General features: G+C 40.5%; 1 protein-coding gene across 3 annotated transcripts; it reads left to right on the top strand.

Annotated features, from left to right (window-relative positions):
• Positions 1-32,654: 32,654 nt before the first annotated feature.
• On the top strand, positions 32,655-103,259 carry HDAC11 (histone deacetylase 11). Of its 3 annotated transcripts, none has more exons than XM_077822550.1 (10): positions 32,655-32,686; positions 37,414-37,562; positions 41,693-41,790; positions 62,615-62,731; positions 70,047-70,089; positions 74,011-74,087; positions 78,232-78,294; positions 82,180-82,276; positions 96,080-96,258; positions 100,166-103,259. In XM_077822550.1, coding segments are annotated over exons 1-10 (1,068 nt in total). In that variant the 5' UTR covers positions 32,655-32,684; the 3' UTR covers positions 100,409-103,259. The 3 variants fall into 3 exon arrangements, with proteins under 3 accessions (XP_077678676.1, XP_077678675.1, XP_077678677.1); XM_077822549.1 differs by having other exon boundaries at positions 41,690-41,790; XM_077822551.1 differs by lacking the exon at positions 78,232-78,294 and having other exon boundaries at positions 41,690-41,790.
• Positions 103,260-144,179: the final 40,920 nt, after the last annotated feature.

The following is a 144,179-nucleotide window of genomic DNA, read 5'->3' as shown; positions in this document are numbered from 1 at the left end:
CTGTGACTCTGGGGCCTGTTTCCGATCCTCTGTCCATTCACGGAGCGGGGCAGAGTTCCTCTGGGCGGCGTCCACTGGCTCCTTTGATGCCTTTGAGGAACAGTGGGCGCTGTCCGGGGTTCTCCGCTCGGTGTCCCCGTCAGGCTCCCTTCTTTTAACCCTTTGACCCCACTCCTATCCCTGTTATTTCATTAGTTGTCCCCCAGAATCATTTGGTTTCCAGGTCCTGTGGATCCTCCCCTTAGGCTGCGGGGGGTGGTCCTATAGCAGTGGGCGGGCTTCCACCCGCCCACTTCCCGGAACCCAGTAGGTACATGCATAATGTGGTAAAGATCACGATCAAGACATATGCTTTTTCTTGAAGAGTGGCAACACAGAGCATAGGTGGGTAAAGAGGAAAAAATATCAAAACAATTAGTGGGCTAATATTCATCCTTCCCATTATTTATACTATTACTAACGTTGGCTGAATAGTCATAACAAATAATATATAAGAAAATGTTTACCTTTGTCATTGTTCACAGAATTCCTGAGACTAGTGTTTGTTTTCTCAAATTTAATCCATAAAATAGTCTATGAAATGATTTGAGAAGGTTATTTATAGCTTGGTATTTGAAATCCAAAATAGCAAACTGAGTTGCTTAGTTGTGATTGGTCACAAGTTACACTGTATTGGTGTTTCTGTTCCCTAGCTCAAACCCTGATTCATTCAGGAAAGCATCATTATTCGGCCAAACGCACATGTTTAATTTTAAGCATGTGTTCAGCTCCCATTAAGTATGTGCTAAGTCCTGTCCTGAATCAGGGCCTGGAAGAACTTAGCTCCTATAATCATGTGAGTATGGGTGTGCTCACAGAAAGCAAATTTAAAGTTCACTTTCCATGAGTATTCTAGTGTGCAGCCCTAAAATTCACTGACTGTGAACATAGACGTCCATAGGACAAATACAAAAGGTTTTAAGAATATGGTAGAAGATTTTTGTTTTAAAATTGAATGTTTATATAGATGTGTGTACAGAGAGATTCCCACTCCCTCTGCAGCCCCTTTTAGCCATGTAAAAGCATTGGAGCAGCTCTGAGGGGCCCTAAAAGCCCTGGTTCCAACTTAGTAAGACAGCCATAAGACTGCCTTCGAGGGACCTCTTTGCAAGTCTATAGGGTATCTGGCTGGAGCAGGTGAGGCTACAGCTACCTGCAGAGATGCTGGTCACAGAAAGCAGCCTTGTGAGACAGCTATAACTTAGAATGGCTTTCAGGGCTGTCTAAATTACACCTGAGGCCTGGAGCACCCCAGGATTGGGGAGGGGTTAAGGTGACTTAAAGATATCATAGTGTTCCCTTCCCCCTGGGCTACGAGTTTTGGTGCAGCACAGAATCTCCCCCACAATATTTATACAGGCATGCAGTATAACCTCTCCCAACTATATTCCATTTGCTCAGCACTTTTTATTATAACTCCCAGCTTTCAGTTGCTTATGACTTGGTTGGAGTTTTACCTTTTTGAGCTGAAATTTTGCAGGCTTAGTCTCTTCATGAGGGATAATTATTTTTTTAAGCTTGATTTAAAATGGTTCAGTCATTTTTGAGTACAAGTGAAAATAGTCAGTTTTGCTGTAGTCTCCTCCCCTCCCCCACCTCTAGAGCCTGAGGTTTTTGAGTTGAAATTTGGCAAATTTCCCAATCTAGCAAAGGACTTTTTAAGCACATCCTTAAGTAGTGTGACTTAGTGTTACTCTACCATGCCTGTTTTGTATGTATTGCTCTATACTGTATATCAGGCCAAATTCTACTTGCTTTACTCACACTCATAGTCCCATTTATGGTAAGGCAGTTTTGAAATCAGTGGAATTAGTTATGTGAATAAGGCAGTTAGTATTCGGCCCATTCTGTCTGAACAATGTGCTATATTTTGTATGAATGTTTTGTTAGAATTAAAAAACAAGTCATGGAAATAATTTCACACCTGAAATTTTAGGCCACAGATTGCTCGTATACGGAGGTACATTATTCTTAAAGTCCGACAGTTCTGATATAGAAATATAAGAACTTTGTAAACAGTTGTGGGATCATTGCCAGTGCCACATGGTTGCACCAAGATATATGAAATCAGAAGAATTATGTAGGTTCAGAAAGGTAAGGATAATTAGTTATATAATTTTGCACAATATCCTATGCAATGCAGGTGGTCAGGAAGTATGATTGAACAAAACAGTTCCAGATCCTGTTAAATTTGAAAGACTCAAGATTGCCAGACCTGATTTGCCTATTAAAAATTTCCAATGTGTACATGCCACTAACTGTAATGTGTAATTCATATGCCCACTTATGTAAGTATATATTAATGTTAATTACAGTCAACGTGCAAGGAATTCCTAGGCTTTCATCAGCTTCCATTATGTAGATTTAAGGAAAAAAGATCTCATTCCTATGTAAATATGTCTTTTGAAATCGCTTTTCTTTCTTATGAGACTTTCATTCACTCATTCATTCAGTGAATGGCTCATTAATGTGAACTATAATCTGCATTGACAGGCACAAGGCCAAAGCAGTATTATATAACAGTTTGAAAAGGGACAACTGTAAACAACCTATTTTAATAGCTGTAACATTTACACTAGAAAGGTAGATAAACTTGAAAGTGAAAAACGTTTATTTTTATCTGATGATATCCTGTTTTATAGTTTCAGCATTATGACATCCTGAATAATTTGAGAAGGTTTTACACCATCTGGGAAATTCTTGCAAGTGAAATGGATTGATATGATAAGAATACAGAATTAAAAAGAGAGAAGTTTCTCTTTTGGGACCTAATTCACCATACTTTGCACTCACCCAAGACTTCCACTGGTATCAATGGGAGATTTGGCTGTGCAAAGAACGACAGATTGGGCCCCTACTTCACTGATTTGCTAATCAAGAGTGTTCCTTTCTTGATAATTTAAAACAAAGTAAACCCAATGTAAATCTAAATTTACATTCCTTATTAACATTAACTGAATGCTATAATTTAAATTTTTATCCACTTCCTCCCTTATGTATGGGGATTTATATATTTCACTCAAGCACCTTGCAGAGATACTTGTTGGGAAAAGCTAGGTAGAAATAACCACAGTGCCCAGTTTTATAGCTTCAATCGATCCATCATTAGATCTCTGCAAGCCTGAAGGGATGTTCTCACAATTCTTCAATAGTCAAATGAATGTGTAAAAAATCTTATATAATAAACTGCTTATGCTAGCTTTATTAGCTGGGAAAGTGACTAATAATTGCAAAGGGAATGTGTTGCTTTATGCACTCTGTTTTTTTTTCTTTTTTAACTTCTCATTATCAATATATATTTCAGTGTAGTAGTGAAAAATAATGCCCCAGTCCTACAATGAGAATGATGTAAGTGGACCTGGGCATTTGCACTTAGGCACTCTGAAGTCAAGAGGTCTTCAGTTGGATGCAGGAATCTGCCACCACAGTTCTCACTGTGGCATTAGGGCCTAAGTTATCATAAGATAACTAGTAAATGTTAACAGCTGGGACGCATTATATAGTTTACTCCTATATTATATAACATTGGGCTGACAGAAATAGTCCTTTGAAAACTATGGTCTGTGGTCCACTGGAGATCAGTGCAGCACTTTTACATGTTCCACAGACCTGCTTCCGAGGAGTGCACCATCATTTAAGGAGTCCATTTTGGGAGTTGTAACCCAGGATTTCTAGATGCTTTTGTTGAGTAACTTTAAAAAAAAAAAAACCCCACTTTGTACCCTGTGTAACTGCTTCGTGTCTTTTTTCGGCCAGTGTTTTTTTGGTGGTAAATCTGTGATTACATTTGTGTAGGACCACAAAATTGTAAGGGTAGCACACACACAGGATGACAGAACCACACTGCAAAATGAACTGGAGAAATTAGAGCAGTGGAAAAAGCGAGCAGTCAGGACTTATTTGACACCAAAAAGCCCTGTACCTAGGGAACAGAAATGAATAGAATAGGTACAAAATGGGGAAGAGGGTGTTGTATTACTTTTATGCATCCATTGCATAAATGAAACTATGTGTCTTTTGTTTCCTTAATTCTCTTTTAATGTCACTTTCATGTAACCAAGCTGCCAGTCAGGTTACGGCAGGGAAGGTGTAGGTTCAGGATCAGGAAGGGAAATAGTCATGAAATGGTCTGTCAAAGAAATTGCCTGCAGTACAAAAAAGTTTGTGAATCAGTGATATAAAACAAGTTACAAAAGAATATCAATGACACAGATTCACTGTAGATTGTAAACTTTTAAAGGCAGGGATTGTAGAGTTCTGTTTGTTTGGTAAAGGTATCTTTCTCTTTCGTAGCCCCATTGCAATAAAAATCTGCATGCCTCAAACATTTAATGAATTTGTTCTCACAGCAGTTATGGAAGCATTATTATCCCCATTTTGCAGATGAGGAACTAAAACACAGTGGAATTAATCGACTTGTCCAAGGTCTCACAGCAGGTCCGAGGCAGAGCTTGGAAATTAACTCAGATCTCCTCAGTCCTGGTCCAGTGCATTGACCACAAGGTCATCCTTCCTCTAGAACATTTTGGGTCCTGTATACAATAATAATAAACTGTTGTACAAAATAAAAATTAAAATATTAGAATGGAAAGAAACCCCTAAAAACACAAAACCTCGAATTTCATACCTACAAAATCTGAAAGGAATACAGACATGATAAAAAAAATTTGAACTGTTCCTTATCTCTTACTGAAATAACACCAGAGATTACTAAACTAGAATTTATTTTTTAAACCTGATTTGCTTTTAACCACTGAAATCTGCTGTTAACTTTATGCAGACATCTGCCAATAAAACGCAGTCTTTCAAAATGTTCATGGAAGTTGAACACAAAAGACTATGCAATCATAGCTGAGGGACACTCATTTAAATACTCTGAATATTCATGAATAGTTTTGCATTATTCTCTCAGCTCTTCTTTGGTATGAAATTTAAACAACAAAAAAGGCATATTGGCTTTGAGAATGTTGATTAGCATATTTTAAAAATTCATATTAATAACAAAATTTTAAAACCCACAACAATTCTTCACACACTGAACTGTTACCCTAAAGTAAAATGTATTTTAAACATTAGCCATATCCTAGAGGTTCTGCTGATGTTTATAAAACATTCCAGGTTCACATTATTAGTATCTCCAGTGTCAGCAGAATGCAGAGATTAAACTGCTGACTTTTATAGGGCTCGATGGTAGGCAAGGGACACCTAGCAACTTCTTGACAAAAGAAAAAAAGGGAACAGTATGAATGTAACTTTTGCAGCTTATGGAAGAAATAAAATGGAGATAGACATAAGTTATACTCAATTTCCATGTTTGCCATTTTGTTAAGTGGAACCCTGTGAACAGAAGCTGGATTTTGTTAGGGGATGAGATGGGAGAATGGGACTTAGCTAAATACACCAAAGTGTTTTAAATATTGTACAAGAGTTTATAATGAATGGAGAGTAGGTGTAGATAGCTCATGTTTGGGCAATGATACAGTTTCATTTCTCCTAGCAGGAGCCGCGCCATGTCTACTGGTTTATATCAGCAATGAGCATTCTAATATATGTTCGAATTTACAGTTCTTTGCAAATAAAGTGCCAACTTTGGAAAAGTGCTGAGCACCTGTAACTCCCACAGAAATCAGTTCTCAAGATATAAACATGGAGCAGATATCACCAATATTAGTTGTAAGTGAACATCAGCATGGTCTTAAGTAGAGATAATCCTTGAGAGAAAATGCCAGCTTGGAACATGTCTGGATTTTGCAGCTTGCCTCAATAACTATTTAGATTGTAAGTCTTTGGGGGGCAGAGATCATCTTTTTGTTCTGTGTTTGTACAGCACCTAGCACAGTGGGGTCCTGGTCTATGACTAGGGCCCCTAAGTGCTACAATAATTATAATTATTGTCAATAATAATATTATAATGGATAAACTTCAGGCCATTTGAAACTGAGATCTGAATTTTGCAGCTTGGGTCCATCTTTAGACAAAAGACAGTTTTCCCTGTGATAAATTTGACCTAAAGTATATATTTCCCTTAAAGAAATGCATATTAATCTTGTATCAAAATTCTAGATATTTCCTTGAGAAATTCTACAGTGGCCAGAATGAACTAAATGACTTTGACAAGGAGTCATTCCTTGCCAGTTCTGATAATAGCTACAGTAAACAATATGAATGAAATGCATTTACAAGTTTATTTCACCTAGGTCAGCTTCTACTTTCAAGCTTGATTGGCTCTAAATTCTGTACGCAGGCCTGTCAAAATTAAATACCTTAAAGGGCTTTTGAGGCTCCAAAGGTCACCCAGCTACCTAACCAGGAGCCTTTAATAACAACTTCAGAGGAAATCTGCTTAAGAGTCTTTAAATAGTTCACTGATTCCAAAAATAGCATACAGAGCAGTAAGTAGAGAGATCCGGAGATAATTTCATCTTTTTTGTGTTAAGGTATTTTCAGCATCTTTAAGTATAGGCTATAATTTCCAAACTAAATTGCCTAAAATTACATAAAATCAGTGGCCTGGTTTTCACAATTCCCACAGAAGTCAGTGAGAACTGCCGGTGCTTGGCCCCACTGAAAAGTCAGATCACCCACAGAGTTGGTCTTTCTGGGTTAGAGCTGAAACTAGTCATTCTGCATTTCGCCTGCCAACACTGTCACTGTCATACAGGTAGAAGACCAGTGAGACCATCTCTACACTACAAACTGTGGTTGACGCGAGTTATGTTGGCATATACTGACACAGTTAGTATATCGCTCGTGTGTGTACATACTTGATTGTTTGCGCCAGCACTTCACATGGTCACCAGGAGTGCTTGTGTTGATGCAAAGTGTGGTGCACAGTGAATAGATATTCCAGGGTACCATGAGCTGCCAAACAGCACAGTGCATTCAGGGATGTTTTTGCAGTTGTGGCATAGATATGAGCTGTATAGGGAACACTGGGAGCTAGGAGTCACGTGCCCTTCAAGCAACTTGCTCCATCCCATAATGCCATCCCTATCCCATGATTTGTTGCCTTTTTTTTTTTTTTTTTTTTTTTTTTAAGATTACATGCAGCACAGTTCAGTGTCCACCGTCTCCGACAGAAGCCTGGAGCCCGCACAATTCTGTATGGTTTTCTTGAATGTTGAAAATACAGGATGCCTGATTCTCCAGTATTATTAGAGCCACAGGAAGAACCACAACAGTGGGAGACATGATGATTTGTCTGAGGACATATTGCTGAGGGACATAGGAAAAAACAGTTCATAGTCAGTGGTGGTGTTCACCGAGCAGCGTCAAATGGTGGAGTACCACGTCTGGGCCAGAGAAATGAGCACGGACTGGAGAGATTGCATCATAATGCAGGTTTGGGTCTAGCAGTAGTGGCTGCAGAACTTTCGGAAGTGAAAGGCCACATTCCTGGGTCTGTGTGCCAAGCTCACCCCAGCCCTCCAGCGCACACATAGCAGAATGACAGCTACATTGTTAGTTGAGAAGTGAATGGTGATCACGTGCTGGAAGTTTGTTGAATTGTTATCAGTCAGTAGGAAATTATTTTGGAGTTGGAAAATCCACAGTGTGGGCCATTATCATGTAAGCGCGTAGGGCCATTAATCGTGTCCTGTTACGCAAGACTGTGACTCTCAGCAATGTGCAGGACATAGTGAGTGGATTTGCAGCCAGGAGGTTCCTGAAGTGAGTGGGGTGATAGATGACACTGGCATGCGTATCTCTAATTTTGCACCAGCCCACTTTGCCACAAGGGCTGTTTTCCTATGATTATGCAAGTGTGGGTGGATCACCAGGAACACTTCACCAGTATCAGTGTGGGCTGGTCAGGGAATGTGCATGATGCTCACTTCTTTAAGAACACAGGGCTGGTCAGAAAGCTGGAAACAGGTTCCTATTTTCATGACCAGCAGATTACCATTGGCAATGTTGAAATGCCAAGAGAGATCCTGGGAGACCCAGCCTACCCCGTGCTCCCCTGGCTCATGAAGCCATACACTGGCCACTTGGACCGCACTAAGGAAAGATTCAGCTACAGACTCAACAGGTGCAGAATGATGGTTGAATGTGCTTTTGGTAGATTGAAGGGAAGCTGATGGTGTTTACTACAAGATTGCATCTCAGTCAGAAAACTATCCCAGTGGTTATAGCTGCCTATTATGTGCTGCGTAATGTACATGAGGCAAAGGGAGAAAAGTTGCCACTAGGGAGGATGATGGAGGCAGAGTGGCTCGCTGCTAAATTTGAACAGTCAGACACAAGGGCAATGACAAGAGCCCAGCATGGAGTGATGCATTTGTGGGAGGCTTTGAAAGGGCACTTTAATGGTCAGCCATATTAATGTACTGTGCTTGGCTGTGCTTTGGCCCTGAAGGTTTGTGGGCTGGTAGGAGCTGTGTCGTGCCTGGTGTGCATTTAGACATATAATACAATGAACCAAAGAATTATTGTGTTTTGCTGTACGTTTATAACCATTCCACTATCTTTCACTGAAACTATTCATTATACCCAAGGTTCTTTCCCCTGAATCAGGCTCGCCCGGGCTTGACTAGCAGGACTGGTTAGAGTGGCAGAATCTTGAATATATCCTGACTCAGGGCATAGCTGGACCCTGTGCTGCATGTCCCTCCTCTTCCTTGCTATTCACAGCAGGGGTCTGTGACTCTGGCTCCACCAAGGTATCCAGGGTGACCTGCAGGGTGCAGGTGGGGTCTCTGCCAAATATGACATGCAGCTCATCAGAAAAGCAGCAGGTCTGTGGCTCAGCATCAGATCAACTGTTGGCCTCCCTGGCATAGCGTTATGCTTGTTGCAGTTCCTTCGCTTTCACCCAGTACTGCTGCTGCTCCCTGTCATACCCCTTTGCCTGCATCCCCTGTACAATCTTTTTGCAAAAGAAAAGGAGTACTTGTAGCACCTTAGAGACTAACCAATTTATTTGAGCATGAGCTTTCGTGAGCTACAGCTCACTTCATCGGATGCATACCGTGGATACTGCAGCAGACTTTATATACACACAGAGATCATGAAACAATACCTCCTCCCACCCCACTGTCCTGCTGGTAATAGCTTATCTAAAGTGATCATCAAGTTGGGCCATTTCCAGCACAAATCCAGAGGTGGAGGGTGAGAAAACAAAATTATTTTGGGTACATCAGTACGAGGGGAGACTGTGAGAACTTCAGAGAAACAAAACTAAGCAAATGGGCATCATGATGGTTTCTGAAATTTAGTGTTTGACAAATGCAAAATAGTGCATATTAGAAGGAAACATCTAAACTTCTCCCACACAATGCTATGTTCTAAATTACATGTAATTAGGAAAAAGACCATCACTGTAGTCAGTTCAATGAAAAAGTCTGTTCAGTGCCTAGCAGAAATCAACATAGAAACTTATCATACATAAAGAACAGGATAGAAAATGCTTAGAATATTATAATACCATTAAAGAAAAGTTAATGGTGTACCCACCTCTGGAATTCTGTGTCTTAGTTCTGGTCATCCCATCTCTCATGAGAGAGAACAGAAATGGAACATGGTCTAGAGATGGGCAATGGAAATAATTAGCGGCATGGGAAGACTTCTGTATGAGAAGAGATGGAAAAGATAGTATATATGTTCATTTTTGAATACTTTGGCAATCCTGATAATACTGATTACCAAATGCAAAAGCAAGTGACCATACAGACCTGAAATTATACCTGAAATGTTATAAAGAAAAAAATGTGTTTACAATGAATAAATTGAGTTTGATTTTAAATTTAGTTTTGATGTAATTTCTACCCAAAGAAAGTATCACTGGCTAACAAGAAACTGAGCTATTAAAAGGAATCTGGAATAATGGCTGAATCTAAGATGAAGCCTTTTGTTTTCATACCCCTAAACAACTTTTTTTCAAAGGGATTTGCACTTACGTTTCTAATTTTGGCCTATCTCTAATAACAATAGACCAAATTCTGTCATTGACTTTCTCATGCAAGTTGCAATGATTTTGACTTTGCTGGGACTAACCTCATGAATTGGCCCAATATTAGCATAGCTTACAGCTTTAATGTTCCACCCAATGTCTGGAAAGCTCTTTGACTTCTTCAATTTAAAGGAGCCCTAGAAGTGCAAAGTTGCCTTATTTAAGTGAGTATCTGACAATTCATTGAGAAATAAAAGATGATTTCAAAGCTACTGTACAGCACGTGGAATCTCTTCGTGAATTACTTTGTCCATGTCTTATGTGCATTAATGTTGTAAATTAATTACAAGAATGCCAATCTTAGTTCTGTAACAATAAAATGAAATCTCACACAGAATCTCAGTGGAAACTATGTTGTACATAGGCCTGGTTTTGTGGAAATTTTTAGGTTGACGAAAAATTTGTTTTTCAGTTATTAGTTTTTATTTGACAAATATAGTCTCTTTGCTTATAATTCACTGTTCTAACAGCTCCCAGCCTTTGATTGTTAACTATTATTTGAATAAAGATTTGTTATTTATTTGAATGTATGAGCCTCTGGGCCCAAATTAATTGACGTAACAGGCTGAAGGAAGAAAAAAAAGGAGTGAATTATTCAGTAACATTTGGCTTAATTACAATCAAACAACCCTTTCAAATTGAAAAAGTACTTGGTTAAAAGTGGAACACAAATGAGATTTTTCTTTATAAATAATTGAATATTCATCAGTGTTTTAACTTTAAAATTCCACCATTTAAAAAACAAAGACTAAAATATCCATATTGTAGTCTGCATAGCTTGAAATTTGCTTTATTTGATCCATTTCTGAACACATTCTTTTTGACTTTGTGCGGTTTTTTCCAGCACAGATCCTACACATATTTAACTTTATACACTGTGAGCAGTCTCATTAAATTGAGTGGCTTTTGTTAAAAAGATATCTTGTTTGGCTCCTTGTAGATTTTTTTTCTCCCCATTAGCATGTGTGAACCCAATCTTGCACTGAGCTATGTGGAACTTCAGGAATTAGCTGGGATGCAGAGCTCAGTGCAGGTTCCAGGCCTATATTTTTAAATTGGTAATATTTGCATAAGAATTTGAATACCAGGCTATAGCTCAGTCTCCCATTCCACAATTCTAGATCTATTTCTAGTAAAGGATATATTTTAAATAAACCAACTCAGTAACGGATAAGATTTCCCTACAACTTAAAAACAGTCTTTAAAATAACAAAATTCTTTACTAGAGAGGTAAATTGGGTGAATCTTTTAACTTCTGTTGGTGAAAGAGATAAGCTTTTGAGCATCACAGCTCTTCTTCAGCACTATGGAGCTTGAAAGCTGTCTCTTTCACCAACAGAAGTTGGTCCAATAAAAGATATTACCTTACCCATCTTGTGTCTCTCATATCCTAGGACCAACATGGCTACATCAATGCTGCAAAAAACCCTTTATTAACATTTTTCCAATAATTTTCCAAATTCTTTTTTAAAAAATCATATAATTAAAATTTGAGGCACTGATCCTGCAAAGATTTATGTACATGACTAACTTTACACATTGTGAGTAGCTCAGTGAATTGCTGCATTCCACATCATATCCTTTACTAGAAGCAGAGCTAAGATTGTAAAGTGAAGCACCCTTGGGAGCCGGAGATATAGCTTGTTATTAGAAGGAAAATGTAAATACTGTCAGTTTGCAATACAAGCTTCAATCCTATGCTGAGGTCTGCCTGGGCAGACACCTGCACGTAGCTCATTGCAGAATCAGGGTTGCGCAGGCTAATGAAAAAAACAATGCTGCAAGAGCCAAGCAAGGCATCTTTTAGCCAAGCAAGTCACCTTTTCGAAGATGGTATCTGAAACAAACATACAACTTTATTTTTTTTAATGTTTCCCTTTTTTAAATTTAAAAAAGAATAGCTTTAATTTTTGTATAATATTTTTCTTGACCAAAAACAAAACACAAGCAGAAATAAGCTCAGGCCTTCATTATGAATCAGAAATAGGATCAAAAGCCCAAAGTAAAAAGGGCTACAATCAAAAGGATCATAAACCCAAATTAAAAAAAAATCCTTTGTAACTCTCCTTTAAGGGACTGGTAAAGTTCTTTTCTTTTTACATTGTGGGTTAACCCTCTAGGTTCCACTATTCAAGAGGACACTACAAAATAGATGAAAGACTGAAGGGGGGACCTGTGCTGTGGCCACTTTGCACTGGTTATGCCAAGGAAAAGTGGCTGCCAAGCCCCATCAGGGAAATACTCCGAATTCAGAGAGCTTCCCCTGTGAACACAGAGCCAGGACAGACAGCTTGAGACCACCCCTTGCAAGAGCCACTGGCACAGGAGGGATTCTAGGGGCAGCCTAAGGTAAGGAGGGACACGGTTGATGCATTCCTGTGCTTTGGGTTTCTCCAGCCGATAGGAGCCAGTGCAGCTGAGACACAAGCTAGGGATGTCCTTAGGGCTTTATTAATATGCACTGGAGCTGCACTGACAGATTTACAAAGGGATTTAGGTAGCTAAAGATGCAGATAAGGACCTAGTCAGGGCCAGATTAACTCTCCTGTGGGCCCGGTGCTATTAGATGTTGTCGGGCCCCTGTATACAAGTCTTTTTCCTGGGAGGGTGTTTGGTGCAGGAGGGGGCTGGGGCAGAGGAGTGTGGTGCAGGAGGGGGTGTGGGGTCTGGGAGGGAGTTTGGGTGCAGGAGGGGATTCTGACCTGGGGTAGGGGGTTGGGCTGCAGGAGGGGGATTCTGATCAGGGGGTTGGAGTGGAGGTGCAGGCTCCAACCAGGAGGTGCTTACCACAGGTGGCTCCTGGCCAGTGGCGCAGCAGGGGTCAGGCTGCCTGTCTGCATGCCATGGCCCCACGCCGCTCCCGGAAGCGGCTGGCCGCTAGCATGTCTCTGCAGCCCCTGAGGGGAGGGGGGCAGCAGGTCTCTGTGCGATGCCTATGCCCACCAATGCCACCCCAAAGCTCCCGTTGGCCGGCTCCCAACCAATGGGAGCTGCGGGGACAATGCTGGGGGTGGGGGCAGCGCAGTGAGCCACCTCCCCCACCCCTGCCAGGGGCCCCAGAGAGGTGCCAGCAGCCAGCCGCTTCCGGGAGTGGCATGTGGCCACGGCATGCAGGCAGCCTGCCTGAACACTCCTTTTAGCAGCCCAGAGATGGCTGCCTGTGATTTAATTTTGCGGGGCCTCCCTTGAGCCAGGACCCTAGGCTGCAGCCCCTAAAGCCCCTGCCTTAATCCAGCCCTGCACCTAGTGGGATTTTCAAAAGCACCTGGGTTAAGCGCCTAACTTCCATTGACTTCAATGGGAATTAAGTGCCTAATTGGCACCTTTGTAAATCCCACTAGGCACCTATCTGCATCTTTAAGCACCTAAATACCTTTGCAAATTTGGCCTTCAGAAGTCACCAGCACAGGGATGAATTTGGGCCTAAAGGGCCTAGTCCTATCGACCTTACTCCGGTAAGACTCGAATCAAAGTTTCTAAGAGTTTAATTCCCACCTGTAATATCTACTTTAACATAGAGAGGCTGATTTATCGGTAAAGTGTTTGATGATTGCATAAAGTCTGTAAATCTAATAGAAAATCCAGCTGCAGACCTCTCACAGTTCAGCAGGCCAATCTGCATTGCAAACCTCTGAAATCTGGCTGTATGTATATAAGGAGCAGTCTCTGGATCTATTGAACTGGATACTCAACAAAGGGAGGCATCTCCAAAGTCTCATATTTGTATTGAAAGAACCAGCTCCCTCCACCCAACACCAGCTCAGCGTGAGCATGCCGAGATAAGTGAAAGAATTAGCACAAAACAAATCCAAAACATATTGTACCGTCCGGAAAGGACATAGATCTGAGAAAACATTAAACATAACTTAAGGCTGAAGCAGCTAGAATAACTTGTTCTCTTCAGACGCTGCAGTTTTGTAAACACTAGGGAGTTTGTTTGTAGTTACTTGTGATTTACATTTGTCAGCTAAATCAGAAATTTAAATACAAAATACAGCATACGGATTTGTGATGTCCTCAGGAGGATGCTGGGCTTGTCACAAATGAATGATTCTTTACGATGAGATAAAAATAATCTGTGACACAGTCTTGCTCCAATGTCATTCAGGTTATATTTATTTATTTATTTAGATTTATTAAAAAATTAAAGTGGGTGCTTATCCAAAACCTTAGTCACCTCTTCACAAGAACAAAATATATTGCAAGGGGCATCTGTTTGCCTGGGCTGTTGTGGAAGGTAGGCTTATGTGTGGGTCAGCTTTGTTTGGTGGGAGGGGGAATTTGGGTTTTTTTATGTTTCGTAAGGGGGTTAGGCTGCTGAATGGAAACTGCTCTCGTTTTGAACTGGTGTCTAAATAACAAATAAATAGCATCTTACCCCATGACAGCCACCAAAACTTCAACCCCTTAAAAAAACCACACACACACATCTGCCAGAATTAAGATTACCTGTGCCTCTGGGGAATTAAACTGTAAAGTTCTAGCAACTCTCTGCTCAGCATTTGTGAGCTGCAATTTTTCAAAGGTTTATAACTCGGTCAAATTTTGGTGGATTTTCACAGGGAGGGCATTTCAAGTCAGTGCTCCAAAGCATGGGGGGGCAGTAGAGCTTTTCAAAGGAAAGAGGGCCAGAATTTTGTAACATGGGCAAAATGACATTTTTCATTAGTGTCATTCCTAGAAGCAGCTGACCTGTTTTGGCTGGCATTAAATATACAGAGATATAGATTTAGAAAATTCTTCTGCCTGAGGCAAACATCTGTCATGGAAAATTTAATCCCAAATGGTTAGTTTGGCAGAGTTATAAGCAACTGAAAACAGAGTCTTACAATGGGAAGTGTCGGGCAATCTTAATAATAGGTGGTGCTACCAGCTCTGCCTAAAATACATGTAAGATAGTGAGAGCATTATCTGTTCTCTTCTCAGCATTGTTAAAAATATGGAAGGTGAATTGTAAAGCAGAAAACTCCTAAGTTGCTGTTTCTCACACACTGCCCGCAACCTACAATGTACAAATACAGCCTCAGATATTTGAACGTAAAAAGCTCAGGGGGGAGGGTGTTGTTGTTTTTACAACTGAAAATCTAGGCTCAGTGTTCTCTGCTGCCTCACTTGGGAGGTGGGAGAGCTGCAGCTCAGGTTACACAATTGTGTGGTGTTATTGGTGGGGCCCCGTGGATCTCATGTTTTGGTTGGTTGGTTGGGGTTTTTTTTAACAAAATCATGGAAGTGTCAAGGGTAGGTGTTAAGGTGACCAGACAGCAAGTGCGAAAAATCGGGACTGTCCCTATAAAATCGGGACATCTGGTCACCCTAGCAGGTGTTGGAACTTCACAGGATCTGCCCAGCCCCCGAGTCCACTCCCTGAACTCCTGTGATTTTTCCCTGCAGCGGGGAGGTGAAAGCTGGTATCCCAGTTTCCACCGCCCTGCTGCGGTTGTGGCTGCTCATGGGGTTTTAGTGAGCCAGTCACATATCTGAGTGCGGGGTGGATAGGTGGTGAGCCAGTCCCATCTCGGGGAGTAGGAGGTGACTGAAGGCAGGAGCGTGTCGGGGTGTCTCACCACGTGGGGTCTGCTTCCTGACTGGCCAGCCAGTAGGGAGAGTGGGGTGGCACTAACAATATACAGCAATTAGGAGCCCCAGGTTGGCCCACCCGCAGCTTCTCCAGGCAGGCCCAGGGGAGACACCCCAGAAGCTGAGACTGTAATCTGCTGTTTGGAACATGAGCAGGTGTATGAGGGGGCCCTGCCCTGGCAGGGGGATCAGGGTGAGACCAGCATCCAGCCCCCTACTGGGCAGGGCCCCCTTCACCCTCCTGACCCTCTGCTGGGCAGGGTCCCCTTGCAGACATGCTCGTGCTCCAAGCAGTGGATCCCACACTCAGTTCCTGAGGTGTCTTCCCTGGACCTGCCAGGGTCTGCTGTGGGGTGGACTGGGGCAGGTTTCCTAATTGCTATGCATTGTTAATGCTGCCCCTCTTGCAGCTGGCCGGCCAGACAGGAAGCAATAGTAGCGGGCTGGGCCAGATGGCTAGCACCATGTGGTGAGATGCCATCCCTCGCTCCTTGCAAGCTGCCAAATTAGCTCAATAAATCAATTTTTCCAACAGTGTGTGTGAGAGGGCAGAAGTGGGCATTTGTGCTTCTTCCTCTCCGCTGTCAGAAAAAACAGTGTTGTGCTTATTTCTTATTTCAGTCTGTGAAATTGTGATTTACTCATGGCCTTAGTCATGGTACAGGTCTTCCAAGGTCCTCAAGCAAAGCCTGCGAAGTGAGCAAATAATATTTAAAGTGCCAAAATCAATAAGTTGCCGTATCCTTCCCCCATCACAGTGGAGCGGCTGAGTTGGTCAGATTGGTAGGGGATAGACAGTCCCTGGGGTCCTGATGGGTAGTTGAGGATGGGAGGTTTCTACATTGTTTCCTTTATGCTGGCCAGCAGGGAGGTCACCCGCTGCCCCCCTTTCCTTTCATCCTCATATGCATGGAAGGGGGGTTATTTAGGTCTGTGTCTCCCTGAGTAAGTGTGTGATTGGCCAGTATGAGGTGGGGGGGGGGGGTCTTGGGAGATGATTGGTGCCTGTATGAGTCCCCTCTGAAGATAAAGGGTCCCTTCTGAGACCAGGGGGCTGTTTGGCTCCCACAGAGTTGCACCCACCCATCTTGCTCTTACTGTGGATAGTTCCCTGGGTGGATCTCCAGATATGCTATGGGCTTAGCCAGAGTGCCTTTTTTAGGGGGTGAGAAGGGAATTTACCTCTGGACAAGATAGGCCCATGTTAGGTTGTGTTTTATACCTTCCACACAGCAGCCCGGAGGCCTGGTTGGTTATTTAGGATTGCTAAAAGGAACAAACAAACCAATATACTTCTCAAAACCTTTGTCTCAGTTTGTGTCTGGCATCCAGTGCAGATAGAATAAGTGGGTGACTAACCCATGGGGTGAACCTGAGCATGGGATGTGGGAGGGAGTGGCACTAAGTCTGATTGATTTGGAACAAGTCTAGGGGTCTTGTGCAGACTGAGTCAATCTCATGGGCCACCCGGCAACTGGGCTTGATCCATCTCCACTGTCACAGACAGCGTAAGCTGCATTAGTGGAAGAAGCTGCATGGAAGAGAATTAGGCTAGGGAGAGAGTAGGCAGTATCTGCATAGGCAGCTTGCTGTTGAGCACCCATAGGAGCCCATTGGTGGAAACTGCCTGGAAAATGCTCTGCATCAGCATATGTCTGGGTATACCACATTTGGTATGGTCCTGGCCTGCCCCAGTTCACATAGCAAGGTTGGGGTTGTAGACACTTGGTGTCACTGCAACCTTCCCACCTGCTGGACTTCTTAGCAGCATCCTGGGTTTCTGCATTCTGCATCCTAGGTTTCTGTGCCGCCAGTTAGCACAGCCAAAGGATGAGTTGATTCTACTGTGTCTAAGAACCACTGTGACAGTAGCACCGGCGGAGAATAAAGTGTATATTCCAGTCTGATTTGGCAGCCCTTTGTCACAGTGAAATTAATCCTTTATAGGGTAAGAACAAATTAATGGTTAACTCTGAGACAGAAGTAGATACTGTCATCACTGCCGTGCGGATCAGAGAGAAGAAGCCAGGTGGGGAAGAGAAACGGAAGCCTATGCTACGCAGAGGGTCGCAGGCAAGGAGCTGAACTTTATTACCAACTGGTATTTTTCAGCTTTCCTGTAGGTGACAGAGCTAAGTCATCAATCCCCTGCTGATACCTTAAAACACCACAGGCCACCAATCAAGATGATGTAAGCTGCAATTAAACCAGTGTTAATACAAGAATTGCTGTAATCACTGTAACTAAATGTGTGGGTGCTAATTGCTGGTCATTGACGTACTTCAGATGATGAGCAGCCTATTAACCTCAGAAATGCAGAATGTGTATTACTTTCATGTTCTGTGATCAGCACGTGTCTTTGTTAAAATAATTTCCTGTGGAATAAAAATGAAGATGAAATGAGCAGTTCCTTCCTCTGAGCAATAAGAAAGATTTTGCTGGGATATTTGGAAAACGTGTGGGTTTTTATTTATTTATTTAATGATGTTCAGATTGATCATAGTGTGGAGAGGGGGAATTTCCCTGTCTCTAGTGAATTTCCATTCCCCTGCCTGGGCACTGCAAAAGCCTCCACTGCATATATTTTGACTTTGGATTGCATGAGAATGCACCAAATCTAAGTCTTCATGAGACTCTCATCACTGTAGTATTTGAGTCCTTTACAAACATTAACACATTTATCCTCACAGTGCCCCTATGAGGTTTCATTTTACTGATCATAGAATATCAGGGTTGGAAGGGACCACAGGAGGTCATCTAGTCCAACCCCCTGCTCAATGCAGGACCAATCCCCAAATTTTGCCCCAGATCCCTAAATGGCCCCCTCAAGGATTGAACTCACAAACCTGGGTTTAGCAGGCCAATGCTCAAACCACTGAGCCATCCCTCCCCCTGAGGAACAGAGGCATAGAGATCACAGCCCAGATCCTGGTGTGTAGTATGAACAGTTTGTTCCGTAGTGTGGGTTGATTCTGGAATTAAAGCAGTGTACAGGGATATAGTAGCTACTACACCAGCGCCCCTCCCTATTACTGTGGCTTCTGTATGCATTTCTGATCCCTAGCTTCCCTAACAGCCTCTTGGGTGTATCTCATGTAACTTGTAGCCATCACTCAAGAATTGTCCTGTCTACTCCAGCCAAAGACTGCAAGCAGGATGCCGAAACCTCATGGTCAGTAGTATCAAAGTACACTTATAAAAAGGCTGCCAAGTACGATTCAAGAATCCAATTCTGAAATATTCTTAAGGTGTTCTACTTTTTTCACCACAATGGGCGTGGTCCTCAGGCTCTTTAAGTACTGAAACTCTGTAGTATTCTCGTACAAAAGCAGGCCCCATGAAAGAAACTCTATACAAGATATTGCATATCCTAGAAAGTTTGGTGTAACAGCTGCAACCATGTTAGCATAGTTGACTCTCTCAATCATACTTTTGTCACCTCTATAGTTTAATGGGCTAACCTCTGAAGCTATAATTGGTGCATTTACTTAGCAGAACTGGTTGTAGGGAGCCACCGACTACACTGGCTACCTAGTTGTTTTGAGGTTCAATTCAAAGTATTGATATTAATCTATAATGCCTCATATGAATTAAATTCCAGTTACCTGAGAGCTGACCTCTTCCCAAGCTGTTCCATGACAGCTGAGATCAGCTGAGATGTTCAAGCTAACAATGCCTAGATTAAAATGTGTGTGGGCTGCTGATAGGGAAATTCAACTGGAATGCTCTTGATTCTGGAATTAATTTCCTTTACTGGTCTGAAACACTCAAGAGTGGTGACTTTTAGCACATGGTGTGAACCCCATCTGTTTACACAGGCTTTTGCCAAATGGAATGTGATATATTGCTGTAAAATCATGGGCTAGTTTCTTTATTTATGTTGACTGCTCAACTAAATGTTGATATTGTTTCTGCATAAATAGCTGTACATCTCCCTGAGTTATTCTGAAGGGTGCATTTTTATAAATCTAAAAATAAGTTCATAACAAAATATTCAATAAATGGTGAATGGATTTGCAAATATTTCATGTGTGTACTTTGTGTGGTTGTGTTCGCTTTCATCAGCACTTCATATTCTTTCCTGAATCAGTTATTTTTCTTATTTCAGTTGCAAATGTTATCTGAGATGCTGGTAGTAGAAAATTCATGCACCTCAATGTTCTTTTTGTATTGGGTTTTGATCTATTAAATCAATAAAGTAATTGCTATGTATAATTCTGCCTTATACTTTACAACCATATAGGCTTAATATGTTACATCTACATTTCAGGTAGGATTCTTACATTGGTTTGAAATGTATGAGCCATGTCCTCCCCAACATAAGCTTGAGTGTCCTCAGACCATTGACAGTAATCTTTTAAGGGATGTAGTATCCCTTCTAGAGAATGTTGTACTGCATAGAAATGTGTTATGTGTACATAGACATCTTTCCAGTGGTTCATGTTAATCTTTTCTCAGAAAACTTTTGGGTTAAACATTTGAATATCTCTTTCCCCATAGTTTGATACAACTGGGGTTCTACTAAACCACTTCTTGGTGGTGCTGGAAGTGCACTGTAAAAGTTCACTTCCTTTTATTTTTTCAAAGATTTGATCAAAGGGAATGATGTATGTTAATTCCTTCTGAATAAGAAATGCATCTGAAGCTATACGGAAAAAGGGAATTTTGGAATATGGAATTTAATCCTTATCTTTTAGATTAAGAAAGGGTAGTCCTTTTTGAATATTTTACCAAAATTTTACCACATTTTCGATACCTGCTGTATACAATCACCTGAGTTTTAATATATAGAGTTGGAAGTTATAGGAAGCTATTTTACATAGGAGACAGAAGTTGTATTTTACTTAATTCATCAGCTTTTTCCTATTCTGTATGCATAACAAAAGAATTACATAGCTCACCATTAACAAAGGCACTATGAGGTAAGAGTGGAGAAAATTTCAGTGTAACTGAGTTTATCTGACTGTGTATTATTGTTTGCATTTTCTCATGTCTGAAAATTTAAAAAAACGTACACACTGTATATGATGTCTTTCATTCTGATGAATACCAAAGTGCTTCATATACTGCAGTATCCCACTGTGACTGATACTGGTTTTCCCTAAGAAACATATATAAATTTCTAAATAGGTTTGACCGTGTATATCTATGTGAAGACAGATAAATCAGAGGTTACACATATGTGTGTGTACTTGTGTGTACTTATTTTGTCTTATTAAACTCATTTCATTTCCCTTCTTTGCATACCACTGCCCCATTAACTAGCTAGTCATGCTTGTAAAGTGACTTGCAAATTAACACTTGATTTGAAAACTTGTGCTCATTTGGAAAGAATTTCATTCCACTAGAAGCAATTTTAGCTGTCTCACTTTCAACAGAGATTTACAGTGTAAAGCAGTGAATCAAATCTTATGACTCTGTCTTCATGAGATGGTCTCCTTAGGGCCTTTAGCAGAGACTTAATCTTAGGGAATCTAAAATGGCTATAGTTCTATTTTAGATAAACCATAGCTGAAATTTGTATATTCTAAAATTTGTTGAAATAGTGTAGTTTTCAAAAGAAGAATGAGGTCTAACCTGAAGCCATAAAATGGTAGTTAGTGCTATCAGGCTGTATTGTTTTAAAAATAGAGAATTTCAGACTAGATGAATGTCAACAAGGGAGGCGGATTTAGGGTACTTGTAAGTAAAGATGAGACTATGAGAAGAGTAATGATGTCTTTGAGAAGCATCCAAACTATGCATTTCCAGCAGCTGTGTGCAATACTAAGGTATGAAATCTAGAGCAGCTTCTGAGCTATATAAAACAGATCTTTTTCTGCCCTGCTGGATTATAGAAATCAATAATTTTACATTTTCTATACACCATGGAAATAGGTTTCTGATCTCAATCATGTCACCACATAATAGATAAAAGCTTTCAGGATCAAAGAGATTAAAGTAGCATGGTTTTCCAAGATGTTGCTCACTAAAAGCTTAATTAAAGCTTCTTTGGAAATTCATGTAATGATGTGCTATGAAAAAGTTTACAGAAAAAATATCCTATACTTTGTCTTATGTTTATGTTTTCTTTATTAATGATCTGGATGATGGGATGGATTGCACCCTCAGCAAATTTGCAGATGACACTAAACTGGAGGGAGCGGTAGATATACTGGAGAGTAGGGATAGGGTCCAGAGTTATTTAGACAAATTGGAGGATTGGGCCAAAAGAAATCTGATGAGGTTCAACAAGGACAAGTGCAGAGTCCTGCACTTAGGACGGAAGAATCCCATGCACTGCTACAGGCTGGGGATCGACTGGCTAAGGAGCAGTTCTGCAGAAAAGGACCTGGGGATTACAGTGGATGAGAAGCTGGATATGCGTCAGCAGTGTGCCTTTGTTAGCAAGGAGGCTAACAGCATATTGGGCTGCATTAGTAGGAGCATTGCCAGCAGATAGAGGGAAGTGATTATTCCCCTCTATTCAGCACTGGTGAGACTACATCTGGAGTATTGTGTCCAGTTTTGGGCCCCCCACTACAGAAAGGATGTGGACAAATTGGAGAGAGTCCAGTGGAGGGCAATGAAAATGATCAGGGAGCTGGGGAACATGACTTACGAGGAGAGGCTGAGGGAACTGGGCTTGTTTAGTCTTCAGAAGAGAAGAGCGAGGGGGGATTTGATAGCAGCCTTCAACTACCTGAAGAGGGATTCCAAAGAGGATGGAGCTCGGCTGCTCTCAGTGGTGGCAGATGACAGAACAAGGAGCAATGGTCTCAAGTTGCAGTGCGGGAGCTCTAGGTTGGAATATTAGGAAACACTGTTTCACTGGGAGGGTGGTGGAATCTCCATCCTTAGAGGTTTTAAAGGCCCGGCTTGACAAAGCCCTGGCTGGGATGATTTAGTTGATGTTGGACCTGCTTTGAGCAGGGGGTTGGACTCGATGAGCTCCTGAGGTCTCTTCCAACGCTAATCTTCTATGATTCTATTGTAATCTAAAAATCCATTGCTTTCTTCATATTTCCTTAAAATGTATTTTATCCCTCATATTACTTATAGCATATTTCTTTACTCTACAGATGTTTCATCTGTTTTATACGTAGATCTACCTATGAAAAATCTGATACCAGAATCTAGATTTATGATAATTTTACAATAAATTCCCTTTGATAGAGCTCAAGGACACAACTCATGAGCCTGTGAAAGTTTCTTACATGTCATAATTTAAAAAAAAAAGGGCCATTCCCAAGTATTCCACGCAAAGATCTGAAGAGCACCTTCCTCTGTGTCCATAGGAAAGGGAATGAGGCTTTGCAGCGAACTAGGTCCCCTTCCTACATAGAGGAGACCTGCACCTGTTTCAGGGGCATGATAAAGTCTATTGAAGTCACTCCATTTCCATTTTTTGTACTGCAATCTGGTAGTGTTTGTGACATATATGGCAATTTCCTGCAATATCCTGGACAAACCTTACTGAATTATGTTTAAGTATCTTAGGAGTTCATGTATTAAAAAGGGAAATGTTTATGTTTTATGTGGAATTGTATGTAACTTATTTAAGGGGAAGACATGGCTAGTGTAAACCCCATGAAATGCTATGAACTCTTTAATAACACTTTTTAAATGTTATGTTAGGACTTTTTTAAACAATGGGCTAGACAAGAATGAACTTTTGGTTGAGTGGATTTCCTAGGGAATGCAAATTTCCACTTCTAGACCCAACCTTTTGAAACCACGCCCTGAGGAGAAACCCACTGTCTATGATGGGGGTTCTCAAACTTCATTGCTCTGTGACCCGCTTCTGACAATAAAAATTACTACACAACTGCAGGAGTGGGAACTGAAGCCTAAGCCCGCCCAAGCCCCACTACCCTGGGTGGAGGGGGCCGAAGCCTGAGCCTGCCAAGCCCCGCCGCCCAGGGTGCGGGGGTCAAAGGCCAAGCCCTGCTGCCCTGAGTGGGGGGGGAGGGGCAAAGCCCAAGGGCTTTGGCCCTAAGTGGGGGGCTTGTAACCTGAGCCCCGCCACACAGGGCTTAAGCCGTCGGGCTTGGGCTCCGGCTCTGGGCTCAGGCTTTGGCCCTGGGCCCCAGCAAGTCTAATGCCATCCTTGGTGACCCTATTAAAATGGGGTCTCAACCCCCTGTGGGGTCCTGACCCACAGTTTGAGAACTGCTGGTCTATGAATTACCTTTCCCAGATCAAAGATCTAGGCTGCATAAAAGAGGGACTAAACTTCTCATGAGTGTTCTTGTTCTGAGCAAAAGGTGTTATGAACTTGTAACCAAGAAAAACACCTACATGTGGTTCGAAGGACTATTCACAGGCCAGAGCTCGTTAGAGTTAGGGTGATCTCTCTGGTAAACTAATTAGCACGTTTGTAGGTTCTTTTATTGTTTACAGTATGTTTTCTCTGTAATGTATTTACCTTTAGAATAAATATGCTTGCCCAGAAAGGGCTGTGTTGTAACTTAACTATGGGTAATTATACTGTTTATAGCTGCTGAGGAGAAGGCAAAGCAGGCCTGCTTAGGCAGTCTGACTTGCTGGGGAATTCAGTGTTGTCAGGGAATTGTGCAGCCTGGAATTACCTAGGTCAGGAGGAAGAGAGATGAGTGTCTCTGCCCACTTGGGCAAACTGATTCCACTGAAGGAAACCATCAAGGGCTTCCAGGAGATCCTGGCAGATGCCTACAACCACCTGCCGGAACAGACCTTCTACATGGTGGGCCCCATCAAGGAAGCTGTGGCGAAGGCAGACAAGCTGGCCGAAGAGCACTCGTGAGCAACTGGCTCCGTCATGCCTCTCCCCCATCACATCCCCACCCAGCTCCCCAGGGCCTGAGCTGGAAGTCGTGTCATGTCTGCAGGGTATATTTAAAGTTTCCAATAAAATATCTGTTTAAAACATGGTGGGGGGAGTTACAGCTGGGGAGGTGGAAGCCTCACAGTAGATGCCCTTGCTGGACCATGGAGGGGATGTACAGGTGCAGTTACTCTGAACTGTGACAGCGTTATTTAGTGTTTAAAGAATGAAATTGGAAACCGTGACTCCTAGGTTCTGTTCCTGGATCTGCCACAGACTTGCTTGCTGTGTGACTTCGATAACACACTTGACTGCTCTCTCACTTGGTTCTCTCATGTAAAATGAGTGTTTCAGTGCTTAACCGAGTGTACCTCCCAGCTCTGCTATGGAATTTTGATGCATGAATATAAGGTGCTGTATCCAGTAAGTGCTGATTAATCCAATGGTCATTTCTGACAGTGGATTCCTAATGCAAGCATGTTACTTGGAGGCTGACAGGTAAACCATTTACTCTAATTCTAGAAGGCCTAACCACCAAGAACAGTTTCAGATTTTCATACTGTCACTAAACTGAAGGTTGGACTGATGGGAGGCTATGGTATGAATGAGGGGAAGGGGGCAAAAAAAAAAAAAAAAAAACCTTGGAAAGCAAAGGTGAGAAAAAAATCTAAAGAAATCAGGGCAGATGCAGGAAGTTTTTTGTGTTGTGTATACATTTGGGAGACATTCAAAGTAACAGAATTTAGGCAAATTCCAGCTCGAAAAGAGATAATGGGTGAAAATAATTACACAATTGCAACAATTCTTAATTTGGCACTGCTATGAGATTGCCCAGTTACTTCAAAATACATTTGTGGGCTGTTGGGAAGGTGACACAGAAGAATAGTTTTTAGCAGGGGTTAGTGCTTATGAGATACATAGTTCCAAATGTCAGAAGGCTATGGAATTTGCCATAACAGATCAAACCACTGTCTCAGACAGTCACCTGGATATTTCAGATGAAGTTGAAACTCCTCTTAATACACCTACCTGAAAACTGAAAATCCAGGGATCCACACTTTAGAACTATGAGAGTTTGAGAGGCTGATGAAGATTTCTCATAGAACTCATTATGCTTTCAAAAGCATGTTGTCTCCCAAGGAAGATTTTGGTCTTCCAACACTATTGTTATTAAAGTAGTACTGATATTATTATATCCTATTATAATTTGGAGGTTGGATAGATAGAGTGAATGGATTTGATATTGGCAGAGCCATCCTTATATTTTTGGGAGGTCATAACTTATGCTATCGCGTACAATGCATAGTTTTAGTCATATTTTCTCTATCTGCAGGAGCAAGAAGATTGTTTTTGATGGTTGTGATGGGGTGGGACTCACCACTGCAGCGCCCCCTGCTGGATGTCCCAGGGATCATCTTTGCTAGCCAGTGTGCCCTCTTCTGGTGGCGTCTTGCTACCACCACTTCTGCTCCAGGGACCCACATCACTCCCAGGACCGCGGTGTCCTCTTCATGACAGCCTTCTGCCTGTACTGCACTCTGGGCTCCCCGCTTCCAAGGGAATGTCACAGTCCCTTAATCCAGCCATTTCCTCAGTGGCAAGTGGGGGTACCCAGGCCCATCTACTAATCTGGGCCCAGGGACCCTGTAGATGGCCGCTGCTTGCAGCACCCCCTCTGACTCCTCAGTAGATTTCCCTGGGCCACTTCCTCACAGCCCCAGAATCCTCTTTGTCCTTGCCTCAGGGCCTCAGCCTGCAAATCCCTGCAGCCCACCAAGAGCTGCCTTTAGGTTCCTGGGTCTCTCCCTGCAGAACTGTTCTGTCCAGGGTGCTTGCTACCTTAAGCCTGCAAAAGAACTAGTCCACCTCCCTCCACAGGCTCCAGGGAATAACTGAGACTGCTCTGCTCTGAGTCTCCAGCCCTTCTTATATGGGCCAGCCCAGCCCTGATTGGCTGCTCCTCACAGCCCCTCTCTGATTGGCCACCTCCTGCTCAGTCTCCCAAGGGCTCTATTAAACCCTTAGAGACCAGTGTGGGGTAGTCATACTATCACAATGGTATTTCAGATCATGCAAGTGAATCTGTGCAAACAGAACCCTGTGCTTATACAAAGCCCCCTTGAAGTCAATAGATGAAGTCAAGACATATAATCTGAAATGGCTTTGATGGGGTTCCATGCAAACACAGGAGTATGCCTACATTGGCAATGTTGGGCTCATAAATGAGCAAAATAATTTCTCTCTGGAAGTGAGATGTTCCTTCTAATGTGCCTTTTGTGATTTACAGTATGAAATTAGTGATTTCCTAGATGACTGACTTGAAAACATGTTTACCTGACCAAACCTTGAGAGTCGACAGGCTGATGGTTATTGATGACAACCATGATATATGCCTGTGCCTTCAAGTACATTGTAATTAATGAAGTCCTTTACCATGTTTTACTTGTGTGATCCAAAACTATTCAACTTGCACTGTCTCAAGAGAAGCAGAACTGAATGGATGGTAGAGACATCAGTTTCACAGATTACATCAGAATACGGTGCAAGTTGGGTTGCAATCCACCTATTTGCTTATTTTTAGCATGTATCTGGCACCCTCCTTCCTGAAGGATCCCAAAGTGCTTTACAGACAGTGCTGTTATTTGTGATGTTTCTATTTCTAAGTATATACAGTTCTCCTATAGACAGGAGACATAGATTCGCAAAAAGTAAAGGAGTACTTGTGGCACCTTAGAGACTAACCAATTTATTTGAGCATAAGCTTTCGTGAGCTACAGCTCACTTCATCGGATGCATACTGTGGAAAGTACAGAAGATCTTTGTATACACACAAAACATGAAAAAATGGGTGTTTACCACTACAAAAGGTTTTCTCTCCTTTTCTTTTTGCGAATACAGACTAACATGGCTGTTACTCTGAAACCTGAGACCTAGATTATGTCCCAGCTCTGTCTCTGATTTACTTATTAGCTTAATTTATTTGTGGCTCACTTTCCTTATTTGTAAACTGGAGATTATACTTACCTTCCTTTGTAGTTTCCCAATTCTCTTGTCTTGAAAATTCTATTTAGAGAGGAATACTGAAGCATGGAGGAAATCCAAAAGTCCATTGTCTGTGATCCTTGCATAGTCCATTTCCTATGGATATATTTTTGGGCTATTTAAAGAGTAAGCTATTCCCTTTATACATGAAAAGAACAGATTACAGTTTAGGCCCCAATCCTGCAAACACTTACATGTGATTATTATACTACCATGAGTAGTCTCATTGTCTTCAACGGGGCTACTCATGGTAGTAAAGTTGACATGTGCATAAGTGTTTGAGGCTTTAGATTGTATGTAAGCTCTTTAGAGCAGGAGACCATATTTTGTACAGTGTGGGCTTGTACAGTGCCTAGCACAATGGGGCCTGGTCCATGAATGGGACTCCTAGGCACAACTGCAATACAAATAATACATAATCACAAAATTCCTAAGGTATAAATACATATTGAAATGTAGAGAATTATTAACGTCATTGCAAAACTTCCTAACCGAGGAGTTTGTTAAACAGTGTATGTCTTTTTAAGTTAAATGTATTTATTGACCACCTCTCATACCCTGGCTGATGCTAAAAAGCACCAACTTCCAGCAAGTAAGACCAGTTATGAAACTGCATCTTCATAGAGGGTTCTGTTCTTAGAGTGGTTCAAAAGAGCCCCCTCCCCCACGATCTCTATGTAGTGTTAGAAATGCCACTGTTATAGCCACAAGTGATAGACCAAAAGAAGACGGAACCGTTGGCAGGACCTCTCTATGCTATCAGCTCTGCTGGTGGATAATCCTAGGGATTTAAAAAAAAACAAACAAAAAACTATGCAAACCACTGTGGAGTGGAGCAGAGCAGAAGGAAAAATTAAAACAAAACCAATGAATTTCAGAGCTAAACAGAAGTTGTGGGAGATATTCCTTCACCGGGTAACTTTTTGGAAAAAGCTGGGAACTAAGTAAAACTCTCATCTTTGAGAAGTGTGGAAGGTGTCTGTGTAAAGATGTAGTTCAGATGAGCATGATTAACGGCAAATAGTATATGGGGAAACACATACAGAATTCAATAAATAAAGAAATCAGCCTGAGTGTAAATTTGTTCTTAATTTAATTTTGAAAGCTAATTTATATGAAAATAGAACAGTTAAATACTAATTATATATGTAGCCAATAAAACAAATAACACTCAAATCCTAATTAGCGCTAAACATTAAAGTCATTAATAAGAAATAAAAAGTAGATATGAATGAACTAATGTTCTGAGGCATGTGCATAAGAAGTCAACATGAAAACAAATTATAATTAAAAGATAATGTTAAAGGGATAAAATGTTTTCATAGGATAATGGTTTCCTGGTGCTAAATAAATACCAAGGTGAAATCCAGGCATCTGTGAAAACTAAATGTCAAGTTATAGCCAAGATATTTTAAATCGGAGACATTTTCCAGTACTCTCATGGAAGCACATTATTTCTCTTCCACTGAGAAAATGATAAATCTGTACTTTAGTCATTTGGTTTGATGGATATTGTTGCCATAGTTGGACTGTTGTTCATGGCTGTATTATTGATTAGCTGTGTTTGTACAGAACAAATTTGTTATGTGCATGTTAGAATTTGTTTTTTTACATTAAATTAAGTTATTGTTTCCCTCTCATGTATCAGGTAACTCTGAAATTAGCAATGGCTTGAATTTCCAAGGGGCCTCAACTTAACAATTAAATGTGCACCTCATGCATGCACGCAAATTAATAATGTTGGTCTGGTGGCAAGAGCAGGCAATTGGTCTTCAGGCTCATGGGATGAAATCCTGGACCCACTGAATTAAATGGGAGTTTTGCCATTGATTTCAATGGGATCAGGATTTTCCCCCTGGTTTCTATCTCTGGATCTGCTACTGACATGTTGTGTGACCTTTGGCAAGTCATTAACTTTATCTGCCTTCACAATTTATAAATTGTGAAGCACTTTGAGATCCTCAGATGAAGAGTGCTATAAAGCTGTCATTGAAAATCTGGGAAGGATAAAGCCTTTATTCAACATCAGAAATGCACAGTGGGTAATTGACATACTTATGAAAATCCTAATATGGTTTTACTTCTCATCACATTAAATCAATTACTTTTATTCTGTGATCTTTTATAGTTTCCTTAATCCAGTCCACAGTGTAACCTTTCATCTTCAATTGATCTTTCATAATTCTTGTGTGCCACTAAAAGTCCAGTACCGAGTCCCAAGTGTAAGAGATCCTTTAAAAACAAACAAACAAACAAACAAACAAACAAAAAACTAACCAAACATATTCATCATTGAAGTCCCATTGGGTGACAGCCTTGATACTGTCTATAGCCTGTAATTTTATACTGGCTAGTGGACAAAAGCACTACTGCTCTCTGCTGGCTGAATTGTAGCTGTTTGCATTCATATACATGATTGCTTCTCCTTTGACTATCTGGATCACAATGGGTAAGGGCCAATATAGCCCCTATTTTCCTTTAATTTGAGCAATAAAACATGAATCACAGAACACCCAAGTGGAAGTCATTCACAAAATACTTAATCTTTATTAAAATAATAAAGCTAGAGTCTCTCTCATCCCACTTGTATACATTGTGATAACTAACCTGTTTGCTACTGGAATGACTCACTGCAAAGCATATCTAACAATAGAGGCCTGAGATCTATCCCTGTTGTTGAGAGTGCAGCCAGAGATGTATTACAATATCATGATGCGTTTAGGAATATATAGCATTTGTTATGCTGCACTTACCGATTGGCAAAGCAGATCAAGTCCCCTGCCTCTAGCAATTGCCAGTAATGCAACGTGCAATAGCCTGTGCTGGTGGGTGCTAACTCTGGAGTTCAATTTGTAGTTGCTCCTCTGCACCTCTTGTTCTAAAGCACTTCACCCTCCATAGATGCTGTCTAGCAATTATTTGACCTACCAGTGAAATGGCAGCTCTCTAACATCTCAAGAAACCCACACAACTTAGCACAGAAAAAAGAAGGGAGAATTTAGGTAGCCGAGTGTAATAATCTATCTTGCAATTTGGCCAAGAATTGTAATACCCACAAGTAGTGAGGACCTCTGTGTTACATCTCATGTAAAAGACAGCACAGTGCCTTCTAACCTCATGCAGGGCTTCAGACAGAGACAAACACTTACAAGATCTCTATCAAGCATTCTTACAACTAAAATACCCACCTGCTGAAGTGAAAAAACAGATTGACAGAGCCAGCAGGGTACCCAGAAGTCACCTACTAAAGGACAGGCCCAACAAAGAAAATAACAGAACGCCACTAGCTGTCACCTTCAGCCCCCAACTAAAACCTCTCCAGCGCATCATCAAAGATCTACAACCTATCCTGAAAAATGACCCCTCACTCTTACAGATCTTGGGAGACAGATCAGTCCTCGCGTACAGACAGCCCCCCATCCTGAAGCAAATACTCTCCAGTAACCACACACCAAAAACACTAACCCAGAAACCTGTCCTTGCAACAAAGCCCGATGCCAACTCTGTCCACTTATTTATTCAAGTGACACCATCATAGGACCAAATCCCATTAGCCATGCCATCAGGGGCTCATTCACCTGCACATCTACCAATGTGATATATGCCATCATATGCCAGCAATGCCCCTCTGCCATGTACGCTGGCCAAATCGGACAGTCTCTGTGCAAAAGAATAAATGGACACAAATCTGACATCAGGAATCATAACATTCAAAAACTGGTAGGAGAAAACTTCAACCTCTCTGGTCACTCAGTAACAGACTTAAAGGTGGCAATTTTGCAACAGAAAAGCTTCAAAAACAGACTCCAAGGAGAAACTGCTGAGCTTGAATTAATATGCAAACTAGATACCATTAACTTGGGTTTGAACAGAGACTGGGAGTGGCTGTGTCATTACACATATTGAATCTATTTCCCCATGTTAAGTATCCTCACATCTTCTTGTCAACTGTCTAAATGGGCCATCTTGATTATCACTACAAAAGTTTTTTTCTCCTGCTGATAATAGCTCATCTTAATTAATTAGCCTCTTACAGTTGGTATGGCTACTTCCAGTGTTGTCTGTATATTTATATATATAATCTTTTTACTATATGTTCCATTCTATGCATCCAATGAGGTGGGCTGTAGCTCACGAAAGCTTATGCTCTAATAAATTTGTTAGTCTCTGAGGTGCCACAAGTACTGTGAGCTCGTCCTGTTCGTGGAGGAGCAGTGTCACGGCAGCCGGTCCCATGCGCCCTGTTGCCCCATCCACTCTCCCGTTGCCCCCCCTCGTGCCCCGCTCGTGTGGCAGGACAGAGTGGAGTTTTTGGGGAACATTGCGTTGGGATCAGGAAAGCAGGTCGGCTGTGGGTGCCGGCTCCCGGGTCCCGAGGAGAGACGGGCCTGCCCTGCGTGTGATGCTCTAATAAATCTGTTAGTCTCTAAGGTGCCACAAGTACTCCTTTTCTTTTTGCGGATACAGACTAACATGGCTGCTACTCTGAAACCTGTAGTAACTCAGGGTGACAGCCACTGAATTGCCAACAGGAAGCATTTAAAGTATGGCTTGGAAAGTCACCCATCCAAGTACAGAGCAAATCCAGCCTTACTGTGTAGAGTGACAGGCAGGGGCAGTAAAACTTCTGCTGGCAGCCTGAGTGGGGCTGTGATCTCTGTGTGACCCTTTCCTCCTGTACCTGTTTACAGGCCTCTTTCAGCTCTTTTACACTCAGCCTGTACTCCGAGACAGAGCTGGAAAAGGTGAGCGAAGTGGGTGTTGCTTGCTGGCCTGCAAAGACAGGAGCCTAAGCAGCAGAGATGAAATTGGCAAAGTGTCACCCACAGTAAGGAAAAGGAAAACGGTGTGTGGGTGTGTGTGTGTCCACGTGCTGCCCTTTGCTCCGAGCTGAGGTGTCCTGCAAAGGAAGGGGAAGGGCCAGGGAGATGGGAGGAGATGATGCCTGTGCGAACTCGTCGGTGCTCTTGGGGCAAGACACTCTTACACCTCACACCTTCCTCCTCCTCCTCCCCCCAGCCCACCCCAGGGCCCCCTTCCTAGGGCCCCGCCTCTCTCCTCCTCCCAGCCCAGGGCCCCCTTCCTAGCTCCTGCCCCCCAGCCCGGGGCTCCACCCCCAAGCCCTCCTGCTCCCTTGCCCAGCCAGTGCCGCGCGCTCCGTCCTGGGCTGGGCGGGGCCTCTCGTGTCTCCTCCTCCTCCCGCCCGCGGTGTGAGGCGGGGCGGGGCGGCGCGGCGCGGCTCGGCCCCTCCCGCGGCGGAGCGCTGGCTGGCTGAAGGCGGCCGGGGGGATGTGAGTAGCTGATGCGAGCCAGGCCGGCCCGGGCCTTGTTCGGCAGGCGGGGCCAGGGCCAGGGCCGGCCCCTCCCGGCGTGGCGCGGGCCTCGCACCCTGAGTCCGGGACAGCGGTTGTGGCGCCCCCACCGCGCTGCCGGGAGGGAGGGCGCAGGCCCGGGGCTGCCGTGCCCCAGGCCTGGCAGCCCGGCCGAGGCCCGCTGGGGGCTCCATCAGGGCCCCCCATGGTCGCGGTCTCCGCCCCCGTAGGGCAGGTGCCGTTTGACTCAGAGCCGGTTCCCTGGCCGGGCTGGCGGGGGCACCGGCCTGCATCGCCCCCGGGGGGGCGGAGCCTGGCGGGGGACCGTCCCTTGCAGGTGACGGGCAGCGGGATTTTGAACCAGCACAGGAGGACGCCCAAGCGCCGGCTTCCTGCCGTAGGCCCCCCACCTCCCAACAGCCCTCTTACCTGCCCCGCCCTAGGGAGACGCTCCCTTGCTGCTCCCCTCCCAGCTTCCTCTGCACCCGCCTTTCACCCCTGGACCACTCCAGGCATCTTGTTTCTGCAGCACCCGTCGCTCCAGAGTCTCTCTCTTTCCCCTCCCAAGTCAGTTTCCTCCACTTGTCCAACATCCGCTTCTTTTCTCTGACCTGCTTCACGGTTTTGTACCACAGTCTCTAGCACAGCTCCTGGGGGAACAGCCTTTTTGTGTTGCTCTGCTTTTATCCATGGGCTATCTATTATTGTAGCTCATCTGACCATCCAGCTTTCCTCCCATCTCATAATCTCTTTTTCCCTTAGCTGTTATTCTTGACATTATTTTAATAGATGTAGTCAACATGAAATCCGCTCAATTTTAAAAATGAGTTAAAAGTAGTTTCAGATACTACAGCTGCTCCTGAGGAGCTGTTCATAAATTATGTAATACATTTTTGGTGATTTTCAAGACCATTTATAATACTTTGTAACACTGGAAATAAACATGCAAACTTAAGGACCCACCCACTCCTAAAGCTTTAAGTAATTTATGGAGAACCCAAGAGTACCCTTACCAATTTTTGTGGTTTTACAGCAGGATGGACTGATATCAATCACCATTTTTAATTATGATTTGAAATCAAGAAACAGGAAACTTTGATTTAAATAATTGATTTTAATTCGTTTTTCCATTTGTACTTCTCGTTTTCCTGAAGAAAGGTTGAATCTCATTGGCCAATAACCCTTAAAACAAGTTGATGTGCAGCTAAATATAGCTTTTACACTAAATTTGGTGCTTCATTTTGCTAAGTAGGAGGATACACCATATCTATACACATTTATTTAAGCAATATATATAGCTTAACATATATTTATTCAGATTCTTAATTTTTACCATTTTGTTATGTTAGAAAATGAGAAATGATGCATTTATTATTTACTAGATTAATTTGTTATTTGTGATTTGTGCCAACCTGCAATTGGATGGAAATTGGAATACAATTAAAAAAGCACAAAACCAGCATTTTAAAATTATTTTTATTAAGTAAACCAAACTGCCTTAAATGTTTTGGATACATAAGAAAAAAAAGTAAGTTAGCAAAATATGTTTTGCATTGAAAATAAATAATTTATTAATTACAGGTATTATCGTAGTTAGTGAATTGAACTGATTGTTTCTGGTCACCGTGTCCTTCAAGACTTTAGAATGAGTAGATCTCATCCTCTCACAGCTTGTTTTTATTCATAGATTGGACAAAAGGGAGAACTGATTATAAAAAAGTGGTGTCCGATTCTGGAAAGAACCCTTTCCCCCAATATTTTTCCTGTTATCTCCAGGAATTGTAGATATTAATTTTAACTATAGTAGGTAAAATATTTGTAGACTGAGGTATGATTTTAAAAAAATGTTCTTTTAATTCTGTAAGAGGTATAGTTTGTATGAAAGACAATAGAACAATCACATGATTCTGTAGTCCTGACTCAGGAAGAATTTCTTACAATCTCTGTGGAAGTTTTGTGTGAATCAAGACTACAGTTTGGACCCTAAATTTCCAGTGTGTTTTGTATTTCCATAGAGTTTTAGGTTTGGTTGAGCATCTTTCCTTACTTATATGCCTAATGTGTAGGGACAGTACATTTTGATTTGTATTTAGAAACAAAACTTTGAAACTTGAGCCCAGTACATCAAAATAAACTTTAGATTATGTCAAGTGAAAAATTGGACCTACGTTTTAAAATTTAAAATGGGTTAGTGTTTAATCAACTTGGAGAACGGTGGAACAGGTAGAAATGGAACTCAGTTTTGCCAATAATTGAATTTAGTGCTGGAATGAGTTAATGTACATAATCATTTGCATCTTCTTTGTGTGTTTTGACATATTGCTTCAGTCAGGTGCTTGGACATGAGTAGGGCCCTACCAAATTCACAGTCCATTTTGGTCAATTCCATGGCCAGGGGGGTTTAAAATTAGTCAATATCACATTTTCAGATGTTTACATCTGAAATTTCACGGTGCTGTAATATGTGCGGTTGCAAGGCAGTTGTAGGAGAGTCATAGGATTGCCACCCTGACTTCTGCCCTGCTGCTGGCAGGTCTGTTGCCTTCAGAGCTGGGCAGCCAGAGAGGGAAGCCTGCTGGCCAGGCAGTCAGCTCTAAAGCCAGCGTCCTGGCCAGCAGCAATTCGAAAGTGAGGGTGGCAAAGTTTGGTGGGGTGGGTTACCATATGTTTGGTTTTTCCAGCAGTCTCCCATCCGAGTGGAGGAGATGACAGCTGGAGCTGCAGCCTCCCCCACTGCTCTTTCAGGCAGAAGCGGCTCCATCCCGCTCCCTGCCCGGCTGCCAGGGACAGCAGCCAAACATGCTGGAGGGGAGGCACAGGGAGAGAAGGACAGAGCCCCCTGTCCCTCCCTGCCCCCAGCAGGCCAATTTGGGGGGCAGTTGACACCCCCCATACCCCTCTATGCATCGCCTCTGAGACAAGGTTTTGGAACTAATTAATACATTAAACAGTAATAAGTCACTAGGAGCAGATGGTATTCATCTGAGAGTTCTGAAGGAATTCAAATGTGAAATTGCAGAACTATTAACTGTGGTATGTGACCTATCACTTAAATCAGCTTCAGTACCAGATGACTGGAGGATAGCTAATGTGATGCCAATTTTTAATAAAGGCTCCGGAGGCGATCCTGGCAATTACAGGCCAGTAAGCCTAACTTCAGTACCAGGCAAATTGGTTGAAACTATAGTAGAGAACAGAATTATCAGACACATAGATGAACACAATTTGTTGGGGAAGAGTCAACACGGCTTTTGTAAAAGGTAATCATGGCACACCAATCTATTAGAATTCTTTGAGGGGTCAATAAACATGTAGATAAGGGTGATCCAGTGGATATAATGTACTTGGACTTTCAGAAAGCCTTTGACAAGGTCTATCATGAAAGGCTCTTAAGCAGAGTTAAGGAGCCATGAGATAAGCGGGAAGGTCCTCTCATGGATCAGTAATTCTTTAAAAGACAGGAAATAACAAGTAGGAATAAATGGTCAGTTTTTAGAATGGAGAGAGGTAAATAGTGGTGTCCTCCAGGGAGCTGTACTGGGACCAGTGCGGTTCAACATATTCATAAATGATCTGGAAAAGGAGGGAAACAGTGAGGTGGCAAAGTCTGCAGATGCAAAATTACCCAAGAGAGTTAAGTCCAGAGCTGACTTCAGAGAGTTACACAGGGATCTCACAAAACTGGGTAACTGTGCGAGAAAATGGCAGGTGAAAGTCAATGTTGATAAATACAAAGTAATACATATTGGAAAACATAATTCTAACTATACATACAGAATGATGCCGTCCAAATTAGCTATTAACACTCAGAAAAAGAATCTGTGAGTCACTGTGGATAGTTCTATGAAAACATCTGCTTAATGTGCTATGACAGAAAAAACTAATAGAATGTTAGGAAGCATTGGGAAAGGGATAGCTAATAAGACAGTAAATATCATAATGCTGCTATATAAGTTCATGGTATGCCCAAACCTAGAATACTGCATGCATTTCTGATCGCCCCATCTCAAAAAAAGATATACTAGAAAAGGAAAAAGGTATAGCAAAGGGTAACAAAAACAAGGGTATGGAACAGCTTTCATATGTGGAGAGATTAAAAAGACTGGGACTATTCATCTTATAAAAGAGGCAATGGGGGGGATATGTTAGCCTATAAAATCATGAATGGGATGGAGAAAGTGAATAAGGAATTTTTACTCCTTCACATAACACAAGAACCAGGGGTCACCCAAAGAAATTAATAGGCAGCAGGTTTAAAACAAAAGGAAGTACTTCTTCACACAACACAGTCAACCTGTGGAACTTGGCCAGTGATGAAGGCAAAAGCTATAACTGGATTCAAAAATGAATTAAATAAGTTCCTGGAGGATAGGTCCATCAATGACTATTAGCCAAGATGGCCATGGTTGCGACCGCATGCTCTGGGTGTCCCTATGTCTCTGACTGCCAGATGTTGGGACTGGATGATGGGATGGATCAGTTGATAATTGCCCTGTTCTGTTCATTCCCTTTAAAGCATCTGGCATTGGCCACTGTTAGAATACAAGACACTGGACTAGATGGACCGTTGGTCTGACCCAGTGTGGCTATTCTTATATTCTCAACAAGCTAGACAATGGCGCCACTGCTTAACGTGGGGTGAGGTGATTAGATTTTCCTTTACCAATCATTAGGAACAGTGATGGTTCTATTTTTTTTCCCTTAAGGCCTCACAGAACTGAGCTGTATCATGAAGTCCCACCAACATGCTGGCCTATTGTATATTCTCCAGACTACAACATCACATTTATGGGATTGGAGAAGCTACATCCCTTTGATGCAGGGAAATGGGGGAAAGTAATCAATTTCTTGAAAGGTAACATAATGACAAGGTTACACTTACTATCCAACTTTTGTTTAAGTGGTGTTAAACTGACACTTGTGCAAAGAAAATGGAACAGAAGAAGTAATTGCATGCAGGCTCTGTACACATTAACTATAGTTATTGCTAATATAGACAATAGTTGATCTGCATTACTGTCTGTCTTGCTTTTACTTTCTGGGCAAACCTAGCTTTTTTCTTTTTAAATGTATCACCTTTGTAATACTTTAATGTATGTGAAACCACAAGCTTAAATCTCAGCAAGTTTAACTTACCCTTAATGTTTCTTATGTAAATTGAGGTCCAAGCACTTTATACTGCTGAGGCTCTTGCAAGTGAGAATTTAAAAACTGAGATTCTATCTGCTCTGCTTCGACATTAAAGAAACTGTAGCAGTTTTCTTTAAAGCATGGGTTTACTTCACTGTCCTTGGCACTTTCTTCCCCACCAATATTTTGCAAAGAACTTTCCACCCCAGTTGTGGCTGCATTTCTGTGGTGCTGTGTGTGTGTAGAGTGAAACTCACATAATGGTTGTCAGTTTCACTCTGCCATTTGGTTTGAAAAACAGCAGGAAAAGTAACTAGTTGGTTAATTTCATTCTGACCCACTGCTTGGCAAAACTATGAGCAACAGCAAAAGTACAGGAGCTGCCTGTATAAAGACTCATGAAGGCAGCAATGCATTAGTAGGTTATTTTCAAATTGGAAAAGCTAGAAATATCTTTAATGGTGGCTTAGCATGCAAAATTCCAATCACTGCAGAAAGTTCCCAACTTTTCAATAACAGAGGATCAAGTGAATTTTTCAAACTGCCAAAGTACTTCACAAACTGTATATGGTAGAGAAGATCCCAAATGCATGCCCATAAAACATTTATAAAAACCATATAGCTATTCTGTTTGTGCTACATATTTTAAAGAGAAATTATCGTAAAATTGTTTGAGAATCTTAAACGTGTTTGTCTGTTCTGTTGGACTCTAACAGAGGACTCTTGTGTTTGTGCTGATTCAGGTGTAGAAGGCAAATGCCCTATGTTTTTAGAGTACAAAGCATCCTGGTGGTACTCAGTAAATTATTTATCCTCAGAACAGGTGCAATGCAGGATGAAAAAGTGCAAGTATACCAGATCTGTTCCATCCACATTTGTCAGAGTTCAATCCCAGTACCCATTTAATTTTTAGTCTCTCTGAGACTATCATAAAGAAGGCCAAATTAATGCCAGTTGACATACATATTCTGAGAGACTCCCTTTTGACATATACTATCAAACACTTGTCACACACAGATGACCCCTATCCACAATAGACCACTTTAGCAACAGACTCTGTTCTGTTTTTCAAATCATAATGATGTAATGAACATTTTGACATTTAATGTACTTAGTGTTCATTGTGGTTACAAATTGGTTACTAAATGTTTTCTTTCAGTACTAAATTACAAGGTGATAAGAGGGGAACATAAATTAATAAAAGGTTGTCTTTATACAATGGAAGCAGATGCTGTTTTGCAGTTCCAGTTACTATTTATTTTAAAGCTAACCCTGAAACTAAAACTGCACGATGGCTCCAATTCTACTGAAATGAATGAAAAAATCCTTCTTATGCATTGTGATCCTTGTAAACATGTAAAATACATGACTTCCAAGGGGAAGCACTGAGTATGACTAACTGTAACTGGAGCATTTTGGTTGCTTCAATCTCTCTTTGGAATGCTATAGCAGAAGAGAGAACATTCCACCCTGACTCTTACCACTAAAAAGAGTTTTAATGACTGTCTTGCTGCATTAAATTATATATGGTGTGAATCTGACTTACTCTTGAGATTGCTGATGGAACCTAATATATTACAAATTAAGTAGCAAATGACATTTCAGGAAGAAGGAGACTAGCTGTGGCTTGCATATATCCATCCCTTACTATCTCATAATATTGTTGTGATAATTAATGTTTGAAAAATGCATTGAGACCATCTGATAGAGGCATAAAGATTAGTGTGCTGAGAAGCACTAATATTACTGTTTACACAGATGAAAAGTTCGGTGCAGAAATGCTGTTGGGAATTTCAAATATAAGAATTAAGGTCAGAGCCTGTAAAACCTCAACACCTTTTCATCCGAGGAGTGATCTTACTTGGCCAGGTCAAAAACACCTGTCAAACACACCATGCCCAAACCAGTGGCCCACCCAGAGCCATGCCTATTCCATTGACATTGCCACATATTCACTCCTCCGTCAATAAAGCAACTCTGTCTCTGCACATGAATTAAATTCTTCCCCTCAGGGGCACACACATGCATGCACATTAAATGCATTCTGATATTCACCCAAGTTAATGAATTCTGGGATCTTTCCCAGTCCCCCTCTTCAATCAATGAATCCTGACTTCCATCCCCTCCGTCTACCAATGAATGAACACTCAGTCCTTCTACCTTTGTTGGGCTCCTCTGAGGTGGATGCCCTTCTGGACACGCTGGTGTTTCTTCCAGCTCCTCTTCTCCATGTGGACACCTCTGCTCTTCACTTTCCAGTTCCTCAAGGAAAAACTGATGGCCCCAGACACTTTGCTCCCCTCTCCCATTTCGTAGAAGAGAAGAGGCACTCTGTGCTCTGCATCCCCTGACTGGAAAACTGCTAGAGGCATTTTGGCTACTCTGTTCTTATACTTACTTCTCCCTTCTTCAGGAAAGAAGTTGTTGCCTCCTTGGCCCTGCTCATCTAGGAAAAATTTCTACATGAGCTGGGTGAATGGGCAAGGTGGGTTTTTCAAGCCTTGGTCAGTAGGAACACAAAAGTTCTACCAGTACAGACTTGTTTGTTTTATATCATGCCAGTGGAAACAAAATCAGTCAGATTGTAGTCTTTCTGCAGCTGCATTAAGAAGGCTTTTCACAAAGTGTAGCTGCTCAGCAGACATACTCTAGTACTATATAATATAAACAATTATAGAGACAAGGTGGGTGAGGTGATATCTTTTATTGGACCAACTTTTGTTGGTGAGAGAGACAAGCTTTCGAGCTTACGCAGAGTTCTTCAGGTCTGGGAAGAGCTCAGTGTAAGCTCGAAGGCTTGTCTCTCTCACCAACAAAAGTTGGTCCAATAAAAGATATTACCTCGCCCACCATCTTTCTCTAATATCCTGGGACGAACATGGCTACAGCAACACTGCATAAACAATTATGTGATGATCACTGGTGTTATACTTCTAACAGTTGATCACCATAGATCAAGTATGCATAACTGTTTTCCACCATGTGCGTTGCTTAGCCATCCCCGATGCACTGAAATGAAGTTTGGTATACAGTCCAGAAAATGTATCCACATATGTTCCTCCTTGCGTTAAAAATATCTCATTCATATATAATATATATCCATGTACAGATATCTTGGGGTGATATTTAGGAAAGCAGTAGTTTGTACTGGTAAAACTTAATTTTATGTAAGCTACCTATAGGTCACCAAATATGGAGAGCAAGTAATTGCTTCCAGGCTTCTGCAAATTAAATATCAATAGGGGTTTGACAATGTTAAATGAACCAATTAAGCCTAAATGTTCACTTCTTATCAGAACTCCCTAAGTAATTCTTCTTCGAATTTTGGCATTTCCTGCTCTGATGATTCAGTGAATTAAATGTCAGTGCTTGACTGTGGAATTTGCAGTAAAATATATTAAAGAATCAAGGTGAATAATTGCTGATACTAGGACCAGAGTTTTCAAATTCTATACATGTTTAAACTATCAGTGCCCTTTGGATATTTATTTTTTTGTTTAGCCTCATCTGTCTTCTATTTTAAAACCTTCACTGCCTACCTTTCCTTTCCAGTTTAAACAAAGAAATTAGCACTTTGAAATTATAAAGTGGCCTATGAGCATTATTAAATTCTTATAATTATTTTAGTTTTGTCCATAAACAATTTTGTTATATTATTTATATGTGATTAATAACTTGTGTAGAGTGTGTGTTTGAAGCATTTACTAGCACTTTGAATTAAAAGTCCATGTAATGCAAAGTAGGAACTCCAACACCTACAAGCCAGATTCTAAAATTGTAGGGAAAAAAATTAGAAAGTTCAACAATGCTGAATAACAATTTTTCTGCCTCCTTTTTTTCCTGCTGTTTCAGAAGAAAAACTAATTGCAGATGACTTGATTGTACAGGCACGAGAAGCTACTGAAGAAGACCTGTTGGTTGTCCACACAAGACGCTACCTGAATAAATTAAAGGTGCTGTACTTACTGGTTATCTTTGAAATAAGCTTTTTGGAATTTATTTCAAGCAGTAGATGTCCTGCCACTGGCATAATGTTGCTTCCTTCTTCCTGGTCAGTGCCTGTCATTAATGAACCAGCAAATTCCAGTTCAGCAGTTTACCCGGGCTATATTCTGGATTTGCCCTCTAACTTTTTAACTCTTTTTTCAGAGTTACTGTTTCAAAGTCAGACCTCTATTTGTCATAGTGCACAGCATTTAAAAGTTCAGTGATAATTGTTGAAATTGGTATTGGAAGTCAAGTCTCTACATCAGCAGAGTTGACAAGCTGTCAGTAATCTTGAGATTATGTTGGATACAGACTAGGGTTGTGCCTATACCTTGAGGTGAAGGGCAACTGAGCAATGGTATCACTAAGACTGCTATTAACTGTATCCTACAATATTTTACTTTCTTTCCTAGAAGTAAGTGACAGCATAAATGAGATCTAAACATAATCTAGACTAGAATATTTCTGTTCTGTATTTGGGGAAAAAACTGATTATATGTATAGTCTCATCATATAGTGATGATAATACTCTTTCTATTCCACTTTTAACTCTGGAGGGTGCTAAACACAATCTATTAAAGCTAGACATTTTTAAATCAGCAGGTCCAGATAATTTGCATCCAAGAGTTTTAAAAGAGTTGGCGTAGGAGCTCACTGAACCATTATTGTTGACCTTCAATAAGTCTTGGAGCAATGGGGAAGTTTCAGAAGACTGGAAAAAAGCCTATCTTGTACCAGTTTTTAAAAAGGATAGTTATAGGCTTATCAACCTGACATCAATCCCTGTCTAAATAATGGAGCGGCTGATACAGGACTTGATAATAAAGGATGAAAGGAGGACCACCATGATTAGTGCAAATCAATATTAATTAGATCCTGTCAAGCTAAATTGATGTTTTTTCTGATAAGATTACACATTTGGTTGATAAAGGTAATAGTGTTGATATAATATACTTAGACTTCTCTAAGGTGTTTGACTTTGGTACTGCACAACATTTTGATTAAAAATCGAGAACAATATAAAATTAACATGGCACACATTAAATGTATTAAAAACTGGCGAAGTCTCAAAATATAATTGCAAACAGGGAATCATCGTGAAGCAGCTCTGTTTCCACTGGGGTCCCACAGAGATTGCATTTTTTATCATTGACCTAAAGAAAACAAAATTGTCACTGATAAAGTTTGCAGATGATACAAAAATTGGGTGAGTGGTAAGTAATGAAGAGGACAAGACACTGATTCAGAGTGATCTGGGTCACTTGGTAAACTGGGCGCAAGCAAACTATGCATTTTAATATGGCTAAATGTATGCATCTGAGAAGCACGGACTCTGAAAAAGATTTGGGGGTCATAGTAGATAATCAGCTGAACATGAGCTCCCAGGGTGATGCTGTGGCCAGAAGAGCTAATGTAATCATCTAGAGAAAAAAAATCAACTGAACCAGGTTATTTGAAATTTGTTAAATAATTAAGCAATATAAGCATGTTAAGGTATATACAAATATACCATGCGGAACGCAATGCCATCCACAGCCTCAGAAACAACTCTGACATCATAATCAAAAAGGCTGACAAAGGAGGTGCTGTTGTCATCATGAATAGGTCGGAATATGAACAAGAGGCTGCTTGGCAGCTCTCCAACACGAGTTTCTACAAGCCATTACCCTATGATCCCACTGAGAGTTACCAAAAGCAACTACAGCATTTGCTCAAGAAACTTCCTGAAAAAGCACAAGATCAAATCCGCACAGACACACCCCTGGAACCCCGACCTGGGATCTTCTATCTACTACCCAAGATCCATAAACCTGGAACTCCTGGGCGCCCCATCATTTCAGGCATTGGCACCCTGACAGCAGGATTGTCTGGCTATGTAGACTCCCTCCTCAGGCCCTACGCTACCAGCACTCCCAGCTACCTTCGAGACACCACTGACTTCCTGAGGAAACTTCAATCCGTCGGTAATCTTCCTGATAACACCATCCTGGCCACTATGGATGTAGAAGCCCTCTACACCAACATTCCACACAAAGATGGACTACAAGCCGTCAGGAACACTATCCCCGATAATGTCACAGCTAACCTGGTGGCTGAACTTTGTGACTTTGTCCTTACCCATAACTATTTCACATTTGGGGACAATGTATACCTTCAGATCAGCGGCACTGCTATGGGTACCCGCATGGCCCCACAATATGCCAACATTTTTATGGCTGATTTAGAACAACGCTTCCTCAGCTCTCGTCCCCTAAAGCCCCTACTCTACTTGCGCTATATTGATGACATCTTCATCATCTGGACCCATGGAAAAGAAGCCCTTGAGGAATTCCACCATGATTTCAACAATTTCCATCCCACCACCAACCTCAGCCTGGTCCAGTCCACACAAGAGATCCACTTCCTGGACACTACAGTGCTAATAAACAATGGTCACATAAACACCACCCTATACCGGAAACCTACTGACCGCTATTCCTACCTGCATGCCTCCAGCTTTCACCCTGACCACACCACACGATCCATCGTCTACAGCCAAGCTCTGCGATACAACCGCATTTGCTCCAACCCCTCAGACAGAGAGAAACACCTACAAGATCTCTGTCAAGCTTTCTTACAACTACAATACCCACCTGCGGAAGTAAAGAAACAGATTGATAGAGCCAGAAGAGTTCCCAGAAGTTACCTACTACAGGACAGGCCTAACAAAGAAAATAACAGAACGCCACTAGCTGTCACCTTCAGCCCCCAACTAAAACCCCTCCAACGCATTATTAAGGATCTACAACCTATCCTAAAGGATGACCCAACACTCTCACAAATCTTGGGAGACAGGCCAGTCCTTGCCTACAGACAGCCCCGCAACCTGAAGCAAATACTCACCAACAACCACATACCACACAACAGAACCACTAACCCAGGAACTTATCCTTGCAACAAAGCCCGTTGCCAATTGTGCCCACATATCTATTCAGGGGACACCATCACAGGGCCTAATAACATCAGCCACACTATCAGAGGCTCGTTCACCTGCACATCCACCAATGTGATTTATGCCATCATGTGCCAGCAATGCCCCTCTGCCATGTACATTGGTCAAACTGGACAGTCTCTACGTAAAAGAATAAATGGACACAAATCAGATGTCAAGAATTATAACATTCATAAACCAGTCGGAGAACACTTCAATCTCTCTGGTCACGCAATCACAGACATGAAGGTCGCTATCTTAAAACAAAAAAACTTCAAATCCAGACTCCAGCGAGAAACTGCTGAATTGGAATTCATTTGCAAATTGGATACTATTAATTTAGGCTTAAATAGAGACTGGGAGTGGCTAAGTCATTATGCAAGGTAGCCTATTTCCTCTTGTTTTTTCCTACCCCCTGCCCCCCCTCAGATGTTCTGGTTTAACTTGGATTTAAACTTGGAGAGTGGTCAGTTTGGATGAGCTATTACCAGCAGGAGAGTGAGTTTGTGTGTGTATGGGGGTGGTTTTTGGAGGGGGGTGAGGGAGTGAGAGAACCTGGATTTGTGCAGGAAATGGCCTAACTTGATTATCATGCACATTGTGTAAAGAGTTGTCACTTTGGATGGGCTATCACCAGCAGGAGAGTGAATTTGTGTGGGGGGGTGGAGGGTGAGAAAACCTGGATTTGTGCTGGAAATGGCCTAACCTGCTGATTACTTTAGATAAGCTATTACCAGCAGGACAGTGGGGTGGGAGGAGGTATTGTTTCATATTCTCTGTGTGTATATAAAGTCTGCTGCAGTTTCCACGGTATGCATCTGATGAAGTGAGCTGTGGCTCACGAAAGCTCATGCTCAAATAAATTGGTTAGTCTCTAAGGTGCCACAAGAACTCCTTTTCTTTTTGCGAATACAGACTAACACGGCTGTTACTCTGAAACAAATATTTATATAATACTACAAATACAGATCACCAGAATGAGTACTATGTATTTTTTTTAGTTGTTCTCAGGTTCCCTTCAATATCTTTCCCAGCTGTGGTCGGTCTAAAATTGAAATATACAGAAGACAGCTATACACTGTAATTATTTATTTATATATATATCTACTAACAAAGCAAAACTTAATGAAGTTTTCCTATAACTTCTCTGCTAGGCTTATTTGAAATGTAGATAAAAGTCTTTTATAAATGCCTCTGAGACAGAAGCATCCGCTAACATAAATCCTTCCATTTAGCTTTTCTGATTCTGAAGTTATATTCTCTTCCCTCATCTCCTTTGAAAATCTGCTTTTGCTACCTGTACAATGTTGCCCATGTATTCCATTCCCTTAGCTTCATGGTTAAAATCTTCCTCTGTGCCTTCCTCCCCTCTTGCCATGAGCATAGCCTCTCCCTTTGGCTTCCCGCGAGCTCTTCAAATTCAAGCATGTCCAATATGTCGCTTCCTCCTTTCTCACTTGACCTGTCATTGTTTATTATACGACATAAAGGACTAGGAGCGTGACAGGGTCCCTCCCTTCCAAAGGGTTTAGAGTAACACCACAATTGATAACAGACATAGGGGAAATAAGGGGAGGGAAGAATGATCATAGGGTTGCTTGTTTTTTTCTATGTAGTTGTCCTGTAGGATCACTCTTGTGTTTTTTAATATTTAATTGCTTGGTGGTTTTGGAATCAGAGTTGGATTTAATTTTTTAAAAATATTAAGACATGACCAACCCACCCTGTCCTTAAACAAATGCATTAGCCCTTTGGATTCAGCTCAAAATTGCCCTTGTTTTTTAACTGCCTAATACTGCACCCATTGAAGTCTGTGGCAAAGCTTCCATTGACAACAGTGGTGCAGGATCAAGCCCTAAAACTCTCCCTGGATTTGTCCTAGCTTTACCTTGTAGACAGTATACATGTCTGCTTACCTCACTGTTCAGTGTGCTTGCTTAGCACCAGCCTGCTGTTTGTCCCATCCTATTGTCTTGCCACTGTTGGTACAAGATGTTTCTTATGCATAGTTCCTGGCATTTGGGACAGCTTTTCTTTGGCTCTGAACTTAGACTTTCCATTTATTTTTCAAAATCCACTTGCAAATGCCTTTTAAATCCCCTTATCCATCTGCTAGAATTTTTTGTTTTAACTTAGTAACTATATTTTCTCTGTAAAGCATTTTGGAATATACTTTTATGAAAGACAATGGACAAAATAGAGTTGTATTTTCAGTATATCAGAAAAATTCATAAGCCTAAAAGCAATTGGTAATCAGGCTACTACCAGCCGCATTATAGAATAATCTTGTGTAGAATGTAGACTACCCCTCAGCATGGTAAACAAATTTACCCTAGTCATGGAAAGTGTGGGAAGAGGATTAAAGGCTCTGATGGAAGACTCAAAATATAGAAGGGAAGATGAGAGAGACTGTGGTGCTACATAGACTACAGGACTTGGTTTTCCTTTACAGCCATGTCACTCTAAAATGTACAGAATCAAAAGCAATACTTTCATGTTAGGTTTTCCAGTCACTTAAACAAAGTGAGTTTTGCCCTTGTAGTTTGATAGCAGGAGTGAAGACTTTTGGTGGGCTGCTCTCAAAGGAGAGGGCTCAAATGTAGAATTTACCATGAATACTTCTATCACTTGGAATGGACTTAATGTAACTAGTTGGTTGTGTCTTATTCTCTTCTGCAATGTACTTAACATGTTGAAGTCATCCTACTAATTGTACTCATTTTTGTTTTTTCTTTTGCTCCAGGCAAAATGACTTTTTGGCAAATTTAAGTGAGCATAAGGAAATTAGTAACATTTGAAACACAATTAATTTCCTCCATAGCTCTAGGGTTCTAGTCTTTACAAGGGTAAATTCTATTTTATTTTAAAATGCTATAGTAGTTAGAGTAAATGTTGAATAGAGCATTAAAATAGAATATACTATACTAGATGTTCTTCTACAAATAATAATTGCTTAATGGGTTCAGGTTTTATGTAATTTTAGGAAGGCATTTGTTTAGGGATTTCTTTGTGCCAGTCTGTTGAAAAAAGACGCTTCATACTTCAAGATATGTATGTGGCACTGGAATACAAAAGAATAGAAAGACTCAAGGGTGAGAGAGACCTTAATTACAATCTTGCTTGCCATCTGTATTTGAAGGCTTACAATGCCAGTTGATATCTCTACATATTAATACTGAATAGAGAGTGTTCACTGACTATTCTAATTGTAAAAAGGTTATTTTTGTTGACATACCTTTCTTTGAAAATGTACTAGATCAGATGCTGTGGACAGAATGAGATGGAATGTGAGTTTAGAAACTCTCCAACGGTATTTGTAAGTAGAAAATAATGATCTTATATGCTGTAATTCAGAAGGAGCTGCTCTGAGTTTGCCGTCATTGCTTTTGGACAATAAAAGCAGGCTTGAAATCTCATTTTTTGAGCCCTGTGTTCATCTGCCTAGTGGCTCCCTTCCTCATGTGGTGTTGGTCGCTCATGTTGCTTCCTACTGATCTTTAAACCTCTTGACTCACCTGTTATAGTTTCACTTGGGGCTTCATGCCTTATTGATTCTGTTCTTACCAGAGCTTCTCTCAATATTGAGCCTTGGTTCCATAGGACCACCCAGCATACATTTATTAAATAATTTCTTGAGGCAAGGAAGGAGGCACCACGTGCATAGCATGGTTCTAAGTGCCATAGAGGTGTTTCTAATATATATGCAGAGGACAGCTCTACAGTCATCGATCTCAGTGGACTCTGAGGTCTCAATGGTCATAGGTAAGGATATGTTTTAGTCATGGGTATTTTTAGTAAAAGTCAGGGACAGGTCATGGGCAGTAAACAAAAATTCACAGCCCATGACCTTGACCTGTCCATAACTTTTACTATATACCCCTAACTAAAACTTGGGCCGCGGTGTTGCGGGTCCTGGGGCGGGGTGTGGCCCAGGACTTTCAGCGGTGCTTGGGGGGAGGCAGGCGGTGGCGTATAGCCTGGGACCCGTGCTGGAGGCGGGCGGCGACCCAGGACCCCCGCTGATGCTGGAGCAGGGCGGGTGGTAGCGCACGACCCGGGGCCCCTGCTGGTGCTGGGGGGTGAGAGGGTTGGCAGGGCTGGCAGGCTCCCTACCCAGCTCCGACAGGCATGTCCCAGCAGCTCCTCCGGGGAGGGGCGGCCAGCGGGACTCCACGTACTGCTCACGCCACAAACATTGGCTCCGCAGTTCCCACTGGCTGGGAACCACAGCCAATGTGTGCTGCAGGAGCGGTGCATGCGAGCGTGGGCAGCACGTGGAGCCCCCGGCCCCTCCACCTAGGAGCTGCAGGTACATGCCAGTGGGAGCTGGGGAGCTCCCCACACCAATAAGCGCTGCCCCGCACCCCAACTCCCTGCCCCAGCCCTGATCCCCCTCCCACACACCCAAACTGTTGCTGCTGGCCACTGCAGAAGTCACAGAGATCACGGGAAGTCACAGAATTCGTGACTTCCATGACCTCTGTGACAGACAAGCAGCCTTAGTCATAAGCTACAGATTCTCATCTTATACATGATTAACAATTGACCTCCTTACCTCTCTGGGATGGTGGCAATCCAGGGAGAAATTGCAATTATGAATGGACTTCAAAACTGTAGTGATCAGGGTCACTCCTGTTTTGGGTCTGAAAACCTACTTGGGAGACTACACACTCAGAGTACTTTGTCTAGGAACCATAGCTACATATAAATGTTCTGAGAGAAAGTGCAGTCCTAAATATACTAAGGACGTTCGGAAGCCTAGTAGCCCAAAGGGTAATTATGATGGAAATGGATAAGCAAGTCACCCTATTTACAAACAATCAGAGGGTATCAGAACATTCCTTCTGTGCTGGGAAGCCCTGCTGGTGTTGGGAGTGAGTGCTCCTTGTCCCCTAACTAGCAAGAAAGGAAAAATTAGTTACAGATTAGGTAAACTGTTTGGTAGTGGAGTCAGATGAATTGTCCCTGAGCCAGGAGGTTGTGGACTGTATCTTTCTCAAGATACTAGATATCCGTACACAATGCCCCTGAACAAAAGGTAGTGGTGTTCAACACAAAGCTGTGGAAAGCGGTTACATTATTACAGAGACACGTTCTTTATCTATTTGTGAGGGAAGGTTGCATATGAATTCCTATTAATACTTCTGATAACAATGGCCCTGACCAGGCTCAGGATAAACAAAGATTCATTTATCTTCATAGCCCCCTACTGCCTAAAACAAATATGGTTTTCAAACATGTCTTGAACAAAGAAGGCTAGTTCCATTAGGCTAATAGTCTAGTCACATCTGAATGCACAGGATAATGGCATCTCTTCCTGTCTGTATGGCTCCTGCAGCTATAGAAATCAAGAGGCGTGACTTGTGAACTATCCCGAGTTCTCTTTGTTGCTTGGAAGGAGTTTGCTAGAAGGACTTACAGTTTGAAAGTGTAAAAGTGTTAAGATCTGGTGTGAAAAGGCCCACACAAAGTCTGCTTAACTGCCTTTTAACTCAGACAAGTGAAAGACAGATCTACAAATAGCAGATCTAAGCCCATGCTCTGATGAGCAATGAGAGCTGCTTATATTTCTGGGAATGAAGAGTGGAGTGTCAGTCATGAGAATGCTGTAGCAAAATTGAAGGTGAGATAGAGAGCCCCTGGAAAATTCCCAACTGTTGTGGGGAGACAGGTAGACATTCACTGTGTTAGTAGCAGCCAAAGAGGCTGACCTAAGATCTTTTGATGGGGAGAAAACAGGCTGAAGGGCAGTTGGAGGGGAGATAAGCTAGGACTGAGGAGACAGATCAGGAAGAACTCTTGTAAATTGAATTTTTAAGTGGAATAATTTATGCTTTTTAGTATCTGTATATCTTTAACTGAAAAGTTGTCCAGAGATGTATGGGTTTGCCTTCATATCCTTTAGTAAAAGCACAGTTCTAGTTGCAAAACATGGCCCTGGAGATTTTCAGACGCTTCATGGAAGGCTTTCGGACCCTGAAGCAATAAATGAATTATGAAAAATGTAGCTTTGATATTTGTATCCATCTTGCTCCAATATTTGTGTTATATAAAGAAATACTTTATCCATTTACTTCAAATCAGCACTCTGAAATTTCAAAAGGAAATAAGCAACAGTAAGCCTAAGAAATATTTGGCACCCTATAAATCTTACACTTCTGGGATGCACAAAATAGAAACAATTTACTGTTTTACAATAACATGTGTGAGTGTCAAGTACTAGAGGGGTAGCCGTGTTAGTCTGGATCTGTAAATGTATGAGTGAATACTGTAATAGAAATTACCTGTACAAAATGGATCACTCTTCTGCTTGCGTGTCAGTGGAATGCAAGGTGTTGTTCTTCTGGGAGTGTTATGACACATAGACTGTTCCACACCTTAGGCTGTAAGAGCAATTGATCAATTTATATAATTACAAATTAAGTTAAGTTTATCAAAAAACTTATTAACTTTTTGTATGTAGAAACCCAAATTGGTCATTCTTAGCCAAAAAACCCCAACAAGTCCCGGAAGCTCTGATTTCTAGTTTGATGTATGTCTTTTATGAAACACATGTTATTTACAACAGGAAATGGAGAGCAATCAATTATACAATTCAGTATAAAAATTCCATTGTCTGTGTTTGTTGTACAAACACACATTGTTTTGTTGCTATGAAATTATGACAATCTTTCAGAAACTTTTCTGTGGGTAATTTGCATATGGTATATATGCATCTGATGAAGTGAGCTGTAGCTCACGAAAGCTTATGCTCAAACAAATTTGTTAATCTCTAAGGTGCCACAAGTACTCATTTTCTTTTTGAGTTATTTCTCTGTGGCTCCAAATTCCTACAGATTTTTGTCTGAAAATCCCTCAGATCATGCAGCTGTGTCATTATGATGCTCACACTCTCTCTTTTTAATAAGCATGGTTGATATATCATGTTTTTTTTCTCACCTTGACTTTTTTACATTGGTTTTTGATGTTAACTGACAAACTTTTTGTAATGGGCATTGGTTATTTACTTAACTTTTATAAAAAGTTCTTGGAATCAGTTAATTGATTTTGACTGTCACCTAGACTCTTGGGCAAATAGCTATCATATTAAGATTGGTAGGAATTCCTGCAGAAAATATCATTTGTAGGGTAATGAAGTGTGACTATATATATATATATATGGAAATTCAATTAAGGAAGAAGGCTCAATTATAGATAAGTAAAACATGTACACTGAAAGGTGGTAGAAGTATTCTCTCACATTTGGCATTGGCTGGGGTTGTCATTAGTTCAGTCTAGTGTGCTTTACTACTCAGGCTTTTGCTTTGTAACTTTGGGCATCTGGCATTAGTCGCTTGGATACTTGCTTTACTGATCAGTACATAAGATACCTTTGTCAGGTAACTGGCATCTGGTGCCATAAGAATCACTGAGAAAAACTGTTCTCTATCTTAAGAATATTAATAAAATTCCATTTTTAAGAAGTAAGAGAACATTAAGGGTGAATGGTTAATCATTCAAGACAAGAAATGTCAAGATTAAAGTTCTATGCACAGTTTTAACTGTCTCTTGTACATGTACATTACGGTGGTCTTATTTACACGAGCAGATACCATTTCACAAATGCAATAAATATCATATACATTTTTTCTCTATAACTTCAGATAAATGTGCAACATTTTATAGTGCTGGGCATTACTTTGTGTATGCCAGAATTCAAGCTGTCTACATGAAAGATGCAATAAGGGCTTCTGGACAACCCTGTCTCATTTACTGCACACCTTAGATGAATGTAGAAAATATTGCATAAGATGACATTGTATTATGTGAGAAATGGGCTGTAATCATGCAATTAGAGCTGTGGTTCCCAAACTTGTTCCGCCGCTTGTGCAGGGAAAGCCCCTGGTGGGCCAGGCCAGTTTGTTTACCTGCTGCGTCCGCAGTTTCAGCTGATCGCGGCTCCCACTGGCTGCAGTTCGCTGCTCCAGGCCAATGGGAACTGCTGGAAGTGGCATGGGCTGAGGGACATACTGGCCGCTGCTTCCTGCAGCTCCCATTGGCCTGGAGCAGTGAACCGCGGCCAGTGGGACCCGCAATTAGCCGAACCTGCGGATGCGGCAGGTAATCAAACCAGCCTGGCCCGCCAGTGGCTTTCCCTGCACAAGCAGCAGAACAAGTTTGGGAACCACTGAATTAGAGTATACTGTAAAGCAGAAGTACGAGAGGGTAGAGTTAAGCTGCTAACTTTAACTTTACCACATCTTGACTTTTGAACGCTTATATATGCTATCTTAATCTTCTCTTCACATGCTTTTTTAATGGCATTTCCTAGGTTTCGTAAATAGAAAAAAAGAAATTCCATTACCTGAAACTGCTTTATTAGACACCACCCTAACACTCGTCTTGCGCAAAGTTCATGCTGAATTAAGCTTGTTAATAACAGAGAGGAAGAATTCATAACCATTTCATATGTTCCCCCTTTTTTGTCAAAATGCCGAATGAATGAAATTTTTTGTCAAAATGTAGAATTTTGAGAAAAAAAGAAATTCCATTACCTGAAACTGCTTTATTAGACACCACCCTAACACTCGTCTTGCGCAAAGTTCATGCTGAATTAAGCTTGTTAATAACAGAGAGGAAGAATTCATAACCATTTCATATGTTCCCCCTTTTTTGTCAAAATGCCGAATGAATGAAATTTTTTGTCAAAATGTAGAATTTTGAGAAATTTTGACAAGCTCCAATGCTTATCATGGAGACCCGCTTATTGAGCTTTCTATGATTCATTGTTTACTGCACAGCAACTGTGGCAGGGGTTTTATGGCTTCATGCTGGGCCTAATCCAGTCAGGTGTTGAGAAGATATTGGGAGATTATTTGCAACCTCAGTTCCTATAGCAGGCCGTGGAAATAGAGTGCAGTACCTCGTGCCATTATGCTCTTAAGTCTTATCCTAAAAACAAGGTTTTTCGTATATTTTCATAGTGGAACATATCGTAAGAGAGTGTCTCATGGACATCACCCCTCTCATTTGCGATTATTTAACAGTACTGTAGCAATGACAACAACCACCTACATAGAAAAATAATATTTGAAAAATATTTATACATTTTTATCTGTCTTTAACACTATTTAAGCAGCTGGAAATAAGGAGAGCCTGTGTCTTGTGACCAGTGACTTCTGTGTAAGCCACCAGCAAGGGCTGTGCAGCAAACCAGTTGGACCACTGATGGGAAATCTTTACCCATTTTAATGAGAAATGGGTCCTATGGAAGAGTCTGCAGTGAACTCATGCCCAGCATAACTTTCTTTTGCATAGAATATAGGTAAAAGGTGTTTTAAAGATTAAAAAAAGCTGTGTTCAAAGTATAAAAAAGCTTGCATGAATTGCCCGCATAACACACTTAAATCAAAAGCAATTTTCACTGGAAGACTCAAAAGGCATTTCACGTCAATGAAGGCAATTTCACTGTCAGTTTTCAAATTTGTTCTGTTTCAGTGCTAAAACTGTCCAAAAAAATCACAAGAATTGTATATAAATTTTCTCTTTATTAAGCTTATATTTGAGATGCATAGAATAACCGCTTTAAAAGGTTGAAAAATTCATATGTAAATCCCAGGAAATTTACAATATTTACCTCACAAAAAATTGAAGAATAATAGTTGAAAGAGTCAAAAATGGTATGTTATGATGGAATGAAAATGGTAATGTAATGTAAATACTTAGGCAACCTTAACTAAAACTATTGCTACCATCCTACCTATGCAGATCTCTCCTGCAGCCTAACCTGCAAAATGAGAGGTGCAACTATGAAACGGCAAGATCTGGTGGTAGGTCTGTAGCCCTTATAAAGCAAGTAGTTCTGCAGAAGTTTTTAGCTGAAGCACTTTTTCCCCCCAGAAAAAAGTATAATATTACTTTAGTGCTTGATTTTCAGAGGAGCTGAGTGCTCACACTTCTTGTTGATTTCACTTGGAATTAAAGGTTCTCAGCACTAATGAAAATAAATTGGGCCTTTAGCTGTGTCTTCACTAGGAAAAAAACTTGTCTTAAATAATGCGAGTTAGCTAACACAAAATAAAACCCTAATGAAGACAAGGCAGTTTGTAGTTGTCACACAAGGTAATATGCAAGGTAAAGACTATGGAAGCGTACGGTTAACCTCAATCTAAGTCGTGACAAAAGCAAACTGCCTTATCTTCACTAGGATTTTATGATGTGTTAGTTAACTCGAGTTAAAACACAGCTTTTTTCCTCAAGTGAAGACAAGGCCTTAGTGTCTGGTTCCTAATAAGATTCTAAATGTGTGGTTGATTGGCTTCAGACCTTTGGGTGTAAAACCTTTATCTGCTGTTTCCTTGAACTTGGTACTCTCTTCAGAAATCCACTCAAGATATGAATACCATTTTATTTTTAACATCTAAGATATTATTTTAATTGGCTTATTTTAATTAATGAGCTGTTAAAAATACTGGTTTGTAGTACTTGAATGCATAACATGAAAGATGGTATAGCAAAGTTTGCTTTTGATCACTCTCGTGCTGTCTGCTTTAATGTAACATCTCTCCATTGAAGTTGTTTTTCTGTTTCTGTTTAGATTTAACTTTGATCTCCAAAGTCTTAGGTACTGCTTGCGGCAGATAGAAATTTTGGAAATATTTTAACCTTTTCCATTATAATAAATTGGTGTTTTATATAGGTTAAGGAACTGATCCTGCTAAAGATGGACGCCTCTATGCATGTGCTTAACTTTATACACATCTCAGTGAATGAGTAAATGAGATGATTCATACTGTTTAAAGTTAAGCAAATGAATAAGTCAAGTCTTTGCAGGATCTAGGCTTAAGTGAAGAACTCTTAAAAGCTAACATCCTGAAATGGTGGTGCATACTATTTAGTGAGTCAAACTTAATACTGTCAAGTAGTTTCATTTGTGTGTCTTCGCAGCAAAAGAAAAGCTCAAATGGTGAATGGTGTACTGGGTCTGTCTAATACATGCTTTTATTTTACCTCTCTTAAACAGCAAGGGAGTGAAATATTTAAAAATAAAACATCAACTGGATTCTTACTCTCAGAAAATTACTTACTCCCACTTCTGAGCAGAATATGGTGAATCCTTTTAAAAATTCCTGTAGCATTATCAGCACAAAGAAAAATGGGTTAGGTACGCTTTGTAACCACAGAAGAGCACATAAGAGAAAAATGAAGACACATCGAGTGCAGTGTTTGCTGTCTATAGGAAACTTGCAGTTTGTTACTCTTATGGACACAGGACCCATTTTGACTGGAGGCAAGTTCCATAGTTACATGCAACAAGTATAGTGTATAAAGGAATGGAAATAGGATTTAAAAGTTGATGATGACTGAATGAGAATAAATGTCTACCAAAGAAATAGTTACATGTATTGATTTATAATATGTTATCTAGATAAGCTTAATGCAGAAAGTACAGTGGCTTCTAAGATTACTATATAATGTCTGTCCTTTTGTTCCATATCAGAAGAAATTAATAAAGAGCGTTGTCATGAAGACAGATATTTCTGACCGGTTGACAGTTTGGAAAATTAAATTACCTCGAGTTACCATCTATTCCAAATGTTTGAATATATTTCTCTTTAATTTTTTATACGCATACAGAACCATATCTTGGAGGGCTTTCAAGAGGTATCCAGTAAATCATTTTGCGCTTCTGCTATGCACATAAAGTACTATGAATATACAATATTCATTATTTAGTCATTGAATTGTGATGTCTTGCTAGAGTGACTACATTGGCTACATGTTGTATGCAAATCATTATCATTATCCGTTATTACTCTGTACTTTTCCTTTGTAATTACATTTTGATTTTTTCTGTACACTTAGTGCTTTTGTTTGTAATGTTGATGTGGTACTAAGTTATTTTTATAATAGGAAGTCTCTTCGTGATAGAATTGTGGCTTCAAAGTAGTATTAGACAGCTTGCCCCATAAGTACATGGAAACAATCTAAATTAGGTTTAATTTATTGGTATTGAAAGTTTACTGTGCTTACTCCAGTGTTGATTATGGAGTTAGACTTTCAAATTGTGGCATGCTTTTGCACTTCTAAAAAGCAGGAATTATGCTTGCAAGTACATATGCAGTATGTGATGAGTATGACACTTTCAAGGTGTGTGTGTAAATATGCCACACTTAGAAGTTGATGCCGAGTGGGTGTAACTACAAATATTGCCACACAAGTAAAGTAGCATTGTGTGATTAGCATTCATTCTAGCTGGGCCACTTTGAAATGATGAACCTTGAGCTGAAAAACGCTATGAATTGAAAATTGTGGCTCAGTAAAGTTGTATTTCATAAAGGTGTAACTTTCACTAAGAAGTCCTCTAATCTTAATATTATTTTTCAGTTTATATGGAACACATGAACAATAAATATAAGCATTTTGATAGTGCCAATTAATAGAAATGTCCACCCCTCAATAAAAGACTGAGGCCCTGAGTAAAAAGACATCTCTGTCAAGTAGAGCTGGCCAAAACATATGATTTCCAATTTGCAGGAAATTTTGCATTTTTGAAATTTGATTTAGTTCCAAATCAGAATGAATCTAATTTTTTTTAAAAATTCTGTGAACCAGCAATCCTTCCCCTCCCTGCCTAAAACCCACACGTTTTGGAAATACTAACACAGTGTTTATATAATGAAATCTGCTCCCCAGCCAGAACAGCTGCTGAGTGAAATTGATATTCTCATCAGTTTCATGGCTGCTAATAGCAGCTGCTGGGGCTCCCATGTGTAGCTGGGTGACATTTTTTGGACGAAGTAGTTTATTCACTGGAAAATGCAGTTTCAGTCAACTCAGAACTATTGCACATTTGACCCAGTAGTTTTGGCTGAGGAAAAATTTTTCAGGATCAGCGAACTGAATGTATGTCTTTCTGTTCTCTTCATAAACTTTAGCTCGCTGGCTAAGGTACTTGCCTAGGATGTGGGAGAAGCCAGGTTTGGTTTGACTGCCCACTCTGGAGCAGGGACTTGAACTCAAATCTCCCCCTTTTCTAGGTGAGGGCCCTAACCACCAAGCTATTTTCTCTTCTAAGGTGAGTGTGTCTCAGTCTCTCCTATTGAAACTGTTCTGCTGTGCATAAATACTTAAAAATTAATTGGGCCACAGAGAGAATGTGAGAATAAAGCATTCACTTGGAAGGTAGGAGATGTGGATTCAAGTTAATCCTCTGAATCAGGCCGAGGGAACATTTGAACCCACATCTCCTTCCTCACACAGGAGTGCCTTAATCACCAGGCTCTAGAGCAATTTCCAATTTGCTGACAAATTCCCAACATTTTTTGGAACCAAACTGAATATTGCCTCTGATTTTTTTGGTTTGCTGGCTGAACTGAAAAATCAACTATTTGCCTAGCTCTGCTCCTAAAATCTGCAGTTCCAGGCTGGGGACTCCAGGGCTTTCAGACTTCTGGGCCAGCTAGAATCATAGTGAGCTGGCTGGCCTGGGAATCTGGATGCTCTCACGTTCCTGGGCTGGGGCAGCCCTTGCAGACTGCCCTCGAGCCACAGCCCTGGGAGCCTGTCCTAGGACTTCCAGGCTCCCAGTTCTACAGCAGAGAGCTTGGAAGTTCTGAGGGCAGGGCAGGCCTGAAGCTGCAGACAATGATCAAATATCTCAGAATATTTTGTATCTTATATCCCAATATCCTTTGTGTTGTTTTAGTCAGCCCCTTCATTGCAGTGAAATACATAATTTATTAATTTTATGAAATTAATATATTTATAAAAAGTGTTAACTATTCTGCCAATTATGACCAGAGCCAGTGCTTACATTCAGGACATGATTCATTTGATATTTTCATATATTAAAAATATTATGTATGTGTGTATGGAAAATTTCAGATTACCCAGTGATATATATTTAGTCGGCACTATAAGAGCAGCATTTACACTTGTTATATTTACAACCAGAAGTGCTCGAAATGTAATGAGAATAATTTATTTTAAAACACATAAAGCTTAGCCTATAGAAAATGTGGTCCCCATATTGTCCTAAAGGTTTGTGAGAAAAGTCTACAAAAATCAGGGGGTAAAAATCTCTGTGTTGAATTTATACAAAGAATAATAGTTACTGCTCCTTTTCAGACCGTATGGAAGATCAAGGTCCAATTAAATATTTAACACGAGAACCATTTGGGTAGGATAAAATTGAAAAATAAGTTTCACAGCTCTCCTTTACCCTTAAAACAAACATATATGCCTGTGTTAGCCATTTGCTTTTAGGAGGAGGCTTATTAAACATAGTTATCTGGAATTACAGTAACAAGGGCTGTTTGCTATGAAGCAAATTCTTTTGTTAGATTTGTGCGTAGCAGCCACAAACAAGTCTGACAAGAAATCCGTCATTCTACTGCTCAGCTCCTATAGAAAGCACATAGGAAAGCAGAATTTATCTCCTTTTCATTCCTATGTGTAGTTGCAGTGGGAAGCCTTGCATGGCGGATAAACATGATAAAATACTGCCCATTCTGTGGTGGGTGGTGTACATTGAACCAATACACAGTGCTTCAAACACTTCCTGGTCACCTACTGGAGAATTAAATGTACCTAGTAGATATGAAAGACTTGGGGAACAGCTACATCAGCAGAGGTACTGGAACTGTGTGCAGACTCAGGAAGCTAACATTGCCTTGGCATGCATTCAGAAAGTCAGCTTTTTAATTACATATTGGTCTAAAAGTCGTCCCCCCCCTTTTTTTTTTAATGTAAGCTTCAGTTCAGCTGAAGTTGCTGATACAGGTACGTTCGTTCACCAGGGCAAACGTTCCACGTGCCCAAGATTAGTGGGTTTTTTGAGCCCAGCCCATACAGATATCGTCGCCTCATAATGATAAATCCTGTCATACGTGAAAACCATTTAATCCTAAACAAATGAAAATACGTTTTGTAAAAATGCCATTTTTGGCTTTACAAATAGGATTCTGTGGACAAGTCATCCAAAACAACTTATTTAGAAGCTCTTTGTTATCAGACATGTTCCTATGAACATTTAAAGCATATCATGTATCATGAACCTTTACATTCCCATTCATCAGCATATGGACAATGTGCCCAACCGTTTGATAGCATCGTCATCAGCCAGGTGAAGAGCCTGACTTCGACTAAGTCAACGGGTGCTTGTTAAGGCTATGCGACATAGCCTGAATTTGATGGCATCTACATCATGGGTTGTTAGAAAAACCCCATTTCAAAAGAATGGCCAAACAGTTACACTGTCTTGTTTGCAGCTGGTTCAGGGATGACCCACAGGTACCTTGGCAGGTCAAAACCTGGTGGGCAGATGGTTGGGTTGGTAACATTCCCATTTATACGTGTTTTATTGTTTCATATGTAGGGTTATTAACCTGATAAAGTCATTCAGTATGATGAACATGTACTGTAAAACACAATTATGAAGTGGTATATTCTTTTTTTTTCAGTTTCTATTGCACACAGCTAATAACTGTGAGAATGAGGGGTGGGTGAAGGGCAGGATAATAAATTTTGGAAGTAACAAGAAAAGCATCTGAGTATAGAATCATAGAATATCAGCGTTGGAAGGGACCTCAGGAGGTCATCTAGTCCAACCCCGAACTTCGAATGTATTTTATCCCTTTCAAATATTATTATACTCCAAAGGGTGGGGGGTGATGGGGACATTAAAATAGTAATTAAAAGTCTTGCTGTGTGTATTGGGGGTGGGGGTGGGGGATGTGAGCAGAACTGTGTCAAAATACGATCAAGGACACTAATTTCCTGACTCTTATAATCTTTGTGAGGAACAATTTCAATAAAATGTATATTTTCCCAGTTTTAGCTGTATCTTTCAGGACTGAAGACTTTCCTCATGATTTATGTTTATCTTATGCTAAATATCTAGTCAAGTATTCTGTTAATTAGAATAAAATGAACATGTATAGCATATACGAACATTGAGAGTTCTTGGGCTTTAATTACCTGAAAGCATTCTATAACTGCCCTTAACTATGAATGCAAAGCTTTGAGTCATCTGTGTAGTCATAAGAGTGCCAAGATGGAATGATTGCATCATGATTCCAAATTTGTTGTTGTTATATAATACATTGATATGACTCTTTTCGGTGCCCCATTTCTTCTTTTTCTGACCCCATTTTCCCCTTTCTTTTTTAAATGTTCATGTAAATAACTGTTTGCAGTGTTGTAGCTGTGGTCTCTTTCATGCTTTTCTCCTTAGCTGGCACTGTGCAAATGAAAGGGGTGGTATAGTAAGGCTATACTTTTCCTTGGCCAAATTACATTGTGGAGGAGATTACATATTGTATTATTACACATGGGTTACAGTGTGTTTACAGAGCTGGCCAGAAAACGTCAACATAAATTAAAGGGAGGCAAACATTTTTTGTGAAATGTTCTTACGTTTTCCAACTGTCTGTAATGCTTGACACCAGATTTTATACTTGGCCAAATTCAGCCTAGTGCAACTCTATTTAAGATGCACTATGGGTGAAATTGGCTCTTTATATTTATAGTACCAACCAGAAGTTAAAACAGTTTTTAAATAGATTTTAGCAAGTCTTGCCACATTAAAAGATGATAGTGAAGGTAATTGTATTAATGATGGACAGCTGTTATTAACAGTTTCCGACATGGTGTATGCCATATGTTATCTTTGAAATTTATTTCAATATAAAAGTATAACAGACACTTAAGTGAACTGCTGTCAAAGTAAGCAATGCTGAATCTATATGCTTTTTATGTTTTAAACACCTTAATGCATAGCCGCTCCAATAAATGATACTTACAGTCTTCCTTTAAACTGGTTTTGGCTGTAAGTGGTCATAAGTTGAATACCAAAGGAGACTAAATAAGCATATAGGTTTTATTCTTTTGTTAAAATTCACCCACCAGTTGCAATCACACAACTGGTGAAATAAGAGAATCACAGAGGTGTACAGAATCTCTTGAAATTTCATTATGCTGAAGAGTGTGGGATCCACTCAAAATCCTTGTGCAAAGGTTTCCAATTTATTGACCTGAATATCTTTATGAAATATTGAGTAATAACTTGAAATGTAGATGTTATATATTCTTAACTTCGATTTAGGTTTTGAAATATATTTAGATGTGGTATAGCTCCTCACACTGTTAGTATGGATTCTTAGAAGTAATATCAGCAAGTTCTTCAATAGAATAGATCAAGTATTATAAATATTTTGGAAATAATTCTTCAAATCATTTTCTTAATTATTTAATACAGCATTTGCCTTAAAACATATTCCAGGAGTGTTTAATATGCAAAATAAATGTTACCTGATCTTGCATGAAAATAATCAAATTATTATGGATTGTTTAAGCTAAGAAATGCATATAATGTTCATTAATAAGTGTTGAACTTCTTAGTTCAAATCTATTTGATGTATTCTCTTGACCCTTAGGGTTGAGCAATGTGGTAAGCACAGCTAACTATTAATACCATGAACAAATGTTGTTTTTGTAACATTTATTAGCCTATTTAAAATTTGGACATCACTGAAAAAATAATTATTTTGTCAAACTTTGGCAGAAGAATCCAAAATCTGACTTTTGAAACATTGTTTCTCATAAATTGCAGTTTGAGACTTGCTGGTGTCTAAAAGAAAGGAAGCTGTTCAGATTCCAATATAAATCATTGCTGTTATAGACATTGCTGTTTTTGTGGAGAGAAAATGTTGTATGTTAAAACCACATGCTTTTGTTCAGTATATAGTAACTGTGACAGAACATTAAAGTAGTAGTTTGGAGATAAGGTAAATTATTCAGAAACTAATTTGTAATTATTCTTTATTTTTTTTCTGTAGTGGTCATTTGTAGTGGCTACAATTACAGAAATTCCACCAGTTCTCTTTCTTCCCAATTTCCTTGTTCAGAGAAAGGTGCTGAAGCCTCTAAGAACCCAAACAGGAGGAACAATAATGGTAAGCTATTGATGCTTTTTTCCTACTGTCTTTCATCAATTTGAATTAATGAACTATATTTTTAAAAATTTAACCATTGCCCTTTTGTCATAGATTTTATAATTCAGAGCCGTCTGTGCTTGTGTAGCAATGGATCTGTGATTGGGTGGGTTTATTAATCCTACACTGGACCAGGGCAGGAGGAGGGTTAAGGATCTGACCTAGAGACAGTGGCTAAATCTAGCATGACATTGCAATACCTAGCAGCTGTATCAAGACGAGAGGGCATGAAAAGAGAAACAACCGCTAAGAAGAGAGAGATTTTTGACCCTACTCAGGATGTCATCTGCTCTCACAATTCTTTTTTTCTGGTACCATAAGAAAAAGGATGTGCTGCTTAAAATGAGTTTCTAGTCTGAAATATAACTAGTGAGGAAGTGACAGCTTCTTACAGTTCATTTTGTGTATTCAGAAATTCATACCTGCTCATTTTAATGATTAAAATAAGGTTTTACTGCTGTGAGCACTATAGTGGGTGCACAGCTAAAATGGAGTGAGCTGTATTCTGTTTAATCATAAGAGAATTGTTTTCCAAGTTCCAATTAGTTACATCTGTTCTTCCTCACTGCAGGCAGTGGAGTTGCACAGGTGTCACTGGGGGCTTAATTTGTCCTACAGAACCTTTATTACAGATGGTGATATGCCAGATGGAAAAAACCCACTTGAGACTCTGAGCTAAGGCTGAGTTTGCAGGGCTAGTAGTTGGGAAAAACCATCTTTTTCATTGAAAACTGAACACATTTTGATACTGAAATCAGAGAGGCAACAACCATCGAACTCCTATGATATTTGTCAAAGTAGAAGCACATTTCAGAAAGCAAGCCACAGTGCTTCAAAACCATAGTGGTGTTCCCTATCTCTTTTCGCAGGAACAGACTGTAGCAGCGAGTTTATAAGTTGACCATAAATGATCTTATCTAAGTTTACAGTTGATGTGGTAGCAGATTTTCACTGCATCTCCTGCATTTTCACCCTCCCCTGCCTTTCCCAAACTAGCTGTTACAATGAAGATCCACAGAATGGTACAGAATCCCACATTGCCATTCCTGAATTATGTTAAGGTTAGCTATAGAAGTGCATTGTCTTGAGGTTCAGCAGTGTACTTCTTTTTCTTTCAGCACTAGAAATTAGAATAAAAGATCTATTGCAACTCACTAGCTGATATGAAAGGTGGAGGAGGCTGGGAAGCTTTAGGGGAAGTGTAAGGCAGCAGCAGTATTTTCACAAAACTGAGAGGTTATCTATGTTAATTGTCTATCAGTGGGATAAAAGGCACTTCGCAGCAATCAGGCTGTACACTAAAAGCAAGATGCATTTTTTTTCAAATTCTTCCGTTGGTGAATCATATAAAAGATTAATTGAAGATGCAAATAACACATAAAAGCTTAAGGAGGGGTGGAGTAACAGAGGCCCCAAGACTGGGCAGGGGGAACCTCAGTCTGCCTAGATCCCAAGGTCGTCCTTCCTCCTTACCCCAGTGAGCGCATGGTCCAAGTGTGCAATCCTGGGTCTTGTTTACAACTGAAAGCTGGCCCTTTTAGCCTTTACCCATGCTGGACACTGGCTGCAAGTGGTGATGAATCAGTAATCTTAACAGCATTATATGAACCTCAAATCCTGTCGTTTCTATCCCAACTGAGCCTCCAAGAGGCTGCAAGGAAGGCAAAAAAGTCACCAGACCCCAAGCCACTCTGGCCCAATGGGAAAAATTCCTTTCTGATCCATAAAAACAGGCAATCCATCTGACCCGTAACATCATAAGCAGGACAACTCCTTATCTACAACTAAGTGGACAGAGGGCGGGATAACTGACCAGAGAGTAGAGGCTTTTGAAAATCCTAGTGTAGTTTAAATAGGAGGGGGCACCCAGCAGCCAATCAGCTGCCTCCATACCCATTTGCCAAGCCAACACCTAAGCAGAGAACTGCCATTTGGGGGGTGGCAGAGCTTCTCTTCCTGCCAGGCATGCATTTTGGGCTTCTCCCATTCCCCACTATCTAGTCATGGTTCTCTCCTGCTAAAAGCGGTAAGAGGGTATTATTTAAAGCAAAATAGGAAATTAATTTCACACTTTGTTCAAGAAGTAAATCAAATTAAAAACTTTAAAATTAATTAAAATTACTAGCTTTGGAAGATGCTGTATACCCAAAAGAAGGGTTGATAGTACCATAAGAAAGGAGACTGCACTATAAAAATGGTGTGTCCGCTAAAATTTAAAATTCATAGAGTAAAGTATTTTGTCCCATGTGTTTTTTGTTTATGTGGCACAATTGTCTGTCAAGGCTTACAGCAAACAGTGGGCTTGCAGTAAGCTATATTAAGTGTTTGTTCAGATTTATGCATGTTTTAAGAATAGCAACATATTGTTGTATGTCAAGAAGCATTCCTGGTGTGAAGGAACATAACTACTAGCGCTGTGGAAAGGACTTGCTTGGTTTTCTAGAGTGTGGTGTCTTTAGACTGGACTTTTTGACGTAATATGGGACACAAGGCCAAATTCTCCCTTTACATCCCTGAAAGGCATGTACATAGTGCCCATGAACGTGAGTGGGACCTGTGCACATGTAACCTAGGGCAAAATTTGGCCCATAGCTCTAAAGAAATGTTTGTGTCATTAATAGATACTCAAGAAGAAATTACCACAGCTGTCACGGGGAAAGCTCTCTTTGATGTTAATGAACCTGGTTAGGTTCCCAGAGGAGTTTGTCATTAATATTTAATTGTGAATGTATTATTAATTAATTACTGTTGAAAAAATACTTCAAATTAGCATTTGCCAGAGGGAAAAATCTGTAGTGTTCTTAGAATTCGATAACGACATAGTGTTCAGGCTGCACAGGGCACCATGTATTTTTAGAGTCTGCATTGCAAATGCAGTAACTGTAACTGAAGGAACTTCAGAAAATGATAAAATTACGTATTCTAATGATAAACAGCCTCAAGATGGGTATTTACCTTTTTTGGTTTCTAACCTGGGCTGGATTTGACCCAGCGGCCTAGAGATGGGAAACTCTATATCCCCATTACCTGTCTTTTGATCCACTCAGCCTCATCCAAGAGTTCTCACATTGAAGTCAGAATGCTTTCCCTGTCAAGTCAAGGTAGATTTTGAACTGCCTTACACTTAACTTCTTTTTTTTTTTTAGCCAATTTAAGTTTAAAAAAAAATGTAAGCAATATTACCCAGGGCACTGTTCTGCCACTGACCTGCTGTCTGTTTGGGTAAGTCGCTTTACCTCTCTGTGCCTCTGCTTCTACTCCCATCCTTTCTTTGTCTTTCCAGTTTACTCCCAATCCTGCCAAAACGTACACACATGCTTTAACTTTATACTTGTTGAGCTCAGCAGGCCTGCTGACAGTACTTAAAGTTAAGCATGTGTGTAAATTATTGCAGGATTGGGGCCATGGATTTGTAAAATCTTCAGGGCAGGGACAGTATCTCGTTATGTTTGTAAGAGTGTCTTGCACAATGGGACTCTGATCTTGGTTGTGGCCCCTAGATGCGACTGCAATACAAATAATATTATAATCAGAATTATTCCCTTTTTTAATTTTTAGGGTAATTGCCAGTATCCTTTTTGTAAAAATTCCATCACAGGAAGGCAGAACTAGCAACATTATAACTACCCTATTATTTAGATGAAGTATAGATGATTGGGGGGAAGCACTATAATTTTCTACACACATGCTTATTTAATAAGATAAATCTAAATAGTGTTTGAATTCTTATTTTCAGTATTGTTTAGCATTTATTCACAAAATTTTCATGTTTTTCTTCCCAGGTTAATGCTCAAAATGTTATGTCCAGTACAGGGACTAATGATAATACTATTTGGCACTTATATAACGCTATCTTTTCAAGCACTCTATAAACATGAAAAAAATTAATTGCCTTCCCTTGTTAAAATTTCTGCTCACTAGTGCTGTAAACTGTATAAATTGCTTTCTCTAATTCTGCAAATGAAATGTCATCTTTGTTTGTCAAGAATCTCCAGTTTCCTGCCAGTTGTTGGAATCAGTCATCTAGAGGTATTCAGGAAAGAAGTAGAATGGATAGCTGGTGGGTGGGCTCAGACAACAATTTAACGTGTATGATTGTCTACTGTGAACATTCAGAAATCACTTTTGACAATATGACTTAATTAATTTTAAGCACAGAATGGCATCTTAATTAATTGTCTTTGTGAAAGATTCATTTGCTTACCAGTCATTGGTATTAACCATCTAAAGCATTTTGTAAAGTTTGAATCTGTTCTCTACATAATCATGCTCAAATGTGTTGCAAAAACTGTTTGATGATTTTCAAGACTTCAAGTTAAACAGCATAATTGCTTAGCCTTTCTGATGTGACTTACATTTTCATAATGACACAAAATACTCTGACCAGTTTAAAATAGGTACCTATATACGTACACATACATTTGGCAGCAGCGTTGCTAACGTGGTGGTGAAGATGAGAATTAAATAACATTAGTAGATCATGAAATCAAGTAGCAAATTGGGAAATTTAGCAAAGGAGAAAGATTTTACATAAATTTCTAACAGAGGTGAAAAAGTGGCAGAAGAGGTCCTGATTCTCCTGTGGAGATTACACCCATCCTGAAAATAAAGGTCCCATTTCCCTCTGCTCTCTGCTGTGGGTTGTGGAATAGGATGGACAGCTTCTACTACCAAGTCACCTAGGCAGTGCTGGGGCCAGTGGTACTCTCCACATTTTTGTACTGCTACAAGTTGTTGGGTTTTGATTAGGGCTGTCAAGCTATTAAAAAAATTAATCGCAATTAATCACATGATTAATCGTGCTGTTAAACAATAATAGAATACCGTTTATTTAAATGTTTTTGGATGTTTTCTCATTTTCAAATATATTAATTTCAGTTACAACCCAGAATACAAAGTGTATAGTGCTCGCTTTATATATATTTGCACTGTAAAAAGAAAGAAATAGTATTTTTCAAATCACCTAATGCAAGTACTGTAGTGAAATCTCTTTATCATGAAAGTTGAACTTACAAATGTAGAATTATGTACAAAAAAATAAAACAATGTAAAACTTTAGAGCCTACAAGTCCACTCAGTCCTACTTCAGCCAGCCACTCAGGCAAACAAGTTGGTTACAGTGTGCGGGAGATAAAACTGCCCGTTTCTTGTTTTCAGTGTCACCTGAAAGTGAGAACAGGCGTTCACATGGCACTGTTGTAGCTGGTGTCACAAGTTATTTACGTGCCAGATGGGCTAAAGATTCATATGTCCCTTCATGCTTCAACCACCATTCCAGAGAACATATGTCCTACTAATGATGGGTTCTGCAACCTTGTTGGTTACAATGGGAAGGCATAGGGATAGTTGAGGATAGAATTTGACCTGTAGTTTTTCAGCATTTGTGTTACAGTGGGGAGGAGGGAAAGAAAAATAATTATCTTGGCCCAGGAGTGTCAGAGGGCCCTTGCCATGCTGCTTAAAACTCTTTTTATTTCCCTAGTAATGGGTTTCCTCTGAGTGCTATAGTGGCTCTTTGTCACTGCCTCTGGCTAGTCCTGCAGCACTACCTGGGAGCCTTGCACTGATCTCTGCTGTGTGATGTGAATCACGATAGACAGTTCTGATGTCATTTCATAAATGGTCTATTCGGTATTCATAAATATGGCTATCTGGAAGAGCTTTGCTCACTTTGCAAGCTCTTGGGGCTGGGACTGTTGTGTTTGTATAATGCCTAGCATAGTGGGGCTCTTACTGCTACTGTAATACAAATAATAAATAACAATAGTGGCCATTTTTTGGTCATGATTTCCATTACACTATGTTCCAAGCCTTCTCTAGCTCTCATCATAGAAATATCATTCCAATTCTAAAAAGCATAGTGTCTGCCTGCGTCGAGCACTAAATAAAGGCCTCAACTGTCCATGTGCTCTGTCCATGCATCTGTCGAAGTGGGTATTCACCCATGAAAGCTTATGCTCCAATGCGTCTGTTAGTCTATAAGATGCCACAGGACTCTTTGCCGCTTTTACAGATCCAGACTAACACGGATACCCCTCTGATACATATGCACTTAAGAATTCAGAAATAGAAAATATGTGCCTTCTGTTGCTACCAGTGCTATCACTAGTGTTATCATCAGGGTTACTACTCCTTCATTAGTCCTTCTTGCAGTCTGTGATGGTTTTTGACTTTGTAGGGATCTTTTTTTTTTCATGAGAAATACCTGGGAAATACACTGAATGAGGAGGTAGTGGAGAAGCACTGTGACTTGTGGGTCCTTCCCTTCAGTAATTCCTCCTCAAGATCTAATCTGGATAAATTGGCAGTGTTTGGGTAGTAAAATGGCCCCCCCGCCCACTGATTTCTTAAATATTAAGTAATTTTCTGGAGGTATCCAAGGACCAATTTTACTGATGGAAGAGTTCCTTGTCTCACTTTGAAGCTTTCCAGTTCCCCTTGCAAATGCAATTTTCATTCCATCATTTTGGGGAAATAATTTTATTTTATTAGAAATTGTAATATGCCCTTTAAAAATATTTGACACTTGAAGTACCTATAATTTATCACTCATGAGTGTAGTGAAAGAAAATAATGTCTGCCTTCAAAAGCAGAAATGCTCCTTTAAGACTGTCTGCTCCTTGCTCATAATATTTCACATTTTTCTTTTAAAAGTTCAAGTTTCCTAATTCCAGCATAGTGTGCCCTTTCTTTGTTGATTCTTCCCCTTCTTTGAATGACATTTGGGTACGCAAAAGAGCAATGGTCACCATTTCCCAGGTATCTGAGGAAAAGGATTGATGACGCTCAACATTGTAAATGATACTTTGTAAAAAATCCCAGGACGCTTTGCATATTGCAGGTTTTCTCACTGGAAACCTTAAGTGTATCAATATGTTTGTAGTTATTTAGAGCTTCTACATGTGTTGTTGGGAGGATTGTTATATAAACTGGAATGATACAAAAAGGATTGAACACTATTTATTCTTACTCCTACTGTTACGTTGGAAGTTTTACCAATTTGAACAATTTTTTCTGCACTTTTCAGTTTGGCTACTAGTGGTCCGTGTTCATCTCTGCATAGCAAAGTTAATTTTAGATGCACAATCTCAAGAAAATGAAATATAGACGTCATGTTAAAGGGTCTCTTCCAGCATGCCTTGCTCTAGTAAAACTTCCATTGACTTTAATGAACATCTCTAGAGACCTTAGAAATGCCTGAGTGGGGGGTACAGGATCAAAACCTAAATGCCATAGTTTACACATTCCTGAAATTGTTATTGCTTTTTTCTTAAAGGCAGGAAAGCTTGCTGTTGACAGAGGCTGGGCAATCAATGTGGGTAAGTACAAATGTAATTAAGCAAATGAAGTTTTACCAACTACTCTAAAAATAATTTATTTCCTCTCAACGTGACCTGTATACTGTTTTATAACAGCCAAACCTACCTCAAATGTAAATGTCCAAAGTTAATTTTAGAGAGGTTATGTTAATTTTAGAATTTCAGAGAAGAGAAGAATAACTTTTAGAGATGAATTTGAGAAGAAAATTAATTTTAGAGAAGAGAATCTTAGTTTCGTAGTCTACTATAATCCATATTGCTGTTTTGTGATTAAACAAAACAATCAGATTCTTCTAAGAAAAGAGAACAAACAATGGAATGCTAATTTGTGGGCATAAATCCTAATCATTTTGTTATTAACTAAATAAAGGTAGACAATATCAGTAAGTTTTCAACTCTAGGATACAGTGATTGAAGCAACAGAAGCTCTTGGAATGAGACATCTAGGAAATTAGGGAGGAAAAAATGGGATTTGGAAGAAAAATTACATGATTTATTGCAATAGGTTTTTAAATTTTCATTCAATCGTATTTTTAAAAAATCAGACATGTAACATCAAATACGGCCTCAATAGCAATATACAATGAAATATAGTATGTTTTATGTATATGTTATCAACTGAAATCATAACAAAATTCAAAACCTAAAGAAAATCCATATTTATTACCAGAATAATTTTTCAAATGCCATATAATAATCAAATCTCTAATTACCTTGAATTTGGTTTTATATCATTCACTGTCATCATTATCCTGTGTTAAGCGCACCATGGAAGTTTTACAGTTGCTTATTAAATAAACACCTAGTGTGAAATTCACTCCAAGGTCAACACATGGCCTGTGCACCTCTTAAGTCACTATTTTGGAGAGGAAGGATGGTCCAGTAGTATTAGTACTGACTGGGGTCCTAGAAGACCTTGGTCCACTGATGACATTGTGTAAAACCTTGGGCACTTAGTTTTCCCCTCTGCAAATGGAGATAATAGCATTCTCCTACCTCACAGGGGTTTTGTGAGGAGATAACCTTATTAAAGACTGTAAGGCATTCAGATACTACAGTAATGGGGGACATATAAGTACCTAAGATAGGTAGATAGGGACTTAAGTCATGCATAGGCAATCTGGCCCTCTGCACATAGGCAAATTCCATCCCTAGTTTACAGACAAAGATGACTGTGATTTTAAAAAGATATGCTCAGGTAATAAAATTTTAATAGAAGTTTCACAAATGATTTGTTGTTAATTACTTAAATTATATATTCATTTTCCCCAAAAAAGTAAGATTTAAAAGATACGGTACTTTTTGTGAGAAAATAAAATTGTTTGAAACTTACTCAGATGAAATATTTGCTGGGAACATAGAGGATCTTAATTATGGGCACAAACGCTATGAATAAGAAAATGTTATTTGCTTCTAGTGCTCTGTTCCTCATCCTATATTGCAAGATAATCATTGTGGACATAGTTTGTATCCATACTTGCCAAATTAAGAACAACAATACAATATGGCACTTCTGAATAACCAAGTTAGCAATTTCACTGTACGCTTGTTGTACAACTAATGTACAGTATCTGTAAATTTTAGAGGAACATAGAGACCACTGACAGTCTAGTTTGGCATCCTGCCTCCGGCAGTAGCCAGTAAAGAAGGCTTCAGAAGAAGACAAAAATAAAGTGGAAAAACATTTAAAACTTAAATCTCTTGAAGAATAAATTCAGAGTTTTCACTTTACCTTAATGTTTCTTCCCATCTCATTTGGAGAACACAGGTTTTTTGGAGGAATCTTACTGGGCTGTAGGAAAATTCCTTTTACTCACATATAGAGATTCCTGTACAGAAGTTCAGTGTTCCAACCTATAAATTATTGACATTTAATATACACTTAAATGATGCTAGATTAGAATTGTTGAGAGATTCGTTCTGACTGTAGCATGATTCAAAGTTCTTTTATTTCCATAACTTGCCGCAATGCAGTTTCCCTTCAGCATCCCAAATAAACAGAGACCATATCGCATTTAACTCAACTGCAGGACTTCATTGTTCTGTTTTGTCAATGTCCATTTCTGTTTCACTACAAAACTGAAATATTTAATGCATTTGGTGAATCTACAATGTGAAAAAATAAAAGTTAATGATTTGAGAAATGCAACATGTTTTTTATGGGCACATACATTACATTGCTAACCATCAATTATCAGCACATTTGCATGCAAATCCTATCATGAGGTAAATAAATAGCAAGGGTACCCTAACTACACTATTTTGCTAAATAGATGTGCAATAATTTTGCCACAGAAGAAAAAAGAGCACTCCAGAAAGAGATGCACTACACTGAAGTCAGAAATATCCATTTCTTTAATCAAAGAATCTTTGGTCTCTCCCAGCCACAGAAATCTTTGAAACGTATCATGTTGTAGTGAGAGCTTAGTTACAGTAGGTTTGAATTTGTTGTATTTTTAACCATTTGTTTGGTGTTTTCTAGTAAGTCAAGTGGAATGACTGAGATACTTCATTTAAAAAGAGACTTAATTGTAGTAATAATAAATTATAAAGGGTATAGTGGAAATAAATCTGGCCTTCTTTCTATCCTTTCCCAATAATAGGGCAAAAGGAGGAAGGTCAGTGACTGTAGAAGGAATAGTCAGGGTTATAATTAGCTTTTGGATTTCACAGGGGTCACAGATGTTAGATTTTTCCCCACCTTTTTTTACATTTCTGTGACATTTCTAAAGACGGTGACTCCCACGTAGTGAGCGTTTGGGCAGCCATCATGTCGTAAAAAGAAGAATCTGAGCAAATTTATACTTCCAGAGAGAGAGAGGGAAAAAAAACCAAATTTGTTATGTGCAAATATAAAATATTACCTCTTTCATTCTTCTGGACACATCTTTCTATTGTTTCTTAGTATAATCCTCTAGTCTACAGAGTAAACATCCAGTATGAAAAAAACAAAGGCAGACATGCTCTGTGGAAATTCAAATGAAATTATGTTTGTCAGTTATATGGGTCAGATATATGTAGCATGTTTATCAGTAAAGTGTTAAGGATTTTTACATAAAATGCATTGTATTTGTGATTAAAAATAATTAGTGCTATATGGTGAATGTTTGGTATATATGATTTTAAAGAGTAACTCTTAAGATCCATTCCTGATCTTAGTGTTGATTCAACACAATATTTTGTATCTATCCTACAATTTAATGTCCCATGGATGAAGGAAGGTCTTGGGTACATTGGCTGCGCTGACTGACAGTCAGTGACAGTTCTTGTTTTAGGCTGTTGCTGACCCAAGACTTTCAGATTGAGAAGGACTTGCCCATCCCATCCCATCGCACAACCGCACAAGTTAATTGGGTACATTGTGGGGGTTTTCATTTCCCCCCCCCGTAGATAATTCATTAGGTTATTACTGTGGTAGAAGAAGGTAGTATTCTAGCATGCCTGTTGCCCTGGTTGCTGCCTCAAGTAGGTTTACCCTTTGCAATTTGATGAGTTGAATTGGCCTCCTGCTTTACTCTAAACTAGAGCACATGGCTCCGGGTGGGTGGGCCATGGATGCAAAGTGCCTTACCACAAAGTCGTGGGTTCTAATGTAGTGTATAATCTCCTTTGAGCCTAGTTCTTCATATGGTTGCAAGATTTTCAGGTTCTCGGGCCAGATCACTTCAGATTGGGACACATAGTGCTTCTTTCTCTTGGGACCTGATAGGCCAAATATATAAAACATGAAGGGGTGTCACTGAATGTGATATGCTACCAGGACAATGGGTTAGGGGTTTTCGATGCTTTTTTCAATTTAAAAACGTGATGGTCATTGCTTAAGTAAACAAACACTGACCTTACATTTTGCAGTGACAGTGTTTTCCATAGTATCTAGCTTTTTAGCCTAGTATTTCTTTAAAGTTACATTTTTACATTTAGGTGGTGGCTTCCATCACTGTTCAAGTGATAAAGGTGGAGGATTTTGTGCATATGCTGATATCACACTGGCTATTAAGGTAGAACATTTAAAAATAATTTTCTCTTACTGTTTGTACAAATGAAAATATTATCAACATAAATTTCTTAAATCAGTAGTCTAACTTACATCTTAATAAACAGGAGTAAACAAAACAGTCTGTAGACAGGGATCAGTATTAAAGTAGTCTAGGGACTGATGCTGCAGCATTTATGCATGCATAACTGTCACTGATGGGGGCAATAATTGTGTGGAGAAGGCTGCAGAATCAGATTACTGCAGGTAAATATGACTTAATAGCATTTTGTTACAATTCTTTCTTTAAAATAAAAATACTTTTAAAAGTATCATAGATTAATTGTCTTTAAATGTTCAGTGGGAACTGTCCTGGTTCTGCAGTTGGCAAACTTGACACCCACGTGGGGCTCCACTGATTTCTACCTAAGTTTGCACGGGCACAGGTATCCGCCCTCAGGATCTTACCCTTAATGCATTTTGTCTTCCTAGATAAAAATGTTAAGTCTTTGAAAATGATCTTACAAGGGAGGGGAAAGAGTTTGAAATACTTGATTATATTTAGTATGGTATGTTCTATAAACAAAGGTTTCAGAGTAACAGCCGTGTTAGTCTGTATTCGCAAAAAGAAAAGGAGTACTAAATTGCAAGCCCATTAGCAAGAATTTTTAATGAATCTGTAAACTCAGGGGTTGTACCGTATGATTGGAGGATTGCTAACATAGTTCCTATTTTTAAAAAAGGGAAAAAAAGTGATCCAAGTAATTATAGGCCTGTTAGTTTGACATCTGTAGTATGCAAGGTCTTGGAAAAAATTTTGAAGGAGAAGGTAGTTAAGGACATTGAAGTCAATGGTAAATGGGACAAAATACAACATGGTTTTACAAAAGGTAGATCGTGCCAAACCAACCTGATCTCCTTCTTTGAGAAAGTAACAGATTTTTTAGATAAAGGAAACGCAGTGGATCTAATTTACTTAGATTTTAGTAAGGCGTTTGATACGGTGCCACATGGGGAATTATTAGTTAAATTGGATAAGATGGGCATCAATAGGAATATTGAAAGGTGGATAGGGAATTGGTTAAAGGGGAGACTACAACGGGTCCTACTGAAAGGTGAACTGTCAAGTTGGAGGGAGGTTACCAGTGGAGTTCCTCAGGGATCGGTTTTGGGACCAATCTTATTTAATCTTTTTATTACTGACCTGGGCACAAAAAGTGGGAGTGTGCTAATAAAGTTTGCAGATGATACAAAGCTGGGAGGTATTGCTAATTTAGAGAAGGACAGGGATACCCTACAGGAGGATCTGGATGACCTTGTAAACTGGAGTAATAGGAATAGGATGAAATTTAATAGTGAGAAGTGTAAGGTCATGCATTTAGGGATTAATAACAAGAATTTTAGTTATAAGCTAGGGACGCATCAACTAGAAGTAACGGAGGAGGAAAAGGACCTTGGAGTATTGGTTGATCATAGGATGACTATGAGCTGCCAATGTGATATGGCTGTGAAAAAAGCTAATGTCGTCTTGGGATGCATCAGGAGAGGTATTTCCAGTAGGGATAAGGAGGTTTTAGTACCGTTATATAAGGCACTGGTGAGACCTCACCTGGAGTACTGTGTGCAGTTCTGGTCTCCCATGTTTAAGAAGGATGAATTCAAACTGGAACAGGTACAGAGAAGGGCTACTAGGATGATCCGAGGAATGGAAAACTTGTCTTATGAAAGGAGACTCAGGGAGCTTGGCTTGTTTAGCCTAACTAAAAGAAGGCTGAGGGGAGATATGATTGCTCTCTATAAATATATCAGAGGGATAAATACCAGAGAGGGAGAGGAATTATTTAAACTCAGTACCAATGTGGACACAAGAACAAATGGATATAAACTGGCCACTAGGAAATTTAGATTAGAAATTAGACGAAGGTTTCTAACCATCAGAGGAGTGAAGTTTTGGAATAGCCTTCCGAGGGAAGTAGTGGGGGCAAAAGATCTATCTTGCTTTAAGATTAAACTCGATAAGTTTATGGAGGAGATGGTATGATGGGATAACATGGTTTTGGTAATTAAATATTCATGGTAAATAGGCCCAATGGCCTGTGATGGGTTTTAGATGGGGTAAGATCCAAGTTACCTGGGAAAGAATTTTCTGTAGTATCTGGCTGATGAATCTTGCCCATATGCTCAGGGTTTAGCTGATCGCCATATTTGGGGTCGGGAAGGAATTTTCCTCCAGGGCAGATTGGAAGAGGCCCTGGAGGTTTTTCGCCTTCCTCTGTAGCATGGGGCACGGGTCACTTGCTGGAGGATTCTCTGCTCCTTGAGGTCTTTAAACTACAATTTGAGGACTTCAATAGCACAGATATAGGTGTGAGGTTTTTTTTTGTAGGAGTGGTGGGTGAAATTCTGTGGCCTGCGTTGTGCAGGAGGTCAGACTAGATGATCATAATGGTCCCTTCTGACCTAAATATCTATGAATCTATGAATCTATGAATCTACTTGTGGCACCTTAGAGACTAACCAATTTATTTGAGCATGAGCTTTCGTGAGCTATAGCTCACTTCATCGGATGCATACCGTGGAAACTGCAGCAGACTTTATATATACACAGAGAATATGAAACAATACCTCCTCCCACCCCACTGTCCTGCTGGTAATAGCTTATCTAAAGTGAGCAACAGGTTAAGCCATTTCCAGCACAAATAGGTGATTTGTGCTGGAAATGGCTTAACCTGTTGATCACTTTAGATAAGCTATTACCAGCAGGACAGTGGGGTGGGAGGAGGTATTGTTTCATATTCTCTGTGTATATATAAAGTCTGCTGCAGTTTCCACGGTATGCATCCGATGAAGTGAGCTATAGCTCACGAAAGCTCATGCTCAAATAAATTGGTTAGTCTCTAAGGTGCCACAAGTACTCCTTTTCTTTTTTCTATAAACAAAGTATATCACAATATATTTGATAGCATGCTATAAAATACTACCCGAAATAATTAAAATGTTAAGATATAAACAAATATAGTACACTATATGGTGAAGTGCCCTCACTTTTTTTGTATGTTAGTTTACTGGTTTGCAAAATCCCTTAATCTGCCCTGGGGCTCCCAACTATTCCGATGCAAATTGGAAATTATAACTCTTCCATAATTTGTACAAGTACTAAAGACATTTTTTACTATCCAGTAGTTACTATTATGACTCAAAGAATTTTTTAAAAACGTTAATGTGCTTTCTCAGCCATATGGAATAGCAATTAATGAATTCCACTACTAGTATATAAAGTGACTTTGTAAAATAAAGTTGGATCCCTACTACAACGTTCTCCAACTTTTTAGAGAGAGAGAGGAATGCTCTTTATGCACATTCAGTCTGCATCATTATCACAAACCAGGTAATATATTTATCCTACACAGTCCTTTAGAAATGTAAGCCATTGATGATGTGATAACCTGCACCACCTCTTTCAGCTCTGAACACAGGTAGAGGGAACTTTGTTTTTTTCAATTATAAGATTTGAATCTGAAAGCTAGCCTATAAATGTAAAAGCGGCAAAGAGTCCTGTGGCCCCTTAAAGACTAACAGACGTATTGGAGCATAAGCTTTCATGGGTGAATACCCACTACAAATGTAGTTCATGTATATAATGTGATGCAAATGCATGGATTCTCTTTGTGTATTGAGTCCATAAGCTTCTCAAGATAATGGTTTTCAAACCATAAAAAAACCTCTGTGTGTTTTATGTAATTATTCCTTTACATATTGTTAAGTTTCCATAATAAAGTGTTTTAAAAATATCTAGCCCTTAATTTTTATCAAATAAGAAATAGAATCATAGAATATCAGGTTTGGAAGGGACCTCAGGAGGTCATCTAGTCCAACCCCCTGCTCAGAGCAGGACCAATCTCCAATTTTTGCCCCGATCCCTAAATGGTCCCCTCAAGGATTGAACTCACAATCCTGGGTTTAGCAGGCCAATGCTCAAACCACTGAGCTATCCCTTCCCCCAAAATCTTTCAAGGGGGCATTCAGATTTGAATACAAATATATACACTACATTCTGTTCAAAAATAAAATGTACCATGCAAGTATCAAGCTTCCATTCTAATCTCTCATCTACATTCCTAACTGTAGTTTTTTTTTTCTCTTTCCTCTGTACTTACCCATGATTCCAGTTTTTATTTGAAAGAGTAGAAGGAGTGTCTAAGGCCACTATTATAGATCTGGATGCTCATCAGGTGAGTGATTCACATGTTCGTTGATGTTAAAAAAAAAAAAAAAAAAAAAGTTTTACCAAAAAGCAGAAATCCTCAAAAATACAATTTTTCTAACAACTGTATTATGGTAAAAATGTAAGTTACAGAATGCAAAGGTAACCTCTATTGGAAAGGATTTAGGAAATAAATGTGTAGCATAGAAGGCGCAAAGCACCCCACCATAACTCAATTAATTACCTGACCTTTAATTTCTTAAGTTGATATTATTATATAATTACAGAAATAGTTTCTTAGTTCACTGACACATAAATATAGTCCCAATTTTTTTAGTAAGCCTGCTCTTATCTATTCATTTGTCTGCTAATCAATAGGGTGCTGGTTTCTGACAAAGTGCCATTGGGATTCAGGTTTGGTTGATGATTCCTTCAGTGCTGATTACTGTGCATCTTCTCTAGGTTATATTTAGTAATTAAATCAGTCGGGTTTTCTGATTGTTTTATAGCTTTTTCTTCATGCATAAACTATTTTTAATCCTCATCTATCTAGTTCTAAAAATTTGTTTACCTAAATATGTTCCTCTGTGATTAGCATCTAAGATTTTTTATTTTTCTTTTTGCTCCTCAAGCTTCATGTATCATTTAGCTTTCTTGTATTACAGTGCATTAAATCAAAACGTTAATAAGAAATCCTTTTGAGCCCATTGAGTTAAGATCCATAGTAGGGGGTTCTTTTTGTTGCACCCCAAGCTAAGTGTCCTGCTGCAGCCACCAACAGATCAGGTTTCTTCAGACCATAATTATTGATTAACTCAGGATTTGGCTTTGGAGGATCAGTTTAGCAGTACATACTAAACCTTAGGACTGGGAAACCAGAGTTGTATTTTTGTACAGTGAGTAGGATTCAGAAAATTATACCAGTGTTGCCATTGCCAGGAGTTTGAAAAACATGAGTCAGGCCTCAAAATATCATTAGGGGCCTTTAAGAAAAACACCAAATATCACAAGACTTTCAATAAAATCATGAGAGTTGGCAATACTGAAAATCTAACTCTGTCACTTTCCCTGCATGTGGTAACTTAAATGGAATTTTCACTGCAAATCAGTTGTATTTTAAACAATTTTTCTAGAATTATTATTTCAGGTAAGCCAGGGAGTGGTTCCATGCTCTTTGAGGCCAAATTCAGCAGTCCATCCCTAGTCATTAATGCTCTTGAGTATGTGCTTAAGGCCCTTGACTGCAATTGGAATTAAAACTAGGGGTGTCAAGTGATTTAAAAAAAAATAATCCCGATTAATGGCATCTCTCCCCTTTCCCCTTTTCCTGGCCCCCAGATACTCAGTAAACCTTCATCATCTTCTCACTTGCTTCACCTATTTGGATAAAGATAAGTTTTCATTTTATGTGGAAAAATAAAGCCTCACTTTTTAAAGCAGACACTCTTGGCCCTGGAATGCAGTGTAATCTAAAAATACTGTACTGTGAACTCAGAATGAAGCTGACAACACAGACCTGGCCAAAAAAATAAGAAATCTGACAAGCCAAATTAAAAAGGATGAATGAAGAAAACCATTGCCTAATCTATCAGTCAGCAGCCAGGGTAACCCTCCAGAGGTAATTAACTTACTCTTTAGAAAGATACCTCAATAAAGCAGTGCCATGTATTGCTACTAATTTACCTCCCCACAGATTTAGTCAGTAAAAATTAAGATAGATGTGGTCCGAATAACTGGTTATAGAAAATCATGGGATCATCACTTACTGTGTTAGATTATTAATTACTCTACACAACCCTGGTGTTTGATTATATTTTATGCTCCTTAACTGTGGTGATAAAGGTGTCTTAATAAAATGTTCGCTGTTGCAAATTTAAGCTGAGTTGTAGCTCCATCATGTGGCTAGAATGTAGAAATATTTTCTCGTCTACCTACGGTGATGCAGCCTAACAATCGTTGAGAATTGTTCAGCATCCCATAAGAAACAAGAGACTCTTAAAGATAATTATAATTAATTCAGCATTCATAATCATTGCAGCAACTTTTACAGGAGATGAGTTTGACCTTCAGTGCTTGTAATGGGAAGACTGACTTCAGGATAATGGAGTACACTATATACACACACACATACACCCCTTCTATAGAAGGAATGATTTACTGTGTGTACTGAGAGCAGCTCTCATCTCTGGTAGTAGGATTTTCAGCAAAATCCTAATAAGGGCTAAAAAGTTTTTTGTGTGGATTTGTTTTATAAACCTGATTAGTCCATACTGTAGATTGATTACCTTTACTGTTCAGCAATAAAAATTATTTATTTTAGAAAAGCTGGTAATGTACTAAAACTGCTTTTAATCAGAAATGTATACCGTATTTTAATGTGGTGTTAATCCACTTTTGAGGCAGTTTCATTGCTATGATGAAACCTAATGATCTAGAAGAATGTTATCTTCCATCATGTCTCTTATCTGCATGCTAAAATTGGCCATGAAAAAAGACCAAAGATTATGTAATGTAGTTACTTTGTATTTCTGAAGGGATCTTTGAAAGGGTATCAAGGCTCCTTGTTAAAATGCTTCTCAAGAAATCTCTGACCTTATAGCTGTTGTGCCAGTGATCTGTAGATTATAGGCTACATCAGTCCCTCCCACAGTTTTCCTTTCTTTAGCAGAAGGAGTATGTGAGGTAGCAGACTAGACAAGAGTCCTCTAACTGTGCAGATCTGCCAGTGTCATGAGGAAGTTCCATAGATCTCAGGGAACCCACTGAGCCCATCAGCCTTGGGAACTTGACTCACTCCAGCACATTACTGTCATTAGTGCCCCATCTTTGTACTACCCTCTTCTTTGGGGCCTGGGAGTAGCAAAGTAGTGAGTAAGAGTTCATGCTCAGCCACCTCTAACAGGCCATATTGGTGGCACAAAAACATGCAGTGGAGCATTCGTGTACTCCCCACCACCCTTTCACATGTACTAGCCAGTTTTAGCATTGTAATGGCTTTTTTTCTCTTGGGTGTCTTCAGGACTGGGAACCACAGCAGAGATACAACTTTGCAACTGAATTTTATCAAGTTAACGTTAAATTACACAACAAAAATACTGAAAATATTATTTTCATGGATTTACTCCTATACTTTGAAATCAAATAATTCTGATTACCGTCTTGCTTTCATTCCTTACATAGACTCTGACAAAATTTAACATATTTTATCTTGAGAACCACTAATTAGAGATTGTTTTATGCTGTCTGATAGGAGTGCAGATGAATTCAAGGGTGTGGAAAAAGGAGATGATGATCAGAATCTGATTTTCCCTTTAACCATTCCTCTCCCCTACCCCAAAGTCCAATATTTCAAGAGAGATTCCTGGCTTTACAATGGTAGAAGGTAGAATGTAATATGTTTCTCATTACATTTTATTGATATTTTACTTTTGCAATCTTTCGTGAAGGTTAATTAACTTTTTCAACATTTCATTGATTATCAAAAAAACCTCTGGTCTCATTTTACATATTCTCAGTAGCTGACAAGCTTCTGGAATATAGTGTGGTTAAAGCCTAGAGCTTGGTCTGATTTCTATTCTTGGCTTGGGTACAGACTTCCTTGTGACACTGAGCAAATTGGCTGCTCCGTTCCTTAGTTTTCTTGTCTGCACAGTGGAAATGAAAATACTTCTGTATCTACAAAGGAGTATTGTAATGCTAATTTCAGTAATATTTGTAAAGCACTTGGGGAGCCTCAGATAAAGATGCAAGTATTATTATTCACAACATCAGAATAACCTTTAAGGATATAAACAAGAAAAAGTACCTAAGACATTAAACACTGTATCATTGTATTCTTAATTTCCTTAATGCTCATAGAGTCTTTAATACTGTGTTTGCTTGCTAAGATCAACCTATTGAAATTTTCTTATAGGGAAATGGCCATGAGAGAGACTTCATGGATGATCATAGGGTTTATATTATGGATGTGTACAATAGATATATTTATCCGGGGGATGGATTTGCTAAACGTAAGTACTTTTCAAACTGACATGATCTTAAAGTATTTAAAATGTATTTACCACAGAACAGTTGCTCCATTCACCACTGAAATGCTGCTCACTCTGATGTGAAATACAGCAACACAAAAATATTCATGAACTTAATGTAAGAAAATTCCCTTTGAGGATGTTTGCAAAAACTTGCAGCAAGTATTTGAACTTCAATATCTATCATGGTTCTGATTAGCCATGAGTCACATGTTATTGGTTCTGGTTCATTGGCTGGCTGAGATTGGACCCCTAGTGGTCAAGACGGAGGGTTAGAAGTCATTTAAGGTATGTCTACACTACGAAATAAGGTCAATTTTATAGAAGTCGATCTTTAGAAAGCGATTTTATACAGTCGATTGTGTATGTCCCCACAAAGTGCATTAAGTCGGCGGAGTGCATCCTCAATACTGTGGCTAGCATCAACTCACGGAGCGGTGCACTGTGGGTAGCTATCCCACAGTCCCCGCAGTATCCACTGCCCATTGGAATTCTGGGTTAAGCTCCCAGTGCCTGATGGGGGCAAAAACATTGTTGCGGGTGGTTTTGTTGTCGTCAGTCTCCCCTCCCTCAGTGAAAGCAACGGCAGACAATCGTTTTGCGCCTTTTTTCCCGGGTTACCTGTGCAGATGCCATAGCATGGCAAGCATGGAGCCCGCTCAGCTCACCGCTGCTATTGTGAGCATTGTAAACACCTCGCACATTATCCTGCAGTATGTGCAGAACCTGGTTAGGAGATGCCAGCACGAGGATGATTGTGAGGAGGACGTGGACACAGACATTCCTGAAAGCATGGGATGTGGCAATTGGGACGTCATGGCGGCATTGGGGCAGGTTAATACAGTGGAACGCTGATTCTGGGCCCGGCAAAGAAGCACAGACTGGTGGGACCGCATAATATTACAGGTATGGGATGATTCCCAGTGGCTGCAAAACTTTTGCATGCATAAGGCCACTTTCCTGGAACTTTGTGAGTTGCTTTCCTCCAGCCCTGAAGCGCAGGAATACCAGGATGAGAGCTGCCCTGACAGTTGAAAACCAAGTGGCGGTAGCCTGTGGAAGCTTGCAATGTCTGACTGCTACCGGTCAGTCAGGAATCAATTTGGAGTGGGCAAATCTACTATGGGGGTTGCTGTGATCCAAGTAGCCAATGCAATCACTGACGTTCTGTTATCAAGGGTAGTGACTCTGGGAAATGTACAGGTCATAGTGGATGGCTTTGCTGCAATGGGGTTCCCTAACTGTGGTGGGGCGATAGACGGAACACATATCCCTATCTTGGCACCGGACCACCGTGCCAACCAGTATGTAAATCGCAAGGGGTACTTCTCAATGGTCCTGCAGGCACTGGTGGATCACAAGGGACGTTTCACCAACATCAATGTGGGATGGCTGGGAAAGGTGCAGGACGTTCGCATCTTTAGGAACTCTGGGCTGTTTGAACAGCTGCAAGAAGGGACTTTATTCCCAGACCATAAAATTACCATTGAGGATGTTGAAATGCCAATAGTTATCCTTGGGGACCCAGCCTACCCTTTGCTCCCATGGCTCATGAAGCCATACACAGGCAGCCTGGACAGCAGTAAGGAGCAGTTCAACTATAGGCTGAGCAAGTTCAGAATGGTGGCAGAATGTGCCTTTGGATGTTTAAAAGCTCGCTGGCGGTGTTTGCTGATTAGGTTAGACCTCAGTGCAACCAATATTCCCATTGTTAGTACTGCTTGCTGTGTGCTCCATAATATCTGTGAAGGTAAGGGGGAGACGTTTATGGCGGGGTGGGAGGTTGAGGCAAATCGCCTGGTGGCCGATTTTGAGCAGCCAGACACCATGGCGATTAGAAGAGCACAGCTAGGCGTGCTGCGCATCACAGAGGCCTTGAAAACCAGTTTCATGACAGGCCAGGCTACGGTGTGACAGTTGTGTGTTTCTCTCCTGATGCAAACCTGCCTCCTTTGTTGATTTTAATTCCCTGTAAGCCAACCACCTTCCCCCCTTTATTTCCTTTGCCAGCTGTGATCAAAGTCATTATTGTTTTGAAACCATGCATTCTTTCTTTCTTAATTAAAAAAAAAAAGTGAGATAACTGACAAGGTAGCCCGGGTGGGGTGCGGGAGGAGGGAAGGACAAGGCCACATTGCTCATTGTAGCCACACTACAAATCAAAGCTGTTTGAATGACAGCCTTCTGTTGCTTGGACCATCCTCTGGAGTGGAGTTGCTGGGTGCCCGGAGCCTCCCCCCACGCGTTCTTGGGCGTCTGGGTGAGGAGGATATGGAACTTGGGGAGGAGGCCAGGTGGCCATAGAATGGATACAGTGGCGGTCTGTGCTCTGTTGCCTTTCCTGCAGCTCCACCAGACGCCTGAGCATGTCCATTTGCTCCCGCATTAGCCTCAGCATTGCCTCTTGCCTCTTCTCATCACGCTCACCTAATGCTTTCCTGGCCTCTGACACTGAGTGCCTCCATGCATTCAGCTGTGCCCTATCAGTGCGGGAGGACTGCATGAGCTTGGAAAACATGTTATCGTGAGTGTGGTTTTTTTCGCCTTCTAAACTGCGATAACCTCAGGGACGGAGATGATAGGGGGAGCAAAGAAACATTTGCACCTGCAGGGGAGATAAAAAGGGAGAGTAAAATTTAAGATGATATGTTTCTGAGAAAAAAAGGGTGATTCACTGTGAAAGAATCTATCAGTTCACAGCAGAGAGCACATGTGCTTTAGGTACAGGGTCGCATTTTGCCTTTTATATTGAGTGCCTTCCGGTATGGTGACGCATCACACATAGCTGGGCAACAGAATTCAGTTTCCAGGCAGCCATGGTAGGCCAAAGGGTACGCGGGGTTGGCTTCTTCCGCTTTCATAACATGTGGGAATGGTTTCAAGCTGCAGCACCCTCCTTTCCCATAGCAAGCAATGCTGGTTGGGTTTGCCATTTAAAAGGAGGGGCTGCGGTTTTCGGGTGGATGTGCAGCACACCCTCCCCCCACCCCAGCGCATGGCTGTTCTCTGGGATGATCCCTTCACTCCTCCCCCCACCGCGTGGCTATTCTCAGGGATGATCCCTTTTAGCCAAGCGCAAACAGCCCAGCATGAATGGGGTCCTTTTACTGTTGCCTGACAAAAATTCGCCTATTTCAACCAGGTGACCATGAATGATATCACTCTCCTGAGGCTAACACAGAAAGATAAAGTCGGACTGTCGCTTGAATGCGACCAAAACCCAGGACCATTCGCTGCCATGTTTTGTGTTGCAATGGTTCCAGACTACTTGCTACTGGCTTGGCGTGGTAAAGTGTCCTACCGTGGAGGATGTAATAAGGCAGCCCTCCCCAGAAACCTTCTGCAAAGGCTTTCAGAGTACCTCCAGGAGAGCTTCATGGAGATGTCCCTGGAGGATTCCCGCTCCATCCCCAGACACGTTAACAGACTTTTCCAGTAGCTGTACTGGCCGCAAATGCATCCCAAGTCTTCAAGGCAAATCAAACATTAAACAAAATTGCTTTTAAACCCTGTACTGTAGTTACAAATGTGCACTCTCCAGAGGTGCCTTCTCTGGCTTCAGAGTCCGGGAACCCGCCCTGGGAGGGTATTGGCTCCAGGGTGATGAAAAGGTCCTGGCTGCCAGGGAGCACGGATTCACCACTTGCCTGCTGTGCATTCTCCTCCTCCTCATCCACAAAATCCTCCTCCCTGTTGTGTGAGACTCCCCACTTGCAGATGTCCATGGACAGTGGTGGGGTAGTGGTAGGGTCCCCCCTAGAATGCCATGCAGCTGATCATAGAAGCGGCATGTCTGGGCCTCTGACCCGGAGAGACTGTTTTACTCCTTTGTCTTTTGGTAGGCTTGCCTGAGCTCCTTAATTTTCACACGGCACTGCTGTGTGTCCCTGTTGTAGCCTCTCTCCACCATGCCCTGTGCGATTTTGGCATATATATTAGCATTTCTTCTTTTTGATCGGAGTTCGGCCTGCATAGATTCTACTCCCCATACAGCAATCACATCCAGTGTCTCCCATTCGCTCCATGCTGGAGCTCATTTCCAATTCTGGGACTGCAGGGTTACCTGTGGTGCTGAGCTCGCCACGCTGACCAAACAGGAAATGAAATTCAAAATTTCCTGGGGCTTTGCCTGTGTACCTGGCTAGTGCATTGGAGTTGAAAGTGCTGTCCAGAGCAGTCACATTGGAGCACTCTGGAATAGCTCCCGGAGGCCAATACCATCAAACTGTGTCCGCACTACCCCAAATTCGACCCAGCATGGTCGATTTTAGCGCTACTCCCCTCGTCAGGGAGGAGTACAGCAGTCGATTTTAAGAGCCCTTTAGGTCGACAGAATGGGGTTGGTTGTGTAGATGCATTGCTTATAAAATCAACCTAACATGGCTAAATTCGACCTAACTCCATAGTGCAGACCAGGGCTTAGTTTGTTTTATGTTTTTTTAAAGGAGAAGTTGTAGTTACACTTCTTTCTTTTGGCCAGTCTGTGCTAAAATGATTTATGGGTCTAGCTATACCAGCAAATCCATCTAGTGTAGATGCAGTTTATATTGGCAAAAGTGCCTTTGCTGATACAGCTTTTACTAGTTCCATGAGCATAATAATCTATACCAGCAAAAGCACTCGTAGCAGAATAACTATGTCTGCACTAGTGCTTTTGCTGGTAAAATCACACCCCTAAGCAACATTACTATATTGGCAAAAAGTTTCGAGTGTAGACTTGGCTGTTGAGGTACATTTTATTTTTTCAAAATTTGGCTGCTTTTTAGAGTTAAAACAGTAACAGGAACAGTTTGATTTGTTCCATGTATTTTTCCCATCACATATACATAGTGCGCTATTTTTGTGTGTTCCTTCCTACATTATCACTGCTGGCCTTCTGGCCTTTCTTGTGTGAGGCTTACCTCAAAGTAATAAGTTTAGGTCAGTGTGCCTCTCTTAGATGCCTACATCTGCAGACTTTATTTTTCATCCTATTTACCAAGTATACTATCCATGGGTGTGTTCTTGTCTTAAGGGCACCTGCCCTAATTTCAGTCTGAAAGGAAGTACGTTGTACTGCCACTGATTTGAGATTTCTTCTGCCTGCGTCATTATTCAGTGTCCTAAGGGCATCTGCTTTTTGACATATGTTCCACTGGATTGAGGCATGTGCATACACTGAAGAGAAACAATAACAATAATCATTAGACATTGGCAAAACAGAGTGATATTTCAGCCATACTTGTAAAGTGGCAGCAACTAGATGTGAAGAGACAGGTTTACCATTAGCATCATGGGTTTGTTACCACAGAAAACTGCTGCAGAGGCATTTAATTAAAATATATAATTTAACCTAAACATGTGGGCACTAGGCACACGTCTTTTGAGGCCATAGGCACCTGTCCAAATAGGCTTCGGCTGCTACTGACGCTGATGCTAGATGCTGTAGAATCTAGGGATAAAACATTATTTCATGGTTGTTCTAACATAGATGATGCCACCCTGGCATTTGTCTATGAAATCTCACAAGGGCAAACATTTTGCAGATGAGAAGTTTCATGCCATGCCAGCAGTCTAATATACAGGAAAAGCTGGATGGGCAACATATTGAGGGCACAAAAATGCATAAAACCAATTGGGAGAAATAAGTGAAATTATTCATGTTACTTTTTGTTAACTCTACTTAACAGGTCTATATGACATAGGTTTGGACCTATCATAAGGCAGATACACCCTGTCAGCCCCTAAGAGTGGTATGTCCCGAGGACCTGAGTCACTGAGGCAGACCTGGGCTTCAGGACTGTTAAGGCCCCGTGTTCAAAATCAAGGTAGCTGCCCTTCTTCCCAGGGCAGTATGGTCTAATGGCCAGAGTCAATAGGGCTGTCCAGCAGTTCAGGACAGTAAGGCCTAGTGGCCAAAGTCTGTGTAGTGGCCTCCGGTGGCCCAATTCACCTCCCCACATATTGGCAGTGTCCATGGTGGGTCGAATGGGGTAGGGGCCCACCAGGTCCTGATCCAAGGCCCCAGGGAACTGACATCTAGCTGCTCAGTCTTGGTCAACAGTCACTACTGTACCATTCCCAGGTTCACTTCCTACACCTTCTTCCAACGCAGGGAGTCCCTCGGCAATCTCTACCTTGTCTCCGTTGGCCTGAGGTTCGGTAGAGGCACAGTCCTGGCTGGCCTCTGGTGGCTCCGGCACTCTCCCAGCTGGATCCTGCAGCACACATCTGCTCTCATCAAAGGTCAGCCCAGACTGACCTGAGCTGCTTCCTCTATACTGTGGTTCCAGTCGGAGCATGCCCAGCTGGTGTGAGGGGCCATGGCTTCCTCAGCCCATAGCGTCGGGTTAACCCCTTCCGGCCCAGTGTGGGTCAGGCATACCCCATAACAGAACCATTCAGATGAGGCAGTTGAAACTCCTGTGAAGAACAGCGTATCATGACCTCTAATGAGAAGTAATGTTTCTTCCAGATGTTATTAGAGGAATTCAACTATATATAACTCGCTGTGCAAAGCACTGGTTTTGTTTTGGTTTTATTGAGAATTTCACTACATTTATAATTAACTGACACGTTGATTTTTAAAATGACAAGTTCACCAAAAAGCAATAGAGTCCTTCCTCTAATGGTACCTGAAAATTCATTAAGAGTTCATTGATCATCAAGAAAAAAATCTTTAGCTGTATTTTGGGTATTCTCAGTAGTGGATGAACCTCTGAAATGTAAGGTGCCAACATTAGCTGGTCTTGTTAGTAAGCCATTCAAGAGACCATGCAAAACATCAGAATAGGCTGGACGTGCTATTGATTTAAGGACAACTGTCACTACTTAGAATTTTGTATATGTTTTTGTTAGACTAAACATTTTTTAACAAATGGTTCATTCAGGATTAGCTAACTCTGTGTAACTAGGGATCATGTTGCCTGCAGAATTGTTATTTATATAACCTTTAGAAAATGAGAAACCTCTGAATACCCTGTAAGCATTGTGAAAAGAAATAGAATACTCTCACAATTCTTAGACACTGGGTATTTGGTGTTTCACTATGGTGTATCCCTTAGGTATAGTGGCCTCTCATAATTAATTAATTGGCTTTTTAAATTAAAAGGAAAAAGCCTAAAGTTGGATTGATCTTTTGATTCAGTTTGATAAGATGCAAATGTCTGTGGCAGGCATGATTTGTTTACAGTGTCAGAGTGCAGTGTGTAATTTTTTCTTTCTGCTTATTTTTTTTAATATAACTGTCACTCTGATAAATAGCATACTTGCTTAATTTGGATGATTGACAAGGAACACATGCAATGCAGTACATCTTTCTTTATTTTTCAAATACTTAACTCCAGTGTTTACACAATAGCATACTCATTTCAAAGTATTACATCAAAAATGTTTGTCAAGGGTACATCATGTCTACCAACAGAAAAATTACTAACAGATGAAGTTAAAACAAAATTGGTCAGTGCATTCCTATACTTATTTATCAAATTACAATGTTTTCTAAGATATGGAGTGTAATTCATTTATAACTTTTCCAAAAAAATGGAGCACGTGTGTTGATTTTAAATGGCAACTCTTCTGTAGCTGTATTTAGAAAAAATGGTGTGAATTGTTGTTTGCTACTCTGCATTTCCTGTTGTGTGGTCCTTTGTTCAATTCATGCTGCCTCTTCAGTTTATTAACTAAGCATATCAAATTTATGTTAGTATCCTGTTAACATTTTGCATGTTGCTTAATTGTAAGACTTTTATTAAATAAGTGTGTGTACAGTACCTAAAAGGTGACATTCGTCCTAGTATAGATGGTCCATTTAATCATCTACATACAAGTTCAGTTATTTTTAGGCCATGAATATATGCCTTAAACCATTTGGAAGGCATAGGCTCTCTCTGCACTGGGGTGAGTTTCACCCCAAAGCCTCTGAAAATAAAGACAATTGCTAAAGTTGTCACAGTTCTGTTTCCACCAGACTTGGTATTTTCTTGCTAAGATGGAAAACACAAAGACTCCTAGTCATACCAGCCATACATATCCAATCAGATGCTTTCCCCCTGCGTGTAGCACTCTCACTCATGCCAATTGAAATGTGACTCATAATCAAGATGAGCGAAGTTTCCCCTTCAGCTCCTCTTCTTCACTACTAGAAGCTACTCCTGGGGCTTCTGAGCAGTCAGCTAAGTTTTCCTCCTCTATCTATCATTACTCCTGAGGGAATTTTGTACCAAAAAAATTAAAATTCTGCACCAAAATATTATGCACATGATATTTTAAAATTCTGCAAATTTTATTTGTCAATAAATAACTGTGGCTCCAGCATGACAGTGGGGAGGACAGGCCGCTGGCGGCATTGAGGTAGGAGATCACCCTGAAGCCCCGACCTTCCCCGGTACAGGGACTCAGCAGTGAAGCTGCACCTGACCCTGATAACAGTGCAAGGGCTGGGCCTGCCCCAGAAAAACCCTGGGGCCCTGCCCCTCTGCAACAGGTGCAGCAGTTGTGGGTGGGCAGGCTCAGTCCAGCAGGATACAAGTGTGGAGGGGCTTAATGTGGGGGGATCCAGGTGTGGGGTGAGAGGTTTCTGTGTGGGACAATCTGGGTGCGGGAGGCTCAGTGGGAGATCTGGGTGCACGAAGGCTCGTTGTGGGGTTCTTGGTGCAGGGGCAATGGGATTCTGCAGGAGATCCAGGTAAAGGTGGGTGGGGGGCCTCTGGGTGTGGGGAGATGGGCGTTGGCGGGGGGGGGGTGTCTGGGTGTGGGCTGTTCATTGCGGGGGCCTGGGTGCTGGGGGAGTGGGGCTTGATGGGTTGAGGGTCCCGGTGCAGCTGGTTGGGGCTCAGTGGGGTGGGGGTCAGGTGTGGGGGCTCGTTGGCAGGGTCCATGTGTAGGGGAGTAGGGCTTCTCACGGTGAGGGTTTGATGGGCCTGCTTAATGGGGGAGCTCCAGCTGCTGCCAAGGGGATGCCGCATGCCAGGTTTCTGCTTCCCCCCACGATTCCCCTATCCCCTTTTCTTCTCCATCCCCCTCCCCTAACTCCCCCATTCCCCTTTCCCTTCCCTATTCCACCCTGTCCCTTCCCCACTGCCTCTTCACCCCCACCTCCTCACCCCCCTTTCCCTCATTTCCCCCATTCCACCTTACCCAGCCTCACCATGGGTACTCAGTATTGCACAGAAAACAGGAAGGCTCCTAGCACACAGAAGGGGAGCACGACTGGCACTAGGACCCAGGAGGAGGCATTCAGCTACAGAACCAGCAGAGCCGAGACACAGCCTCCAACAGCTGGGCAGCTCTGTGCTGGCAGAATGGGGGGGGGCAGTAGTATGTAACCCTGTGTGCCCCCCCTGCCTTGCCTCTGTGTGGAGGGGGGCAGTCCCCGCCAAAAGACTTTACTCGTGGTTGCCCCCTATGTTTGTGCGGCTTCCCTGCCGTTTTCTGCAGGGAAACGCAGGAAATCGGGGCGGGGGAATTTTCTGTGCGTGCAAGTCATGCAGCATCCCCCCAGAAATATATCATACTTGTATGGTTCCTGTTATTGTAGTATCTGACTGCCTTAAAGTCTTGATTGTATTTATCTTCACAACATCCCTGTGAGGCTGGAAAGAGCTATTATCCCAGTTGTACAGTTGGGGAACCAAGTCACCAAGATGCTAAGTGATTTGCCCAAGGTCACACAAGAAGCCTATGGAGGAACAGGGACTTGAACCTGGCTCCTCCAAGCTCTAGACCAGAGGTGGGCAAACTACGGCCCGTGGGCCACATCGAGCCCTCGAGACCGTCCTGCCCAGCCCCTGAGCTCCTGGCCCGGGAGCCTCACCCCGGCCCTTCCCCCGCTGTCATCCCCCCCCATGCAGCTATGCCACTGTGCGGGCAGCGGGGCTGCAAGCTCCTGCCACTCCGAGTGGCATGGGAAGCGGGCGGTGGAGGGTTTGAGTAGGGGGTCCTGGTGGGCAGTCAGGGGACAGGGGGCGGTTGGATGGAGCAGAGGTTCTGGGGCTGTCAGGGGTCGGGGAACAGGGGGGATTGGATAGGGCGTGGGAGTCCCAGGGGGCCTGTCAGGGGGTGGGGGTGTGGATACGTTTGGGCAGTCAGGGGACAGGGAGCAGGAGGCTTGGATAGGGGGTGGGGTTCTGGGGGGCAGTTTGGGGCAGGGGGTCCCAGGAGGGGGCAGTCAGGGGACAAGGAGCAGGGGGGGGTTGGATAGGTTGGGGGTTTTGAGGGGGACAATCAGGGGGTGGGAAGTGAGAGGGGGCAGATAGGGGGCAGGGGCCAGGCTGTTTGGGGGGCACAGCCTTCCCTACCTGGCCCTCCATACAGTTTTGCACCCTGATGTGGCCCTTGGGCCAAAAAGTTTGTTCACCCCTGCCCTAGACTCATGCCCTGACCATTCTTCTTTGTCCTGGTGACTCTTCCCTCTTTTACTCACTGATCTCTTTGCAGGCTCCCTAACATCACTGTGATTCTGGTGTGGTCAAGTGGGTAGGAATAGGAGGTCAGAACTGCTACTACTTAGCTCTAAGCAGCAACACATCCCAAGGGAGCAGCCATGATATGAGGAAACCAGGATCAGTGAAATTACTAACAAATTTGGGAGAGAAAGTGTTGAGGGAAAGGAGTGGGGAGGAATTGGACCGTTGTGAGAAGAGGGCCAGTGTGAAAGATTGAGGGAGGAAAGTCAGAGAGAGACAGTGAGGAAGGGACAGGGGAGAAAGAAAGCAGCTGTGAGAGAGAAAAGAGGGAAAGGAAACACTTCAGGGACAGATAAGGAAAAGATAGTCTTGTGCTGATGCAGAAGACTCTAGGTCAGGACCACTGGGTTAATTGGCACTGGAACTAAGGATGCTGGGGGTTGCTGCCGCTCTCCCTGGCTTGAAGTGGTTTCTATCATGTACAAAGTTTATAGTTTGGTTCAATGGCTCTCTGCACTACCACTATACAAATTGTTCCAGCACGCCTGACTGGGTTCCAGTCTCAATTCTGGTATTAAGTCAATGTGTGACTTCAAAACAGTCATGCCACCTCTTTTTGCCTCCATTTCCCTTTTGTAAAATGGGAATATTGATAGCAGCCTACCTTAATATCCACAGAAGTATTAGCATTAATTTCTTTTTAGAGCGAGAGAGAGAGAGTCTGAACCAGAAAAATCCTGTGTGTTCACACTCCCAAAAATGTCACTTGAGCTACTTTGAACTTGGCAACAATACATAGTAAGCAATTAAACATTGTAATCTTAGGTTGTGTTTGCTGAAGATGAGGACATGGTACCTGAGAGCTGTGGGATATCGGTCCATGATTGTCAGAACTGACATTTAATGGTTTAATCAGAACAACACTTATCTTTCTTTCTCTACTAATTGTTTCCCTCCTCTTTTTAAACTCCATCCAGCTATCACGTTGTTTCCCCTGAACGTGAGCTAAGTATTGTCCATAGTTGTTGTGATGGGTTGGATCACAGAAACCCCCTGGGAACTGCCACCTGATGTGCCAAGACTATTTCTGCCCCTGCTTTCCCTGCCAGCTTAGGACGCCAGCACCCAGGGTCTGAACCACGTACCCCAAATCTGCAGACTTATCTGAAAGCAAGTTAAGAAGTGTTCCTGCCTTTAACACTCAGATGCCCAATTCCCAATGGGGTCCAAACCCTAAATAAATCTGTTTTACCCTGTATAAAGCTTATACAGGGTAAAGTCATAAATTGTTCACCGTCTATAACACTGACAGAGAGATATGCACAGCTGTTTGCCCCCCAAGTATTAATACATACTCTGGGTTAATTAATAAATAAAAATAAAAATAAATTTATTTATTAATAAATAAAACTTGGAACCACTTAAATCCTACTTTCTGTATTTAATAAAATCACAAGTAGTAACAGACAGAACAAAGTGAATTACCAAGCAAAATAAAATAAAACACACAAGTCTATGTCTAATCAAACTGGATACAGATAAAACCTCACCAGTTCCAGTAAGCTTTCCTTTACAGACTAGTCTCCTTCTAGTCTGCGTCCAGCAGTCACTCACACCCCTGTAGTTACTGTCCTTTGTTCCAGTTTCTTTCAGGTGTCTTTGGGGGTGGAAAGGATCTCTCTTTAGCCAGCTGAAGACAAAATGGAGAGGTCTCCCTGGGGTTTAAATAGACTTTCTCTTATGGGTGGAGACCCCCTCCTCTCTCCTATGCAAAGTCCAGCTACAAAATGGAGTTCTGGAGTCACCTGGGCAAGTCACATGTCCATGCATGACTGAGTTCCTTACCAGCCAAGCCACATCCCTGGGAAAGCTCAGATGTGGATTGGCGTCTCCAAGTTCATTGTTGGGTTAAGGGCTTCTTGATTGGGCACTTACTGAGAATAGTCTTTTCTCAGGAAGCTGACCAACTGCTTCACTAAAACCTACTTAGAATCAGACAAGTATACAGCCAATATTCATAACTTCAAATACAAAAATGATACATGCATACAAATAGGATTAAGAGATTCAGTATATCATAACCTCTACAGAGATGTGTTACATGGCATATGTATCATAAAACATATTCCAGTTATGACATATATATATACACACACATTCATAAGCATATTTCCAAAAAGCCTTATGGGGGACACTGTCACAGTTGTATGCAGGAGTACAGCTGTGCATAATTTTATGAATATTTATGTAACAACAAGCACAGAAATCATGAAAAATAATATCAAACAAAGGAAGCAGAGTATGAAAGGAATAAAAGAAAGATGGAAAGACAGAACAACTGCAAAGCTGGATGAGGACTGGAATACAACAATGAGCCTCATAAAGATTATTAGGACAAATTATTATTGATCATTATAATTTTTGTTTATATTCAGTGGATCTAGAGCACCAGTTTGTTTTGTACAGCACCTACAGGATAATGAGCCACAGTCCCTACCTTGAAGAAAGTCTGAAATGGATTTGATTTGTCGATTTGTATTTTAATGTATTTGTAAGTTATTCAAAACTCTCTGTGCACATAGCTAGGCTATGGAATCTTGTGTGTCCTTTCTCTTACCCTTATCCACCATCCGATGTTTCTCTCCACCCATTTGTAGTTATTTGACTTAAATTAGGCCCCACTTCCACAATCAGTTCTGTGGGGGCAGACCCATACAGAACCCTGCTGACATCAAAATAATCAATTAGCATGAATTAGTGTTTGCCAACACACCTGATAAGGATATTTGATGGTAAGCAGTTTTGGGCATCCATACAGCACTTCGCACAGAGGGACTCTTGATTCTGATTGTAGCCTCTGGGTGCTGCTGTAATACAAATGAATATTAATAATTTATCTTAATGGTCTTTGTTTTACCAGCCTTTCATGCCAGCATTTGTCCTGCACGGCAATTAAATTTTCTTTATATCTTTATTTTACTACTTTCAGGCCTTTGTGTCTTTTGTCAGTTTGATGATATTCTTACTGATTTCCTTCCGAGTTGTTGAATATTTATGGGATAAATATAAATGGAGATTACTTTTATTCAATAATAGTCCCTCTGTATTATGTTTTCTTTTATTCATTATGCTTGGTTTTTTTTTCTTTTAAATGTAAAATGTTCCCAGGTTGTAGTGTTTAATTTAGCTGCAGCTTTTTGGGGGGCGGGGAGCGGAGAGGGAGAAAGGTTGCTAGAATGTTTTTAAGTTAAAATCTTATGAAATTCTGTATATTTTCAGAATGTTCATAAATTGTAATCTTTATGCTTTTCATCTTGCTTCTCTCTGAATCTTGCTTTTTCCTTCACAGCATGTTCTTTTGTTTCTTTGATTCAGTATCATTAAACCAATTTTTTTTTAGGAGCCATAAAGCGGAAGGTTGAATTGGACTGGGGTACAGAGGACACAGAATATCTTCAGAAGGTACAAACACATGTGGAAGGGGCATTAAATGAATTGAGGCCAGACATCATCATTTATAATGCTGGAACTGATATCTTGGATGGTGATCCACTGGGAGGTCTTGCTATTTCACCTCAGGTTTGTATAACAATACAATATCTACAGATTTTACTGGGGGGGGTTTCCCCAGTGAATACCGGTATCAATGGCTGGATTCACCACAACTTTGCCCCCTTAGCTCTGAAGCTTTGGAACCTCCCCAGAATCTAGTCGCATCCTTCCAGTTGATGGTTCTTTTCTGCTGAAACTTATCACCCTATTCCCAGATCTTGAGCTTCCCCTCCCTCTTGTCTTGTCTTTCCTCTCTTAGTCCCCAAGAAAGGACAGACATAGCAACTGCAGTTTTGTAAGTTATCATTTTCTAGCATTTAATTCATTAGCTGTCCTTGTTCTTGGCCCAGAGCTTGCAAAACTTAAGTGCAGGCACCAGGGAAGGAAAAAAGAATAAGTTGATATGTGAATCAGTCCTTCCTGCTGAATGTTTTCAAATTTCATAGAAATGTAGGGCTGGATGGGACCTTGAGAAGTCATCAAGTTCAGCCCCCTACTTTGAGTCAGCACTAAGCAAACGTAGGCCATCCCTGACAGGTGTTTGTCCAACCTGTTCATAAAAACCTCCAATGCTGGGGATTCCTCAGCCTTCCTTGGAAGCCTATTCCAGAGCTTAACTACCTTTAGAACTGGCAAACTTTTCCTAATATTTAACCTAAACCTCCCTTGCTGCAAATTAAGCCAATTACTACTTGTCCTAGCCTCAGGGGACATGGAGAACAGTTGATCACAGGCCACTTTGTAACAGCCCATAGCAGTCTTCATCCCTCTCTGCCAGGGCTGCCACAGTCAGCAAGTACAGAGCGTGCAGAAGCTGGTGGAAGAAGATGGGGCCGGGCAATCAACTAAGTGCTACCAGCAATGCTGTGGCTTAGCTTCTGGCACAGTTCCTCTTTGGATTCAGGGATCCACACTTTGTCCTGTGTGGGCTGAGGCAGTTCTAAGTGTCCGTAGATCTGCTCTCAATACGTGCTTGCTGATAACATGCAACAAATACTGCTTTATATACGTGTTTGTCTTAGGAAATTTTCTAATGAATCCGATCCTGAGCTCTGAGAAATCAGCTAAAATATTTTGGGATACAGACATTTCAGAAGAAGCTTTAATAATGACATCGCATGCGATGGGATTGGTGTTTAGTGTCTGAGTGATGATGCTCATTTTCCATTGTCATCGATGATAGAAGAGAAGCTCAGTATTTAATGCTGAATTTGTAAATTGCAAAGTGTTAAGCAAGCAAAGAGTCATCAGAATAGTTCTTATTATTAACTATTCTCTGATGTAAATATTTAAGCAGGCTGAAAAGAACCTATTGAGAAATTAGTTGCACTGTTGGTATTTTTTTTAATGGTCTTGGAATGCAACTTCTGCTCTGTCAGGATACACTATGTGCTGTACTGAAATATATATATTTCATTTAAAACTATTCTTCTTGAAATGGGAACCAAGATTAGCAAAGGACTATTTTAGCTCAAAGTGTTTGGACTCCCGTACAAATATTTTCTACTCTCAGAATGTTTGAATTAAACTCCCAGTTGTAAACAAAATAAAGATAATATTATGCTTAAAGCACATAAATGAGTATCTGGAGATCTAGGTTATATTTTTTGGCTCTCTAAATTGTGTGATACTGGACAAGTTATTGAATTGTCTTTCTGTGCCTCAGTTTCCCCATATTTAAGATTCGGATTATTCCTTTGTGTGAGAACATAAGAACAGCCATACTGGGTCAGACCAAAGGTCCATCTAGCCCAGTATCCTGTCTTCCAACAGTGGCCAATGCCAGGTGCCCCAGAGAGAATGAACAGAACAGGTAATCATCAAGTGATCCATCCCCTGTCGCCCATTCCCAACTTCTGGCAAACAGAGGCTAGGGACACCATCTCTGCCCATCCTGGCTAATAGCCCTTGATGGACCTATCCTCCATGAATTTATCTAGTTCTTTTTTGAACCCTGTTATACTCTTGGCCTTCACAACATCCTCTGGCAAGGAGTTCCACAGGCTGACTGTGCATTGTATGAAAAAATACTTCCTTTTGTTTGTTTTAAATCTGCTGTCTGTTAATTTCATTTGGTGGCCCCTAGTTCTTGTGTTCTGAGAAGGAGTAAATAACACTTACTTATTTACTTTTTCCACACCAGTCATGATTTTATAGACCTCTAGCATATCCCCCCTTAGTTATCTCTTTTCCAAGCTGAAAAGTCCAGTCTTATTAATCTCTCCTCATATGGCAGCCGTTCCATACCCCTAATCGATTAGGTTTAATTCATTCATGTTAGTAAAGCACTTTGACATCCTTGGATAGAAAGTGCTCTAGCCATGCAATGATTGTTGTCCCTTTTTAGATTTCTCTGAATCACAGAATTATAGCTACTGGGTTATCTAGCTCATCCTTCTGCAAGTTCAGAATTTTTCCTTATAGTATATTTTTCTACATCTGAGTCTAGTCTGTTCTAAAATGTACCATTTGCTGAAGCTTCTAATATTTCACTTAAGAATCTGCTACACCGGAGTTGTTGCTGATGTTCAGCCTAAATTTTTAATCTTAATTTCATCTCACTATTCCTAGTTAAACCCTTTGTCCTTGTACAGTACCATTTAAACAAACAAAAAATCTTTAGATAGATTTTAAAAAACAGTTAAAATAGCCAAATTTAAATATTCATTTTCACCCTTTTTTCATTTTTCTAATTTTGTTCCAGTATTTTTCCCTGATGCATTTATAAGGGATGATCTTATTTTTCTTAAACCCTTTGTCTAGCACAGACTCATTTTATACCTGTTTTGGCCACTTCTTTCACAGTTGTGATTTTCAATATTCTTGTTTAGTTCCTTTCCCCCTTCTCTATTTTTAGTAATTTTTTAACCTTTTGATTTCTGAACAGTCCATTGTGAAGCTACATTTCTTACTTTTATTGTCTTGGAGAGGAGTTGTAGGAGGTTGGTTGCACCTTTTATTATGCGTCTTTTAGGATTATCCTTATTTTGTCCATACTTGTGGATTTTAATATGTTTTCTCATTAAGTAATTCTGAATTTCCCTTTTCCTCAAAGGTGGTTTCTTGAACCTAGTAAACTTTGCTTCTCTGTTGCATGCAGTAAAGAATGAGTTCAGTGACAGTATAGAAGCTCTTGATCCCTAGTCTGTCCTATTATTCTCATGTTTTAGAACGTTCCCCTCTGTTAGTAAGAAATAGATCGGGATTGGTGCTCTTGTTGGATTCTCTACAGTCAGGATCATGAAGGGCCCCATTCAACTGTACAGTACGTAGATAGGTTCTTATAGTAGTCATATTGTACCCTTTTTGAAGGGTGACGAAAGATGATCTTGTGATTAAGACACAGGACTTGGACTGGAGATCCGGGCTGAGTTCCTGGTTCTGCTAGGAATGTCTTATATGATCATGGGCAAGTCGCTTGATCCTAAGCATGCGAGTAGTCCTCCTGTAGTTAAGTATGTGCTTGTATGCCTTTCTGAATCAGGGCTATGATGTCTTATAGTGTCAGTTCTCTATCTGTAAAATGGGGATAATGCTTCATTTTCCCACCCCTTTTCTGTGGTGTCTAGGTTTTCTGTGCAAGAACTATCTTACTATGAGTCTGTACAGTACCTAGCACGATGGGGTCCCAATCTGTTGTGACCTCTACTCACCACTGTAATACAAATAATAAATAGCCTTTGAAAAGTTCATGTATAGAAAGCCAAAGCATACTGTTTGATACACTACTAGAGGGATATTTAAATAATTGTTTAACAGATTGTCATTGTATTCCTGTTAGAAAATCAAGCATGTAGATCACATAATGGTAATTTCTCATGTATATAAAGCCATAAAAGCATAAGCTACAAGCTACAAATCCATACCAGTAAAAATATAAACCAAGCGACATTCATATAATTTCACTTTGTTTTTCATTTTTGTAAATATGCAGGGAATTGTTAAAAGAGATGAAGCGGTATTCAGGGCTGCCAGAAGCCACAGAATTCCTATCTTGATGGTGACATCTGGAGGCTATCAGAAGAGGACAGCACGGATAATTGCTGATTCTATTCTTAATTTGCACAACCTGGGGCTTATTGACAAGGAGCTAGCAGCCAGTGAAGCTAAAAACCCCAAGGTAGAACTGATGATTAGAGAATCCATTTTAGATTTAACTAACCTGTCATTACAGTGAGACAGTACTATGTTTTAGAAAGAAAATTCACTAATTGTATAGTGTTTATACATAGGAACAAAAAGTCTCCTCTGCTCTGTCAGAGTTAATATACTATAACATGAGAGAGATTTATTTGCTTACAAAACATTAACAAAGTAGAGATACTAGCTAGTCCCAGAATGATTGCAAGTGCCTAACTTGCTTCTGATGCACTCTGGAGTAGCTATGGTATGAAAGGCGGCAGATCTTTGAGAATTAATTTAGAGATATACTCAAGGGCAGTGTATTTCTGTTTGTAATATATAGTATAACTAGCTTTAATTGTTTCTCTTATTTTTATGGAAAGTCTACTGTGTTCTTGAAAGGATTCTAGGGGTAGGCTCTGAAGACGGTCCCAGGCCACTTAGTAATAGTGCAGTTCTTTCAGTAGATGGGAGGAGGGAAATTATAAGCCCTGAGCAGAACCATTTGAATGAGAGGGCTTTTCAATAATTGCAAGGACAATAAAAATGCAAATTGAATTGTTTTTGTGCTGTACCTACATTTTCTTGATTTTGATAGTACATTTTGGAAATGTACATAAGTAGATGAGATAAAGACTAGCAGAAAAAGGAGTGGTGCTGAGAAATCAAGAGAAAGAGAGGAACAGACGAGAGAGGTGTGAAGGGTAATGTGACAATTGTGACAATGTGCATGTAGTTTTGGCAGAATTTTCCACAATACCCTAGTACCGCTAATGGTGCACTTTGGCATATTTTATTGTAACCTTAGAGAACCATGTTGATCCAAACAATTGTCAGAAATCCTTCCCCCATTCTCTGTATATTTATTATTCCTGTAATAATAATGAGGATTGTGCATCACTATTTGGTAAATGTTCTGCTCTAAATTCAGCACCTCTGGTTAATGCGACGACAGCACATCATTCAAAATGTTAAAGAATCACAATCTCTCACATTTACATGCACTGGAAATCTTTCCAAACAATAAGTGAATTTAGAATTCAGTACACTAGTGATCAAGAATTTATTATCCAAAAATAAAAATGACCGAGTGATCATCTGAAAACCAGGGGTGATAATTTGAATTAATTATAAACTATTGAGTTTCCTCTCTAACTGTAGATATTAGAGTCCAATTTTATTAATAAATTGTTTAGCTACATTCTTTGCAATTATTATGGACACTGCTGTCAACTTTTCCTGTCAAGAAAAAGATAAAAATAATTCTGCATTATATTTTATCATTTTCTAGCCCATGTTTAAGTTTGGTACTGGGAAGTGGTTAACAAAAATATATCTATTCGTATGTCCATTAAACCATTCCTAATGCATTTGTAAAAAGAGAGATGGAAATTAGATGAAACATTACTGGATGTTCCAAATTATTGGAAATAAAGGAATGATATTTTACTTTTTAAAATGAAGATAGTTGTGCAATTCACCTCTAGTTATCGATTCAGTGCTAATGTTTGTATAAACGTTCTTATGTGTAATACTGAGAAAAATGGTCAATTGTTTGACTTCTTAAACCATACCATCTTACAGAGTAAATGAATTAGTTTATATTTTATTCCCTTTTCTCATACTGACTAAAATCTTCCTCTCTAAACAAACTAAAAATTTGGGTAAGAAATGTTCAGGTCCTATAATATGCAAATGAGGGCCAAGGGATTGGTTCTTAAACTAAGTTTCTTGTCTCTTTAAAAATAAGGGCTTTAACAATAGAGTGGTAAATATTCAACATTTTTGCATCCTTAGACAGTCAATAAAGAACTTTAATTTTAAAAAGTGATGTAATTTGAAAAGGTAACCTCTGAGGCACCTCTAAGTTACACCATGGTTTTCAGAAGTATAGTGGCCCTCTTACCATTATTATTGAATAGTGTAACAGCAGGCAGTGGGTTTTTGTTCTATTACAGTGTTGCACTTTTCACTTGCTCAAAGATTTGGCAGTAGACATAGCAGTAAGATGCTGTCACTGATAGTAAACAAAATCACACACTAATTCAGACATAAATATACTGTGAAATATCTAAATAAGGCTTACTTAATTACTGAGATATATTAACTACAAAATCTTGAAATCAGGCTTTCTTGGAATGCCATGAATTGTCAACAAAATAATTTATTCAGTGGAGAATTAGGTGCACCTATTAAATGTAAAGAATTTGATCTTTGTATTAAATACTGTCTGTGGCATAGGATCATAGTTTTCTAAGTAGTATAAATATTCTGGAGAAGCCATTTTTCTTTGCCTTCTAAATGTTCTCTTTATACAGTGCTGGTTTCATGACATGAGTAGGGTTTCTGTCTTCATATGAAGGATGTCAACTTTTTTCTCTTAGTGATAGAATCAGCATGTAAAGTACTTAAGTAATGTTTAGTTGTAATCGAAATACTTACCTCAGTTAACACTACTTCTCAGACTCTTGAGTCTACTAGTTTTAGAAAATTGTACAACTCGCTATAAATATTTGCTTTAAAATCTATTTGGCACACTGCACTAATGCTGAGTTACAACACTGTTATTAAAAAGCACTTTTAAAATTCTTACTGTAAGAATATTCAAAGTACTATTAAAATGTTGAGATTTATTTTTACTGATGTCAAGTATCAGGGGGTAGCCGTGTTAGTCTGAATCCACAAAAACAAAAACCTTAAAGGTGCCATCGGACTCCTTGTTGTTTTTACTGATATATTACTTAAAAATGTTCCTATACTTTTTTATAATTTTTATAAAATTACATTTGTATCAAGCTAAAACACTGTAATAGTGCCATATGGTCTTTTCAAAAACGTGTTCTGTTTGTGTTTAATATGTTTATATTACTCTCTTGGTGGAAATTAAAATGATGTTGGATAATGTTGACTGACTTTTCCTCCTGTATTCGTCTTTCTTTTCCCTTCCCCTTTTCACATTTAGTATATAACGGAAATCTCAACAAAATACACTCAGTATCAGCCTTAAGGAAGTTTGGAAGTTAATTTCATCACGTTGCTTTAAAAATTAAAAGGAAATAGTTTAGGGTGAGACTTTCAAAACAGGTACGGGTGAGCCTGCAGGGAATCCATACCCATTTTGATGTAGGATCACAAGTCCCATTCAGTGCACCTAAATCACTTAGATCTTAGACACATTGAACACTCTTAATCTGTCCAAATCTTCGGGTACTTACCTTTCATGTAAACAACTTTTTCAAACATTTCAAATAACCTTTTTCCCCATAAGCAGTCCCTTTGATCACAGTGGAACTACTGACAAGCGTAACGTTCTCACATGCATAAATATTGACTTCTGAAATAGAGTATTCTAGTCCGAGAATCATATACCTGATCCTGCAAACACTAACACTTGTGCTTCACTTTACATAAGTGACACATCCCATTATACTCTGCCCAAGTGTTTGCAGGATTGGTCCCATAGTTAGCCCACAGCAAACACTGTACATGCACTCATTGGCATTTTGGCATTTTTACTACTAGCTTTCAAAAATGAAAGCAGTATGTTTTTTCTCTCTCATGTCTTAGAAAACCCCCAATGGAACGTATTTGGTAGAACCACCGAAGTGCTGTGACCGATGTCAAGATTTATAGGCATTTTTTCATTAATGTGGAAGGAAATGATGTTAAATGGTCTTGTGACTAAGCCACAGGATGAAATTTAGTTGGTTCTGGGGCACAGTCCACCACTGACTTTCTGTGTGACCTAAACAAACTTAATTGTTATGACCCAGAGGTATTTAGGCACATAACTCCCATTGATTTCAGTGGTAGTTAGGAATCTAAATATCTTTTGAGGATCTAAGCCTATGTATCTGTTTTCCTGTCCACAAAGTGGACATTTTATTTACATCAAAGGTGTGCGGGGAGGGTAAAAGAACTGGCTTATAACTTTTCTATATCTGTGCTGGAAGGAAGGTCTCCCTCAGCTTGTGCAAAACGGGGAACTGAAGTTAGCTTCATGGGTCCAACAGCCACACAGTAGGAGGGGGAGAAAACGGGGCAAGCTGGAGGATTGTCACACAACTATTCCTCAGTTTGGTACTTTGGAGTTGAGTCATTAAAGATGATACAGCCCAAGATTCTGTTATCCTTTCTCGTGTGCCCCTTCCCCCAGGGGTCTACTACATCCTGGGGGAGTCTGGTTCTGCAGCTCCAACAGAGTCATCATGCTGTCAGGGACCAGAAGGGTGGGTCTCTGGGGGCAGAGCCATTGCAGAGATACAGAGCCTCAGTAAGGTTGGTGCTGGCTTTTGGAGGATCTGCTGGGTTTGTGAGAGGCCCTGCAACATACACGATTGGGATCAGGGGAACCCATGCCTCTCCCAGTGGAATAATATGGAGAAAACTCCACAAGCAGGATATCATGGAGATTCCCTCCCCTATGGGTTTTACTGCAGGAGGTGGTGATCTGGACTCTAAACATACATAAAGCACTTGGAGATTCCCTCCTGGCAGGCACTGTAGAAGTGCACTCTTAGGTTAAGATTATTAACCTTAGAGAAATAGATGAATTCTGAATTTAAACTATAACTCTTGAATGCTCAGCTGCATGTATTATTATTGCAGGAATCTCCAGATAATACAGATTACTTATAAAATAAATTGGGTGTAAGAGATGAGCTGACTGGTTCATGTACTCATTTCCAAAAGAATACATTCAGCAGGACAGTAGCCTCCTGGATTACTTAGTCACTGGTGTGTTTTAGAAAGATTTATGTGAAATGAAAACCTGTGATTAATATATTAAAATATAAATTAGTAATTAACCTTTAAACCATTTAAAAGTTTATTAACTGGACTTCTGTTGCAAGCTCAAATTAATTGAGGTATCACCTCAGCCTCTTAAAGTAAATTTGCAATCTGGGTTTTCTCATTATCATACTTTGCAAATATAAAGAAACTTGATTCTCTGTATAAATTTGGCCCAACATTACTGGAAATATTAGTTTAAAACATTAGGGAACAATTTTTTTAGCATTATAAACCATCTCCAAATCCTGTTTAAGTCTGTATCTTATGGAGATCCCAAATTTTCTTCTAATTTCTAAATTATATTCTTAGTTCATACCATAACTCCTGTGTTAAACAGTGATAGCAGTATAGGAATTTAATTGCAAACCAATGTTTTACTCAAATTACAGAGATCTCCATTACAGCTTTTCTGTTAGAATTATCCTTCCAAACTGATAACTCAACACTTGCCAAAATGATTCTCCAAATGTTCCCAAGACTATCTGTCTTGTAGAATTTATACGAGCACATATATCACCCTGGCAAGTTGCCACTTTAAGCAATCTGTCATGACATGTATTTCCTCTTAATTATTTTCAGTTTCATTATTTACAATTTTCTACACATTTTATTATCTTTGGTTTTCCCAGTTTAGTTTTTGTGGAAAATTCACCAGTTCTGTGACATGTTACATAGATACAGATAATAAGCAATATTTGTTTTAAATTCCATTCAGATTTTCTGGTGCCAGGCTAGATTAGTTAGTAATGTCTTCATTTTTTATGTCTTCTTTATTAATTGTAACATTAATTTTATATGAACACTCCCACACACACACATACACCCCTGAATATCCTCCCTACTTGTTTCAGTATTTAACATTCAGTTTTTAGTGTTTTCTTTTGTATTTTACAACTCATATTCCCTGTAGATTGTACCACTATTGTCTTTAGGTGATGAGTTACTGGGCTACTTTCTTGTAAAACTTCCAGTGATTCTCTGAAATTTATTAGTCAAATATTAGTCTACTTAATTTTGGCTGTAACTTTATAATATTTAATTATAACTTCCCCACCATAAGAACTTAAAATATTTCCCGCCAATCAGAATATTGATCACCAGAAATCTGTAGATTATTACTATACGAGGGATTGGTAATGTTATATAAAAACATTTCACTTCTATGATGATTCAGATCCAGTCTGGAAGCCCAATCCTGCAATAATTCCATGCTCCATGTCCCAGATCTGAGTGCTTACAGGATCAGCCCCTTGATAGTAACCAAAAGAAACATTTAATGGCTGTTCAGCCTGTGTCAAATGTACAGGTCTCAGGTCACTTCCAAGGAGCGTTTCCACATCACACAAAACCACCACCATAGTTGTAGAACTGTGCAAATAACCAACTTTTTGGTTCAACTGGCAGTTCTGAAAAATCAGAATAAAAAGTTGCTTGGGGTAGATCTGAAATGAATTTTTTTTTTCAATATTTCAGGCACAAAAAAAGTTTTTAAAGAATTCATTTAGAATTGAATGAAACATTTTGTTTAGATTGTCAGAAATTTTAACAGTTTTTAATTTTTAATAAAATTGAAGGAAATTTTGTAATTACAAGTTTTTTTAATCAAAAAAGCAAACACTTTTGTTTTGAAAATGTCAAAACAAAACCTTAATTTTTTTCACATTTTTTGCCTTTTTCCCTACATTAACATTTAGATGAAACTGACATGAATTCTCAAAACATTTAATCATCACCAAATCTGCACTTTTTGATGAAAAATTTTGGCTGAAAAATTTTCTTAGTTTTACGTAATGGCAGCCATTGGCACCTTCATTAGCATTCAAGAGAAGTCAGAGAAGCCAAGGTTTGAATGGACATGAAAAATGAGCTATTCTTTTTGCTCCTAAATGTATTTTATCCAAATCAAGGTTGAAGCTCAGTGGCAGGGCTGCATCAGGGGAGTTAGAATTGTTTGTATGCTGTACCTGCTTTGCAGAGAAAGGACTTCACTGTTCAGAGATTGAGATTCCAGGGCCAGACAGGACCACTGTGATAATCTGGTCTGACCTGTGTGATCCAGGCCACAGAACTTCCCCAAAATCATTCCTAGAGCAGATCTTTTAGAACAATATCCAGTTTTGATTTTAAAATGGCCAGTGATGGAGAATTCATCACAACCCTTAGTATGTTGTTCCAATAGTTAATTACCCTCGCTGTCAAAAATGTATGCCATATTTCCAGTCTGAATTTGTCTAGCTTCAACTTCCAGCCATTGGATCATGTTATACCTTTTTTCTGCTAGCTTGAAGAACCCATTATCAAATATTCATTCACAATGTAGATACTTATAGACTGTAATCAAGGTACCTCTTAACCTTCTCTTTGTTAGATTCGAGCTCAACCTATTTAGTTTATCACTATAAGGAGGCCTATTTTCTAATAATTTAAGCATTCTCCTGGCTCTTCTCTGAACTCTCTCCAACTTATCAATATCCTTCTAGACCTGTGGACACCAGAACTGGACACACTATTCCAGCAGTGGTCACACCAGTGCCAAATATATAGGTATAATAACTTCTCTTTGCCTACTCCAGAGTCTTCTGCTTATGTTTCCAAGGCTCACATTAGCTCTTTTGGCCACAGCATTGCACTGGGAGCTCATGTTCAGCTGATTATCCACCTGCACCTGCAAATCTTTTTCAAAGTCACTGCTTCCCAGGGTAGAGTCCCCCATCTGGTAATTATGGCCTACATACGAGATGTCAAGCTGGTACTTTTCATAAGCACTGGAAAAATCAAAGTTCATGTATTTATTGGAATTTAGTCCTCACTTTCTCCCTGCAGATGTATTGGGAGATGATATGAATCTCAATAATGTATATAGCAATGAGTTCTATCCTGATTAATATCTGAAGTATTCATTAAAATAGACCCGTTTCTTGTGGTACTAACTACTAACAACCAGGTATGACAGGAAGATTTTAGGCCACTTTCCCACTTGTCTAAGCCATTAGAGGTTTAATTTAGTCGGTCTTATGCTGGGGTTCAAATTTAGTTATAATTGAATTTCATTCTGTCAACTACCCAGTCATAGCCCAATGCTACCCAATAATTGTAGTCTGGGGCCAGGACTAAGATTCTTCTTGGTGTATTAAAGTGTGTATCTGTGTCAGTTGCCCAAAATTATTGATTAGAACTCATATGAGGACATAATACTATAACCTTTCAGATCCAAGAAGTGTCCATGTCAAGAACAGTTAACATATATAGGACCTGTTCTCTTATCCATTCCTATGGAACTAGCTAGTCTTTTGTGTCTGCTGTGCAGCTGGAAGCTGCTGTTTGGTATGTAGATGTCAATTTTGCATTATGTGTTGAACTTTGTAAATTTCATTACATGCTGCACCAGTTCAAGCTTAACTGATGATAGCAGTGGCAGGAAGTATGTAGAATACTTCCCTAGTGTAGAATAACAGCGTGCGGTCATACAGCCAACTTTCCTCTGAAGTACTTCTCATGCTGCATGAAAGGACTTTTTTTATGCAACAGTGTGTATCTGTCTAAGTACGCAGGGACAAATTTAGATTTGAGGTTGGCCCAAAAAGTCAACCTGGAGCAATTAATATTGCCATTTCTGTCCTATTTTTCTTGGTTGGTTGGTTGGTTTCTTCCCATACAGTAGGTACCAATGTTCTTTTACTGAAAAGAAAAAAGTTTAAAGTTTTGAAATTTAACAGTGATTCACACAGAGACATCACCTGCAAAGTGTGAAAAATGGTTCATTATCAACAAAAATCAATTTTTCATTTAAAAAGATGAATTAAGGTCTATTGATCTTTCTGTAGTACCCTAAAGTGGCTCCATGTATGGGGAGCAGTTTGTGCCGTACACGCATGCTGCTCCCTTAAATTTATACTTGCCTTCCAGTGCTGCTAGTGTAATTACTAAAAGAAAAAGCCAAAATACCTTTTATAATGAAGAATGTATTACAAGGAAATGAAACTAATGTGGTGGGACAAAAATATTGTTTGGCGTAGATGCATCTTCTCAATATTCTTGTACTCACCTAATTTTTCCAGTGATGACCGCCAATGATCAGTTGCCTATCTGGCCCTAATTATTTTTTAAACTTTGCCTTGGTAGTTCCCATAATTCTACATTCTGGACCATTGAAGTTAAGATGTAAGGGGATCACCTCCCATTCCCATACCCTCTCCGAGGCAATTATAGTGTCTGGTTACATGAAAAAGTAAAAGTAAGACAGTATTCAGGAAAGACGAGAAGAATATATTTTCTTTAATGTGGCAATTGTTGTTGCTTCTTTACATCCCATACGTTTTATCTCTGCTTTTTATTTTCTCTTCCTAAAGGTGTGGAATTTAGAGATTTATTTGTAGCAAATTCCATCCCACCTTCCAGCACCCATGAGCAGTCCCTGCTGCTCTAAGTTTTTTGTAGTTCGGTTTTCTCCCCCTGTGTGTTCACTATTCCTCCAGTTTGGATGATGTCCTCATTTTGATCACTGTTAAATTTATGACAGGTTTCAGAGTAACAGCCGTGTTAGTCTGTATTCGCAAAAAGAAAAGGAGTACTTGTGGCACCTTAGAGACTAACCAATTTATTTGAGCATGAGCTTTCGTGAGCTACAGCTCACTTCATCGGATGCATACCGTGGAAACTGCAGCAGACTTTATATATACACAGAGAATATGAAACAATACCTCCTCCCACCCCACTGTCCTGCTGGTAATAGCTTATCTAAAGTGATCATCAGGTTAGGCCATTTCCAGCACAAATCCAGGTTTTCTCACCCTCCACCCTCCCACACAAATTCACTCTCCTGCTGGTGATAGCCCATCCAAAGTGACAACTCTTTACACAATGTGCATGATAATCAAGTTCGGCCATTTCCTGCACAAATCCAGGTTCTCTCACTCCCTCACCCCCCTCCAAAAACCTTTCACCCTGACCACACCACACGATCCATCGTCTACAGCCAAGCTCTGCGATACAACCGCATTTGCTCCAACCCCTCAGACAGAGACAAACACCTACAAGATCTCTGTCAAGCTTTCTTACAACTACAATACCCACCTGCAGAAGTAAAGAAACAGATTGATAGAGCCAGAAGAGTTCCCAGAAGTTACCTACTACAGGACAGGCCTAACAAAGAAAATAACAGAACGCCACTAGCCGTCACCTTCAGCCCCCAACTAAAACCCCTCCAACGCATTATTAAGGATCTACAACCTATCCTAAAGGATGACCCAACACTCTCACAAATCTTGGGAGACAGGCCAGTCCTTGCCTACAGACAGCCCCGCAACCTGAAGCAAATACTCACCAACAACCACATACCACATAACAGAACCACTAACCCAGGAACTTATCCTTGCAACAAAGCCCGTTGCCAATTGTGCCCACATATCTATTCAGGGGACACCATCACAGGGCCTAATAACATCAGCCACACTATCAGAGGCTCGTTCACCTGCACATCCACCAATGTGATATATGCCATCATGTGCCAGCAATGCCCCTCTGCCATGTACATTGGTCAAACTGGACAGTCTCTACGTAAAAGAATAAATGGACACAAATCAGATGTCAAGAATTATAACATTCATAAACCAGTCGGAGAACACTTCAATCTCTCTGGTCACGCAATCACAGACATGAAGGTCGCTATCTTAAAACAAAAAAACTTCAAATCCAGACTCCAGCGAGAAACTGCTGAATTGGAATTCATTTGCAAATTGGATACTATTAATTTAGGCTTAAATAGAGACTGGGAGTGGCTAAGTCATTATGCAAGGTAGCCTATTTCCTCCTGTTTTTTCCTAACCCCCCCCCCGAGATGTTCTGGTTTAACTTGGATTTAAACTTGGAGAGTGGTCAGTTTGGATGAGCTATTACCAGCAGGAGAGTGAGTTTGTGTGTGTATGGGGGTGGGTTTTTGGAGGGGGGTGAGGGAGTGAGAGAACCTGGATTTGTGCAGGAAATGGCCGAACTTGATTATCATGCACATTGTGTAAAGAGTTGTCACTTTGGATGGGCTATCACCAGCAGGAGAGTGAATTTGTGTGGGAGGGTGGAGGGTGAGAAAACCTGGATTTGTGCTGGAAATGGCCTAACCTGATGATCACTTTAGATAAGCTATTACCAGCAGGACAGTGGGGTGGGAGGAGGTATTGTTTCATATTCTCTGTGTATATATAAAGTCTGCTGCAGTTTCCACGGTATGCATCCGATGAAGTGAGCTGTAGCTCACGAAAGCTCATGCTCAAATAAATTGGTTAGTCTCTAAGGTGCCACAAGTACTCCTTTTCTTTTTGTTAAATTTATGTAATAGAAACAACCACACTGGAGCAGACCAATGGTCCAGCTAGCTCAGATTCCTGTTTCCCTAGCACAAAACACTTCAGAGGAAAGAGCAGGAAACCTTCCGCATAGGTCCCAAAGCATCTTTTTTTCCCAATTCTTGGGGGGTTTTAGGCCAGGTTTAAAGTTAGGTTGACCCAGCTATGTCACGCTGAGGTGTGAAAAATCCACACCCCCTGAGCGATGTAGTTAAGGTGACCTAACCCACAGTCTCCACAGCTCTTGGTCAATGGAAGAATTCTTCCATCGACCTAGCTACCACCTCTTGGGGAGGTGGATTAAGTACAGCAACAGAAGAACCCCTCCCATCATTGTAGTGAGTATCTGCACTGAAGCACTGCAGCAGCTCAGCTCCAGTGTTTCTAATGATAACATAAAGCCTTAATCCAGGGATCGGCAACCTTTGGCACATGGCCTGCCAGGGTAAGCTCCCTGGCGGGCCTGGCCAGTTTGTTTACCTGCAACATCCGCAGGTTCAGCCGATCACAGCTTCCAATGGCTGCGGTTCATTGCTCCAGGCCAATGGGGGCTGCGGGAAGCGGCGGCCAGCATGTCCCTCGCCCTGCACCGCTTCCCACAGCCCCCTTTGGCCTGGAGCGGCAAACTGCGGACAGTGGGAGCAGCGATTGGCCGAACCTGCAGACGCGACAAGTAAACAAACCAGCCTGGCCCACCAGGTGGCTTACCCTGGAGGGTCGTGTGCCAAAGGTTGCCAATCCCTGCCTTAATCTTTACTATTATCTGTGGATATTCTTGTTCTCTATAAAAATATTAAAATAATGCTATAAAGCAAGTATGTAGGATCCAAAAAGGTACTGTCTGTTTGATTAAAAAAACCAACCTTCTGGAAATCCTGAACAACCTGAACCAGCCTGCAATTCACAGGAAGACTGACAGATGTTTCACTGTTCTTACTACAGAAACAGACTATGGGCTACCTAGAAGTTCTCCTTTTTGTGCCAACAAACACAAAAAAGCATTAATCCTGTCCTACCTTTCCCAGTTCTCATCATTTCCCTTAGAGTTCATTTCATTGTAATTATGTTCAGTTTGGATTGAACATTCAATATTGACCATAATTTTGAAATACGGACTTGTTTACACATGAAAGGTAGGGTGCAAATTTAAAGTAGATTAACTATTCCTGATTAACTCCATGTGTGGATCAACCACAAAGTAAATCAGGAATAGCTATTTGGGAATAACGCTATAAAACAACAGTTTTGTAGAAAACAACAACTCCTGCTCAAAATGTTCAGAATTTTTAATGTAAATTAATATTTGAGCCAGTCTCATTTAAAAACAACTCCTCTCCCCACCTCAAATAAAGCCTAACCACCTGAATCAAAATGGTGGCTACCTAAAGTTTTCCTAAACTTCTGCTGATTTTCATCATCCTTCATATGCAAAGAAATCCTTTGACCTATCAGGCCAAGTATCTCTGGTAGTTTCATGTGATCATCTAATCTCAGTAAGAGACATGTAAATTGATGGTTTGTTCTCTGTCATTGCTGGTAAGTATTAATTAAACCGCTGCTAAACTTGCTGGTTTTAAATTAGCATGGGTTTCACTGAACATTTTTTGTTCCTTTATTTTTGCATTGTCTTGAACCCCTTGTGTTTAGCTTTGGTTTTGGCTCATTTGAATAGCAAAGGTGAAATGCAAAATTAACTGATAAATTGAGTTTAAACTCCTGGCATTATAGGGCTCATAATTTGTGAAGTTTCACTTATCCAGAAGGCCCAACTCTGTGATCAAGGGTTAGAAGTTTAATTTCCAAGCCATAAAACTGCATCTCAAAAAAACTTGTACCTAGCTAGAAGCATCAAAAAGTTTTGCTTTGACAAAAGGTTTGTGGGACTCATAGGGTATGTCTACACTGCAATGTAAGCCTAGGATTAGTAGAACTCAAGTTACCAGTCCCTGGGTTTGTTAACCTAGGGCTTGACTATCTACCCTCACTTGTAACCCCAGGTTAGGAATTGTTGAACCTTGGGGTTCCGGTATATATGCTGCATTATGCAGACAGGAGTCCAACCACCCATATCCCAGACTTCCTAGCGCCCTCCAAAAATGTGGCCACTTTAGCCGTTTGTTTGTGGTGTAGTGTGGGAAAACTCGACAGTCCACCAAACTTGACTGTCCAGAGGACAAAGAAAGTCCGCCCATAGGATTGTGGGATACTTTTGGTGGACTCCTAGAGCACAAGTTCAGTGGGGCTGCATCTACGCTGCAAAGCAATAGGGCTTGAACCCTGGGTCGCAGCTTGACTCAGGCTCAGACCCTGCACCCCCGTGGGACCCTGGGTACAAGTCCTGGGTTAGTGTGATTTTACACTGCAGTTTAGACATATCCATAAAGAGCTACATACGTCTGAATTCTGATCCATGTTAGAAGACAGAGCTAGCAGGATGCCACCTGGTTACAGATTTTGTTGTGAAAGGTTTGCATTGCACTAGTAACAGAAGGTCCTTATCTCATTATGCATATCATTGTAGGATTGGGCCCATAAGGTATAACAGAAGAAAAGAGCAATACAAAATATTTAATAGAACTTTTATTTCAGAATAAAGGATGTTTGATTTTATAGGCTGAGAGTATTCTATTGAAAACATATTTTTCATAGGGTATAAGAATGTGGATACTTCAATGGCTTTGTTAGCTACAACACAAACATAAGTTTGTTGCTAGCAATCTACACACACAATGTTTCAAATTATATGTCAATAGGAGATTTCATATTTTGATATTTTATGGATTGTATAACAGTTGTAACCCATTAGGTTTGTTCCATTTCTAGTCTACAGCTGGAAATGAATTCAGCTAAGAATTATCTAAAGCCTGTGGTTCATGAAAATACCCTCATACTGGCCAAATTTCACTGGTTTCAAGTTCTTACACAATCCGTTTTTGAACTTCAGGGTTTAACTCGTAAAAGATATCCACAAAGCAGAGTCTCAGGTTTATAGCAGAACTGATTATAAGAAACACCCCACAAAGAAATTTGAAAATTGCTACTGCTGGATTTTTGCCATCTGAAAATTGATTAAAATCTGGAGCTTAAGCAAAGGAATTGATAGCAAGATGAATATGCATGGGGAAGACAGGCCATGTATATAATTGTACAGTCAGTATATGATTGTATAGTTAGTATCATATGAGAGTGGCAGCCTATTGCAAGCCCCATCCAAACACAGCTCTGGAAACTATTTTATAGCATCATTGGTACGTATGGACCTTTACAGACACACGCAAGACAAAGAACCAATTTTTGATCTGTTACACTATTATAAATCTGATTAAAGTAACATCCTTGAAGTCAGTGGAATTGCATTCACACTGACATAAATGAGAGCAGACTGACCCAAAGGCCCTCCTCTGAAGAACTTATTATACAAGGACCTGATTGTGGAAATACTAATGGACATAGTGCTTACTACCCCGTGTAGCGCTATATCTGGTAATGATTACAGGCTCAGGTTCTAGGGACTCTTTATTGTCTTCACTGGGGCTAGTTTAATGGGTAAAGGATGTGTGGTTAGGTCCTAAGTTAGACAATGTACAGACAGAAGGTGGCGAGGCAGGAGATGCAACAAGCTCATGTGATTTGGATTGCTTATGTTTGACACGCATTTTATAGTTACAGGAGAGTGGGAAGGAATTAGTTTGGTTGCGTTGTAATTTTTATGATGTTTTATATTGTAGGCAAGAGAGTCTGGTTAAAGGTGGAAAGTTAACTGAACAAAGTGAATTGTCAGGAGGAGCTTGCAAGAAAGAGCATATGTACGTCTTTGTGGAAAGGAAAAATGTAGTACATGAAAATACAGTAATGTGCAGAGGCTTGAGATACTGATATTAGCCAGATATTGATCTTAGTTATGCTAAAGTAACGTCCGATCAGAATTTGTGTCACCATACCATAGATGCAAGATAGAAGCAAGATACTAGATAAAAGGAGCAAAAGATACTAGATAGAAATATTGTGGAAATAATATGACAGATCTCTGGTATGCTTTATTGCTTTGGATTATAGGAAAATACATTGTAAGGCAGATTGTTGATTTACTGCAAATTACTACAGACAACCAGGACATAGTTCAACAATCCTCCCTGTACATTTTTGAAAGTGTTGGCGGAAGGACACTAGAAGTTTGCTGTATTTTACATATTTGCAAAGAAAAGGATTCATTTGACCAAAATATTTTTCAACGTGAAGTTTCCCACAGTAAACTTCCGCCATAATGCCAGGTGTGCCATTATTTCACCAAATTGTCCCGACATTTTAGTTGTGTTAACGTTCCAAAGAGTCCAGTGAAAGGAATTCTAGTAAAGTGAAACAGCAATAAATTTGACTGTTGGCAAGTCAACACACTGGCTAGATGCCAGCTGTGGGACTTGCCCCAATACAAACTTCTTAGTAGTAAAGTCACTAAGTTAGTTAAACTACTAAAATCATAATTACTCAAACTTTTATTTTAGCACAGAGGCAAATAATTGCAGTAACTAACAAACTGGCACATTCCACAGAACAAAGTGTTCTGTCCACTGTCTTCCTTGGTATTCCTCCCCATTTGCCAAACCTATCAGCGCACATAATTTTTTCCCACTTGGGTATGAGGATGTTTTAGTTCTTAGGCCCTGTCTGTTCTTAATTTAGAAATCATGTTAACTGAAGCAGGGCTTGTGTTAGAAAAAAGCTAATGTGCTTTGCCTGCCCAGTGCCTCATAACATTATGAGTGTCTTGACTTAGACATCTGTATCGACTAAGGATGAAAGTGGCAAACAGGTCAAATGTTCACTTTTTAAGAAGCTCTTTGTCAGACTTAGTTTTGTTCCATTGCTGCTTTCACAATGTTATAGGTTCCCTTCCTGCCCCTCCCCGCCCGCCCACAATTGCTTAGTTTGCAGGTGGTGCAGGAGGTGACATACCAGTAACCAGCAGATTCTAGTTATCTCTTCTATCACCGCCTCTTTTCCCCAACCTCCTTTTCCCCTTAGTTGCCAAATGTAATTGCAACACTTGTTTGCCTGAGATATGTCAGATGTTGCTTAGCAAAGAGAGGCTATAAGAGAAGTGGTGTGGGCCATGTCTTCTTCCTTTCTTTGGGACATGAAATCCAGACTGAAGCCTGTACATTGTACTTCATTTTAAGACTCTTCTTTTTACTACTCTCCGCACAGGTTCCTGGATCTTGGAGTTCTGAAGTCACTTTTGAATCTTTTGCCATGGCCAGCTATTTACTCTTTCTTTCTTTCTTTCTTTCTTTCTTTCTTTCTTTCTTTCTTTCTTTCTTTCTTTCTTTCTTTCTTTCTTTCTTTCTTTCTTTCTTTCTTTCTTTCTTTCACACACACAGACAGCCAGCTATTTATTCTCTCTCACATGCAACTCTATCTTGTCTTAATCACTAGCCCCACACATTGTAGCTTAGGTCATCTTCCCCTAGTCAGTGAAATGACCCCAGTACAATGTGCCAAGTGAGAGAAATTTACTCTGGTTGCCCTCTCTTGAAGCAGCTACCTTGGGGATAACTTTCCTCTTCTTGCTGTGATCCAGAAACTAATAAAATGATAATTCTGGATTCAATCTTTGACCAGTCTGGTATTGCTGCCAGGAACTGACGGCATTTGCTGAGTTCAGATAGATCTAAGATTTAGGAGCTTGCTGCTGATGTGTTATGCCAGTTATTGTTGTATAATTGCAAACATATTCTTTCTTCTTTTGATATTTTTCTCCTAAGGATGATAATTTTCTTTAACATCAACTAGATGGCTCTGCAGGGCCCAGCAGATCAGAAGCAGTAACAGAGGGGCTGATCCTGAGAGGTGCTGGACACTTGTAACTTGCATTGAACTCAGTGGGAGTTGCAGGTGTTCTCAGAATCAGGCCCAGAGCTTGCAAACTGTGTCGTCCCAGACTCACACCCTCCAGAATGTCCAGTGCTTTCAATGTATGTGACATAGTTCAGCTCATGCTGCTAGTCCTGTGGGGCTTTGAGGGGGCAAGTTGTTTTTTTGAAGGCCTACTGGATTTCCTCTTCCATACCCCTACTTCCCTCCTCCCCCCCCCGCCCCTTTCTTTATTCAGACCATACTCTCTACTCATAGGGATGGAGGAGGCTCCCTCCAGAGCCTGCTAATGATCTTGGAGAGCTACATGAAGTATTAGTTTCTATTGGAAACTGAGCATATTGGGCCTGGTTCTCATTAAGGCCCCTTTACACCAGAGTAAGGGGCAAAACTGGAAATCAAGTGGTGGGCTGAGTGACAATCTGATTCCTTCCTGCTCCCAGATCACTGCAGCAATGCTGCTGCCCTTTGCATGGGGCTTGTAGCAAAGCCACAATTTAGCCCTTATTTTAATACAGCACTTTGTACATATACAATCTGAGTGTGCTGAGTATAATACTGTAATTTTTTTCTGAAACCAAATTCAAAATATTGTGGGAAAAGGCAAAGCTCCTTTCATGGGAAAAATTGAATAGGCATAGGAAATAAATGTGGTGGAGCTGTGGATCTGAATGGGCATGATGGGTCCAATTCCGATTCTCATTGCATTGGTTTTACCCGAGACCATCATTTTGCCTGGAGTTGAATTAGGTACAGCAGTCGTGGAAAGACAGTCCGTTGGAGGAGATATTGAACACGTTACAAATACAACACTTACGTTTTGCCAACTCAATGGTATGTGGAACCACAACACTCTTCATTTGTTACTTTTTCCTTCCACACGGAATCCTAGTGTTACAGATAAATTGCATATTCTAAGATATAAAGGTAGTTAATTTTTTCCACCAATAAGAGCCAATCTTTGGATCAATTCTGTATATCTTTCCAATTCTGATGTAATTCTTTTTACTGAAACCTCAAGAGATTTGACTGTTTTAGGTGAGTAATGAATATATAGTCATTTTTTCAAGTTTACAAGTCTTTCTGTGACATAAACCAAATACGGCATTTTTAAAACATATGGTGAAATTTCTGCCTTCTTTTTAACGTCTTATAATTAAGCATTAAATATATCAAATCATGTGCAGATACAGTACACTGTAAGTGCTGAGGAATCTGTCCATTTTCTATCTATTTTGAGATCTAAAGAAGTTTGCAACAAAACCTATAACCAAAAGGTGAAACCCTCAGTGATAAAAATTTGTCAGTTGTTCCATGACTTTGCCTCAATTTGCATCGCAGGCAGAGGAGAGAGAGCAATTTGAATTGAAGAAAAAGTAATTGCTGGGTCATTAAAATAGAGGGCGATGAAAAGCTCATTACAAATAAAAGGCTGCGGCTTGCCCTCTACTGCCGTAGTGCACAGGGATGAGTGCAGATGGTGCGGGAAGCCTTTCTTTGCCCCCAGGAAAGAAATAAGGCAGGATCTCTCCATAGCATTCACACTATGCTCACTCCCCCAGCTGCCAAGACATGAGTCCATAGCCTAGTTCATTCATGTGATGACTATTCTTCCCTGGCCTCCCTCTTTCCCACCTTTCACCACCACAGTCCATCAGAGGATATTGCCACCAAAATAATTTTCCTTTTCTGTGGTTGTGACCTTAACTTCTTCCCTTCTCTAACTTCCTGTCTCCTTCTGCATACAGCTAATGGGTAAGGTTTTTAAGAATCTGGGCTTAAAGCCAGGATCTTCAATCCGTACTTAGGTGCTTAAAAAGTTGGCCTGATTTTACCTGAGAGCACCCAGCCGCTCGTGGTGGCTCTTCCCTTATGTTTGTACAAGGCCCAGCACCATGGGTTCCCAATCCAGATGGGGCCTTTGGGCACTGCTTTGATATAATGTTTAGCAACAATAACCATGTTTTTAAACTGCTTAGATTTTAAGTTGGTGTTCCTTTCAAATAAAAATCAACTTCAACAAATTATCTGAAGCAGACAGAGCTATTTTTGTGGGTGTTTTGGAAACTAGTATATTTGACAGTTCTTGGCTTGAAAATGTTGTACTTGTCTCAGACTGTTACCATAAATTATGCCAGAGTCACTTTACAAGTCTCTTTGCTGAGACCATATCCTGTGGTAAACATGGAAGTGCAGACGAATAAAAACCAGGTTTAACGAAGTGTTACTATAGGTGACATGACTACCATAGTTCTTATTTTTCTGTGATATTCTAGCTTCATTTTGGCTGCTTTTAAGAAATGATGATGTAAAAAGATGCAGAGCTGCTCCCTTCTACATGGGGATAAGTGAAAGAGAAAGGTTCAGAAGCAAATACTATAATAGGTTCTAAAACACTGGATAGTATCAGTTAGAATTGTTGTCTTTTTTCAAAGCAGCCATAGTTAGTTAATTATTTGAACATCATGAGATTTAAGCAATAATGTATTTCAAATATTAGTTGCTGATTCCAACGATTTCTAGTATAAAGTTTACAAGATAGTGCTTAAACTGACTGTCAGCTGCAGTCTTAACTCAGGCCCCAAAGCAGCAAAACACTTAAGCCTTAGCTTAAGTTGAAGCATGGGAGTAGTCTTATTGAATGTGTCCTGACTTTAGAGGAGCTGTGAACCCACAATTCCAAGTGAAGTCAATAGGAGAGGCACGTGGTCAGCTCCTCTGAGATTCAGGCACCTGATATTCTGATCTCATCAGTATAAATCAGGAGTTAACAATGATAAAGTCAGTGAAGTTATTGTGGTGAAAAACTGAAAAGTTATTGTGGTGAAAAAGACATCAAGAGCCTGATTTTCATCTATGTACATCAGCCATCATCATCCCTATCTTTAAATGTTATCTGTAACAAGTTCCTAATGTAATATTTGGGGGAGGTGCTATTGGAAGTTGCTAAATGAAATGTGGATGAAATTGAGCCTCTTTTGGACAAATTATGTTAGCTTCAGGGAACACCATCTCTGAAATTCTCTCCGAGGTTTATTTTCTTAATTTTGATCATTTCCTGAGTCCCTCTTTCATCAGATAGATTTGTTGTGTTAAACTGTTGATTGTTTGTTTTAGCAATACTAAATATAGTTTAGAGATTATGGAGAAATGCTTTGGGAAAGGAGAGGGAATTTAAACTGTAGATAACCTGGTGGGAGCAGAGGATGAAGTCCTGCAAACAAATGTGCATGATGGTACTCTCAGCTGTAAGAACTATATCAGTGCCATGAAGATCATGTTGAGGTACATAAAACCAGAAAAAAAATTCATGTCCAATCCTTTTTAAATTAAGATTGGATGATTTTCTAAAAGATCTGCTCTAGGAATTATTTTGGGGAGTGGCCTGTGCTATACTGAAGGCCAGCCTAGATGATCCAGTGGTCCCTTCTGACCGTTGAATCTGCAAATATAAATCTATTGAATGGCGTTGACAGCTATAAATACTGAAAGTCAAAGGAATGTTTTAAAATGGTAGAAAAGTAAACGAAGCAACAAGTTTTAGCTGTTCTTATACTAAAAGGAGAAAAACCAAATTTTTGGCATTCATTCTACTTCCCTTACCCAGTCCCATGCATGCTCTCTGTACCTTGTAAATAAATATATTGGATTATAATAATCTTATGACCCTTATTTTTTATTTTTTTCTAGATTTAAACATTAAGTTGGAGGCTTACAGTTTTCAAGTTATGACGCCATAGGGAGAACACAGCCTTGTTCTGATTATTGGAGAGGTAGCTATACATCCCACAAGTTTGGTTCACAATTGATTCCTTACCACACAACCTTTGCATAAAACTACTTATTTATTGATGTATATGTGCATCAAGTAGATTATTAGCTAATAAAAACATTTCTCCCTATGCGTTGTAAAGGTGATAGACACGCAAAAGATAAATAAAGCAATGCATTTCCTCCACTGGACTTTTATTATGAGTCATTTTAAATTTCCTTGCTATTGATACATTTTTAAATTTTTTACTTAGAAAGTTATTGATGCTGCAAGAATTATAAGAGTTCTTAATATTAAAACTTGCTTGTTAAGGACACTTTATTGACAAAATGGAAAACAGCAGAAGTAGGGTTGCCAATTTTGGTTGGACTTATTCCTGGAGTTTTCATCACATGATATAATCTTTAATTAAAAATTAATCTTTAGTTCCTGGAGACTCCAGGACAATCCTGGAGGGCTGGCAACCCTGAACAGAAATTAACTTAGTCTAGTTTATTTGTCTGTAGAACTGATATATAATCTACTCAAACCAATCTTAATTAACAGCCGGAGCAGGTATTAATAGTACTTAGTAACAAACTCTCTGATAAAAAAAGAATATACTAAAATGTGCAATGTATATGATAAAAGACAAGAATCTTCTTTATATTTTTTCTGGCCTATATTCACTTCCTCTTTAGGGAGCAGAATATTAAAATAGGAGTTGATTAATGATAACTTATGAGAAGATATTACACAGTTTTCTCAGTCCATCAAGAAGATTTCACGTAGCTTATTGTGATTATCAACTCGTGGTCTTGTATCTAGATACTGGAATTAGGGTTTTTCAGATTAACCATATCATCACTGTGACCATGACCACAAAACACCATTTAATTGACCAGATTTATATGCTGTCGTGTAATGCTTTGTGTTTATCTATATATACATCCATGAGGCAACTGTTTTCTATATAGATTTCCCATGTTGCTTTGCTCATTTCTTGCTTGATTTATTTAAAAGAAATAAAACTGTGTGACCATCACTGGCTAAGTACAAACAAGATAAGCGGTTATCATAGAAAGGTCTCCTGGTTTTCTGAATTTATCATTCATTAAATGGCAAAGTTGAAATAATTAGGAAAGTGTGATTTAGTGCCATCTAAGGGTTTTATTCTTATTTGATGGTGTTCTGACATATGCACTTTGGTTTGTAAGTGTTGGGAATAAGTACATATACATGCAGAGATTTGCTGTTTGTTAGAAGTTCATAGTAACTGAATTAGTGTTATGAAAGATGCCTTTTATTATAGCTTTCCAAGGCAATATGGAGGGCCCAGTTCTTCTCAGTAATACTGATGTAGCTCCATTGATTTAAGTGAAGATGGTCTAAATTATTAGGCACAAATTCAACAAGGTAATTGAGCTCATACCTAACTTTAGGAATGTGACTAATCCCATTGATCAGCCTGTACTCTTTTAACTCATTCCCAAAAGTGTCTAACATAAGCCAGTAATAAGTCATGGGTAACATTTTCAAAGCACCTAAGTGATATAGGTGCCTAAGCCCTATTAAAATCAGTGGGATTTAGACTCCTAAACCACATAGGCACTTTGGACTACTTTACCCTACAAGTATTTATGCCCTATTAACAAAAATATTTGTTGTTCTCTGCTTGGACTGTGACTTACAGTAGCAAAAGGAAGCTAATTCAAAAGGAAGGCTGAGTTTCTGCCCTCAGTTTATCCTGTTCTGCCTTGGAACTGCACATGTCACACTATGCATGGTATTGGACTGCTTGTAATATCTGTTTGAATACAGTAGTTAAGGTTGGAGTGTCAGCCTTAACTATGAATCTCCTTGCTTGTATTGGCTTCTCACAACTATGTAATTACTTACCGTAAATGTGGGGGTTTTCCTATTAATTTAATTTCTCACGGGGTTTGTAGACAAAGAAAAATTGCTCATACAACAGTGTGAGAGCTGCGACTATCATTTTGAAATGTTGTGGTTCCTTGTCTCTTGGGGCTACTGAATAGACTCAATAAAGGGTGCAATCTCATTGTACCTAAAAGTTACAAAGGGAATACAGATCGGTCTCTGTCTTAAAAATCCTTATGAAATATTTGGGGGGAAAGGTGCTGCACATACATACTGCTATAACTGTGCTTTTAGAAATGAAGTGACCTGCTCAGGTTTTTCATTAAAAGGTTTTACTGGATTTTCAAATAGATAATATACATGTCCAATTTTTCTGAAATTGTTGCTTTACAGGGGAACAGCTAATGGGAAATAAAAGGTTGCCAAGCCTCTAATTTGGGTGCATATTACTTTATATGTGCACATTTTTGTTTGCTTTGTTTGCTCACGCAAGTGTTGTTTGTACAGGCAAAAGGTATGCGCAAAATAAGCATGTTCAAAGGTAGAGCTTGCATTTTACACACAACCTACTGAGCCAACAGGCTCTGATTACAGGGATTAGTATTGCATGGCTACGCTGATGATGGATTATAGAAATGTTTGCAGGCAAATCTGATAGTAAGTGATTTAAAAAAAAAAACAATTCACCATTGTAGTCTGACTCCATTAAACTATGTAAGTGTCTAAATCAGGTATCAGGCCACAATAGATGTCAGCCCTTCACAAATATGGTTATATTAGCTCTGTCTTACTTTTAAATACTCGAGGCCCTTGCCTACTGGTCTGAAAAAATGATTAGCTTGGAAAACAAAGCTGAGTCACTGGATAAGGAGTGCAGAAAAAAGCACCTGAAATAATTACCACCTCCATTTCTTGTACTCTTATCAATTAAAAATTGAGAAGCTGTATTCTGTAATGTAAGAAAAGTCAAGGTTTTTTAGGCTTCAATGAAGCAATTTGCAGGTTGTTCACAAATAGAGAGCTATGCATACAGGATCCTTTCTAGGCTTAATTTCCTCATACTCTTTATTGAAATTTTTCAGATTACAGGTAAAATCAAGATGCCAACCCTTTGGCCTTCCCCAAGGATTACCATTCACTACTCTTCAGGCCCATTTAATGTACGAGAATACAAAGAAGAATCTTTCACATCTTGTTAGGCTTGTGTTTGCAGTGCATCTTTAGTAGCCCCTATTGTCTTATGCTATTTTGATATACCTGCACTACCTGGGAGCAAACAGGCAGATATGACTACATGTGATTCTGTTCTACACTATCTGAATCATTAGCTGATTAAGTGCGGCTCAGTTAAAAAAAAGGGTTGAGAGATCATAATCCATTATCACTGGGGTGCTTTGTCAGAAGGCTTAGTTTAAATGAAAGTCCTTTCTTTCTCAGATCAGGGCAGGGAAAACTTCAGCCTAGGTATGGACAATATAAATCTATGAAGTAGTGCTAAGGACGATGTCAGCGGTGTTGGGCTTGATTTATTATATATTTCCCTCACAAGGATGATGTTCAGAAGGTTGGATTTGATTTCATTTTCACCACTGAGAGATTTCTAGTAAAAAATAAAAATTACCATACCATGGACATGACAAAACAATAGTAGATATGGCAACGGCTACACTTCTTGGAGTTTTTATTCATGGTATTTATTGACTATAGGCAGTGCAGTCTTTCAGCATGCGTTTCGGTAAACAAATTATCTTCAAGAGGCACTGATCCTGGGAAATATGATTGTCCCTCCAAATTGTACGTTGCCACACAGTTCTATTCATGTTGTATTACACAGTGTTAGGAAGCTCATCTACATGGGTTTCAGACCCAGAACGAGGTCTCATAAGGCATCCAGGATACATTTCAACCACCCTGTAAGAGGGAAATTGTGAATGTTTGGGAGACCTTCCCTTCAGAAACATGCAGTTCCACAATGTTGTTTTAGTGCAAGTAATCAGACAGTGATGTTTTAAATCAACAGACGAGGGACGATGGGGTCATTCTTCTCATAGCAGCTAAATTTCTAAGTTTGAAATTGAAGTAATATCCACTTAGACTTTTATTTTCTTCTGCAGTTCATCTTGGAGAGATGAATGCTGTCATTATAGCATTATAGACAGACTAAATCATTCTGAGATAGAATCCTCTGAGTCCTTGACCTGGAAACTGTAAATCCGTTCTTTCTATAGATGGAAAACAAATGTTTGTCTTTTACCACAGATATGACCAGGAACCTGCCAGTCTTCTGCACAAGAAAAGAGAAAATCCACTGACTTGTGAGGAATAAAGGCTAACAAAGGTTTTAGTGAGGCTTGGGAGAAACAATTCAGCTGTTTGAGTGGCCTTCTATTGGCTGATTATAACTTTAAGATTTTTTCATGTTTCTGATGACCGAGGTTAGAGGGAGAGCCTGAAAAGACTGGCAGATTCAAAGAGCTGGCTCTGTTCCTCTCATTGCTTAGAAAAAATCCATTAGACAAAAAAAAAATCAAAAACAAAATTTGCTACTTTGCATGATATCAATTGAGTACTGTTTCCTATGCTCCCACAACAGTGGTTTGATTTTCTTCTGCACTTGTCCATGGCATTGTTCAGACTGCTTTGCTGGGAGACAATATGCTTAATGTTTCTCATGATCCTGCAGAAGGTCAAATCATTTCTGCTTAGTAGCCAGATGAATAAGTGAGCATTGCATCTAAAATGGCTTGTTAAAAGCTCCCTCCTGCCATAAGATAGCAACATAGTGTTCTGTTTTACTCTGTTTAGGTTCTTACACTGCACCCATCATCATGGAATCTTCTGAAACAATCTCTTTTCCTTTTAAAAGATATAATTATTAAAGAAGTAACCATGTGGAAATACAGTGGAAATACTATTAGAAGCTAAGCATATCAACAATAAAATATGGAGCTGCAGTAGCTGAGGTTTCAGAACATGAAGGCTGGAAGGATTTTCCCTTTGGGTAGTAGTAATTTGTATCCCTGGAATCAGAGTTTGTTGCAAGCTCTGTTTTTAAATAAATATGTACAAAATTATTCAAAATTATTATTAAAAAATTCCACCTGCAAACCATTTCTGAATGTCCTCTCAAGTACCCCATCTGAGCTCATTATGCCATCTTAAAGGAGCAAGAATCTTTTATCACAATTGTATTAATATGCCATCTTAGCCATAGGCCATAGCGCACAAGTTTTTTACATAGCCTTTCCTACTACCCAGCACAGGCTACAGGCTTCTGGTCCACTCTTGCACTGAAATCAATGGCAATTTTGCCTTTGGCATATAGTATTTGGCATTTGAGCTGTTTTCATTGGCTACACAAGACACCTCTTATGTTTTTATTTGCTTATTGGCTGAGTATAGTTCTTTGACTCATGTTCCCAATGTGAAGGTAGAATTCATAAATGTACAAACTCTAAAGTAACACCGGATGCCAATGGCCCCAGCTAGCTGCTGTAGCAGTCAGGGAACACTTGGGCAGGTAAGTCCTAGCCAGGCCTTTTTTTCTCTCCCATGTAAGCCCTTTTGCCAGCTACAAGGAAGGAGCTTGGTGTAGGAGCCATTATGCTGGCTGTTTGCCATCAAAGCATTCTCCTACACTGGAATTATCCTTCCATGGCCTGCTGCACCACTCTTAGGACTGCTTTATGTTGTTGGTGTGAAACAAAGCACCTGGAATATAGAGAAGAATATGGGCCATTATCATCTCTAGATTTCAAGAGCACTTGTTTAATCCCTGACCATATTGTTTCCTGCCAGTTTACAATACTTAAGATGAAGAGTTAGTCACATTATGAAGCAGAGAAATAGAGTTCTATGTATGTGATATGAAGGGATCCCTAATTAAGCATGAGATGGTTGAGTTGTAGGCTAATTATCTTTCCCATCTGCCATCTAATAGGATTTTGTAACTCTTGGGGTTTAAGGTTTGTCTGTTTTCGCTGTCCTTCATTGTGAAACCTGGACATCTATGCCAAAGCCAGCAATGAAACTAAGCACGTTAAGATAATAAATCTCTAATTAAAAGACAGTTATTTATTTTGGATGAACAAGTCTGCATTGTTCAACAGGGGTGTGCTTGGGATAATTGGTTATTTGGAAGGGTAATGCCCTAAGAACATGAATTCCTTCTTAATAAACTTTAGTTGTGGGAAGAGTTGAGACTGAAATGTAAAAAAACACAAGCCTTTCAAAATATTGTCTGTGAGAAAAATGTATGATTTAGTGTTTCCATTTGCACAGAGGAAATAGCAATACTTTGCTTGACCCATATAATAAATTCCCTTTAAACTTTGTCATATGATTTACTCCTCCAGGATGTGAAGCAGTTGAGGGAAAAATCAAATGTATTAAAATAACCTGCTCAGTTAGGCATAGGATCAGATTTTATTTTATTCCTTCTTTAGAGACTTAACTGTTTGATAAAAAAAAATTCCTTAAAAAAAGGAAAGTCTAACAGAATTTGAAAACACATTTGCACTATACTATTGAATCAACAGTTAGCATTCTGTATTCTTATGCAAAGATACACCTGCAACTTTGAGACTTACAGGAAGTTAGCAAGCAGAATGCCTTTAGTGCTTGACAAATGTCTTGCTGCCCGTTAACAACATATTGTCTTTGAAGTGTATGCTCTCCAGCCTGTTATGCAGCAGTTGCTTCCCCATCTCTGTATCATACTGAAAATTCTGGTAATTTTATTTTAGCAAAATGTATCTGTGGTTTGTTCTGATAGATTAAAATATGGATATGAACAAGACCTATGTATATAACTGGGAAGCACTAAGAGCCACAAGAACTAGATCTGATAATGATTTATAATATATAAGTGTAAACATGTGGTAAGCAATCAGTGTTGGTTAACCTTTATAGTTCTTTGATTGGTATTCTACTGGTCATGCCCAGAAAATGGAGAATTACAAATTTTTATTACAGGTAGCCTCACTTTCCTTTTTTGCTTAGTAAATATTTGTGATGAATATTTGTAAATGGAAATCTTAATGTATGTAGTGAAATTTTAGGCTGTCTTTTCAAAAGTGCTCTATGTCAGTCTTGCTCTGCTCCCACTGATGTCAATGGAAGATTTCCCATTAACTTAAGCCAATGCTGAGCCCTTATGAAACTGCCATCCCTAACCTTTAGACCTGAGGTCTGAGTGAGATTGGGTCCAAAGACTAACTGAATTCTGGACTATCATCCTTAAAGTATGACAGCCTATTTGGTGTGTCACTTGAAAGATAAACTTATGGTTTCACAACCTTCTAAAATAAATCCCAAAAAATAAAAGGACTACAAGAAATTTTAGCTCAAACCTAATCTTGGAGAGATTTTTCTCTGTAGATTCCTATGATAGATTCATTCGCTACCATGCATTCATTTATAGATACAGGCAGAAGAATTCTGAATGTGTTAAAATCAGAGACAATCAAGATGCTTTTAGAACATTTGTCTAAGATGAAAATATTTGTAAGCTGCTAAATTGTTTCCCTGATTCTTGAGTTGTAGGATATCAGGCAGTAGCAACATCTGTTATATTGGTGTCTTTTAAATGGAAGGCAGTGAATTCTCAATCCATCCCTAGAGTAATTCTGCTGGGGATGAATTTGGCCAGTTGTAAGATGGCTCCTATGTCCTTACGTCAGGAAGAAATTTGGCCCTGTTTTAATTCTGAGCACCGACGCATTCCAAGCTCAATTACTTGCATCAACTAGGAGCCAATGTACCACTTTCAATTGCCTGGGCATATCATCCCAAGACACTTTGGATTTAAAAAATAAAGGTGTTGAAGCCAATAACTAGATGAAAATATTCTTCCTGGAAAAAAAATACTCTCAATCCTGAAGTCAGTGGGACTACTCATGGGCTTAAAGTTAAGCAAGTGCTTTGTTGGATCTGGGACAGCATGCTCATCATGTCACAGGACAGAGCTCTGTGTGGGTTTGTTAGTTTGTTAGTATCATTTCACAATAGATTGCTCAGCCAGGCTGTGTTAGGTATCAGATAAAGTCAAGCGACTCACTATTTAATGTATATTTACACTTTTATTATATTTATAACAAGCTAAGTACACTGCAATTTCTAAAAGAGTAGAGTTTAACAAGCTACAATCACCTGAAAACATTCTTGGGATGAGCATAATCTCCTTCACAGCATAGGCCTCATTATGGATCATAATTGCATAGCCCATCTTGCTTCCTGTAAATCATCTCTATGGCCCCATTGCAATCTCACCACCATTTTTTAGCTAATCATTTCCCCACAGGAAAAGCCTGACAAACCAGTTGACTGAGGAAAATGACCAACTTTCCCAATGAGCCAGTGATGAACCCAACCAATTTAAATGGGTTTGTATTTTTTTGTGGGGGACCTACGATGTCAGAAAGATAAAATATTGCATTGTTCCTTTTCAGGATACCCCTTTCAGAAGATATGTTTTCATTCTGGCACACCGTCATCCTTAAATCCTCAAGGCTGTCCTTTCTGAATTAGTCACTTGTCAGAGGAGGGCCCAATGTTTTTAGATTTTAACCGGAGGAAATATATCTTGAATCTGTGTTGAATTTGGAAGTCTGATTTGGCTCAATTAAAATGTGATTAGGCCTTCTGTCTCCATTGTAGGAGCTCTGGAGAAACATTTCATGTTGAAGGCTGGCCTGCTGATTTTGGCTGAAATAAAGATGGAGAGAAATGTGCTTTGGTATGAGAAATTCCAGCACTCCCACTAGGTCAAAAAAAATTCTCTAGACTGTAGCATTTCATCAAGTGCCCCATTAATATGTCTCAGTGCATCACAATCATTAGAATTTGGAAGGCCACCAACTTTACAATGAGCTAGGATATTTATTATATACGCTATGTGGTATTCTTTTTGTGGAGATATTTGTTTAGAAGTATATCACCCTCTCTAGTTATAGACTGTGAACCTCTTACAGATTGGATGTCAGTAATTTTACTCTATGCAGTGTTGTTGTAGCCATATTGGTTCCAGGATATTAAAAGACACAACGTGGGTGAGGCAGACCAATAAAAGTTATTACCGCACCTACCTTGTCTTTTTAATGTTTTTACTGTACATTAAGTACTGAATTTTCTTAAACCAGAGTAAATCTAGTGTAACATCATTAACTAGAATAGATGATTTCAGAATTACACTGGTGTAATCAAATAAGGATCCAGCCATTTAAATCTGGGCCAAAAAGGGAAACTTTTCTTTGAGCTATAGAGCTGACCCAATACAAAACAAAAACTTCATTTACAGAGGAGCATAGAAACCTTTAGCTTCTCAGAGGCTTATAGCTGATACAATTGTGGGCTTTGTGATTTATGTCACCTCCAGTATATGTGACCTTTACAGGAACTCTTTCTTGCTGGTCTTTTTATGTTATGAATGTTATTTTTCCAGATGGAAATATTTAAAAATTGACGTTTCATTTAATCAAATGCAGGCTCTGGAGTGCACCTGTTAGAGATAGGTTCTCTGATCTAAAGGTGGACGAACCTTTCCACAGGAACTTGGGATAATGGAAGTGATACAGCAATGATTTAGAAAGTAGACACTGTGAACTGGCTTTTTTTTTTTTATTCTGAGACTATTTTGCGGGTATTTATTCCTGTTCTACTTGCTGTTCCCTGGAAAAACTAACAGGATTTGGATAGAGAATTTAACTTCTGCTGTCTAATGTATTCTCCTGAAAAATATGTATCAAAATATGATGACATAGATTTCCACTGGGTTGAATACTGACCTCACGATATACAAGAGAAATGGGATGGGGGGCAACACAGACACCTTATCCTAGCATATGGCAGCTTCACATTGGCCTGCCTAATCTTTATAGCAGGTGGTCTGACTCCTGTTTTTGTTTATGCGAAGTTTCATGATCATGATTTGTAGATGAGGATGAAGATGGAAATCTTGGGCTGACATGGGAGGAGACACAGTGTTTCTCAGAGGCCCTCCCCAGCAACTCCACTGTGTGGTCCCACAGACCTGCAGAAGTATTAATGCTATGCCCCCTCCAGTGTGTCCCCCTGTATTCTGCCCTTCTAGATGTGATGTGCATCCACAAGTCCATCTAATGTATGTCCATGGGATGGATGTATAAGTAGGGGCATAGCGAGCAGATCGAGGGACATGATCGTCCCCCTCTATTCGACATTGGTGAGGCCTCATCTGGAGTACTGTGTCCAGTTTTGGGCCCCACACTACAAGAAGGATGTGGATAAATTGGAAAGAGTCCAGCGAAGGGCAACAAAAATGATTAGGGATCTGGAACACATGACTTATGAGGAGAGGCTGAGGGAACTGGGATTGTTTAGTCTGCGGAAGAGAAGAATGAGGGGGGATTTGATAGCTGCTTTCAACTACCTGAGAGGTGGTTCCAGAGAGGATGGTTCTAGACTATTCTCAGTGGTAGAAGAGGACAGGACAAGGAGTAATGGTCTCAAGTTGCAGTGGGGGAGGTTTAGGTTGGATATTAGGAAAAACTTTTTCACTAGGAGGGTGGTGAAACACTGGAATGCGTTACCTAGGGAGGTGGTGGAATCTCCTTCCTTAGAAGTTTTTAAGGTCAGGCTTGACAAAGCCCTGGCTGGGATGATTTAATTGGGGATTGGTCCTGCTTTTGAGCAGGGGGTTGGACTAGATGACCTCCTGAGGTCCCTTCCAACCCTGATATTCTATGATTCTAAAGTTGATGGGGAGCTGTTGGGACTCAACACCTCTGAAAAAATATCTGGTCCTTGATGTTGCAAGTTAGGCACCCAGAATCTGAGACACTCAAAATTAGTAAACACTTTAACATTTAGGGCTAAGTGATTTGCCCAAGATCAGACAGCAAGTTAGTTGCAGAGCTGACAATAGCACTCAGGGCTCCTAGCTCCCAGTCCAAAACTTTAGCTTGTAGAGAATATTGCCTCATTACTCTTTGGAAAACAAATAATAATTTTACTAGAGGTGGGTTGATCTACCCAGCACTCTTAATTTAGACCTGCCAAATCAAGTGGGCTTTTCTGTTCATTTAATTTGTTCTTAGATAAGTTGGCTTTTACTTCTCACTGTATATATCCAGCTTATACTGTCATATGTTTAGAGTCTACTAAGGAGATGAGTGCTTTATAAATGCCTAAAGAAAGATAGCTGAGCTGTGTTTCTCTTAAATGAAAGTAGGTCCTAGATCTTATTGTGCAATGTTTTAAAGAAAACAGAGCAGCACTAAAAACAGCCTGCAATATTAAGTGCAGCAGTTAGGTTGGATGTCAGGCTCATCTATGAGCAATCACTCAGTAGGACTCACACAATGTTACAAGTTCTCAGGCTGCATATGCTTTTCCCTTTGCTTTTACGCATCCATAAAAAGAAGTGTCTGAGAAGATGGATCCATTTTTTATTCATCCACAGGCACACAATGAGCTGTTCCTTTTATTTTTCTGAGAATGGAGGTGGAAGTTGCTGAGCAACAGGTCTATCGGATGCTGGACATGGGGAAAAAAACATCAAACTTGAGGTCAGAAAGCCCAGAAAGGGGACAGAGGGACTGTCAGCCAGCAACGTAAAGCAGGACTAGTACCCGCTTCATAGGCCCGGGGTTCCATTGTGTGAGAGGCAGTCGGTGGGCTGAGGGGGCAGTGGATAGGCCAGGAGAGGTGCTGGGGAAAGATCCTTATCTTTCTCTTCCCCTGGCTCCAAGCAGGGATGCCTCCACACACATAACGCAGACAGAAGACACTATTCTGGCAGTGTCTGTACACATTTCCATGCTCCACCACCCCATGATGGGTACATAGTTAGTGCTGCTGTGGAGGCACAAAGCTTCCACAAGGATGGTTCTATGCTTTGGGGGAAGCCTGAGATCTGCAGGTTTGTATGCCAGACCCTCACTTTCCTGCTTGGGGTGGTCAACCCTACAGAAGAATACAGAGGTGAGTCAGGGTAACTTCATGGCCATCTGATGCCCCTCCTATTGATGACGCTATACAGAGTTACAGTCTGGCCTATTGTTAATAACAGGAACAGAGTTAACATGTAAATATCACATGTACCTCGACATATCAGACACACCTGAACAACTGAATGTTTTCAGCTAAATCCTAAAACTTATTTATATTCTGCCATGAGCTTACTCCAGAAGCATTTGGAAGCCTTTCTTTGTGAATCAGTTAAATGTATCTCCTCCAAGCTATGGAAATTCTCCTGTATACTGAGCACCAAAATACCTCGTTGATTGGAAAGAGGGAATTTGCTGGCGTGAGTTACAGAGCTGGCTTTGTTCAGTTCGTATAAGTTGTTGAGAGCTGTCTACGCTTGAATCTAGTCCTGATAAAGTGATATGATAACCCTTCGGAAATATGATACGTTAGAATATGCAATCAGTTCATATGCAGTGGTGACATTTGGATACCCAATAGATTGCATAAATTAGTGTACTTTGGTGTTTAGCTATAACACACTTCACATTGCTGATATGCAGCAGCTTTCTCTATGAATACCTATTCTTCATAAATATATGCTGTATGAATAAAAAACATTCTATATGGAAAATCTGGTATTGTTATATTAATATACAGCCAAATAACCTCATGGAGATTAAATGAACACGGAAAAATAATAAAATAATCCTGAAGTGGATGTATAGTGCTGAGGTATGATCTCTATGGAAAATGGTGAAGAGGAACTGTGTCTTGAAGGTACATTTTTTCCATTTTATTAGAAGCATCTTCATGTATACCTCAGAAAGCTTCCATCTATGTTTCCTCTGCTTAATGCTGAAAGTAACACCATTTCAATTACAGCTACATGTTAATTTTACCAATTTCCATTGCTGCAATAGTAGTCAAATCTGTTCCTACATCGACTGAAGAAGTTTTACTGTTGATTGAGAATCATTTTGGTGCAAAAGCCTCTTGAGGTTTTCATTTGACTGAAAGGCATCCAGATGGGAAACATATTTTTGACAGACAGATGCCTGAGATTTGCAGCCCTAAAGCATCTGAGGTCAAAACAATGGAAGAAAAACACAATCTTGTTTGGAAAAAATGAATTTCTAATATGAGAAAAACCACCAAGGTTCTGTCAAGGGACATGATCAAAGGCTTATTTTTAAAAATACTGATTCAGTGACTGATTAATGAAGACTGTGTTTTCTTAAAGTCACAGCCAATGTCTAGAGAAGCGTGGTGAAGATTTTAACAGAAAAGTTTTCTTCATGTTTTGTAAAGACATTTTACAGGTTTTCTGTAGTATTATTTATTAGTCCATAAACTTTTCAGATTGATGGAGTTTAACTATCTCTGAATTTCTTTTAAAGGAATGAGGCAACAAAAGAAAGTAGTGATACCATGATATTAGTCCAGTTAGCCAATCATTTTTCAGAAATGAAAACAAGTACTTACGAAATGATCATGTTAATGCAACTAGAGACTGAAACTCATTACATACGTAGTAACAAATGTACATTGTTTAAGTGTTCTTTTTTTTTACAAGAACATTTGTATGTTTAAAATTTAGTGTAACATTTTGTTAAACTCTCTTCTGTGTCCAGTCCCAATAGTGACAATTTTTGCTGGATTTATATTAACTGCAGAGTTAACTAAATTCCCATCCATACACAAACACTCTTCATTGTGCTTTTGACTCAAGTTGGCTGGCCTGGTGGGGTTGGAGAGTGGGGGTATAGGGTACAGCTGGAATTAGCACAAGTCATCAGCTGCTAATCCAATCACATTGTGAAGTTTGAGTGTTATTTAGCAGCATAGCTGCTCTCAAACTAAGTTAACTCAAGAGGATTTAACTTGAGTGTAGATAACTTGAACGTGAGTTAACACTGCCTTATGCTCAATAAATTCTGTGAACCTTGACAAAAAATGACTAAAAACAATCATTAATGGGCAAGTTACCAAATCAGCACAATTTCATGAGTTGTAAGACACTGAAATGCAACCTCTAAGGTAGAAAATTTAATAAGGGATATCATCTCTCAACTACTCCCCTGGCTAAATTAAGGAAGCACAGCTAGCCATTACCTCACCAACTAGGGGGAGTGGGCCTACTAGCTATAAATATGGAACATCAGTAAGTGCACCTTGCCTGCATTTCTTCCATCCCTCAGCTGCTACCCTCTCTAGAGACAATGCAGTTCTGATGAGATATGGAAGAGAATACGCTGTAAGTTTTATTAAACATCTTTTCCTTTGTAGCTATGTTTCCTGCCTGCGCTGCCAAAACATTTTTGCTTGTTTGCAGTAATGTATGTATAATTTACGTTATTATGTTCATGTTCCCTCTGAATCTTCGGCATTGTAAAATGTGTGAATAAGTGTTAGATCAATAATTCTTTATGACTGCACTGGGAGTGCTCTTCTGGTTATCCAAGGCACATTACCAAAGAAATGTCTACTATAGGCAGATTGGTTTGGTCTTCATTTATGGAGCGGAGTTGGGTGAACAGCTCATAATTTATTTAGTAAATGAATGGCCTTTTTGCCTACAAATAATTTTCTGAATGAACTCACTGTTCAGAATTGTTTAATGAACATTTTGTGCAAACTAAATTTCAAGCTCTGGATCAGTTGTGACTAGTTCACTAAGTGCTAGATTTTTGTAATTTGATATCTGAGCATTATTGGTCACACCAATCACATGGTATTGTTTCCTGTTCCCTGAATAGATGTCATGTGTAATCTTTATGAACATTTGCTCCCACTCGAAATGAATTCCATGTCTTCAGGGCCGGCTCCAGGCAGCAGCATTCCAAGCAGGTGCTTGGGGCGGCAATCTGCAAGGGGCGGCAGTCCGTGTGCCATGAGGGTGTTTCCGCGGAGGCAGCAAATCGGTGGCAGCTTCTATCTCTTCAGCCGCTCGCGGCGGCGGCAATTCGGCGTGCTGCTTGGGGTGGCAAAAAGGGTAGAGCCGGCCCTGCATGTCTTGATTAAACAGATTTTAGCTAAGGGCAAACTATTTACCCATTCACCAAACTAATGCCTAAGCACTGCTCTTCATCCTCTGAACAAAAAGTATCCTCGTGAGTTTTTCCAAAAAAGCTAGTACAAATGGGTATACATATTAGTGTCTGAAATGTTCAGGAATAGTTTTGTCTCGCTAGTTGTGTAGTTCTAGCTAGGACAATGAGAGGAATGTCTCCCTTACACCCCCAGGGCCTCACCTGTCCTGTTGTATTAAGTTCAAGTCAAGTCTAAGGGTTTTTTTTCAGTGCAGTGGTATAACCGTGACTTTCCTTTAAGGTCTGAGGCTGTGTCACCTGGGAGAGTGCTAGCCAGACGAGAGGCCTTGAGGTATGTGGCAGAGGACTCCATTACAATGGTACTGTCAAATGCCTTTTAAAAATCTGAATATCCACTACCGACCCCCTCTGTATGTTCATTTATTTCCCCCAGATTGAGCCAACAAAGGGCCAGATGCTGATCTCTGTTAACAGATGGAAAAACTGGATTAACAGGAGGCATTGCCTCACTGGAGTTACTCTGGATTTACACTGGTGCAAATAGATCAGAATCTGGCCCAAAGTGTTTATATACTTCTGTTTTTCCAGATGTTTTATTTCATCTCCTATTAATATTTTAGGAACGTGTCTCATGGACTCCTTTTCTTGGAGATTACAGTTACATTTTCTTCGCTCTAGTTCTTCACTACCTCTCATCTCCCTCCGGACCCATTAAATTTTGTTGACAGGCTATACACTATGACATTGCTTAACTCTGACCCATTTCCTTAGAGTTCATTCTCCTGAACTGCATCAACAACAAAGTGGCAGCATATTGAGTATAGGAATGGGCTGGAAGGCATAAGAGAGAAATGAAGGTTTGTATATGCAATTGACTATGGGACTCCGCAAGAACAGCAAAGTTTCTCTGGCAAATTAAATTGGAGTGCGCCAGTGGTAAAATGCCAGTACCCTACCTTCTCAGCCTCTGCCTGCTGCCCTGCCATTTGGAAAAGTGTCAGTCCTAGATGAGTCAACATCATTTTATTGACAAAGCAGCCAGTACTGAAACCTCATGTGCTGAAATACTGTGTATTAGGAAGTGATGTGCCACTATTCCAACGGCCAACTTGTCCATACACTTTTAAGCAGATGGAGCAGGAGGAACTTTTCCCTCAAACTCTTTGTTAATTATATTACAATATTGCCTAGAGGCCCTAGCTACATCAGGTCCCATTGTGTGAGACACTAGATGTTCTACTTCCCACGCATGTGCTATGGGCTAGTGGTGAGCGCTCTGGACTGGGGCTCAGGACACATTATTTCTATTCCCAGCTCTGCTCCTGGGGAAGTCACTTCCCCCTCTCTGCCTTTGTTTCCCCATCTGTATAATGGTGGTAATGATACTAAACAGCTTTGAGATGTACTGAGGAAATTGCCACATGCGAGTTAGGGATTATTATTAATTGCAGTCCCTGTATTCAGGGCAGAGCAATTTTTACAACTATACCACAAGCACCAAGCTATGTTTTTAAAACAATAAATACACATAGATTTTATCCGTTATTGCTACATTTTAAATCACTTTGTAAGCCCCTTTGCTATGCTCCAAGTGCTATCAGCATTGCTCCACTGGTTTATGACATGATGTCTGACATGGACAAGCAGCATTGACCAGCGGGAATGCTGTATTTGTGGTGGAGAGTGTGGTAATTTGCAAGATTGTGGTCAGGATTATAGGCATGAAGTGGATCAGAGTATGACACACTAAGGTTTGTGTTGCTGCTCCACAATGGTTTGACAATTTAGGAAGGGAAATAAGTGAGCAGCAAACCCAAAATTGGCCACTTTACCCCAAGGAGCTGCAAGGAAGGGAGAACAGCTGCCAGCACTGTTTGTGAGAGAGAAAATGCTTGAATTAAAGCTTGTGTTGAAACCAGACCTAGTAATTCTTTCTAATGTGCAGGCCTGTCAAGGCTCTTACAGAGCTTGGGCCACGCAGGCTCAGAGGCAATATGCACCAAATTCCACTGCTCCCTACTCCCTCCCTACTGCTTGTTTGTACCCTTTTGAAAATATTTGTTCTGTTTTGCTATCAATAAAATGATCACAAAACAGAACCTCCAGTCAAACACTTTCAGTTTCAGAGTGGGGTGGATTGGTGGTTTCAGATTCAAGTCTCCAGATTTGAACCAAAAAGCTCTCAGGCCAGCTGACCTACCAGGACTCCCACCCTACAGTACTTGGGGATTACAGGGGTGAGTACTATCCTGACATTGGGCCTTTTTGTCCAGAACTGTCATGAGAATAGCAGGAGTGTGTTGCTGTTGGCTTCGGAGCTGAACCCAAACTCCAGCGCTGCTTTAGCCTTGATCCTGAAACATAGTGTAAACATAATATGAATCATCTTCTGTGTACCACTTCCTTGGTCCTCTTTTAGTGGGATCTTGGGGCTCGTGGAGGCCAATGCATTGCCTCAGCTTGTCTGGCTGCAGTGACCATAAGGGACCATTCATGCAGTCAGGGAAACCAAAGAATATTCCAGCCTTGCCTTTTACCCAGGCTACACACCCAAGATGTCCCCATGGTAGGTACTGTGAGGGGAAATCCTACAGACTGTATGCGCTCCATGCCACCCAGGGATTCTCCTGCATTAAGAGTGTGACTGGTTCGGTCACAGAGACTGCCTTGGGACTGTCACCTGATGTGCTGAAATTGCCTCTGAGCCCATTTTCCCTGCCAGCTTGGGACTCCAGAACCCTGCCTTGTTGAGCCACACATGCTAGCCTGCTGCAATACAGACCCAGGGTCTGGGCCATGCCCCCAAAGCTGCAGACTTTAACCAAAAACAGCTCAGCAGGTTACCTCTTCAGCACCCAGACACCCAGCTCCCAATGGGGTCCAAATCCCAAATAAATCCATTTTACTCTGTATAAAGCTTACACAGGGTAAACTCATAAATTGTTGGCCCTCTATGACACTGATAGAGAGATATGCACAGCTGTTTGCTCCCCCAAGTATTAATCACTTACTCTGGGTTCATTAATAAACAAAAGTGGTTGTATTAAGTATAAAAAGTAGGATTTAAGTGGTTTCAAGTAATAACAGACAGAACAAAGTAAGTCACCAAGCAAAATAAAGCAAAAACACGGAAGTCTAAGCCTAATACATTAAGAAACTGATTACAGGTAATATCTTACCCTCAGACTAGACTCCTTCCTAGTCTGGGCCCAATCCTTTCCCCTGGTACAGTCCTTGTTAGTTCCAGCAGAAATCTTAGGTGGTAAGCAGGGGCTTTCTCATGAGTGGCAGCCCCTTTTTATAGCTTTTGCACAAGGTGGGAGTCCTTTGTCTGTGCTTGGCCCCCACCCATCCTTCTGAATGGAAAAGTACAAGGATTAAGATGGAGTCCAGTATGAGGTGACATGAGGTGACCCCAGCCTCCATTCTTCCTGGGCTGGCTCACAGGTACACAGGAAGGTTTGCAATTAACCAGAGCCATTTACAGTTCATTGATTCTGAAGTACCCTTGATGGTTTCCACTGTTTACATCAGTAATACAAGTTTATATCTCAGGGTATGTCTACACTACAAAATTAGGTCAAATTTATAGAAGTCGGTTTTTTAGAAATCATTTTTATATATTCGAGTGTGTGTGTCCACACACAAAATGCTCTAAGTGCATTAAGTGCATTAACTCGGCGGAGTGCTTCCACAGTACTGAGGCTAGCGTTGACTTCTGGAGTGTTGCACTGTGGGTAGCTATCCCACAGTTCCCGCAGTCTCCACTGCCCATTGGAATTCTGGGTTGAGATCCCAATGCCTGATGGGGCAAAAAACATTGTCGTGGGTGGTTCTCGGTACATGTCGTCAGGCCCTCCCTCCGTGAAAGCAACAGCAGACAATCATTTTGCACCTTTTTTCCTGAGTTACCTGTGCAGATGCCATACCATGGCAAGCATGGAGCCCGCTCAGCTCACTGTCACTGTATGTCTCCTGGGTGCTGGCAGATGCAGTACTGCATTGCTACACAGCAGCGGCAACCCATTGCCTTGTGGCAGCAGATGGTGTAATAGGCCTGAAAACCATTGTCATCATGTCTGAGGTGCTCCTGACCGCCTCGGTAAGGTTGGTCAGGAGCGCATGGGCAGACATGGGCGCAGGGACTAAATTAGGAGTGACTCAACCAGGTCATTCTCTTTAGTCCTGCAGGCAGTCCTATTGTACCATCTTATGGTGAGCAGGCAGGAGATGAGGATGGCAAGCAGTCCTATTGCACCATCTTCTGCCGGGTAGGCAGGAGATGTGGATAGCTTGCAGTCCTACTGCACCGTCTGCTGCCAGCCAAAGATGTAAAAGATAGATGGAGTGGATCAAAAGAAGAAATAGACCAGATTTGTTTTGTATTAATTTGCTCCCCCCTCCCTCTCTCCCTCCCTCCGTGAAATCAACGGCCGACAATTGTTTTGGTGGAGTCTCTCAGGGGCACCTTGAAAACTTTAATGGAGATTAAAGATTTTCCTGCCTGAAATAGCAGAGGGAGGGATAGCTTAGTGGGTTGAGCATTGGCCTGCTAAACCCAGGGTTTTGAGTTCAATCCTTGAGGGGGCCATTCTGTGTGACAGTTGTTTTTGTTTCTCCTTGATGTAAAGCCACCCCCTTTGTTGATTTTAATTCCCTGTAAGCCAACCCGATAAGCCATGTCGTCAGTCACCCCTCCCTCTGTCAGAGCAATGGCAGACAATCGTTCTGCACCTTTTTTCTGTGCAGACGCCATACCACGGCAAGCATGGAGCCTTCTCAGATCATTTTGATAATTAGGAGCACATTAAACACCACGTGCATTATCCAGCAGTATATGCAGCACTGGAATCTGGCAAAGCAAAACCAGACAAGTAGGTGACGTCAGTGCGATGACGAGAGTGATGAGGACATGGACACAGACTTCTCTCAAAGCACGGCCCTTGGCAATGTGGTGCTCATGAGGCAGGTTCATGCGATGGAATACCGATTCTGAGCCTAGGAAACAAGCACAGACTGGTGGGACCGCATAGTGTTGCAGGTCTGGGACAATTCCCAGTGGCTGCGAAACTTTCGCATGCGTAAGGGCACTTTCATGGAACTTTGTGACTTGCTTTCCCCTGCCCTGAGGCACAAGATAAAAGCAGCCCTCACAGTTGAGAAGCAAGTGGCGATAGCCCTGTGGAAGCTTGCAACGCCAGACAGCTACCGGTCAGTCGGGAATCAATTTGGAGTGGGCAAATCTAGTGTGGGGGCTGCTGTGATGCAAGTAGCCAACGCAATCAAAGATCTGCTGATATCAAGGGTAGTGACCCTGGGAAATGTGCAGGTCATAATGGATGGCTTTGCTGCAATGGGATTCCCTGACTGTGGTGGGGCCATAGATGGAACCCATATCCCTCTCTTGGCACCGGAGCACCAAGCCGGCGAGTACATAAACCGCAAGGGGTACTTTTCAATAGTACTGCAAGCTCTGGTGGATCACAAGGGACGTTTCACCAACATCAACGTGGGATGGCCAGGAAAGGTACATGACGCTTGCATCTTCAGGAACTCTGGTCTGTTTCAAAAGCTGCAGGAAGGGACTTTATTCCCAGACCAGAAAATAACTGTTGGGGATGTTGAAATGCCTATATGTATCCTTGGGGACCCAGCCTACCCTTTAATGCCATGGCTCATGAAGCCATACACAGGCAGCCTGGACAGTAGTCAGGAGCTGTTCAAATACAGGCTGAGCAAGTGCAGAATGGTGGTAGAATGTGCATTTGTATGTTTAAAAGCGCACTGGCGCAGTTTACTGACTCGGTTAGACCTCAGCGAAATCAATATTCCCACTGTTATTACTGCTTGCTGTGCACTCCACAATCTCTGTGAGAGTAAGGGGGAGACGTTTATGGCGGGGTGGGAGGTTGAGGCAAATCGCCTGGCCGCTGGCGCAACCAGACACCAGGGCGGTTTAAAGAGCACAGGAGGGCACGGTGCGCATCAGAGAAGCTTTGAAAACCAGTTTCATGACTGGCCAGGCTACGGTGTGAAAGTTCTGTTTGTTTCTCTTTGATGAAACCCCCCGCCCCTTGGTTCACTCTACTTCCCTGTAAGCTAACCACCCTCCCCTCCTCCCTTCAATCACCGCTTGCAGAGGCAATAAAGTCATTGTTGCTTCACATTCATGCATTCTTTATTAATTCATCACACAAATAGGGGGATAACTGCCAAGGTAGCCCAGGAGGGGTGGTGGAGGAGAAAAAGCACCAGGAGGGGTGGTGGAGGAGGGAAGGACAAGGCCACACAGCACTTTAAAAGTTTAAAACTTTAAAACTTATTGAATGCCAGCCTTCTGTTGCTTGGGCAATCCTCTGGGGTGGAGTGGCTGGGTGGCCGGAGGCCCCCCACCCTGTTCTTGGGCATCTGGGTGAGGAGGCTATGGAACTTGGGGAGGAGGGCGGTTGGTTACACAGGGGCTGTAGCGGCGGTCTGTGCTCCAGCTGCCTTTCCTGCAGCAAAACCATACACTGGAGCGTATTAGTTTGATCCCCCAGTAGCCTCGGCATTGAATCCTGCCCCCTCTCATCATGCTGCAGCCACCTTTCAGCTTCAGCCCTATCTTCAGCCCGCCACTTACTCTCTTCAGCCCGCCACCTCCCCTCCTGGTCATTTTGTGCTTTCCTGCACTCTGACATTGTCTGCCTCCACACATTCGTCTGTGCTCTGTCAGTGTGGGAGGACAGCATGAGCTCAGAGAACATTTCATCGTGAGTGTGTTTTTTTTGCCTTCTAATCTTCACTAGCCTCTGGGAAGGAGAAGATCCTGTGATCCTTGAAACGCATGCAGCTGGTGGAGAAAAAAAAAGGGACAGCGGTACTTAAAAAGACACATTTTATAGAACAATGGGTACACTCTTTCATGGTAAACCTTGCTGTTAACATTACATACATAGCACCTGCGCTTTCGTTCCAAGGTCGCATTTTGCCTCCCCCCACCGTGTGGCTAACAGCGGGGAACAGCGGGCAAACAGCCCAGAAGGAACGGGCACCTCTGAGTTGTGTCCCCTTAAGAAAAGCACCCTATTTCAACCAGGTGACCATGAATGATATCACTCTCCTGAGGATAATACAGAGAGATAAAGAACGGACGTTGTTTGAACGCCAGCAAACATACACTGCAATGCTTTGTTCTACAATGATCCTTGAGTACATGCTACTGGCCTGGAGTGGTAAAATGTCCTACCAGGGTGGATGGAATAAGGCTGCCCTCCCCAAAAACCTTTTGCAAAGGCTTTGAGAGTACAACCAGGAGAGCTGCAAATGCCAGAGCAAATTAATCATTAAACATGCTTGCTTTTAAACCATGTATACTATTTTAAAAGATATACTCACCAGAGGTCCCTTCTCCGCCTGGCGGGTCCGGGAGGCAGCCTTGGGTGGGTTCGGGAGGTACTGGCTCCAGGTCCAGGGTGAGAAACAGTTCCTGGCTATTGGGAAAACCAGTTTCTCCACTTGCTTGCTGTGAGCTATCTACAACTTCATCATCATCATCTTCCTCATCCCCAAAACCTGCTTCTGTGTTGCCTTCCACTGAAGGAGTCAAAAAACACGGTTGGGGTAGTGGTGGCTGAACCCCCTAAAATGGCATGCAGCTCATCATAGAAGCAGCATGTTTTGGGCTCTGACCCAGAGCGGCCGTTCGCCTCTCTGGTTTTCTGGTAGGCTTGCCTCAGCTCCTTAAGTTTCACACAGCACTGCTTCGGGTCCCTGTTATGGCCTCTGTCCTTCATGCCCTGGGAGATTTTGACAAATGTTTTGGCATTTCGAAAACTGGAATGTAGTTCTGATAGCACGGATTCCTCTCCCCATACAGCGATCAGATCCCGTACCTCCCGTTTGGTCCATGCTGGAGCTCTTTTGCGATTCTGGGACTCCATCATGATCACCTCTGCTGATGAGCTCTGCATGGTCACCTTTGCTGATGAGCTCTGCACTCACATGCAGCTTGCCACGCTGGCCAAACAGGAAATTAAATGCAAAAGTTTGCGGGCCTTTTCCTGTCTATCTGGCCAGTGCATCTGAGTTGAGAGTGCTGTCCAGAGCGGTCACAATGGAGCACTCTGGGATAGCTCCTGGAGGCCAATACCGTCTAACTGCATCCACAGTACCCCAAAGTTGACCCGGCAAGGCTGATTTCAGCGCTAATCC

Source organism: Eretmochelys imbricata, chromosome 7 (genome assembly GCF_965152235.1).
Source record: "Eretmochelys imbricata isolate rEreImb1 chromosome 7, rEreImb1.hap1, whole genome shotgun sequence".
Lineage (NCBI taxonomy): Eukaryota > Metazoa > Chordata > Testudines > Cheloniidae > Eretmochelys > Eretmochelys imbricata.
The sequence above is the reverse complement of the archived record's forward strand: the minus strand, read 5'-3'. Positions and strand labels throughout refer to the sequence as shown.

Excerpts from the sequence above, each read along its gene's own strand:
- HDAC11 (XM_077822549.1), top strand. Across the intron at positions 37,563-41,689 it reads AGTAATCAATTTCTTGAAAG|AAGAAAAACTAATTGCAGAT; the intron begins GTAACATAATGA and ends CTGCTGTTTCAG. Across the intron at positions 41,791-62,614 it reads GCTACCTGAATAAATTAAAG|TGGTCATTTGTAGTGGCTAC; the intron begins GTGCTGTACTTA and ends TTTTTTCTGTAG.